Raw genomic sequence first — 144,179 nt, forward strand, 5'->3', positions numbered from 1 at the left:
CTACCCGAGGCTGAACGTCTCAAGCGACTGCGACTCACCTCCCCCCCCCCCCTGTGGACCGGTGGGAGTTATCCCGGTCTCCGCCGGACGGAGTGCCCCAAACACCGTGCTACATGACGGGCACAACGCCTGTACTGAACGAAGGGGAATTGAGGGCCTCCAAGATGGCGGACCCACACGCGGAGATACGAAACAAGCGGCTGCAGCAAAGGGACACGACATGTATCGATGGACATACAAGGGACCCCCTGGAAGCTGCCTTCGACCGCTTCTGGGCCAAGCTGCTGGCTTGCTTACAGCCAAGGTCACCCTGCCACGTACTACCCGAACGGGATGTGACCGATGGCAAACGGGGGTTTGGAGCTCCCCTTCAGGGCACCACTAAGTCCCAAGCAAATGTACCTTACACCACGCGCCCTCCCGGGCCGAGAGCAACAGGGCACAAGGCCCAAAGGTGCCGGCCACACAGGCGGCGAGCAGCACAACGACGCCCCAGCCTCACTACCAAGGCTCACCGCAACATCCCGAAAGGGACGAACCTGGACCGAGATGGGCCCCAGGCTCGTGGCAGGAGGGCACCAGCTCTCACAAGGCTCCGGGGCAGGAGAGGAGACCCGATACCCAGACGCCACGTCTCATCACGATTGGACTATAATTCCGGTATACATCCCCAACTAGGCGGTCACTGCATACATAACTGGACAGACCCAACTCAAGTGCTGACTAAGGGCCGAAGTAGCTATACACACCGCACGGACGGGCCTGCTCATCATTGCGACCCGAACCCACGGCACTACTACGACCATCCACCCAGAGTAGCTACACAATACCCTCACGCACCACCATCTCTGGACTGCCCACGCTCACTCCCAAGCCTCGGTGTGGGATGAAAATGGAACCTCAGATCTAGGACTGACGACACGCTACCAGACCGTGACACCCCCGAACGCTTGCAACAGCTCTACACTCCGATCGATATTGGGGTATGGCCTTATGGACTGAGATGTTTAACTCTCCAACACTGTATGTACCCCCCTCAATCCAGGCCTTCCTCTCCCTAGATCCTTTGACCCATATGGGGTAATGTTACTGACCCAGCACTCCTTTTTACCGATTGTGGTTATGTGCGTTCTGTCCAAATGTTACTGGTCCATTGCAATCCTGTTTAAAACGCCTTCCCAAATTCGAGCGGAGAGAATGGCCGAGAGGGCAGAGTGCATCGCCTTGAGAGACCCTAGGGGCCTCAGTTAAGCTTGTTATGTTGTGTTCCCTTGTTCTGCTTTTGATTATTTTATTTTATAAGCTATCTCACCGAGAGCACTATAAGGATATAGCATTAGGCTACCGTATCACATAACGAGCAGGCATACTGCAGGTGACCTATATTCTTACAAGCTGATATCTTATTTAGCCTGACCATAATCACTTAAGAATGTCCAGCAACTATACTTTTATGCTGTCAGTTATATCATTACGCATGTTTAAATTTATTTTGTCTTTTATTTTATTTTATTTTTTTTTTTATTTTTTTTTTCCTTATGAAAGCCCTCACTGTTTAGCCAGGCTGAGGATTATTCATTGTTTTTTCTGCTGTGACCTTACACACTACTTATCTACTATGTGCCTAAGTTTTACATAGCCTTCTGTTACTCTCCTATAGCCTATCTAGATAGACACTGATACTAGCTACAACACGCTTTTGTTACTACACGACACGATAACATAATTAAAAAAAAAGAAGCATTATCACTCAGGAAATGTAATTTTTTTTACGATATCGATGTACGTACCCTTTAATGTAATTAGTTTTTGCATTTCCCCCTCTTTATTTCTGTATCCCACCTAATATGCTTCAATAAAAGAAAGATTGACAAAAAAAAAAAAAAAATTGCATAGACCAAATTTGTCCACTACTTGACACCGTAGAAATAAGTTCCAACCAATCGGACGCTCGCGTCCTTGGTTGCTTAGCACCTATGCACGATGTCCAATTAGCGTGTGGGTTGCGGTCAGGTGACCAACCTGGAAATGAGTCTGGTCGTGACATCCGTGGCGGCAAACGGCAACGAGCAGTCCCTGATTGCCAGCTGTATGTAAATACCTCATTTATTTATTCATTTATCCCCTATATAAGTGTGTTTTTCATTTTATGATTTTATATGTCCTGATGAAAGCTCCCTAGGGAGCTGAAACGTCGATTTTTGAGCAGTAAAAAACTTTGGTTAAATTCCTTGAGTGCCGGTCTTCTTCTATTATATATATATATATATATATATATATAAAATACAGAATCCAGCGCACTCGCTTATTAACTAAACAATGCTTTTTAAATCTTAGAGATTGTAATAGTTTTATTTAAAAACATCTCACCTAGGCAAAAAATGATGGGGGTTTAGTTACAGTATATGATCATACATTGCATAAGCCTGCCAACTACGTCAAAGTACCCCATATTCGGCAGGTCCTATCCTAATAGCAGCCTAATGCTTGCTCTTATGAGATTAATCCACTTACTTGGGAAATACTTCCTTACTGGGACTCTCTGCAAGTCAAGGCTAAATAGGGTCCTGGAATGAGGCACCTGTAACAGGGAGGGGTGCAAAACCAAGGAGTTGGCCTGGGACTCCCAAATATATAAAAGAAACCAAGAGGGCTGCACTCACCTGAACATGCATACATTATAGGGTGCTGCTGGGGCCAAAATATACAAAATACAGAATCCAGCGCAATGTATGATCATATACTGTAACTAAACCCCCATCATTTTTTGCCTAGGTGAGGTGTTTTTAAATAAAACTATTACAATCTCTAAGATTTAAAAAGCATTGTTTAGTTAATAAGCGAGTGCGCTGGATTCTGTATTTTGTATATTTTGGCCCCAGCAGCACCCTATAATGTATGCATGTTTAGGTGAGTGCATCCCTCTTGGTTTATTTTATATATATATATATATATATATATATATATATATATATATATATATATAGATAGATAGATAGATAGATAGATAGATAGATAGATAGATAGATAGATAGATAGATAGATAGATAGATAGATAGATAGATAGATAGATAGATAGCTAGCTAGCCAATACATTTTAAAACAAATATAAAGCAGAACTGAATGTAAGGGACGGGTTCCTCCTATTTTTTTTTTTATGATTTTGATAGTGAAACCTTTGAATCAACCACAAAGGGCAGCAATAGTCTGGATCAACCCCTTTCAGGCCGATTTTCTGTGTTTTCTTATATTTTAGGAGAATGTATAGATGCTTGGCTATTCCTACCGACTGATTATACATTGACTGCAATTAGTCATACCGGTTTGTATTCTCCTGTTATTGGCATATCTAATTTCAAACATTCAGAGACTATGGATAGTCTTTTAGAACTGGAAAGTCACTTTTACAAAGATATATAGGCACCACATACCAAATCACATTATAGAACTGCTTGAAATTTATGGTCCCACTGGTGCATGAAACAAGGTGTAGATCCCATAGAAGGAGATTTAACGAGGGTCGTAAATTTTGTTTCTTCTTGTTTAGATGAATGAGCGGCTTCCTGAACAATCGATATGTATCATTGGGCAATATCAACAGTACATTCAAAAAGATAAGATTCAAGATGGAATATCATTTAGTAAGTAAATTGAAATTATTATTTTATTTTTATTTTAATTGCCAAAACCTATACTATACACTGATCAGCAAGTTGAATATATAGTGAAAGTCTTGCAATGTGCTCTGACCAAATCAAGAAGTAACCAAGTTTGACCAACTTTCTGATTTTAAAAGAAAAGTGAAACAGGTCAAGGTTTTGACTAACCAAACTGCTGTCTTCATAACAGATGGCATTCTTAAAAACAGTCAAAGCCATATTACAGGTCCCATGTTTAAACTTAAATGTCAATACTGAAGAAAGTAGCAAAACAGAGTAAAACCCCAGTTAAAAAGCATTAACTCCAACATAAACCCTGCCAAAGTTGCCTAGAGTAAATCTAGAGTAAAACTGAAGAGTAAAGGAAGACCACTTTACCTCTTCAAGTGTTCAAGAATATCTACTGCAGAATCATTATTTGATCACCTACATACTTACAATTTTCTCCTGAAATCCATTCATTTCAATTGCTCCATAACCCCTACAAAGATACATTTCCTGAAATTAAAATTAACCTCTTGTTATATGTCGCCATTATAGTGCCAGGAAAACAAACTCGTTTTCCTGGCACTAAAGTGCCCCGAGGGTGCCCCCACCCTCAGGGTCCCACTCCCGCCGGGCTGAAGGGGGAGGAAGGGGGTTAAACACTCACCTTTCTCCAGCACCGGGCTCCCTCGGCGCTGGGGATTCTCCTTCTACTTCGGTTGTCATCGGCTGAATGCGCATGCGCAGCAAGAGCCGCGTGCGCATTCAGCCAGTCCATAGGAAAGCATTCTCAAAGCTTTCCTATGGACACTGGCGTCTTCTCACTGTGAAAATCACAGAGAGAAGCGCGGAAGCGCCACTAGCGGTTGTCAATGACACATCCATTAGAGGCTGGATTACCCCAAATTAAACATAGCAGTTGCTCTGCACTGTTTACAGCAGGCAGGGTTAATCCTAGATGGACCTGGCACCCAGACCACTTCATTGAGCTGAAGTGGTCTGGGTGCCTATAGTGGTCCTTTAAGGGTTGGGAATTAATCAGGGTTTGTATGAAACTCAATTGGCAATTTAGTGACTTTATGCCCTTCCTTGCCAACAGGCCCGGACTGGCCATTGGGCACACCGGGCAAATGCCCAGTGGGCTGCGTTGGCCATGGGCAGTGGCCAGTAGGGGAGTTAACAGGATCTCCCCGGTCACGCCATGTAAGGCATACCCTATCCGAGCGCCGGCCCTTCAGTAGTCCATGACGGGCCATTGGGGAGGTTAAATATCTCTCTCACCGGCCCACTTGCACAGACATGCGGAAGGGAGGGATAGAGGACCCGGCGGAGCTCTATCTTGTAGCTCAACCGTTTTCCTCTCGCGAGATCCGGAGCATTGCCATGGCAATGCCCCCAATCTGGCTAGAGTTCACTCACCACTAGTACCACCAGGGATGGCAGCTGCACAGTCCCTCCTCCCAGGCAAAAGGTAAGAGGATACAATGCCTCACAGACATCACCCTCACACACACACACCACCCTCACATACACAGCACCCTTACACTCACAACATCCATCACACACACACTGCACCCCTCACACACACCCACACACACACAACACTCCTCACACACACCCACTGCACCCCTCACAGATACACATATAATGCCCCAACACACTGCACCACACACACACACACAATACTTTCAAACACACATATATATTTATATATATATATATATACACACACACACACACTACAGCACACTTACTGTATCCCCTATCCACACACTATCTACAGCCCGTAGCCACACACATACTGTATCCCCTAGCCACATATGCATTACATTACACCACAAACACAACACGACTAAAACCGACCTTATTACACAATACCACACCACAATCAGCTCACTCTACACACATGCAATCCCACAAGCAGGCTCCAAACACGTGCACAAAACTCTTTCCTGACCCTTTTGTCTCCTTGTATTCCTTTTTCAGAGACACCAGAGACAAGTTGCAAGGAAACACAGCACAAGCATGTTATTAAATGTGCTTGCACTGTGCAGAACAAATACAGGGCCTTTTTCTCATGCTAAAACGCTTTACCAGAGCTCTGCACATGGTCTGCCCTGGAAGAGCATTGAACCAACATGCTCACTTTGAGAGGGGGCGTGCTTGTCCTTGGTGATGACAAAACACACCCTCCCTGCCCCGCCCCCTTCTTAATGGGCCACTGTGATTAAAAAATGCCCAGGACGAATTTTTTTCCCAGTCCAGCACTGCTTGCCAATCACCTATTTCGGGAGAGCAGAGGAGGATACTCCTTTCACATTTGTTCCGAAGGAAGTCTACACTACAGTATATTGGTGACTGCATAGATAGACAAAATAAACAATATTCACTTACCTTGTTCTATTCAAGAATCAGGTCAAATATGCATTATTCCTTTTCAAACTAGATGTTGAAATCTATTTTGGTTCCTGGTCTAAAATTATGACTATTACCCATTATACCGTTAAGTTTAGCTTCCCGGGCCTCAGACAAACCATTCTGCATTAACATGTGACCACCTTCTAGGTGCCTAAATTATGACCAGGTGGATGTGGACCTGTTCCAGTTTCTGGTCTAGCAAGTGGATTTGACAATTTTGGGACTTCTTGAAGACATATGCTAACCAAACTCTATACATCACTTTCCTTTCAAATCTCCAGCATGGACTATCAAAATTATCATTCATCGTGGCTCAACCTTGACATAGTCCAGTCTAAAATAAAAAATGTTTTGATATGGACCCTTCGGAAAGCATGAAAGCAAAGAAAAATTGATTCTTCCAAATCTGGAACATTTCAACACACTAATTGTAAGCCTTGCTAAATTGTCATCCCATTAATGAATGACTGCAGTTGTTGCAAGAGCTGGAGACTCGTTTCCAAACACTCACATACTCCTATATTTTCATAAAACATTGGTTATGTTTGAAAAACCTGTGAACACTTAAGGTTTTGGATTTTTTTTAATGCTATATTTCAATTGCTTAAATTAGAGTTTTCCTACTACATTATTTGAACTTTAGGTTGACTGTCCTTTTACGAAAGGCGCTGTGACAATATCACAATTCAGTTGCTTTGTGGTGTCCTTACACTGATGTGTATTCACCTCCCAGAATGTTCTGTGTTTGTCAACTGCAATTCATGAAATACATTTAAAAAAAATGCAATTGTAAAATATGTAAGGAATTGTTTTAACAAATCCTGCTTAAGGGTGGGGGGGGGAGGAGGGGGGGGGGGGCCTGACCGCCATGCTAGAAGGCTGCACATGGAATGAGTTCCTGGAAAATCCATGTATTTCTGCCATTTATCGCAGCCATAAGCCTGCTCACACTCACCCAACAAGTGCAGTGGAAGCCCAGCACACAGCATAGCTGAAATCTGCAGCATTTTAATATACAGACAAGCAGTTGAAGCCCGAAAAGCCTTTGCGGCCTACCTGATAGTACAGGCGTGGGAAACGCGGCCTATCTCCCTGCTGGTATTTCGACATGAATTGCAGACAACGGAAAGGCACCTGTCACCCCCCTGCCGGTGAGGGATATCCCGGCACCAGCTTATCGACTCAACCTACCTGCTACTGGAGAGATTGTGGACCTGCTAACACAAAACCTGTGACACCTATCGAGTTAAATTGGTGGACGCCCCACAAGCCCCTACCCACTTAGCTCGCTGGAGACAAGATTGGCCCGACTCTATATAATTTTTACAGACTTTGGGCTGAAATTAGAACAAAGTCAAGCCGGGGAGCTCAGTAGGAACTCCAGCTCATCACAAGATTCACGTGCGGTCGCACAGCGCAACGTATCTACTGCCATCAGGTGGACCGCTCTCATCCTCATCCGCCCGAAAAAGCATGAGACGACATTACGCCCTTCACCAAGGTGAAAGAATGGAGACACAGGGGCGAGACGATGAGAAGGTACAACCAGGGTGTAACGGAGCTCCCTGTACCCCAACTGGGTACCTCTGCCAAAGGGACGCTTGCTAGCTGGAACAGGGGACAAACCTCAGCATTCTTGCCCTCAGTCGCCGTTACTTGACTGGGGCCCTGGAACCACTCCCTCCTGGTGTCGAATGAAGAACTCGCTCTAGCAACCCCCAGGCACTGGACGACACTCAGTCCTGGAACTGCTCCCTCCTGGAGCCAAATGGGGAACTCGCTCTAGCAACCCCCAGTTGCCTCTGGGAGCTCTAGTCCTTACAAGGACTTTCCTCGTTGAATCCTCCACACTGGAACAGTGACTAAAGAATAGACCTTTCCCCTCCCAGTAACCAAACTACACATAGTTCTGGGAGGACAAGCTGGAATACGTTTAATGGCAGCCGCAACTGGCCTTATATGCAGGTCCCCATGCAAGGGGCACTCTCCGCTGGACCTGAGAGTAGACTACAGTAAAAACATACTCATGATTACATTGGCTCTCAGGTCCAGGACACTCCCTCATAAAACAAGATAATCCCTCCCCTGTGCCTGGGAGATTGAGTCAAGCCTTGTATTAAACTCAATTATCTCTAAGCACAAAAAACAAACATTTCCCAAACATCCCAAAAGTACCTTAAAATACATAAAACCCCACAAAAGTTACATCCCCTGATAGCCCCGATCTAGGTGACCAACATATCCAAATATCACCCAGATCAGTTCAGGGGTTCGAGAATTTCCTGGAAGTCATAATTTGACGACCGCACGGTCCCCTAGCCGAAAAGAATTCCATAGAATCGCGGCTAAGTGCCACTGGGGACCGATCGGGAAGCGCAAAGTCTTTGTGCCAAAAATAGTTCCAGAGATTTCGCGGCTAAGTTCCCCTGAAGTCTATTCGCGGTTTTGGTCCATGAACAGCTGCCAGGGAGCTAGCGTTCGGTTCTTTGCGCACTGATGGAAAGTGAAAAATCAGGAGGAACAACATATGGGTGTTTACAGTCGCTGACCTGGCCTATAGTTAGCAAAATATACACTAGGTATGCAGTTGTGTAGGCGCTTCAAACTTTAAATAGACAATAAAAGCAAGGGTGAAAGAAAGGTGTAATCCCTTAACACCTACAGATAAAGTGAAACAATAAGGATAATTCACACCCTACTGTATTACTTGTATTACTTGTTTGGGCAAATGCCCTCTTTCAATATGAACATTTCCTGTAACTAATTCCACCATGCCCGAGTATGGAACGCATGGTGGAACGCAAAAACATCACGTGACCGCATCCAACCGGAAGTCACATGCGTCTTGCCGAAACCGGAAGTGAAATGGTCGGCAGCAATTCTGAAGTACAGCTGAATGCAGTTGGACTTATCAAGGGGGCTATTTAAGCCCTGAAGTTTCTCCAGGAATTTAGCACTGAGGAAGGCCCTATCAAGGGCTGAAACGCGTTTGCACTTTACTGGACTTTTTATTGGGACTCTTATCTGGCGGTATAGTTATATTGTGTATATGCTGTGGTGTTCTGCTGCTTTTACTTTGGCCACAATTGCGGTACCATACTACGCTATATTCTGTACATATATCTGCCTATTTTTGTCCCGTAATATTAATATTTTATTATTTAATAAATCCTTATTTACTCCTGAATCCGTGGAGTCTGGGTTCTTTGACTGGAATTTACCGAAAGCCTGAATAGGCACCCAAGAGCGCAGTACACAGAGCCTATGAGGCTCCACCTTTGTGAGTTCAACACTCATAAATTACAATTGTCTGGCCTATAGTTAGTGGGCAGGAGGCCAGCTTCCACACTCCTCCAGGAGTCCATGGCAAACGTCTGTGGAAAGCAGCGTTTGCCACACAGGGTAATACCTACGCTGTCCGCCCACCCAGACAATGGGCCAAAAGGGGATTGTGCCCACACCAGTGGAGGTCTGAGGGCTGAAATAGGCTCCAAACCATTAAGGACTTCCATTGCCCATCACAGAGGATAGACTTGGCCTTGCAAAGCAACAGAGTCAGATGCTCAGGGAAGGTGTCACTGAAGCAAAATGGGGAGGAGAGGAAGGCAACTACTAGGCATATCTCTGCAGAATCCTCAGCAGACACTACCTGCCTGCTACAAATTTACCGGTCTCTGCAATAGGCTTACTCTTTGTAGGTGTAACCGGGAGGCCTGGGACTTTTGCTAGAGCTCCATGACGCAGCGTGGACAGCTGCATGATCAGCAGTGTTCTTTTATTTTAATTGTAGTTCTATTTGCCTCAGTTTCTGTCCTTTTCACACGCTTTGGCTGCCTTTACCTCGCTATCCTGCGCAACACAACTGCGTGTACCTCTCCAGTAGGGCATTATCATTATATTTTACCTTCCATATTACCTAGTAGATTCCCCATATTCACCCAGTCTGCTATTTAACATTGCGGAGCATACTCTCTCTAACATGTTTAATATACCAAACATGAATCTCTAGGCTGGCGTATATTCTTTGTCTGAGTATTAGTTATGTATTTTCCGCATAGACATGTTTACCTAGCTTGTAATCCTTTGTGGTCCTTTACAAATATGTGCTAATCGCCCATTGCCATTTATGTATAAACCTCTGTTGGCTACTACTGTGCTTGCATTTGCTATTGTGGCATTGTCAGCCCTTTTGTTATCTTTTGCACAATGAAAAATAAAGAATTAAACAAAAACCAAAAAAAATCCTTCTTAAAGCAAATGGGTCAGTAGCTCTTGGCAATAGAGGGTATGATTAACCCTGTAGCGCAATAGGGGCTTCGTTACATAACAGTGGAGATATGGATTTTCTGAATTTGATGGCATCTACCTCTCTAGTTTCAGTAGAGTAATCTATTTTTCAAATTGCTCTACTTATTAACCTCATTCTATCTACATTTTAAACCTTGACGGGATGTTTTTACCCCACTGATTGTCCGAAAGGCGAAACGCGTCAGAGGTTGAACAACATTTAGAGACTTGAAAGTTTTATCAGATCAGGTTTAAAGAGAATCCTTAAACTTTCACACAATAAGCATACACTGTCCAGGATATACCGATGTTTTAGACAGTTTCTCAAATTAATCACTAAGAACCAGAAAAACAGCCAGGCAGTCTAACTAGATACTTTATAGGGAGGCCAAATAATATCCACGCAAACAATCTGTACAATTGATCACCCTTGGTAGGGAATGGGGCACTTACCTTTGTATTTTTCACTCATAGGGAAACTTTTTATTAAAGGGTGCCTTCGAAGGCATGTTAGGTACAGTATATTGTGCATATGATTTATTTCTACACAGACTATATATTCTGTCTGTCCGCAGCTTTCAATATTATATACAATTATACTGTATCTTTGAGGTTACTACTCTCAAATTTCCCATCTCTATCAAGTAAAGACATTCTCTGGAACACAGATTTACAGTAAATGAGTCACAGAGATACGTCATCGGAGGCAGAGACAAAGATTGGAACCACAAGAAACCAGGAAGTGTCTTGCTATTATCCGCATTCATCACTGTCAATCATGTGTTTGTGGGCTGACTATGTTGGCACCACTGCATGAAATAAGCGGTTTTTAATCTGTATAACAATATAACTGTGTGTAATACTGTGTCAATAGGGATTCCTGGTTTTGTCTCCTTCAGAGATTATGCTCCAGATCATCATACTGTGGATATCAAGCTGTGATCCATTCCCACTCAAAACTATTCACACCGGCTCTTCTTTCACACACAGCCAGGGTTGTTGGGGCTCTGGGAAATGTGAGTTTGATCACTATACATGTGTTTACCTTTTTTGGTTTAAGTGGATGGGCTGCATTAGATTTTTGTCATCTTTCACAGATCTTTTTGTAGATATTATTTATAAGCATTATTCTAAGCACAACACTTATTTTTTGTTTATTTGTTACAGGCAAATGAGAACTGTCCATTTCCACTCTTACATTTGTGGATAACCCTGTAAATATACCCAGTTAATAGTGCAAATTGTAAAAAAAAAGTGAGTTTGGACCAAAGTAGCAGGTTTGAAGAAAAAAAAATTTAAAAAATCTCCAAGTCAGTATTGTTTTCAGTTCAGCTATTTTGGCCTCAAACTTTTAACTTCAGACTCAATTCCACAGAATTCACACTTGAGTTAATATCCCAGACAGTTACCAAAATTAATTCCCTGATTGACTCAGAAACCGAGGGAGGTAATATATGCTAAATAAAAAAAAGAAAGTGAACTGATTATCACTGTCCCTTATTACAATAAACAGCCACCGTTTCATGAAAAAGTTTAATATCAGATGTATCCCCATTCACATGCTAGATAATGCCTCAAATCCAAAAAACAAAGCAATGGCAGTCAACAGATTTTGCCTGGAAGATGGAGAAAACACCTTGGTTAATAAATACACTTCTCCACATTATTAATAGGCATCAGCTATCTCTTATCACAGATCGATATTTAAAACAGGTGCATTGAAATAGATACACATGTGGTTATTCAACTTTTCCTTGGACAAAGAATTGTAAGGGCACTAAAAGGGTGACAGCACAACAAATGCAGAAAGGGCTATTGTAACCCCAGGGTGAATTCAGTACAATCAAAGTCTGTTGATGACTTCACTTTGATCCGTGTGTGCAGTTGTGACATCTGGTAGAAGGAGCTTGCTAGCACTCTGCTGTCGTCGGTAAGACGTTGACATAAAGGGTCTTCGTATTAAGGCTTGGCAGAGCAACACCTTGTGATAATTCTACGGGGAAAAGAACAAGAAAATTATTTCTGCGTAATTTGAAAATAAACATTGTTCAACCAACAGTGGAGTTTATTTACACACACAAAAACAAAACAAAAAATTATATTTCAGAGAAATTAAAACAGAACTGCAGATTTTAGGGTGAAATATTCACGCTGGAAAACATTATCCCCTTTGTGAGTTCCCTTTAATTCCCAATTTGGTGTTTTGGAACTTTAACAAGAGAGGATTATTATGCAGCTCCACTGTCTTATATTTATTTATGTGTTTGTTTTTTTTTAAGAAATTGAATACTAGTGTCTGCATTGGGAGTTAGTTATCCCTTACAGCTGTCTGTGCCACTATAAATAAAACCCCTAATTGTCATGCATGTATTAATTAACCATTACCCAATCAAATGAATGTATTATACAATTATACATAGTAACTAACCAAACAGAAAAGCTGTGGGCAATTAAAAATAAACAGAAAATTGAATAAGGGCAGCTACATACCACTAAGAGCAACTTAAATAGACTGCTCCATCATTGGGTACCGTGGATTCCAGCATCCTTGTAATTTTATATTCTACCCATTTTGTATCCGTAGTGAGGACCCCACTATGGATAGGTATTGTCGGTGGTGCTAAGCTAATTTCCATCTTTCTCTGGACACTGACTGAGTTACGATTTGTGTGAACAGTTCATTTATTCATTTTTTGCATTATAGTGTTTGATATCATAGTGTATACTGAGCGTGTTCCTTTTAGATGCAACACCCCCCTTTATTGGTTGTTTTAAATCTGTTATATATGCAGAGAGCATTTGAACATTTAAGAGATAGACCCCTTTGCTTATCGGCACTTGTTATTGTTTCTGCTAATTTGAGCCTTGCTAGTGTCTTATTACGGACTATATTTACGGACTCTGTTTTTTTTTGTTTGTTGCTTTCAGCAACTTTGGAACTAATTGTAACACTTTTTAAGGTTACTATGTATACATAATATCATTGCTTGTTTTATGGTGCTCAGTGCTACAGTGTGTGTATTGATTATAAAGTGTGATTTGAGTTATTTAATATCTTGGTGCGCGCTTACATTTTATGCTTTTCAATAGTAACTAACCAATAACATTTCATGCCGTTGTCACAAATTAGTCCCTAAACACTTTATGGAATGTCCAGCTTATTTAGATATCTATAGATACATTAAATTAATGGTATGCTCTATTTTGACAGGAATCATTTTGTTTTCAGACCTTAATGAGTTAAAGATTATAGGTGCGCTATTTGTGAATTGTACAAATCGTTACTAGAAGTAAAATGTGTAAAGGTAAACATTACTATAGATGGTTGAAAAAACTAAAAGAATGGAATTGGAAATCTGTATTTCATTCTAGCAATTGCACTTTGGATGGGAACTCCAATGGCAGTAATTGAATTCCGCCCCTGAAAATGAAATACACATATTGCAAAGATTTTTTATTTTTTTTAATAGCATCAGCAGATTCGGCATCCCCTCAATGTGTCTCACTCCGCACAAAGACTTAGAAAGAAGCAGAATTTGCCTCCGTGTCAAGCATGAAACCATATGTTGATAAGTGACAGCTATGCATTATACAATAACACATCTAAAGTCAGCCTGAATAAAAGGAGGGAATATTGCTGATACATGCTGAATGACACATGCAAAATGTAGAGTATCTGTCAAAGCTCTTCCTCTTTATAAGCACACCAGAGGGAACTGTCCTATATACAAAGCACAGAGAAGGGTAGGACACCCTAGTATGATGCTAAAGTTAAAGCTTAGGTCCGTCTCCTACAAAATGTATATAACTAGGAATGTTCATACTTAAAACACACACACACATATCTCAAGGTCAGTTTCCTTTACATACACAATGTTTTTGCATGGTTAAATTGGCAGCTGATGTATGGATGTGATCAGCATGACAAGGGATTAGGAAAAATCCTATTTCATGCCAATCCCAATGAAGGTGTTGATGATCTACTTGCCTGAGGACCGGGCACTGTGCGTAATGAATCTACCACCACAAAATTCTATATACAGCACCCCACAAAGTCTGAGATACACACAAAGCATTGTGAGATGCTCCACAGAGCATTTAACAGCACGTGGATACACATTCAATGCAGCAGTCATATTTGTAGCTTTTACCTAGGGAGCAACTCAACCACCTCGGCACAGCTTTAAGTCTAATGGTGGAGTCTCCGTTTTAATTAATTTTTTATGAAACTCTTTAATTAGCATAAAATGAAAAAAATATAAAAACAACAACAACCAACCATGGCCTTCCCTTGCACACACAACCCGCCCCAGCTGCACAGATAATGCGTAAACTACCCTGCTTTATCAAATGCAATTCCATCCAAACTGAACAGCAATGACCGGGTGAGAACCTAGGCTGCTAGGCTGAACGGTTGCTCGTTCTGGGTGCCAGGAAGACACCCATTAAAAAAAAAAAAAAAAAAAAAAAAGGGGGTGGGATTATGGTGCCGAGTGCCCCTTGAAGACCAAGTATCTTTAAATACAAGCACATATATAGACCATCACTTAAATTATATATTTTATAGTAATCTGGCTTTGCTAATAAATGTATAGCTAGAACATGAAACATAGGATAAAAATAACTTTTGTATACAGACTACGGAGTTATGAAAACACATTTTACAAAAATGCAGATTGTAATATCACAGACTATATTACATAACTCAGTTGTATTCATTTTCTTGACCTGGAAAGATGGAAGACTTAGCTGACCTTTCTGTGATTCGGATATACGGCAGCTGGTGTTCTATGTACTGAGCGCTCGTAATTTTACACAACTATTTGTTTTTAACTATTCGTTCATCCTTTAACCTCTTAAGGACACATGACATGTGTGACAGGTCATGATTCCTTTTTATTCCAGAAGTGTGGTCCTTAACCCCTTAAGGACCAAACTTCTGGAATAAAAGGGAATCATGACATGTCAGACATGTCATGTGTCCTTAAGGGGTTAAGGGGTTAAAGACCCATTCAGATGAAATAAAAGATGTTAGAGAATATATAGTATAACTTATCTTGCGGTATTTCAGTCAGAGTATGCATAAAGTAGGAGTGGAAAACAAATAAAGACTAAATAATAAAAATGCAATGGCGGGGGGGCGGGGCCAAGCCAGCAAGCGGAGCAGACGCATGGAAGCTGAGCTCCTGCTTCGCTAACCGATTATCCATGAATACTCGCCAAAATCGAGAGATACACTACACCGGGATCCGCTACCTGAATACAGGAGGACCTGGTGATAAGCCTGACACTTTACCCGAGCGTTCTGGTGATCGGGAGCCCACGATGGCTAGCCATGGCCTGCAGTCGAAGGAGACGGGGAGAGACGGCCGCTCTCCCAGTCCACAGACCGGAGCCGTGGACCCGTGGGTACCCTGCTCCCCCCCCCCGGACCGGTGGGGGTTATCCCGGTCCAACCCCGAGAGGACACACACGGGCAGAGATCCTGACGAGAGAGGCAGCGAGACGAGGCGCGGTCCCGCAATATGGCCGCCGCCATGTGCGATCAGGCTGTGGAAATACCTGACCTCATGGACAAGCTAGAGTCCATACTGGCAAAGTTCTGGCAGAAAATGGCAACCAAGGCACGAAACGCTGAGGCACAGAGGCTGACTAAAAGCCCACTGAAGGTACCTCCATTAATCTCACCACGCAGAAGTAAAGGTCCTCCCACAAAGAGAGCCAGAAAATGGCGCCTGACCAGACGGGGCTCCCAGCGGGCCCGCATATCCAAGCGACAGACCCTGCCAAAGACGGGGCACCATCGGGAACAACGCCCTGAACGACCCAGCCCACGAACCTGGCAAACGGAGGGGACCCTCCAGACTCCGCATCTTGCCCAACGACGGGAACAGGCATTGCCGAAGGGAACCAGGTGGCACCTTCCGAGCCTCCTCCACTCACGCCACACGGACTTAACGCTACCCTCGAACATGCCACTGGACAAGCTCCAAGCGTCATGGCGGGCCACTGCAACACCCCAGCAAGGCGTCGGCTGATCCCGGCGAAAAATGGACTAACCCAATATTGCAAGTCGTGTGGCCGGCAATGGTCTCTACTATCGTTTATATAGTCTCATTTTAGTTAAGCACAGTTAAAAAATTGTAATGTAATGGGGGCAAGTAACACACAGGGTGAGAATAGCTTCACGGGAAAATGGTAAAATGGAAATATGACGCCCTAAGTGCACTCAATCATACGAACCCTAACACACTATTAACCCTAGCTATCCAGTATACCAGATTTATGGGCTCATACAAATCTCGTAATGTGACTCACGAGGGCTCAGTTCAGGCTTAGCTTAACCCTGCCTGCCCTAACTACCCTACCTCTCCAAAGAGTGATGCAATCCACACAGTCAAACACCCAAGCTATACAGCATGGTACTCACAGCCTTAAACACAGCCCATGTGTGAGTTTTCTCAATCTCTCTCTTATGATTAGCCTATGTTTTTTAAGCATGTTACTAGTGTATAGGCAAAGTCCATATTCATGTACTCAATAACGTATCTCACGACTGCTGATATACACTATCTTTAATTTACAAGCTCAAGTTTTCCTTAAAGTTGAATCTACATAACTTAAAAATGTGCAGTAATAGCAAATGTCATACTAATGTTATACATGTAACGGACGCGCTTGACCTAGCTGTTGTGGCTATTCAAGCAAAATGTACAACTTGCACAACAAAAATAAAGAATTCAAAAAAAAAAAAAAAAAATGCAATGGCACTTTTATGTATGCAGTTTATGGGAACTGCGAAAGGAATATAAAATGAATGACTATAAGTGGGCATAATGCCATGTACATTAGGAACAATTAGACCAACGATTTATACTATACACGACTTAGCAAGCTGTTACAGCAGACTGCCAATAATCTATATACCCTGTTCTAGGTAAATACAGCCCTCCCTCTGCTATTTTCAGGCATTCTGCTGAGATACAGAAGAACAGTGCGGCACTTGGAAGAGAAATGTATTTACGGAAAAGAAACTCAGCCTTTGCACGTGGAAAACAAATTGTAAACAATGAAAAAACCATGGTATCTTTAACCCCTTAAGGACAGACGACGGATATATTCCGTCATGATTCCCTTTTATTCCAGAAGTTGTGTCATTAAGGGGTTAAACATAAAGATTCATCTAAGCACCATCACAACTTTGCCTGAAACCACAATGTGTGCTCTCAGCTCTGAAAAATGGCTTAGAACTACAGCTATGTTTAAAAACAGCAGGCTTCTTGGAATTTGTCCAACTTGAGTTGAGCTCTCTTTAGAGACAGATGTAAGCTGCAGATGTGCATAGCATGGCTATGCTGATCAAGTATAGATGATCACATTTTCCTACTCACCTTCATTCAGTGCTCTATCAAAGAACAGTCTGAACCGTCGGCTCCTGAGCCCAAAAACTTTAGCTACTTCATGGAGAAGCCCTGTGTAAGTCAGACCATTCTGGCCAACGGGATTTTCTAAAAGCAGTGTCCCTGAAAAAGAGACCATGTATAGATAATCATTATATGCTTATTATACCTCCAATCTATCCAAATGGAAATTGTGTGTAGCATTCTCTGCTTTACCTTGCTTATCCGTGTCCAGAAGGCTTAGGTTCACATACTGGCAGACAACTGGGCTTCCTAGTTTAGACAGATCTAAGGGAGATCCAGATGTAACATATAGAGTCTTCCCATTCAAGCTCTGCAGGTTGACATCGAGCAGCTCTGTAACACCACAAAGACATGTTTATTCACCTCTCTCTTCATTCTCATTTCTTATTTGCGGTTTTATCCCCATATTTAAATTATAGAGCACAGCGGGATCTCTCGATGTTACATATATGCCAAGAATAACAACAATTTATAGAAGGATAGGTGAAAACACAAAATTTGTGCATAAATAGAACCTCTCGCCAATCATAGGTTTATGAAAACTAAATCATAGACAAAGAGTTGCTGTAAAGAACATTTTATTCTAATTATCCTTGGATGTATGGGCCAAAAGGTAAATGAAGGTATCAGAAAAACTGGATCTGGTCAAGCAAATAAAAAGAATGACAGGTGGGAACATTAGTCATGATAACGTTTATATCATTACCTACCTTTATTCCCATTATAAATGGTCAGCTGGGTAGTCTGCAGTTTGAATATCCCACAGACAGCATTTTTTAACTCACGAAGGCTAGCTATGGCATCCCCTTTTGGGTTCTCCAACAGAAGAAAGCCCCCTGAAATAACACACCAGTATATTGTTACAGAAAAAAGAGAGAAACTATTCTGTAATGTAAATGAAACAAATTTAATATTTACTGAAGCAACACATTGAGAAATTAAGTAACAACAATACTAGCAGAAGGCACACGATGAGTCAACAATCCTTCTGCTAAAATCATTGTAAACAGCATTCACTTCTTATCAATTTTCTTAATATTTAAATATGTATTTAAAGAAAGAAAAAAATATGTAACAAGCCATTGCCTTTTTCAATAATGATTTGGCCCGTTGAGTGTTACTGCAAGGATGGAAGCTGAGACATGCAATCCCAAAGGAAGTTAAACCTAGGTCACGGATATAATGTTTCAGTTCTTACTTTGTTCTGTACCATTAACAGCTATCTGTAGATTGACAAAGGTGCATGCTGGTCCAGATGCCTCTTCTGCAGCCTCCGATGATCCTTTCACTAGTGTTATTTCCAGATCTGAGCCTTTCAACTGAAGAGAATGGATAATAGATAGAAAGCATGAGCCTTACTTAATGTTTGCAGAATTCAGAAGCTAGAAAAACAAAGCAGGAGGCATTTTTTTTTCTTTTTTAAATTATTGCAAGGATAGAAAAAGCAGCAGATTTGCCAATATTTAGCCTAGAGCAGCAACATATTAACCAATTATAGACTTTAGAAAAAAGTACCTCCAGAAAAGAGGTTCACAACTTCTACTTAAACTTTACAGATTACAAGCCAAATGGCTATGAGAGAAAATGTAATTATTGGGGAGTAAAGTGAGATATGTAACAAATAAATTTTAGGTATAACTTTATTTTACATTTACTATTTTACGAGCGTATCTTATGGTTTCAATCCCAGAATTTTAATTGGCTGCTTGGTTGATGGCAGAGGTCATAAAAAAATAAACATTAAAAAAAGCATTTAAAAAAATAATAAAAAAAATAAAAACGAGAGTCCAACCACTGAAAACCAATATATATTTTCTGAAAAGACTAACTGAGCAACAAATGTCTGAACCCCTTTTGAATGGGAACTGGATTTTAAGAAATGGACAAGACACGCATGAGTAAGTTAAATAGGCTACAAACTACATACCTGGGTCGTTTCCTTAATAATAACTACAGATGAGGCTGGCACTGGGTAAGGTTTAAGAGGAGACTTGACAGTGGCTAAAATGAAGTCTGTGTGCCTCTCAATTACAGACTGCAAGTAATCTCCTTTGGGCTGCGACTGGTAGTAGATGGTGATGTCATCAGTGGGAACTAAATTTCCCTAGGAAAAAAGTATCAAGGTTAAGATGTCAAGTATATCAACTTACCATAAGAATTGTCAATAAATACTCTGATTAGAATTAAAGAGAGACAATTGCAGGTACTGTATTTGAAAACACAGAAGTCAATGTACCATTAACACATTAACTAACAGGCACTTAATGTAACACATCTATTAATCTGCTGTGCCCCAGATTAGGCATTAGATGGATAAATGAACTCATGTGAGTCATACACACACACTTCCAGACATTTGAGAACCACGATTCCATGCACAGCCATCCCACAGTTCGCCATCACGTGGATGGATATTTTAGTTGCTGCCTTAAAGGGACACTCTACTGCCCAAATCCCAATAAAGAAATACATCTATCTATATATCCCTGTTTTGTAGTGATACCGCAATGAAAACAAGCAAGGTTATATATAAAAACAGTTTGCAAAATCTGCAGATCTCGTCTGCAGTCTGTGCAAGTCCTTCCCTTCTAACCCTGCCCTAACTTTCTGTGTCTGTCTAATCACAGATTTCCCAATGCAGCTCAATTAGAAGACTTTGCAATGCAGGTGCACTGAGCAACTGCCTGACTCTTGAGTCTAGCTCCACTGAGCTAATCAAACCAGATTGGTTGCCTGACACCCATGGAGTGTAACAAAGCCAATTTATAAAATTGCACAATTCTATTAAAATTTGAACCTTCTGTTAAATGAAAAAAGGAATTGAGAGACAGATGACAGAATTATTATTATTTTTTTAAAAAAAATTTCAACTATCGTTAAAAAGGGTTTTCTCTCAATATATCCATTTGCTGGCAAAAATATATTTTATGCTCAAGCTAATGAGCATAAGGTATTTGGGGCGTGACAGATTTACTTTAACCTACTATAAAAGATACACTCCATTATTGATATTACTAAAGCTCAATGCTGTAAACTATAAAAGAGATTTGACAATTCTAGTGAGATCTGTCTACAATAGGTCTTTTTGCAAAATAAATATATTTCCCTTGACTGGGTTATGGCTGTTAATGGGTTAGAAAAGTTCAAATTTTAAGCAGCTTGAAGTGCCCCTACTTTGAACTTTTTCAAGTCTTGAAAATGCCATTGTGAGAAACAGCAATTATCTGATAGTGTAACTACAAGAGAAGCAATTATTCCAAACCAAATTACATTTTCATGAGTAGTTCAAGGTCTAATTTTCTTTAGAACACAATGAAGAGTATATGAACTCTGTCTGGGTCTCTAGTATGTAACCAAGGGTAATTTAGCTAGGAAGGAGCCATATGTAAACGTCAATAAGCCTGCTTCAGTTTGTCCAGGGCACAAAGAGTCCTCATTTATAAAAACATAACGCATGCTAAAAATGAACCATAATAGCCATGATCAACGCTGAATCAAAAGGATAGATCTGCAAACTTGTGGGAAATATCACGTTTTGGGTCAATGGCAGCAGAACAAATGTCCAACCTTTTTCCTTAGTTTCTGGATGCGGTTAATCACTTCTCTTGCAACACCTTCATCCACCATAGATTGGTCTGGTGTAACATCCAGTAGAACCAATACCTGTTGTGAGATAAGAAAGTTAAGGAGCATGAATGAAAAGGAAAAAAATGATTTCAATATATTGAAAAATACAATGGCACAATAGGAGAGCTTTTGTTCAACCTCTATACCAGATTTATGTGATAAGGATATCCGTTGTAAAAAAAAAAATCAAATCAGAATGTCAACAGCTAGAAATGTGTCATAGAGATTTCTATGAATAGATGGGGATGGGGGGAAACACAGCGTTCATCTTACAACATTCTCTGAATAAATGTCTACATCATATTACCTGGGCATCAGAATGAGCTTCAAACTGTGCATCACCTCCTGCCACCTGATCAAAGGTGTATAGTAAGCGGAGGTCCTCTTCATGAAGCTCCTGCCCTTCCACTAGTATTGTGCCTGTGGGTAACACAAGTACATTTTACTACACATATAAAAACAACATCTGTTTTCCAGTAAAATCATTCACACCTAGATATACCAGTACACAGACTTGGTGTACACGTACACGTACCTGTTTTCTGGAACTCTTCCAGCTGATCACTTTTAAGTTCCTTGATAGCAGACATGACAGATTTAAAAGCCCCTTTCAGACGTTTTCCAAGTACCATGTGGTCTGGTTCCGCCCTTAAACGGATCCCATATTTGTCCTTGTTGGTGGACACGGTTACTTGCCTTACATTCAGCTCCTGCAGAGTGAAGAAAGTACGCCGGACATTAGACCTTGGGGTGTTACAAGATCACCTTTAAACTAAATATTATTAATTTGGTGTCTCTGATCTGTACAGATCAGAAAGGCTGAAGTTATTCATCGTCCACCTATTAGTTTTAAATGAATGCAAAAAAAAATAAATAAATAAATAAAAACATGACAGCAAAGCTCTAAGATATACCTATAACAAATGAAAAATATACTTGTTGTGCTATAATTATCTTCCCTCTAACAATAAAAACATTAAATGTCATATCACTATTTATTTAAAGGAACAATCAGGCCCATGCACAAGTAAGTTGACATTTTTATGACATGGAATGGTTGTGGATGCTGGAACCCTTTTTCTACTCACCTCCACAATGTACTTCTCCAAGGACTTTATATCTGATAGGGCTTCTGGGTCCTGGTGGATGACAATCACTTCTTTCAATGGATACTGTGAAATAAAGAAGATTGGTTGCAAAATAGCTTTGAAATACATGGTGTGACACAAGCCTTTTATCTGCACGTGGCATAGTCACAGAGAAATGACCAAGAAGAAATAAGGCAAGATTACCTTGACTGGTAGGATCTTCCGGTCACGAATCACTCGCCCAAGCTCAATGACTGACTGCATGCGGGACACAGCACTCTCAATCTTCTTGTCAATCAAGTTCTCTCTTGATATAAAGAAAGAAAACATATAAGTGGAAGTTCTACACACATACAATTCAATATTGAGATTTAGCCTATGGAGCTAAATTGTTAAAGCAAGAGAATTGGGTTCATGGTCCAACAAATCCCAAGGTTGTCTCACATCATATAGCACAATTCAGTTACTGTGCATTGAGAAAATTTACCTGCCTGCAGGTAGCATGAGGTAATGAATGCTCTGCGTGTCCTTATCTTGCATTGAGGTTGGATCAATCAGTAGCCTTAGCTTTTGATACATCATTTCGGTGATGAATGGGGTGAAGGGGGCCTGAGTAAGTTATAGAAACCGAATAAGATTGTGTTAGCAAGACAACATGAAGACTAAGAACGAAGGTATTTCTAACGTCACTCAAAGTAAATTCAAAGTAAATTTCATATTTTAGGACAATATATTCAAATTGGAAAAATTCCTTAAGGTTAACTATGCTATTTCAGCCTAAAATTGTATTATCTGTTAAATCACAATTTTCAATAACTGACAACGTTCTTAACACAACAGAATTTAATTCCTCACCATTAACCTGCACATGGAGAATAGAATGCTGAACAATGTCTCCAATGCCATCATACAGTCTTCTGTGCCGTTCTCACCCTAAGGGAAGAAACCAAAGATAAGAATCTACGGCCAAAGATTGATGCCCACATCCACAAAGAGCTACATCAAGGCAACTAGTTATTCACCAAGTACAGGGAATAGACATTGTGTTCTGCAAGGTTTGTGTGTACCTATGTGCCAAACAAAAGACATCTTACCTTTAACCTTCTGCGATTCATCCTCACATACCAGTTTGTGAGCATGTCTACAAACTTTACAAGTCGAGGAACCACAGTGTACAATTTGTATCCTGAAAGAAAGAATCTCAATGAGATCTTGCAGGTCTTTTCACTTGGTTATCATTTTTTACTATCATAGGAAGACCTTGGTGAACTATACTCCACTTACCTGACATTTCAGACTTGAAAAACTGGATGAGTGATTGAGTGAAGGAAATAATCCATTTGTCCATGATGTTGCTGCTTGGCTTTGCAGTGTTCTCATTAAACAGGAACTGGATATTCTCTTCCTGAGGAGCAAAAACACAAGTTTTTACTTATACTTCCAAGGTGACTCCAAGCACCATGAAGTGCCTGGAGGCTGTCTGTATGTGCAGCGTTCACACAGCGAAATGCTGCACACACAGAGTTGAACTCCTTTGCTGCCACAGGTGTAACTCCACCTCTGGTAGTGTCTTTGTGAAATTAACAACCAGCCAGAACCAGTGCTCATGGCTGGATAATATCTGTTCTGTGCATATTGGACGTTTGACGTCTGCACACACAGAATGCAGGTGACATGCGTCCAATGGCGTCAAGCTCCCCCAGCCCCCACCCTCCACGTCTTCCCCTTAACCTGTCCTCCCTCCACAGTGAGGGGGAGAAACGTCAAAGGAGGAGGATCAGCCTGTGGCTAGAACTTAGCCTTGGCGATTGAAAACAGGTAAGTTTTTTGCTTTTTTGGAGTAACCCTTTAAAAATTATTGAACAAATATCACTCTTGCCATTTAGATTCCTCCTGCTGTTAGTAGGATACAGTCATTATGGGCTACATGAGTGGCTCTTAATCCCTAAACTAGTTCCACGCTATTTTAGTTGTACACTGAATGAAAAAGAAACATCATAGATTTCTGGTCCAGATCAGCTGCGACAACTGTTTCCAATAGCAGCACTACTAGGAGCAAATGTGTCTTTTATTTAGAACGATCTAAATAAAGATGTTTTAGAGAATTTATTATAGAAGATATAATATTAAAGTTGATTAATGGGCCACTGAACAGATTTGGAGAAGAAAGAACAGAGCTTAAGAATCTCTACTCTACATATTAAAAGCTGAACCAACATGCTTTGGTTATAATCATTTGTGCATAACAACTAAATATGAAGGCTATACAATATTCCTGTATCTAAAAGCACAAGTACATGGGGAAGGGGCAAACCTTGCAGAGCATGTAAGGAGAGCTTCTTATTCAGATTTTATGTATTGTTGCTATTAGTTGTACCTTGTGCAGCCTGTAAATATTTTGCATTAGAAAGCGGTAGGCATTGTACCACGGCAGGAAAACATCTTTCAACACATCTCGGACACCCTCTTCTTTAAAACGTAGGTTTTCTGCTCTTACCACAGGGGAATTAATAAGGTACAGTCTGGAGGGATAGAAGGAAAGTGATTATATTACTAACATGGCAGCTTGTATAGGTCATGAAAAGGAAACACCAAACAGCAGATAACCTGGTGCTCTTAGACAACGTGCCAGGGTTTTTCTGTCCACTGCAGATATATAAATTAACTCTTTGTCGGCTAGATTTCTTCACGTCCAGAATTTGATTAAGAATAGACATATTCTAAAGCGTAAACATGGCCATCGATGGGATTCACAATTTGATTAATTGCTTTACTTCAGTTCTGACAGTGCTTCTATAGCACTTAAACAGGTAAAAGTAATTTCTCTAACAAGTAAGAGATCTCAGTCAATATAGTCTCATTCTGGTCTACATGGTCTGCTTAGCAGATTAGGCCCTATCCAGCAGAAGTTTATAGAAAAAGTAGAATTCTGTTCATCTATAGGATGAAGGGAAATACAGTGTAAATGGATAACATTCATACCACATTGTGGACATACCCGGGTTCACTGTTTATTGCAATCAGCCATGGGTGGCCCGCACTCTGATCTTTCTCCTGAAAGTAGAGTGCTCAGGCCAAGTTGTGTGTCCAGAGTGCACACACCACTGGCACAAGGTGGACACACAAGGTGGACACAACTGACACAGTCAGCCTAGAATGGAGCCATTTCAGATGCCTAGTTGACTTCTCTGATGGGATATCTTAGAATGGCAGACATTTTTTACAAATCACTACAATTCTAAGTCACTCCTACAGCAATTCCCGGGGTGATATATACACCATCAGCTTTGTAAGTATGCAAAGTTGTGATGGTGCTTAGAGTGATTCTTTCCATTTTAACTTTTGCTTCTTTGATAGTGCTAAAATCCCTGCTACCACCTGAAAGTGAATCTTTAAATGCTGTTTTACACTCACCACTGCCTCGCAGCTAATCAGTATTAGTGACTATCAGCATAGTTGCCATCAGTCAGTGAAGTCCTCTCATTCTTTTTAATGCTTTGTTTTACCATTAAATAGATACAGGAGACCTAGTAAGGTGCCTCTCCTTTAATTCCACATAAAACCAAGTAACTCATTGCACGACGAAGTGAATCAATGTTGGAGACTTGGCTGTATACAAGCTCCACACTGCAGCCTGAAACACACCCCTGCTTGGGATAAAAGGCATGTATATATAATAGTACATGGCACTTTATCCACAAACTTAACTTTTTTTTATTCCAACTAGATTTAAGAGTGTCAGATGATCACAACAGATTATCTGAATCACCTGCTAAACAGTTAAATTTGACGCTCCAGTTTGCATAGTGACATCAACTTGTTCTGGGTTTTCCCCTAGAGTACAAGGCCAGTGGTGAGATCATAGCGAATACAGATTGCCCTTTAATGGCAGTGAGGAAAGCCCTGGTGTTGCCTGGAAGTATAAACTGCCACTCTCTGTATAAACAACTTTTGACTCTACAAGGTTAAGAAGTCTGATTTCTGACAAGACAAGCAAGGGGAAAGCTTAACAGAATACAGAACTTGGCCCGCAAAAATCAAACAAACAGCATGGAAAAGCCATCAAGAGTGAGCCTGCAGAGGGCAAGTGGGGTAATCGCTTGAAATATCAAGCACTTTGTTTAAAGTGTTATTATTTCATAACAAACAGTTTCTCATAGCTCACAGGAAAAAAGCAGAAGCAGGTATATGAACTCTTAGTTTTAACAGATCCTGCATGAACATCAATGTTAGAGATCTGCAATTTGCAGGCTATTAAAATACAATGATGTGCAGAGTAAAACAAAAATTCCAGCATTCTGACAGCTTAGAGAAGGGTAGGCAACCTTTGGCAATCCAAAGGTTGTGGACTACATTTCCCATAATGCTCTTATAGCCAAAATGTTGTTAAAGAATTAAGGGATTTGTAGTCCACAAAATCTAGCATGCCAAAGGTTGCCTATCCCCAGCTTAGATCATAATTCCAGAGGCTTCTGGGGCAAACTTCAGTCACGCGTACAAGCAAAGAGAACTCCCAAGCAGTTATCCCAATACAGAGACAACAAATGAGAAAGGAGTAGGCACAACCAAACCTCTAAAACTCCTCATACTACTTTTTCTTCTTGAGTGGCACTAACATTTGATATTGATATGCTACTGGGGGCTGATGCAATAAGTAGACATTATTAATAGGTCAGTGTTGTTCAGCTTCTTTTAATGTAATGATGCTATACTATAAAACATGTGGGATGTACAAGCAGGCGGTGAACCAAACACACTCAATGGCCACACAGAATACATACATAAAGACATCAAAATCACTTGCAGAGGACTGTGGATACTAACCGGAGTGCATCTGCTCCATAATTATGGATTACGTTCATTGGGTCTGGGTAATTTTTTTTGCTTTTGCTCATTTTCTGACCATCGCTGTTTGACAGGAGAGAGAGAAAGACAACCATAAATAAATAAAATAGTATCTATTACAGCATGTCAGACAAGATGCCCCTCTACTGAACTCTGCTATACCAGATAACCTGTAACAAAGAGTTTTTCTGAGAAGTTCAGGATGTATTTTCATGAAGAGGACTAGGTGTTGTGTTCATGATATTGAAACATGTAGCACAATATTAAAGTGATACTATAGTCACCAAAACAACCTTACTTTATAAGCAGTTTTGGTGTATAGCGAATGGAGTCTCACTGCTCAATTCTCTGCCTTTTAGGAGTTAAATAACTTGTGCTTCTGTTTATGCAGCACTAACCACACCTTCCCTGGCTTCATTTTCAATCAGATGTTAACTTGCTTTAGAGGTTTTTATGTCCTGCGCGGTAAATTTAATTTAATCACAGACAGGAGACTCTTGCAGGATCTAGCAAGAGCCAGAGAGAAGACATTCTAAATGAAACAGAATTTGCAATAAAGGAAGTCTAAACATTAAGATGACTCTTTACATAAAGTGTTTAGGAAGGCTGTGCAAGTCACATGCAGGGAGGTGTGACTAGGGCTGCATAAACAAAGTGATTTAACTCTAAATGGCAGAGAATAAAGCATTAATGCGTTTTGCTGAAGTTGTTTTGACTCCGTTTGTTTCCCATGAAGATGATCTTTCCACTCTAAAAAGTTTTTAACCCTTTCTCTCCCTACAACAGGTTTTGTAGGTCAAAGTCATGGGGATTCTTTGCAAGCTGCAAAACCATCATGCAATGTCTTGTACAGTAGATGTGCTTGGTGCAGATGGACTTACTGTATATTGGCACCATGCTCACTAAGGATATTTATGTGGTGGCATATTTAAGAAGTGTAATATACATATAGAAAAAGTAGAATTACAAATACAAAAGGACACCCGCTATATAAGCAACAGTGATTGTCAGAGTAAATACATTACAGAACGTAATTACATTCAGAGGGCTCTTTGTCATCATTAACCAGAAAGCACCATGTAAAATTAAATCAAACCCTTCTACTGGAAGGAATAATCTGTGGCAATTGTTCTCATGCATGGTTAAGAACTGGAAAAAAAAACAGAAAAACTTGATAGAATTTGGTAGTGCAGAACTTAGTGACACTTGGTGTTATGTATACTATCTAATGCCACATTTATTAAACAAATAAAGACAAAAACACGTCTAAGAAATCTTATGATACTAAATCTGTGGTAGTTTTTATTTAAATATGCAGACAACCCCTCGTGCCAATCCACAGAAGGGTGTAAGCATTAGCTGTTTAAATGTAACTCTGTTTAGTATCATGATTAGCATAGCTGCAGCCAATCGCACATTAGATTACAGCTTAAAGGACCACTCCACCCACAAAGCACGTCAGCTTGCTGAAGGGCTTTATGGGTGAGGACTATCACATTTGAAAGGCACCTTATAAAAGTGCTTGTATCTATGAGAAATCAACACTTTATTATTTTCGAAACACTGCTCTGGTTGTCAAAAAGCCAGAGAGGTTAACTTCCTGTTTCTCCCCTGAGCTAACACAAGTGACAGGTATGCTCTACATAAACACGCCCGTTTCTGCCCGCATGCCTTTCCGCCGACTTCAGATCAGACGAGCTTTCTTTTTGAAAGCTGTGCAGTGTGCGGGATACATTCAGTGGCTTCTCAATGGTTATTTCCTCACGAACAGACTTAAAGTCTCTTCCAGGGGAAAAGGGTGAGGACCTGCAAAGCCTGCAGTTCAAAATAAATGCAATTATTGAAAGTTATTTAAATATATATTCCCAATGAATACACACATGAATGGAAAAATGCATGCATTAATTGGGGTTATATCTACTAAATAGACTTTTTAAAAGATTTTAAGTGTGGAGTGGTCTTTTAACATTAAACTCTAAAGACATCCCATTTAACAACTGAAAAATCACAGCTGCTGGCAAATAAGGATGCATTCCGATTTCAGAGCTCCAATTACCAGACATTAGAAGCAAAACGGCATTAATCCTTCCCAGACACCTTGAAGCTTTCGCTATGCATACAATTGTTAAGTTTACAAAGCCCCATCAGAAAAGAATAAAGTATTTACCTGGCCAGGACCAGACCATTCACTATGACATTCTTGAATGGTGGCTGGCCAAACAGAGCTGTGGAAAGCACCAGAAGTGTGTAGAACCTAACATGGAGTCACGGAGAGAAAGAGAGAGAAGGAGAAAAAAAAAAAGGTTAATCTTAACAGAATTACATTTACATTTTATTATAGTGCATTGGCCTTGCATTACTGATTTTTGAGCTGAAACCTAGGAAAGGAATCTGCCCGTTTCCAAAATATTTGGATTTTTGTACTTACCATCCTCTAGTTTGGTCAATTCCCTCAGCAATAAAGTCAGCAGGAAAACTGTCTTCAAACTCCCTTCTGTTCTCAAAAGGGTAGTGTACCTGGGCATAGGGCATGCTGCCACTCTCAAACCAGCAGTCAAAGACTTCATTAACACGTCGCAGTGGGCTCTTCCCACGCCGTGAGGGGATAGTGATACAGTCCACACTGAAGTAGATGAGGAGGAGGAGGAAACCAATTACCAATAGAGAAACCTCTGTTATAATACAAATTAAAGCGGCTGGCCTGATTTACGCTTAAAAAGGAACTCTCATAACCCAAAATTAAGGATGTGAAAATCAGTAAAAAATAAATGGTCTTTTTAGCCAAGTGCACTGAATAAAATAAACTGTATGCTATGCACCTTACAAACGGAACATTTAAATACTTGGAACAATCTTTAAAAGAAAAATCTATTTAGCTACAAGTCTCAGAGTCTCACCTTTCCCGATGTAAATCTGTCACTTTCACGCCACTCAGCTCTTCTAACTCGGCTATAGAGCCCACACAGACAACCTGCAGGAAACACAGATGCATTTAAACATAAGTGGAAGACTATGGCAATATAGTCAAGCAATATTAAATGGAAAAAAAGAAATTACTTTTTAAACAGCTGTTATAGCAATAGGATTTGTTACTTAAAGCTCACAAAAACATTAATGGAGGTGTCTGTACTAAAGAATTTTTTCCCCCTCTTTTCCTTTCACAGACCAACCTCTTCATAGTCCTCGCTAACCCACAATGGAATGGGTGTCCCCCAGTACCGGTTCCTGGATATAGCCCAGTCTCTTGCATCCTTCAACCAATTACCAAACCTCTTCTCCCTCACAAATTCAGGTACCCTGATGAAAAAAAAAAAAAAAGTACAATTTGTAATTGTGAGACAAGGCTGTTTTACAATATCAAACTTTTTCACAAATGATAAATAAATTGGGGAAAAAGGAGAATATAATATGTAGAATATTTAAGGCAAATTCTGCTTGATCATATTATGCCCCGTTTTCAAAATCATCAGACTACACATAAAGGGGGAAAAAAATCTTAACGGGACACTCTAGTCACCAGAACAACTACAGCTTATTGGATTTGTTCTGGTGAGTAGAATCATTACCTTCAGGCTTTTTGCTGTAAACACTGTCTTTTCAGAGAAAATGTAGTGTTTACATTACAACCTAGTGATAACTCCACTAGCCACTCCCTAGAGCTGCTTCCTATCTCATTCTTGCCTAGTTTGCATCACCACATTCAGACACTGAACTTTCCTCATAGAGATTCATTGATTCGATTCATCTCTATGAGGAAATGCTGATTGGCCAGGGCTGTGTTTGAATTGTGCTGGCTCTGCCCCTATCTGCCTCCTTCACAGTCTTCACAGTCTTCACAGTCTTAGCACTGTGATTGGCTCAGAACAACACTTCTGATGATGTCAGCAGACAGCTTGCAGGTCTGAGGCAGACAGGGGCAGAGCGGGCAGCTGCAGGCTTGAATACAAGTAAGATTTTACAATATTTAGGGAGGCAAGAGAGGGCCAGGAAGGCTAGATGGTGGCTTTAACACTATAGGGTCAGAAATATATGTTTGTATATTATAAATATATATTGTAAACATATGTATAGTGCTACTTTAATTTTTCATTGCAATATATAACTGTGATCAAAAAGTACAAATTTGAGTTAATGTATGGGCTAAATAATATTGAAAATGGTCATTATAGATTTCTTATATTTCATGCATTCCATGTATTTACATCTGATTTTAAAATCTTTGAGACATATAAAGCAACTGTTTCCAACTGTCTCCATTTCTTCCTCGACCCCCATACAGTCAGTAATCCAGTCATGTCCTTTTCTCACACATGGAGCATTAAATAGGATCTTTCTTTAGGAGACATATTTATGACATTTACATTCCACGCTTTGAGGGTCTCTGTAAATGGGTAAAAAACACTTAGGGGTTGGATCAGCAAAGAGACAACCAAGTTGAAAGTGTTAAGGGAGAAGAAGTTATGAAAGTGGGAAAGGGGGGTAAGGGCTGCGCTAGAAACTAAAACACAATAATAATAACAGTAAAAACCAGACCAAATGGTCACAATGAATAGGTAGCAACAAAATAGGTCTATAAAAAATTGAATAAAAGAGTCCTTCCAAGTGGTAAAAATATTGGATAAAAATAAATAAATGAAACGTTTCACTGATATAGCTGGATGGGATATGTGTACAGTCCTCAGGAGTTGATCCGTCCGGGTTGTAAAATAATCCGTATATGTGAAGAAAATTGGAAACACGACAAACTGCCAATGGTGAAGTATTGCGGATCCAAGGATAAAATAAATAAAAGGAAAAGAGGATAATACACTCACATTTGGAGGAGCTTGGACCAGCTCTAGGATGAAGGGCGTTTAGCGGTATAATCCCCGCTACAGGATATACTGGAAAGGTGCGTCCGTCAATCCGACCTTGGTTTTGCCGTACTCCAAAATATATAAAAACAGCAATAGTGCTCTCAATTGGAAAAGTATATTTAAAATAAATAAAACAAAATATACTTACAAGTATAGAGCAGAAAGTACTGCTCTATTGGTACAGCGCTGGTGGAATGATCCCCACCTAGGATTTCTTGACTCAGGATACAAGGTACTACCATTTTGATAAAGCCTTATAGGTGAAACGTGTTAATGGTTTTAAATTGTGTATTTTAAACAATAAACGTTTTTCTTGGTTACCTTTTTTATAGGACCAATCCTTATTTTATATGCACTCTTTTATTTACTGTTCCTGGCATTTTTTATTTGTATCCTGAGTCAAGAAATCCTAGGTGGGATTATTTTACAACCTGGACAGATCAAGTGAGATGTTTCATTTATTTATTTTTATCCAATATTTTTACCACTTGGAAGGACTCTTTTATTCAATTTTATAGAGACTTTTTATAGAACTATTTTGTTGTTACCTATTTATTGTGACCATTTGGTCTGGTTTTTACTGTTATTATTATTGTGTTTTAGTTTCTAGCGCAGCCTTTACCCCCCTTTCCCACTTTCAGTCTGTTTCATTAGAGTCTTGAGGGATTCCCTAATTAGGGTTGCTGCTTATATTTCTGTTATCCAGCGCAGACTCTTCCCCCCTGTTTTTAGAAGAAGTTATGAAGCTGAATAATTGTGTTCCTAATTCAAATATTTCTAACTAAATATGTTAATTTGATTGAATACAAATTTTGAAAGAAAAAAACCAAAAAACTTCCTTTTCACTAGGTTAAATTGACAAAAGAGGCTTTAATACCACATCAAGAAGAGGAATACGCTCTCGAATTAAGGGGAATTATGGAGCCATATATCACTGATTTAACGGTCACTTGTCCCATATAACTCAAAGATTTCTATTTAGGTCAGAATCCCAAACAGCAAAGAGCGCTAGCAGAGCCATGTTTATACAAAGTTCTCCCTTCTCACTTTTAATGTCAGATTGTTGAACTAGTTACAAAACTAATTAGGAAACCAATTACGCTGAGGTGTCGTTTGCCTGGCAAAGAAGCCCAATTTCCACAGGGCAGAAATAGAATGTCCCCCCAGCAAGGGAAAGAAAATGGGTTATTAATACATCTGAAAGAAAGCAGAACAGGCCATACTCCTCCTCAGTTCTATTATTACAATGCTGTTCTTATTCCCTCAGGTTAATCTGGGATGAAAGGCAGTGGCCTCTTTTGCGGGTGCCAGTGCAAGGAACCCCAGGGAAAACAAAACATGAAACCCTAATTAGATTCATTAATTCAACTCCCTCACTCGCTCCAAGGCACAGAGGACAAAATGTCCGAAGGCAGGCAGGTAATCCATGGTAAGAAGGATATTCAAAGCCAGAGAGCTTTGCTTTGCTGTCCTTCAGTTATAAACAGCTAACACCTTACACAGCACTACAGAGTGCTAGTAAATAATACTGTGACATACTAAAGAGGAGTAGAAATCACAATGAAATCTAATAGGGATCAGAGTTTAATATTGCAAAGGAATAGAAAGATTGGGTCGCAGGGTGTGCAATTCTGTAATTTAGGATACAGAATGATTAAGCATGTTTTACGAGGAAACAATGCCATCGAGGTGTTCTGGAAACTTTATAAAATTGCAAATGAATGTCTCCGGATTATTTCCCATGAGTTATGTATCCTTCATGTTACATGATTTTATTTTGAAATTAGGAATAAAACAAACAAACAAACAAACAAAAAAAACGGGCAGCACTGGGACATACATGCCCAAGGTTAGTGGGAGTTACACTCCAAAGCAGCACTCATCCATTAATGATGTGAGTGAGAGAGAGTCACAATGTCGCACCAGCTACACTACCACCAACAGGCCCACGAAAGGAGAGGGGGTGACTTAATAACAGCACAGAGTTTCATTTTTAGTGTTTGTATTTGCTCCTGAATTACACAGTCATGTTACTGTGCGGACGCACATGTTTACCGTATTAAGGGTAAATATGTGCATAGGAGTTAATAAACAATACCCCTACTTGTTTCATTATATATGTTGCCCTTTAGCTGAAAAGAGTAATGTGAATTGTTAGTGTAGGACTCTTCTAAGAGGTTTTGCCTTGACATGGCAGATGAGCTTATACTTTAATGGCCGTTGGAGTGATACTAAAAAATAAACAAGTTATTTAAATGTACATAAGGATTCGGGATAGTGCGCATATAATTTATGGGAGGTTTTAAATTAAAAGAACTATAGTGTCAGGAATACTAATGTCTTTTCCTGACACTATAGCAGGGGAAAAAAAAAAAGTGGTCTCATCGCCGCTGGCCCCGTCCCTGCTCCGCCTCCTTGGCCGAGATCATCAAAATTGTTGATTTCAGCCATTCCAATGCTTTACCATTGGAAAGCATTGGGAGGCTATTGCACGTGCAGGGCAAAACTAGCACTGCACCAATCAGCATCACCTTATAGAGATGCATTTAATCAATGCATCGATATAGGGAGCATCTAGCGTCTCCATGAACAGCCTGGAGACCCTTAACGTCAGTGCTGCACACTCTGCAGCACTGACCCGGGAACCACCTCTAGTGGCAGTCTGAGGAGTGGTCACTAGACGTGTTCCAACGCTATAAGGTAAACACTTCCCTTTTCTCTGATAAGACAGTGTTTACTGCAAAAAGCCTGCAGGGACAGGCAGTAGACACCAGAACAACTACATTAAGCTTTAGTTGTTCTGGTGACTGCAGTGCCCCTTTAAGAAAAGCAGCTACAGCTTAACCCTCACAATCTTTTCAAGAGGCATTTTATTTTACACATTATATATTATATATTTTGTAGACTTGTCCTTAATACAGCCGCTCTTCTGTTACAGGGAAAGAGTTAGGGAGACAGACAGTATGATTTTCTTCAGCTTTTCTCCCAAGACAGCATTGGCTGAATTAATGGCGGCAGTTGCAAATAGCAACTTCTGGAGAGTAGTGTAACTCCCACAAATCTTGGACATGTCAGGTTGTGCATGTCCCAGGACTGTAATGAGAGTCAGGTTTCAAACTGGGAGGGATAGATGGATGGATGAATGAATGTTAAAAAAAAAAAAAAAAAAAATTTTTTACCGGTTTTCTCAGTTATATCAGCAATTTATTCCAAAATAAAGGACATAAAGTACAAAATAAAAGTCCTGATATACAAGTCAAAAAAAAAAAAAATATATATATATATATATATATATATATACACACACAGTCTATAATTTATCTTAGGACTGTATGTAAATCAGATTGTTTTAGGGAACTTTAAAGTGATAGTAAGTGGTTGTACCATGAAGATGAGCATATGACCATATAAGCTTTTAGTTTGATTGCCAGCTACTCTAATACCAGTAAATATTATGGGTGTTCTGTACTGCCTCCAGAAATAGTACTAGGGTCACAAGCAGGAGCAGCTACACAGAACGACTCTCCCATGTCCAGTTCTTAATGGTAACTGGGACTGGAAAACCTCAAGGGACAGAGACGTGCAAAGGGAACGAAGTACAAAGCACATAACCAAGCACTAAATAAATGTTAATATTAACAAGAGAATATTTTTGACATTTTTACAGTAAAAGTAATTATTGCATTATTGAAAATTAAAAAGGTAAAAGTAGTTAACAGTTATAAAGTGTCCTTCTTACCAGTAGCACTGACTGTTGTTTTGAAGCAATTTTTCAACCATGTGCTCAACTCTTACAAACCAGCTCGGGACAGCTTTGTAAATGAGAGGAGTTTCTGATCTGAAAAGGGAACACCGTTTTTATTAGTTTAATGACTGCCAATAGGCATATAGAGTGTTGCAGCACAGACTTTATAAAACCGAGATATAAACAGATACACAAGTATACACAGCAGATAAGGCATGACTCCAATAACCCTCTGTCGTGTACTGACAAATTGACCAGATTTAAAAAATATATTTTTTTAAACAAGACATCTCGTTGGGAGGCTGGGAGCTCAATAGGTCCTGTTGCCAGTGGGCTGGAATAGAGTTCTGAGCTGCCTGAATCACATGTGCCGAGGGTACAACTAGCCCCCGGTATATAAACGCTGACGAACCATTATGGGTGGTGTTTCAAGCTGATACACTGCACATACATACTGTGACCACCATGACCACTTCAAATCACTGAAGTGGTCATGGTCCTTAGAGTAACCCTTTAACATGTTTGGGGAACATAATTGGGCTTAACAATCTTGATTAAAAATGTGCCAATTTTACCTGCCGCCATGACAGATTTCTGTGAGTGCTTGTTACTATGCGCAAGGCAGCAATGTAAAGCACTCATCAGAGCACGCCTATATGTTATTCCGCAATGACTTTATAAAAGTTTATAAAACACAGTGTGGCTTGTTCACAAAACATTGAACTGTAGTAAGCTGCAAATTTTATTTAAAGGCCGATATGGAAAAATTCTCCAACATTAACCATAGTCCCAGCGGTCTATTTAAACAAGACACTCCTTGCACCATAACAACTTAATTAGGAAAAGGTATGTTTCACTCACCTGAAGGGGTCCCTCGTGGCTGTCGCCTTGTCCATACAGAGGGTCCTCTTCATCTCCTGGTGCTTCATCTGCCAGGAGCCAACATCAGGGCTGTACTCTTGCGCACCACAGGAGCCTCCATAGACAATATATTTTTCCTCACAGCCGTCACTAATGATGGCTTGAGAAAATGACAACATTTAAATGCAGTAGTTCCGCCTTTTGTCAGGAATTGGAAAAATGCTTCAGAAAAGGAGTCTTACTTTGTCTTATGACTACTTTACTTTGACTGCATTGGGATTTTAGTGAAATTCCAACACAGTGAATGTGCAATGTTTTTTTTGTAAAGCTTTGCTTTGTCCTGGACTGGTTTATGATATAATTTTCAAAACATAACGTGATTTTTAAAGTTGTATTCGATGGCATACATTCCAGAGCAGTTTCCATTTAAAGCAACCATAAACTGTAATTGGTGGTGGGGGTTAAGCAACTACACATCTACACATGACATGCCTGCTAACATTTTAAAAACAGTGACACAGAACCAGGTGGTACGAGCATTTTTGTTTGAGTCATCATTCTCTGTCTATTCAAGCAGCTAGATTTGCTGAATTCTGTCAGTCGCATCTATATTCTCATACATGATAAACTACAAAATAGGGTACGATGGAAGACGGATAATTAGATTAGTTGCTTTGCCTTTGTTCATCAAGATACTCTCATCCATCTGTTTTATAGGGATATTCTATCATCATAATTACTAAACGGTACTGTAGAGCTTATGGTGCCTGGAGTTCCCTGGAGCCTTCCCAATGTAAGCTGTCAAATCAGTTACAAATGGTTTCACACCTACCTGGCTCTGTCAAGCGTTTATGGTCCCTTAGTTGCATAGATATGCAAAAGTGGAAGTTTATACTTCCATGTTGGCTATATCAACTTTTAAACACATTTGTTGGATGCTTCAGAATGCTTTAAAGGGACACTCCAGGCACCCAGACCACTTCTGCTCATTGGAGTGGTCTGGGTGCCAACTCCCACTATTCTTCACCCTGCAAGTGTAATTATTGCAGTTTTTTTATAAACTGCAATAATTACCTTGCAGGGTTAACTCGTCCACTAGTGGCTGTCTAGTAGACAGCCACTAGAGGTCACTTCCTGACACATAGCACAGATTATCTGTGCTAGAGCGTCGCTGGACGTCCTCACGCTGTGTGAGGACCTCCAGCGTCGCTCATTTCCTCATAGGAAAGCATTGAAAATCTTTTTCAATGCTTTCCTATGGGGAGGTCTCCTCGGCCGGTGGGTGGGATCAGTCTCGCCCACCGGCCGGCGGAGACAGTAGGAGGAGCGGCGCGGAGGAGGAGACAGCGACGAGGGACATCGTCGCTGCCTCAGGTAAGTGACTGAAGGGGTTTTCATCCCTTCAGCAACTGGGGAGTGGGAGGTGGGAGGGAGAGGGTACCTCCAGTGCCAGGAAAACGGATTGTTTTCCTTTCACTGGAGTTTTCCTTTAATAAAAATGTCTACGGGTCAGGATCTCATTAACAAAACTCACATTTGTGTTCAATGAGGCAGCTCAATACTCCACAGACACAAAGTGGTTAATACACTAGATAAGGAGATATGAAGAAATAAACAGCAAATTGCAAATTGTAGGTGAAGATAACCGAATTGGAACAAATTTCTCCAACAAGCTATATTGGGACTAAAACCTACAAATTGCTTGTCTTTTCTCCACTACTTACAGTTTATTAAATAAGCCAATGCACGGGTCATTTATATAGAATACGTGATTAGTTACATCATACCACAGTACAGCTCTCTCTCACCTCCAGCAGAATGGGTAGTTGTGCTTGTATGTACTGCTATGCACAAGGCGCCCACGCTCCTTTAGTAACTTTATAATGTTCTTATCTGCATCCTGTAAATTAACACAGGTTATTAAGTAAATGCAATTTCTTGAAATTTGCAAACAGAAAAAAAATATGATGAGGGAACAAATAAAAAAAAAATAGTAATATCAAATAGTCACGGAGATGTAGTAATGCTTCTTAGAAAGGTAGGGGGTTTGATTATTGGACGGAATTGAAAGCTTAGAGGGGGAATATAAAATGAGCACAAATCAACAGAAGAAAAGCCACAGGACGCTGCCATATGGCATCGGTTTTAAGCTTTCAATGCCAGCGTGTAACCACTTAAAAAAAAAAAAAAAAACAGAAAAAATCCAACCTTGACATATTGTCCTGCAAAGTCAGTCACTTCCTGTGTGAAACAGCCAGACGCATCAACAGGACACACTGGCACAGAATCCTTCTGTATGATATTAAAGTCCATACAGACCCTGTAATCATCCTGAAAGAGAGAGAATGGGCAAGTTAGAACTCTTTAGCATAGTTAGATCTTAGCATAGACATATACTCATTATAGGGAGATGTTCAGTTAAAGGGGGGGAACAAAATTGAAAATAAAAACCCTAACATAAATTACTGCCACCTCCTAAGGACTAGTAGAGACTTGTGATTCTACAGCATCAATTAACGAGGAACACATTTTTGACCCAATGGAATGGGCAGTAAATATCACCTCTACGGGAGTTCCCTTTCACAGTCATAAACTGTATATGCTTAGACAGTCATATCCTAATCTCATGCCTCTCTCACACATGGTTCAAGCCTTTCACTGGTTCCCAAGGTGAATATGTTCCTCAGCTAGCCAATACATCTTGGCTGGATTCCTACTGATGATGTGCGGTTAATTTATATATAATAGATACCAATTTGGCCTTAACCCCTTAAGGACACATGACATGTGTGACATGTCCTGATTCCATTTTATTCCGGAAGTTTGGTCCTTAAGGGGTTAAAGACTATCTTCCAAGTACTGAATGTTCTGAAAGAAAGCAGACAGAATATCAGCGACTAATATGATACTAATGCTACACTGGTGCCACCTTGTGGAGATAAAATGAATCACAAATTGTAATAATGTATTAATGTTGCAAATCTTTAATACTTACAGCTCCAAAGTATGGAGACTGGTGTACAACCCCTGTGCCTTCTTCAGACTTTACATAATTATCTGTCAGAACTGTAAAGGCCCCTCTATCTGCAGCCTGAGAATGAGACAAGAAGACAATGTAATGTGAATTGCTTAACGTGGCAATAAAAGATTTATTTTAGAAAGAGTTGAGAAATAAATGTTCAAAGCAACAGGAGGAAAAAAAAAAAAGTATTAAACACACTTATGTTTGTTTGTGTATGTATACCTTTTTAAAGTATTCAAACAATGGCTTGTACTGCTTTCCTTTCAGAGCCTTTCCAGGAAATCTGTTCAATACAAAATAATAATAATACATTTCAATACAATATAAATCAATGGCTTCATTCATTTGGGGTTTGAAACACTATTTTCAGCATATGCGGTTTTCTCCCACTTATAAATTATTTCCAGGTATTTGTTTGTTAACAGTCATTATTTTAAGCAATTAAAATTATGTCACTAGTCTTTACATCACACCCATTTAGCTGAGGGTGGGGGTTAAAGGACCACTCTAGGCACCCAGACCACTTCAGCTTAATGAAGTGGTCTGGGTGCCAGGTCCAGCTAGGGTTAACCCATTTTTTTTATAAACATAGCAGTTTCAGATAAACTGCTATGTTTATAAATGGGTTAATCCAGCCCTCAAAGCCTTTAGTGGCTGTCTCATTGACAGCCGCTAGAGGCGCTTGCGTGATTCTCACTGTGAAAATCACAGTGAGAACACGCAAGCGTCCATAGGAAAGCATTGACAATGCTTTCCTATGAGACCGGCTGAATGCGCGCGCAGCTCTTGCCGCGCGTGCGCATCCAGCATAATGGGAGGAGAGGAGGAGGATCGGAGGAGAAGAGCTCCCCGCCCGGCGCTGGAGAAAGGTAAGTTTTAACCCCTTTCCTCTCCCCAGAGCCCGGCGGGAGGGGGAACCTGAGGGTGGGGGCACCCTCAGGGCACTATAGTGCCAGGAAAACTAGTATGTTTTCCTGGCACTATAGTGGTCCTTTAAGTGTGCGATTAAAAATCTTATATATATATGTCTGTCTTAATTGTATGGGTTTGCAGTCTTTGTTACTGGATCCCTACCTCACCCAGCTTGAATTAAAAATGGTTTCATTTTCAATCAGATGTTAAATTGCTTTCGATGGTTTAATCCGCTGCTCTATAAATGTAACTTTAATCACACACATGGTCTAGAAGGATATTACTGAGAACGAGCAGGAAATGAAAAAATATAAATGAAATAGAATGTGCAATAAAGGAAGTTTAAACATTAGATCTCTCTTCACAGGAAGTGTTTAGGAAGGCTGTTCAAGTCACATGCTGGAAGGCGTGACTAGGGCAGTATAAACAAAGTGATTTAACTCTTAAATGGACGTGAATTGAGCAGTGAGACTGCAGGGGCATGATCTATACACCATAACTGCTTCATTAAGCTGATGTTGTGTTGGTAACTATAGTGTATCTTTTATACTGTTTATGACGAAAAAATAAATATATATAATGATTGATAGCATTCATTTAAAAACAAATATAACCGTCTTTCAAAATATAAAACATTGTAATATTATTGTTACATTCTTTGCAGGTGAAAGGGTACTCTAAGAACAATAACTACTATAACCCAGGCTGTAGTGGTTATGGTACCAGCATGTCCCTTTCGCTTTCCCGTCATTCAAGTGATTTGACACAAACCAAGAGTCTCTGAAGTGTCTATGGCCCATTACATGTTACAGCTGCACATTGGTAATATACATTTCACTTCAATTTAGATAGTATTCAAAGGCTCAGTGTGATGAATAGGGGGAGACTATAATTGACAGGACATCGGAGCTTCAAGATGAGAAAATGTAATTTCTGCATTGTAAGTGCAACTGCAATGGTGGCAGGATATGGGTGCAAATGAGTCGGAATTTTTGTCAAACCAATCCAAAAAAGTATAAGAAACCCACTGACCACATATGAATACCATCTTTCACTCATTTGTTTCGTTATAAAGATAACTTAAACCATTAGTATATCAGATTGATCCAACTGGGTAGTCTAGAACACCAAGATATCAACTAAAAAGGCCTTTTAAATAGGACTTAAACTTCCCCCAATCTTGAAGGTAGGATGCATGTAGCAATATACACTAAATAGTATCAAGAACCCCGAGGGATGATTTATATACGGCCTTCCTGTTACGTCTTCTTAGGTTTGTTTTGTCACACAATTATTTTTTGTTTAACAACTATTTCTACCACCAGGTGAGGGGTACTGCTATGGGGACGGCTTGTGCCCCCTCATATGCAAACCTTCACCTGGGTTGGTGGGAACAACAGATACGCAACACTGATGCGCTAAGTGAATACCTACCTAAGGTTCTGTGGGGGGGGGCGATACATCGACGACATCTTGATTGTCTGGCAAGGTACCCCCCGAGAATTCTCAGACATGGTAACTCTTCTTAACCAAAACAACGAGAATCTTCATTTTACGTCTGAATTCGGGGGCCGGTCTATAAATTTCCTTGATGTCACTGTTAGCATTAGTGAAGATGGTACACTTCACTCTACGCTTTTTAGGAAGGCTACAGCAACTAACTCCCTTCTACACTGGACTAGCCACCACCCTCGACCTCTCAAGGAGGGTATACTGACTGGTCAATATCTCCGGCTTCGGAGGAATTGCAGTGACACCCAGGATTTTATAATACAAGCAAAACAACTTAGGCAATACTTCAAAGAGAAGGGCTACCCGAACCGCTGCTTAAAAAGAGCGTATAAAAGAGCACTCCAGACTGAGAGGAGTGATCTATTGTGTGACAGTCCTAAGAAGAACACTAAGCAGGACACAGGCATGATCCACATGATTGCAACATTCGATGTGGGGTGGCCAGAAGTACGGAAGTCACTTGAAAGATTCTGGCCCATCCTTTTGAATGACGCACATCTTAGGGACACTCTAAGTCCACACGTCAATATTACAGCTAGACGTGGACGTAATATTCGAGACCTCTTGGTCCCCAGTCACTTTTCCACCAAACCACAACCACGTGCCACTTGGCTGGGTACTCCTCCAACAGGCACCTATAGCTGTGGTAGATGTGTAGCCTGTAAGTTCATCTTGAAAGGCTCCAAAACTGTGAATGATAGCAAAGGACAGGGTTCCTTTACGATTAAAAGCTTCTTCAACTGCAACACTAAAAGGCCTTGTATACCTACTATCATGTACATGTGGACAGAAATATGTAGGGAAGACCTTTAGGGCTTTCAAAGACAGAATCATGAAGCATGTGAGATCTCCTAAGAACCGCCACGAGACCCCTATCTCGAGACATTTGAGAGAACACCATCAGGGGAATTCTAATAACCTCAGGTTCTGTGGACTGGAGTTGGTCAAAAGAACCCAGAGACGTGGAGATTGTGACAAAATTTTAAAACAGAAGGAATCCAGATGGATATATGAACTTAAGACACTTCAACCCTTAGGTTTGAATGAGGGGTTCTCTTTTGCCCCGTTCATTTAGCCGTTTTCTGGATTCCGTCCCTCTTTCTGTATAAGTCTCGATCATTAGTCTTTTATATATGTATGTTTACGTACGCATATGGGTCTCTATGCTTATGCTTTTACATATATATATAAACTAATATGTATCTCATACATAGAGATGATACATGATGTGTGTTAGCATTATATATACAGGGATCCATCTCTCTACTGCTCCCATGTTCGCTCTCTGTAATTTAACGTGTCAATATTGACTATATATTTACATATAGATTTACAAAGGGGTATACTGATCCCTATTTCTACTATTTTTTCTACATTGCCATTTTCACCTTCATTCATGTTTCCGAACGGTTTTATTTACCCAGCCTTCCTATGGAATATCTCTTTATTATACCATTCTTTCTTAGTCTCTGTATCAATAAATACATGTGTGTCTTGTTAGAGAATAACTTTAGTCTAACCTTCAATGTGGATTTATTCCTTTACTTTTTCATTCTCCTTTTTTTTATTATAATATTTTTTCCCTTCACTCCCCCCCCCCCCCCCCCCCCAATATGATCTTTTGCGAATGGAATGCTGCTTAAGTGCTTATTAGTTGTAAAGAGGCACTTTCTTGTCCTCGAGAATTAATGGTGGGTTATTCTATTTTGTATATCCACCATAGTTACAAGTTCCCGCGCATGCGCGGCTATCAAGCGGCGGACATGGCCACTACAAAAGTGCCTGGTGACATGCGCAGTGATGCGCAGTACTTTCTGTTAGACGTGCAGTAAGTCCTCGCGCATGCGTGGCCGCCGAGGCACAGACATGCGCACTAACCAACTATCCTTCTGACATGCACATCTATACGAGCTCGTGGCTCATCGCACGCGCATGTGCGAAGTTCTCAGACATGCGCATTCCTCCCCACCCCTCCCTATTGATACGGACTTGTGTATGGACAAGCCACAACCAAAATACTGGATGGGAGGTACGGGGAGCTATTTAAATGATTGTGCAGCATTAACACCCAGCACTCCCAAGCAACCAAGTCCTGCTGAATCTTCAGAGCAGAGACTGGGCCCCTTAAAACAGCATTAACACCCAGCACTCCCAAGCAACCAAGTCCTGCTGAATCTTCAGAGCAGAGACTGGGCCCCTTAAAACAGCATTAACACCCAGCACTCCCAAGCAACCAAGTCCTGCTGAATCTTCAGAGCAGAGACTGGGCCCCTTAAAACAGCATTAACACCCAGCACTCCCAAGCAACCAAGTCCTGCTGAATCTTCAGAGCAGAGACTGGGCCCCTTAAAACAGCATTAACACCCAGCACTCCCAAGCAACCAAGTCCTGCTGAATCTTCAGAGCAGAGACTGGGCCCCTTAAAACAGCATTAACACCCAGCACTCCCAAGCAACCAAGTCCTGCTGAATCTTCAGAGCAGAGACTGGGCCCCTTAAAACAGCATTAACACCCAGCACTCCCAAGCAACCAAGTCCTGCTGAATCTTCAGAGCAGAGACTGGGCCCCTTAAAACAGCATTAACACCCAGCACTCCCAAGCAACCAAGTCCTGCTGAATCTTCAGAGCAGAGACTGGGCCCCTTAAAACAGCATTAACACCCAGCACTCCCAAGCAACCAAGTCCTGCTGAATCTTCAGAGCAGAGACTGGGCCCCTTAAAACAGCATTAACACCCAGCACTCCCAAGCAACCAAGTCCTGCTGAATCTTCAGAGCAGAGGTATCATCTCTGGAAGATCTACTCAAGAATACCTGTATTCCTGTTTCCTTTAAACTCTTATTTTAAAATTGTGTTCTATTCCATCTCCCTCCCTATACTATCACTACTTAATTGATACCTATATCTCCCATCCCGATCTTCTGTTCTTGTTTTGCTTAAAGCTGCTGTGATCATGTCATTTTATGTTCATTCTTTAAGACTTTTTGTTAATTGTTTGTTTACCTAGTGTTACTACTCACTGATAATCTTGTAAATTTATGTTCATGGTTTATGACTTTCACCTATCTGATCCTTCCTATCTTTTTATCCCAAATGTTATCTCCTTTTAGTTTTTCATCTCAAATTAATTACCTCAATAGCCCCATGTCTCCCCACCCATAATAGTGTGTTTTATTTCTTTTTTTTCTAACCTCAGACCTTATATTTCAGACTGGGCCCCTTAAAACAGCATTAACACCCAGCACTCCCAAGCAACCAAGTCCTGCTGAATCTTCAGAGCAGAGGTATCATCTCTGGAAGATTGCCCACCCATCCCTCCCCACACCATCCATCCCACCCCATGGTCGACAACTTACTTATAGATAGTGCACATCAGCTGGTTTCCTTAACACACCAATCAAATCACTAAACCTCTCCTCACCTGAATTTATTTAACACACTGCATCCTTACATTGGTTTAATCACTCATCGATATTTGTGTGTTTGTATATATGATCTACATATCTATATAATACACTTTTTCTAATGTTCTCCCTTCTATTTTTCACTTTAACACTAACTTCTCTCATCACTAAAATATCCCTATCCTTTCACTCACCTGTCCCTAGCAACACCATAATTATTACTTCCACCTTACTCCCCTCCCCTCTCTATTCATCCCATGCACTCTACACATACCTTTCCAGCCTATCTCCACCAACTCCTCCCAAATCCTCTACATACATACCCTCCTACAAAACTTTCAAATCCTACTCCCACCTTCACTTCCTTTCTATCCTTCTGCTCCTAGCTGCTGGTGATGTCTCTCCTAACCCCGGCCCCCTCGCAACAAACTCAGCACATACTAACCCAAGAATCCACACTAATCTCATACCCATCTCATGTTCCTCTAAATCCTCCTTCAATACTGCCCTCTGGAACGCACGCTCTGTTTGCAATATAACTAAATCCACTGCTGTCCATGACTTCTTCATCTCTCGTTCTATTGATTTACTAGCCATAACAGAAACCTGGCTCTCCCCCTCTGACACTGCCACCCCTGCATCTTTGTCCTTCGGTGGTCTCCAACTTACCCACAACCCAAGAAACTCTGAATGTAAAGGTGGTGGTGTTGGTTTTCTCCTCTCCCCTCACTGCTCTTTTAAACCTCTTCCCACCCCCCCTTCTCTCTCTTTCCCATCATTTGAAATACACTCAATTCGCCTTTTCAAACCCTTCTCTGCTAACATTGCTGTTATTTACCGCCCCCCTGGTTCCCCTCTTCTCTTCCTTGACCACTTTGCTGCCTGGCTACCCTATTTCCTCTCTTCTAACATTCCATCCCTAATTCTCGGGGACTTCAATATTCCTATAAACCCACCTTTGACCTCTGCAGCCACCAAACTACTTTCCATGACTTCCTCCCTCGGGCTATCGCAGTGGGCAGATTCTCCCACCCATGTAGCTGGCAATACCCTTGACCTAATCTTCACTTATGCATGTACAGTATCTAATATCTGCAACACTCCATATCCACTCTCTGATCACCACCTCTTATCATTTGCTCTCACATACCCCCTCACCCAACAACCTCAGCCTAACCCCCCTCAACTCAGGAGGGACCTTAATTCTCTTGATCTCCAACAGTTGTCAGCTGACATTGATTCACAACTGCTGTCCATCCCTTCCCTCTCCTGTCCTTCACAGGCCATCTCCATATATAACTCTACTCTTACATCTGCCTTGAACACTGCAGCGCCACTCCAAACAAGCACCTCGAGGAGGACCCACCCCCAACCATGGCATACTAAATCAACGCGCTACCTGCAAAGATGCTCCCGTTGTGCTGAACGCTCATGGAGGAAGTCTCGTACACAATCAGACTTTCTCCATTATAGATTCATATTGTGTTCATACAGTGCAGCCCTTGCCCTTGCCAAACAGTCCTATTTTTCCACTCTCATTAGTTCATGTTCCCGCAACCCCAGGCGTCTCTTTCACACCTTTAATTCTCTTCTTCGCCCTGCTGTGGCCACCCCCAAAACTAACCTTACTGCTGATAACTTCGCATGTTACTTCACTGACAAGATTGAACAGCTAAGGAAAGAATTCTCCCCTCCTTGCCTTTCTGTTTCTCAATCACACATAGATCATGCCTTTCCTACCCTTCAGACATTCTCCCCAGCTACTGACCAAGAGGTGGCTGCTCTTCTTTGCTCCTCTCGCCCCACCACTTGCCCGCTCGATCCTGTCCCATCTCACCTTATTAGATCTCTCTCCACTTGTCTCGTGCCTTCTCTAACACACATCTTCAACTGCTCGCTCTCCTCTGGCATCGTCCCTGCTGACCTTAAACATGCCACTGTAGTACCTATACTAAAAAAACCATCCCTCGACCCATCCACCCCCTCTAACTACCGTCCCATATCCCTGCTCCCTTTTTCCTCAAAGCTTCTGGAAAGACTTGTCTTTACCCGTGTGTCTCATTTCCTCAATTCCAATTCTCTCCTTGACCCTCTTCAATCTGGCTTCCGCCCTCTCCACTCTACAGAGACTGCCCTTATCAAAGTTACTAACGACCTAATCGCAGCTAAATCCAAAGGCCACTACTCCATACTAATTCTTCTTGACCTCTCAGCGGCCTTTGACACCGTTGATCATGCTCTCCTTCTTCAAACTCTTCAATCGCTTGGTCTCTGTGACTCTGTCCTCTCATGGTTTTCCTCTTATCTCTCCCAACGCTCATTCAGTGTCTCCTTTTCTAATGATACCTCCTCCCCTTGCCCTGTCTCAGTTGGAGTTCCCCAAGGCTCCGTCCTTGGTCCCCTTCTATTTTCTTTTTATACTGCCTCTCTTGGCAAACTTATTACCTCTTTTGGATTTCACTACCACCTGTATGCTGATGACACCCAACTATATCTCTCCTCCCCGGACCTCTCCCCTGCCGTCCTGCAACGTGTCACTGCTTGCCTTTCTTCCATCTCTGACTGGATGTCCTCCCGCTTTCTGAAACTCAATCTCTCAAAAACTGAGCTCCTTGTCTTTCCTCCTCCTAATACTGATCCTCCTCTTTCGCTCTCCCTCCAAGTTTGTGGTACCAACATCAGTCCATCCTTGCAAGCGCGCTGTCTTGGCGTCATACTTGACTCTGGTCTCACCTTTGAGCCTCACATCCAGCATGTTGCCAAATCCTGTAGATTCCATCTTAAAAACATAGCCCGCATCCGCCCCTTTCTCGCACCAGATACTACCAAGGAGCTTGTCCATGCTCTAGTAATTTCCCGCATGGATTATTGTAACCCTCTCCTGATTGGTCTCCCCAATAGCCGTACTGCACCCTTACAGTCCGTAATGAATGCTGCTGCTAGATTGATTTTCCTCTCTAGTCGTTTCTCTCACACCTCACCCCTCTGCCAGTCCTTACATTGGCTTCCTGTATGCTATAGGAGTCAATTCAAGGTACTAACTCACACCTATAAAGCACTGAACAACTCTAGCCCCTCTTATATCTCCTCACAGATCCATAGGTATGTCCCTTCTCGGTCTCTCCGTTCTGCCCGTGACCACCTCCTGTCCGTTGTCCGCACTCGTACGGCCAACTCGCGCTTGCAGGACTTCTCGCGGGCGGCTCCCTTCCTATGGAATAGCCTGCCTACCGCCATCAGACTCTCCCCTAGTCTTGCATCTTTTAAGAAGTGCCTTAAAACCCATCTCTTTAGGAAAGCTTATGGCCTCCAAGACTAACCCTTACCTCACATACCTGTCTCTTGCCCTCTCCTAAAGGGCAGCCCACCTTATTTGATTGTAAATTCCTGTCCTAATGTGTTTTACACCCCACCTCCTATAGAATGTAAGCTCGTTTGAGCAGGGTCCTCTTCAACCTATTGTTCCTGTAAGTTTATTTGTAATTGTCCTATTTATAGTTAAATCCCCCTCTCATAATATTGTAAAGCGCTACGGAATCTGTTGGCGCTATATAAATGGCAATAATAAATAAATAATAAATAAATAAGTGTATGTGGGTCACTTTACTTTTTTGCCCTTGACAAAGGCGGTTAGACCGCTGAAACGCGCGTTGGGCTGTGTATGCTGATGTAGATCCATCCTTTTAGATACAGGGTGTTACACTAATCGTTGGGCATTTTTCCTGCCTTGGATACTTATGAGGGTGGTTGGGTTTAGTGAGTTACTAGTGGCTAGAGTTAGCCTTCCTATTTACTGTTGATAAGCTATCTCCACTTTATTTTCACTTCTCCCATTATAACCTCCTCTATCCTTTCGATTTCTGTATTAGAGTATTAACCCTGTGGGTCTTGGTTTTTGATACTATTTAGTGTATATTGCTACATGCATCCTACCTTTCACTTTGTTATGAGTGAGTTTGGTACATTGTTTAGAAATTGATACATGTATGCATCTTCACATTTTTTGGAAATACCAGACCCTATCTATATATTTACTTTAAAGAACCTTTTTGTTCTTTGGTTTTACAAAAAAAATTTCTAATAAAAATGTTTATTATTTTAGTTTGAGACGCTGCTTGGGGTGGCTTGAAGGTGATCAGCCCGTTTTTTCCATCGGGTGATCATATCCTTCATTTTTTTATTCTTTTCTGTGCTTTATGCAGGGTTATGCCCTTTTACCACCCCATTAACCCTTTCTCCCGGGTACTCCCTATTTGGTTATTTACCTAGGAAGTACCCCTTTTCTATATTCCCCCAATCTTGCCCCCTTACACCACTAATATTTGCTCTGACATTAGAGCCTTTTCTGAACAGCATCTGCATGAATGGAAACACCAGAAGCGTGCAACTTGGGTTATATCATCATAAAGTGTTGGCTTATGCAAATAATATGATCTTCAGATTTCCTGAAGATGCCAATACGCTTTCAGAAATATGGCATTCGGGGTAACAAAAAGCTCATTCTGGCCTACAGATCGATTATTATAAATACAAAATATTGAAGATTACAGACATCAGGAAATTTATCTTGGATGGAAAATCTCCACGCAAAACAACTGTCTTTTGTTCCTTTACAAAGATCACAGTGGGATAGCCCTCCCAGACATGAACAAATACAGTATTGCATTTCACCTATCTCGAGTGGTAGCTTGGAGTGAGGGGTATTAACGCAATCGGTCAGTTCCTGATGCAGTAATCTATGATTGGACATGGCCTGGCTATTATTCCTTGGAATGGAGGCAGATGGACCCAAGGTTTTTTCTATCTATCCCTACTGCCCCAAAATTTTTTATTGGGCTTAAAGGATTACTCCAACCATCATAACCACTACAGCTTGGAATATTTAGGGGCGGCTAAATGATGCACCAATGACACTGCCAGGGTTAGACTTCTAGCAAAGAGGGGTTATTCTCTGTATGTGCAGCGTTTCATAGACACCATGACCAATTCAAATCAATAAAGTGGTAATCGTGATTGATGTAACGCTTTAAGACACACTGGGGTCCATTGAGCTATTAGATAGTGGATGTGCTACATCTAACACAAAATTGCTACTTCCATTCAATACAGGCTGGTACCGGGACTCTTTTAACCCGTTTAGTTGGTGGTTTTGCAGTTTAAGGTTTGTATCTGTCACAGTGTCTTCTAACTACCCAAAAGCACTCAGTCATGCAGGTCTTACAAAAAAATTACAAAATTCAGATGCAAAAAGCTTCCTACTTTCATGACAATGCTAAGCCAATTACATCTTATGAATGAAAATGTTTTTAAACAAAAACAGACTTCAAATAGTTACATATGCACACAAACCATATCAGATTATCAATAAAGAATATCATACCTTTCCAAAATGTCATATTCATTTTCACCTTTGTACAAGGAAGACAGCCGGGCTTCCATCAGTATGTACATATTCCCATTGGACTTATCTAGGACAACAAATGGCACCATTATGGAGATCTCAAACTCCATGGAGAATTAAAAAAAAAATGAAAAAAGTTTTAAAAAAGTTTGTGGGGTGATAAATGTAGGATTTAAAACATTCATGCCACCAATACAGCCATCATCTCATGCTCCTCACCTTTCAGTTTAATGTAGATCAGCTCAGGATTAACACACAATGCTAAGTTGCTAGGCAGTGTCCATGGGGTAGTAGTCCAAGCTACAAGTGATACATTTGGCTCCTCGACTAGTGGGAAGGTGACAATGACTGAAGGATCCTGGACATCCTAACAGATTGAACAAAGACAATGTAAAAAGATAAGAGAGGCTTTATGCTTTGGTTCAGAATGAATGTATTTATCCTGAATGTATTTTGCCTTCCAAGACTCTTTAGATATAAAGCTTTACTTACTTTGTAGTTCTGATTGGCCTCAAAGTTGGACAGTGGAGTGTTGCACGCAGTGGAGAATGGCATCACCTTAACACCTCGGTACACAAGTCCTTTGTCATACAGCTGTTTAAAGACCCACCTGCATTTTAGAACAGAGTAATAGTTCATTCTTTGTGTAAAAAAATTATAAGAACCTGACCGTTCTCCTTCATTTTTGTTAAGTAATGTATACATAATTAATAATGCTCCTGAGAATTGCAAGGGCTCTAAAGATTCAAATACATATTCAGAACGTAAATAATGTTCTAATTTTACAGAAGCAAATATCTTAAAGAGGGACTGTGACTTTTCTGGAAGTGTCAGTTCCTCTTGCCTTATTAACTCCTCAATGCAGAAGAGGCAGAATTATTAGCACTAGGCAAAAGTTATTTTGGCATTTACTAGTGTCCATGTATCATCACTTACACGGTCATAGAAAACTTTCCGAGCAAGTTGAAAAACTCCCACAGAGAAACAGAAATGGTGACAGAGAATTGTATTAATCCACAGACTAAGCAATGTACTAGCAGAAATTGGATACATTTACTCCAGAATTACCAGTCGCTACGTTTAGCAAGTATTAGATGTTTTAACGTCTGTCAATTTTACAAGTAGCAAAAGGGAGTTAATAGTAGCCGCTGCTAAAAAGCCAGTGGCCAATAGCTCCCATGATGCTCTAAGGGTACCATTACCTTTACTGGCTGCTACTAAGCCTTCAAATTGACTAATTAGCACATGTGTAATCTTGCATGGTACACACTACTCAGGTTCTTAATTGGTTGGTTTGCCACTCTAGATCTTGAAAGAAGGTCAGAACATTTTGTTTTTTAAAATGACACCACAACTAATTGCTAACTTTAGTAATCTATTGAGTTGAGAGAAAAAAAAAAATAGATGCGACAGGTGCCCTTTAACTGGAGAAAATTGTCCAAATACCATGATGTTTCTTACAGTTACACCAGAGCAGTGCCATGGAGTCAGAAGCAATTATTGGGTTACTGGTGGGAGTTGGTAAAACTGTACCAACTCCAACTAAATGTATTCTATATGCCGGCATATAAATGAAGTCGACCCCCAAAAATGACACCTGTAATATAGGCTTAGGCTTATATTCGTAGGTTAAGTTGACCCCGAAAATAATGTGCTGGTTATACCATAAATTGTAATACAGTATATAGGGAGCCAGAGGTACCATGAACTGGGAAGTCTGAGTCAGAGTCGAAGGTTTTGTGAACAAACTTTACAGCCCTGTATCAGAGCTGAGGAACACATTTTCTAAACCAGGGTAGACAACATTCGACACTCCAGATGGCGGGGACTTCATCTCTCCTGATGCACTCTAGCATTATGGCTGTAAGAGCATTACAGGTGATGTAGTCCACCACATCTCGAGTGCCGAACATGGTCTACCCCGTTGTAATTATAGATCACAAGGGTTTTTATGCCAGTTGACTGTCACTCTTCTAAAGCATATATGCAACGGACATGATATAAAGCATTACCAAGATATTACAAGGAGCAACGGTGAGTGGAGTAAACAACCCCCCTAACTAAGGCATTTGCCCCTTTTATAATTGGACCTTCCCATCAGTGCAGAGTAGAATAACTAGAAATTGTCCACATAGCCCTGTGCTATCACACTTATAATGTACCCAAATTGTTAAAATATTTATAGCTATGGCAAAACATTTCAAAATACAATCACCTTTTAATAATTTCACCTTAAAACTTTTCATTAAGGTTTCCCTTGTCTCACTTTACACCATTTTCAAAACTACAATTTTTGTCCTAATCTCAAAATGGAGGCCCAGAGCTCATCTGAGGCATCTTTAGATTGTAAGCTCACGGGCAGGGTCCTCTACCTGTTGTATCGGTCTGTTCTTATTGTGTTTGCCTTTTTCCCAGTTGTACAGCGCTGCGGAATATGTTGGCGCTTTATAAATGGCAGTAATAAAAATAAGAAAAAGTGTTGCCACAAAGTTCCAGATCCATAAGTAGATGTACTGCACTAAGATGAGCAGGAGGTGGCACTGTACATCAGTTCAATTTAAGTACACGTCAAGAAAAGTAGTTTCACATAGAACTACAGAACAGTGCAAGTCTTCCTGGTGAGGCCTTTAATAGACACGTCACCAGCGCCATTAGGAAGAGTTCTACTAGGTGATGACTGATTAGAGATGTGAAAAGGTAAGCCAGTGTAGATTAAGCATTGCACTACGTTACACTTGTGCTCTACACAACTTTGTGTATTACATATTAAATGATATAATGCCGATTTATTCTACAATGTACAAATTAAACATAATGATCAATAAATTACAAATCCGTTAACATAAACACAAGGTGAGAATGACACTGTGCAGCATACAGTCTGCATTTTCACATAATGCGACACCAGTAGAGCCAGTTATGCAATTGATTGGGATTAATATTACAAGCACCCAGATGTTATACCTCTACGTAATAAGTGCATTCACAGTTTTCAAGGTCTGCAGGGTATAGTAGAAAAATACAATGTTTACACTCATAGGACATTCGATAACCAAGGAATTAGTCAAAATTGTGAATAATCAGTCCCATGTATTTGTATTTCTTCGGATGTGTTCACATATACTTTATTTGTATTTTAAACCGTATGTGGTAGGAATCTTCTATCAATATATACTGGACCCCTATTATACCTATATACGTTAACCACATAGGCCATCACTTATACATATATGAATAAAACATACATATGTTTTGCTTTTATTGTGTATGAAAAGGTGTGAATAGGTGACTAGGGAAATTAAAAACAATATTTATCAATATGATCTAAGATGTTCTCAAAACAAAGCTCTCTGTAAAGATCCAAATCTAACTTGAACAGAGGGGGTTCATTGGAAAAGTAGGCTTGGGAAACCATGACATGGAGGTCCTGATAAGTGCATTGTAGGGTCTAATCTGAATACTGGACAACCAGAACTGGACTCCCATGCTTCTATTTAGTGGATCTCCGTCATCATATGTGTCTGTCCGCCGCTTCATGTATAATTTACAGTAGTGGTGCTGCCTCTCCCAGTGCTGGTGAGGACATGGGGGGGGGGGGGTTGCAAGAATCCCTTGCAGTAGTGAGAGCACTGTCAAAGTGAGATTTCTGTGGGAAAAGCAAGTATTATGGCTTGACTGGTGTGTGTATTTTAGTTTAGCAATGTATTAACTATCCACTTACTTCAGGTGGAAGGGGTTTTCATCCACACTTTTTCCCCTCCACAACTCTTTTGGTATGTATGTGTGCGAACCCACGTTAAATATGTAATAAACAAAATAAAGGGTGAACTTCTAGGGGAGGGCGGCATGTTGCCTAGCAACCACGTTCATTCCTGGTAACACATGGAGTCAGACACTTCCGGAAGATACAGTCTGCAGGTTGTCTTCTCACTTCATTGGTAAGTTTATTTTGATATTGGCTATATATTTGTGTGGTAGCATTTACACCGTGGATCTTGATAAAAACTTGAATGGGTCGAAATAGCGACCCAGATGTTATTGTTTTTGTTTTGATTTAAACCTTATTAAAAACACAGAATTTTAGATTTGAAGACCTATGAGTGCACCCATTATTTTGTTAAAGGACCACTATAGTGCCAGGAAAACAAACTTGTTTTCCTGGCTCTACAGGGTCTTTGGGTCCCCCCCCACCCACCGGGTCCCCCTCCCACTGGGCTGAATGGGGAGAAAGGGGTTAAATTCTTACCGTTCTCTAGCGCTGGGCTCCCTCTGCGCTGGGGACTATCCTCGACAAGAGCCGTGCACGCATTCAGTCAGTCCATAGGAAAGCATTACTCAATGCATTCCTATAGACGCCGGGGTCTTCTCACTGTGAAAATCACAGTGAGAAGCGCATCTAGCGGCTGTCAGTGAGTTTTCTCTGAAACTGCTATGTTTACCACAGGCAGGGTTAAACCTAGATGGACCTGGCACCCAGACCACTTTATTGAGCATGAAGTGTTCTGGGTGCCTATAGTGGTCCTTTAAGAGTGTATATATATATATATATATATATATATATATATATATATATATATATATATATATATATACGTACATCATTTATATCCCTGTGTAATAGGTCTAGGAAAAACAGGTATTATTTCTATATGCCACACTTGACTAAAAAGGAAATTTGGGATATATTAAGTTGCTATGGTAATTAGACTTGGACTAGAATTAGTTGCTATGGAATTAGTACAAAACCCACACACAAACAATCCTATAGAATTTTGACATAAAACCCACCAGACCGTTTCCATGAACCACGGATATAGGGTCTTGTAGTCGTTCTTGAAATCAATCCAACGACCTAGCCTTGTCACACTAGTCTGTTCGCCAGGGAAAAAAAAAAATGTGTAGTGAGTATGTGCAGCATATATGTTTTCCATCAAATTATCAACAATCACAAAGTGCATGTTACAGTCTGGACTGGCATTTACCCTTTTCAGTCAAAATGACTATCAGCATGAGCAGATCAAACATTCCAGACAAAAACACTACCATCTAGAGACAGAATTAATCTCCAGACAAGAACACGAGATCCTCAAGCGACCACAATATAATCTCCAAATTGTCTCCTCATACCTCCCATTCCTGTGAGTATCTCATAACAATCCCACGGCACTGTTTGTTATACTCAGCGATTCCCATTCGAGCTACATCTTCAGGTCCCTTAATTCCAAGTGTCTTATCAATCTCATATTCCTGCAGGAGAAACAAAAGGATCACACAAAATCACAGATGCTGATGTAAAACTATGGGACAGTACCTACATCGTCACCATTAAAGTGAGCAATCAAGTTTATGGCAATTAAAGTGCCTTTAAGTGTACAAAGAAAACATACCACAGGTAAACCGTGGCAGTCCCAGCCAAACCGCCTCTCTACATAGAATCCACTCTGGTGAGCGAATCTTGTAACAATATCCTTAATTGTACCGGCAAGTATATGTCCATAGTGAGGGAGGCCTGTTGCAAAGGGTGGTCCATCATAGAAAGTGTATCTATGGGGAAAAAGAGAAGATGGGGGATTAATTTGCACAAAAAAGCAAATTTCGAACATTAAAAAGGGCATTTCAATATAGATAATGTATTATTAAAGGGACACTAAAAGCACCAAAACAACTTTAGATTCATGAAGTGGTTTACATTAATTAAGTGGTGTACATTAATGCTCAAGAGATTATTTGTAATATAAATTCAGAACACTGTATGTTGTAGGTATACTTCAATCACAGCACATCCAGGCACTCCTGGTCCTGGGAGGTGCCTTGTGCAGTAGTGATTGGATAGGACATAATGTGTGTGGGTGCAGTGGTGAGGTTACATTGTTATTGGAGACCTGGCTAAAGCTCTTGAAGGAGAATAGCTCACAGCACCAAAACTGGTTAAAGATGTCTGAGGTAGTGCAAAGGGAGGAAACGTTCTACAAGACAGAAAAGCAATGCAAACACAGTCCTTCCGAGAGATAGAATGCTTCCATTACAACTATTAGTATACAGAACTGCCTAGTTAACAGCCATGTGTATTGTCAGCTTCCTCATTCCTGTTCACAGCAGAATCTATACTGCTATGTCCCGGTTTGCTGGATTTGTTTAAAATGACATTTCCACAATTTGATAGGGCAAATTTTTTTTTAATAGAATTCAGGATTGTTCACTATACTTAGCATTGTAGAGAACGGAGAAAGTAATTGTGTTTAGGTCAAAAATGTCCAAAGTTGTACATTAGAGGATTACGAGAGTTCTGCAGTACCACCATTTTGAACGAATGTTTTACATTTCCTTCTCAATTCCCTACACCTTGTAATGTTCAATTCTCTTTACTGCTTTAGCTATTAATACTGCGTATTTCACTGGTACTGAAACAAGAGGACTTGTATAGAACTTTAAGTGTTTTCATTGTAGTGTTTGCAGCAAACTGACAGCTAAACTTTATGTGGTTTATTCACCAAATAGCTAATTGTGGCAAACTAAACATTCCAGATAGGTCACTTGTGGAAGGTAAGAGAGGCCTAATGAATTGCCATTTTAGTTGGTGTGCTTCCCAAGGTAAGTGAATTTGCAAGCTTTCTTAAAAAAAAGGAGACATGGGAAAATGTACAAGAATTTTGTACCCCTAGAAAAGCATTGAGAATTGGGAGTAAGTATGCAAACAGAGGACAGATGAATGTCGGTGGCTAAGCAGAGGGTCACTGGTGAATTGCACTTGGCAATTAGCTAATTTGAGACACAATTTTAGAGAGCGTTATAGGTATCTACAGCATGTTTAAACCTATCCTACAGTATATAGGAAGCCAGTGTGACCACTGAGCAAAGAGTGTGGGAAGACCGGGAGATGAGAGTAAGACGTTAATTTGGGCATCTATAAGACCAATAGAGACTGGGTTGCATTAATCAAGCAGGCATAGACATACGCCTGGCAAGGTGATTACATGAAAAGAGGAAGCGAGACGGCTAGACAGTGAAAATAAAAATAAAAGTAACAAAAAGGTATGATGGACCAATATGTGTCTGTTGCAGCTACTTATTCCAGTATATCATGGTAGCTTGTTTAGTTGAAGACCTGATCCCAGTGAACCACCAGAAATATTGGGTCATAAAAAAGAAAATATACATTCATGCAAGTGAATATTAATTCATTTTCACGTGTCTATGTACATTTTTTACCTGTATACATTCCTTCTAATTTTGATTAAACATTAAAAAGATATACGAAAAGGGATACATCTATCATGTTAAAATAAAATAAAAAGTATTAAAAAAAATGATTACAAAAAATAATAAATACATACATTTCAGCTAAATCAATTTCTATGAAAAAAAAATAAAACCTTAATATGAAGGTTTGATCTCAGCATAAAATAAATTAATTATTACTCAATTAAAAAAAAAAAACAGAGCTCAGGATATGACCAATGCAAATCAAATTACTTCTACTAGAGAAGGTCACGGTATAAAATCATTTCAATCCTGTTTTGGTCTGAAAATAATCTATCCCCGTTAAAGAAAGACTCCAAAAGCCACGAGTTCTACATCCTGCTGTATGGTTATCGTGTCAGTAAATTCCAGGCACCCTCCAAGAGTAAAGCGTAAATAGTCAAATTGTTTTAGGCCCAGAACAGTCACCTGCTCGTATATTACTGTAAAAGGCTTACATCTAAGACAAACATGTTAAGAATCTCTGTACATCAGTGCAGCCTTGGGCTGAGTGCTAGGGTAAAAAAAAAGCCAAAAACTAAAATGTGCATATTAAGAAAGACATTTTAGGGCTATTCATTCAGCACATATCGATTGCTACAATTAAACAACACATGGTGTAAAGGTTAGCCATCACTGACTTGGAGTAAACCAGCTTCCTGGACTGTATGATGAATATTCTATATCCTTTTATAAGCATCCACTTTACATTTATTCTAGTCAAAGTGCCTAATAGATACTGTATGCTGGACTTACCTTCCTCCTTTTGTAAATTATGGATAAAATACATCAAATAGGCAAAATAAATAAATAAATAAATGGTAGCCTAAATATCCATAGGAACAAAGAGAATGCAGACAAGAACTGGAAGCGATTCACACCTTAGCCTAGGCCCGGGACTCCAGATGTTGTGGACTACATCTCCCCTGATGCTTTGCCAGTGTTATGACTGTTCTAGCATTAAAGGAGTTGTACTCCTCAACATCTGGAGTTCCTGAGGATGCCTACCCCTGCCCTAGCCTATACAAGGTATATCAATGATTATTGCATTAGGAGGGTCCCTTTAAATGTAATTGCTTACTACAAAATTACAGACAAATAGGAACTGGAATTTTCATAATAGGACGTAAACACCACTAAAGCTTCACGGATTTAAATACGTAAATCATGTTTCTAACATACATCCTTTTTGAAAGGATTTGAAGCCAAATTCAGACTTCAAATACACAGGATTCACAATGGGTCAGTGTATTACAATGACATTATTTGGAGACTTCACAAACCAGGAGTTCAAATGTTTTGATCTTAATATGAAGATGGTTGTTACTGTGGCCGGGCTATGGGAACCACTAAACAAATGCAGATCCCATGCAGTTCATCACAGTATCTCTGTCTGCCCTTTTATCAAAAACCGGTACACTGCATTGAAATAACAGGACCAGTTAACCACAGGGCAATCAAACTGGCACATCACAAGAAAATCACCTTTTCTGCAAGACACATTTCAATGGCATTTGTCGCAATAAATGACACTATTTTTACACTTTGTATAATGGAATATGTCATACTCACTTTGTGGAAGTGAATATGCTAGGCGCTTTGGAGAATATACAGCCAATGTAATAAATAGCAGTGACAGCAATATGCGGTCACTAACACACCAAGAAGCACATCACAGAAAATCTTTGGTTGAACATAAAGAAGCAAAAACACAGTGCAACTTCAGCACAGAAAGATCCTGGTTAACTGACTTAAAAGTGAGCCTGTGATGCGTTTCAGTGAAGTTATGATTTATCTTCAAAGATAAATTATATTTATTGCATTTCATATGGAGCTATGGATTCAATAATTACCTCATGTCTAGCACCATTGGTGACAATACTATCCTGGGTTTGTAGGTGTAACATTAGTGTAATACACTCACCAAATCCCATCTACAATCCATCTGATGGCCATATGCCCTATTTAGGAAGCATATCACCATTTATTCCTCTAAAATGACACGACTGCCAGCTCATCTCTGTGTGAACTGCGTCTATATTCCTTGGCAAAACATAAGAAGCTTGAATCTGTCATGCTGGCAATTATCACACCAACTACAGAGCATGTGAGGTAGAAAGCCACATGGCCTTCTCTACTGATACAGTCAACCTTTCTAGAGGTCCTAAACGGCCTAACGAATCAGTGAATTATTTGTTCTATCTGGGTAAATTGATTTATCAGGAAGGGGCCTAGGAGTAGCCAGTCAAGAGATGCAAGAACAGGGCCCATGTTAGATCATGAGAGACATATTGGCAGGTACTTTTAAATGACAGGGAGATATAAAATAAAATATAGGGAAGTGGTATGAAAAATGCTTGTTAGAGGGCAGAAGAAGAAACAAATGTTCTTTAAAATGTACATAACTGAATGAAAATTTGTAAAAGAAATCAGAGAGAGAGAGAGAATTCAAAGGTCAAACATAGGCGAATAGCTTCCAAACAATGAGAGAACAATACAGTGAATATCAGAGGGGGGTCTCTCCCATTTAAAAGTCCTACCAGTCATCGATTAAAAGGGATTGATCAGGAATTACCTGGGTCGATTCTTTGACTGCTTGATGCATTCTTGGAAACAGTCCAGCGATTTCCACAGTTCCAGAATCTTTTCCTCCTCTGAAGGGAAGTTAATGGTCTCAGGCACCTGCTGAGACATTGTGTAACCTGCACAAAAAGACACACTGACACTTTAGAAAGATTAACACTCCAAGGACGTTTCCAGGCCTGATGCAAAGAACTACCTTGCAAAGATGGTACAGTGTTTAGGGCATATCATTACAAGGCATTCAAATAAGCTGTGCAAGGCATGACAATTTAGAAGGAGCGCTCCAAGCACCATAACTAACTCAGCTCATTGTACTTGTTATGGTGGTATACATCAATGGTCACAGTTCCTCGTTTATACCTGTCATGCCATTTCTTGGAGTGGTGTGACAAAATGTTCAGCACCCATAATCTTCCCCACTTCATCCACAATGATAATATGCAAAAAGTGCACTTCTGCATTAGTAAGTGCGATGCCGTCAGCCATCCACAGATAGAATAGGATGAGACTGCTGGGGTGGGTTAGCCAGCTTTTTTAGAATACAGCGGTCATCTACATTGGAAATAGTTGTAATTGATAATGCAGAAGTGTAGTCACTGCATTAACCGTGACGGCGGACTATGAGTGCCACAAAAAAAAAAAATTGCCACAATCTGTTAAAAGAAACCATAACCACTACAATGGCAGTTAGGGTGGCCCTTTAAAGCGGCACTGTCATGCCGAACTTACCTTTCCTCAATCTCTTCCTCTTCTCCCCCTCTCTCAGGATCTGTTCTCCGTTTCTTCCTGTCTGCTATAGTTTTCTTTAAAATCATAAGACAAAGTAGGGACTCTTTGCCTTATGGAGGATTCCTCCGCTTGACCAGCTCTGACCAGCGAAGGAGCAAAGTGTACTTCATTTCCGCTGGTCAGAGCAATATTCCCATAATTCTTACCTTTCCTCTGTGTTCCCACGATGCTTCCTGTCATTTTAGACGAAACTGACGAATTGCATTCTAACTGAATGAGAACAGTATGTTCGTTTCTTTTAGAACGCAATTCGGCACTTTGTTCGGATCGCAATTTCATTCGAATGAATGAAATTCCGATCCTATTCATTGCCGCGGCTGCATCTTGCAGCCGCTTAGTAGATAACTCCCTAATTCCCACGGTATCAGGGAGCTATCTACTAAAAGGCTGAAAGACCTAAATTGGTCTTTCAGCCAAATTTACTAATACTAAGTAAAGATTACTTAGTATTAGTAAATAATATGCCCCTACTCGCTATACCGCGAGTAGGGGCATGTCTAGTAAGCAGTGAGCAGCCTGTGGGGCCCCCTAAATAACAATAAGGGGGGGGACCTACTGTCCTCCCCCCCTGAGCGGTGGGTGGGGGCCCTAAATAAAGATATGGGGGGGTGACACCTACTGTCCTCCCCCCCGTCCCCCACCCCTTATCGGTGGGTGGGGGCCCTAAAAACACAATAAAGGGGGGGGACCTACTGTCCCCCCCCCGGCCCACCAAAAAATAAACTTACCATTTGACGTCTTCTTTTTTCTAAAATCTTAATTTTTCTGCCCCCAAAAAAGCCAAATAAAAAGCCATCATACCCGAACTTAAAATAAAATAAAAAACCAGCCGAAAAAGAAAAAACCCGAGCGCAAAAAAAATAATCCATCTTCACCCATGGAGGGCTCCGCGCAGACTGAGCTACGCAGGGCGGGGGAAGGCTTATAAAGCCCGGCCCCGCCCTGCAATTAGGCAAAGAACACTCTGATTGGTGGGTTTATGCCAATCAGAGTGCTCTCTCATTTTACACAGCGTGGGAAAGTTCTTTGGAATTTTCCCACGATGTGTAAAATGACACAGAGCACTGTGATTGGATGGATTTCAAGCCATCCAATCACATTGCTTTGTGTCATTTTACACACCGTGGGAAAGTTCTTTGGAATTTTCCCATGATGTGTAAAATGACACAGAGCACTGTGATTGGATGGATTTCAAGCCATCCAATCACAGTGCTCTGTGTCATTTTACACAGCGTGGGAATGTTCGGGGGCCGGGGGGGGGAGGGGGACGACGGTAGGTACCCCCCCACCATTCTTATCTAGGGCCCCCACCCACCGCTCAGGGGTGGGGGCCGGGGGGAGGACAGTAGGTCCCCCCCCCTCTCTTTATTTAGGGTCCCCACCCACCGCTCAGGGGTGCGGGCCAGGGGGGGGGGGGGGGAGGACAGTAGGTATCCCCCTTATTGTTTTTTTAGGGCCCCCACCCACCGCTCAAGGGTGGGGGTCGGGGGGGGAAGGACGGTAGGTCCCCCCCACCATTCTTATCTAGGGCCGCCACCCACCGCTCAGGGGTGGGGGCCGGGGGGAGGACAGTAGGTCCCCCCCCTCATTATCATTATGGCCCCCACCTGCCGCACAGGGGTGGGGGCCGGGAAGGACAGTATGTCCCCCCCCTCATTATCATTATGGCCCAAACCCGCCGCCCACGGGTGGGGTCCTGGGGGGGGAGGACAGTAGGTCCCCCCCCCTCATTATCTTCATGGCCCCCACCCGCCGCTCAGGGGTGGGGGCCTGGGGGGGAGGACAGTAGGTCCCCCACCCATCATTATCTTCATGGCCCCCACCCGGCGCTCAGTAATTTATGTAATTTTATTTTACATGTTTAGTAGACATGCCCCTACTCGCGGTGCTATTGACCCCCATAGAGTAAGAGGGCGACCTGGGGGGCTTATGAAGTGGTGGGGAGCACTGCTCCCTGCCGCTTCTATCTCTACATATTACAAGGAGGGAGCTGCAAGCCGGTAGCTCCCTCCTTGTAACAAACTGAACGAACAAACGAACACTGATACACAGTGTTAGTTTGTTCATCTGATTTTTCTATTCATTCATTCGGCTTTCTGATGAATGAATGAAACTGCTATGTTTATATAAGGGTTAAGCCAGCCTCTAAAACCTCTAGTGGTTGTCTCACTGACAGCCGCTAGAGGCGCTTGCGTGATTCTCACTGTGAAAATCACAGAGAGAGCACGCAAGCGTCCATAGGAGAGCATTGTAAATGCTTTCCTATGCGACCGGCTGAATGCGCGCGCTGCTCTTGCCGCGCATGTGCATTCAGCCGAAAGGGAGGATCGGAGGCGGAGAGGAGGAGGAGAGCTCCCCGCCTGGCGCTGGAATAAAGGTAAGTTTTAACCATTTCCTCTCCCCAGAGCCGGGCGGGGGTCCCTGAGGGTGGGGGCACCCCCAGGGCACTATAGTGCCAGGAAAACGAGTATGTTTTCCTGGCACTATAGTGGTCCTTTAATGATTCAGCAAAACAATTTACTTTTGTTAGCATGCAATTCTTCCTACTTAAAAATAAAGTGTGGCAAGTACACTAAATGTATGTCCAGATACAGTACTTGCACTAAAAGATCATTCTTGGAGTAAAAGAAAAAACACATATATATATATATATATATATATATATATAATTTTTTTTTTTTTTTAAATTAAAAAAATAAGAAAATAGATTACCGGTAATCAAAAACAATAAATGCAATAAAACAGATAGTAATCAATATTAAGATAATTACATTATCCAATTAGATAAGAAGTCCAAATATGGTATGCAATCTGGCATATAAAGTCAAAGAAGCATAGAGTTGACTGTATACAAAAATTATTAAATGCCGACACATACTGTATATAAAATCTCACATTTCATAATATATGTACAGGCACATCTAAATGTCTTTAAATCCAGAGCCAAGCATAAGCAATAGCATCCCAATGTTTCACCCAAATGTTCCTATGGGAAAGCATCGGATTAGGTTGATTGTCAAATTTGATGACCTCTGGCAATGAGGCGAAGCAAAGCGGGGTCAGCCACAATGAGACCGGCGCAGTGCTAGAAGAAAGGTGCGTAAAATCCCCTTTTCAAAGTAAGCAGAGAGGGGACATGGTACCTAAACTGTAGTTTTATAACTATAGTGTCAGGAATACATGTTTGTATCCATGACACTATAGTGTTCGTTTAAGTGTACTGATCACATTTTTAAGTTTTTCTTAGAGTGTGGTGTGGTCAATCTGATTGTCCGTTGAATTTAGATATCTGTACAGTGTAGTTTCATTCTGGTTTCAATTTCCACATCCCTAAGATGTCTTGCTTTACCCTTTCCTTAATTTTTAGGAATCTTTCGTAGTAGGATGAGTCACAAGTGGAGTAACTAAGTAAAAACACATAAAGTAAGTTAACTTGGAACACAAATTTCCATAGGATGTTATAATTAATTCAAATACTACAATTTAGAGATGCGCTTTCTCTCAGTTTGCAGTAGTCAATTTTCCAGCTAAGTCTATTAAAGGTTTTTTTCCTAATAAATTATTCGTGTTTGCCTTCCATTACTTGTAGCTAAGTTTGTGGGTCCCTTTTCTAAACCCATTATCATTATCAGGATTTATTGCCCACCTTTTTCTCCAACTCCATTGCCCCTCTAAATAAGAGGGAACTGTTTGTTTTTGGAAATTTTAAATTATATTAGTTGGATCGAAAAATTGCATATTCTGTTTGTTAAAGGCATTAATTGATAAAAAAATATGTATGAGATCCCATTGACTGTGTTGAAATCTCACTGAAATTCCAACCCAGTCAAAAGATATTATTAGATAAAGTAGTTACTACTTTGTCATATATATATATTCCATATACCTGGAAAAACGTGGCAATCAATGAAATGGACAGATAAAGAGCTAGGAGCTGAAAAAGGACTCACTGGATGTAGATAGCAGCAGCCAAGAGGGGCAGTTTCAGGTAAGTATAACTCACCTTTCCCTGCACCCATATGCCACCGCACTGCAAGAGGAGCCGTCGCCATCGGGGTGACTGTCTTTGCTGAGCCTCTTAAATTTTCTATACAATTGCCCATGTTAAAGATTAAACTCGATACCTGATCTGGAGTCATCAAGTGACAATTTCCAATATGAGTTCCTGCAGATGTACAATACCCAAATGCCCTACTTTGGAAGGTTAGAATTTCACCTTTGTGCATAAAGGTCATAATTATGGCACATACAAACCCAATATGACACGACCATTTACAAAAAAAAATAACAGGTTCTGGGATGTTATTTCAAATACAATAGTCTGGATATATGAGAGGGCATTTTTTTTCAAATGTCAACAGTCTCAGCCCATCATTACTAACAAATTAGAGATCCAAACCATGACCAGATCTACTACCAGCTATACATCTAAAGCTTTGCATTCGTATAACAGTCCACCACACTGCATCTTTAGTCTTCAGTGAAACTTAGTCTGATCATATATTCACAATATAGAAAAGGAATGTACCAATCTCCAAAAAGGTGGAGAGAAAACTTTAGGATCAATTGACATACCCACAGCCACATGCCCTGTAATATCTGAAATCATGGAAAATGTGCCCAAGTTCAACTAAGTACTGACGGAAAAAAGTCCACGCTTCTGACCACAGTACAAACTGACTTTGGCTCAAGCCTCTCTGCCATAACTAGGTTTTCAATGATATGACATGGAACAAAGTGAACTAACTGAAGCTATTTTCCTTGACTTTACACATATATTTGGTGTCATTGACTATAACATTTCTATTATTTACATTGAAAATGTCAGCTATAGGTGAACAACCCCTATAACTGGCTCCATTCTGAATTATAAGACAGAACCCAATACTTATGCATCTCCCTACCCACTCAAACGTTGCATGTGAAATTTCCCAAAAGTTACATACCGGAACTTTATCACACGAATAGATCATGCACTCAAGGCTTAGCTGTGTGCAGATGAAACCATAATCAACACGAAGAAAACATAGCACACGTGACTGTTTTACAGCAAACTCTCTACGAGGACAATACATGGATTTCCAAAAATAAATAGGTTCTAAAATATTTCAATCTTTTTCAGCATCTAACTCTACACTTCTATAACAAAGAAGCAGATCATGCAGCATTATGATACTAAAATCACCTACCAGAAATCAGCAAATATTTCTCAAGCCTGTGTTCTGTGAAAATGACAGTCTTCTGTCCAACCAAATCTGTCACCCTTTAACATGTATATACACATTAATATTTTGCTGATATTAAATGTGTAACCTAGTAACACGATTGCATTGTTTCCACTTATCAGAACGTAACTGAAAATGAAAGAAATCTAAATGAAATATTCATTTTAAAAATGTTCTTAATAAATATTTGTTGTTGATTTACTAGGCAGGTCTTATAGTAGGAAACGATGCTGTTAGATTTGGCACGCACTATACACTTGGGTTTTATGATCCATAGTATCTGAAAGCTAGCTAATGCAGAAAACAATGTGTAATACCGAAGACAATTCCTGAGGATTAAAGGAACACTATAGTCACCTAAATTACTTTAGCTAAATAAAGCAGTTTTAGTGTATAGATCATTCCCCTGCAATTTCACTGCTCAATTCACTGTCATTTAGGAGTTAAATCACTCTGTTTCTGCAGCCCTAGCCACACCTCCCCTGGCTATGATTGACAGAGCCTGCATGAAAAAAAAACTGGTTTCACTTTCAAACAGATGTAATTTACCTTAAATAACTGTATCTAAATCTCTAAATTGAACGTTAATCACATACAGGAGGCTTACAGGGTCTAGTAAGCTATTAACATAGCAGGGGATAAGAAAATCTTAATTAAACAGAACTTGCAATAAATAAAGCCTAAATAGGGCTCTCTTTACAGGAAGTGTTTATGGAAGGCTGTGCAAGTCACATGCAGGGAGGTGTGACTAGGGTTCATAAACAAAGAGATTGAACTCCTAAATGGCAGAGGATTGAGCAGTGAGGCTGCAGGGGCATGTTCTATACAGAAAAACTGCTTCATTAAGCTAAAGTTGTTCAGGTGACTATAGTGTCCCTTTAACTAAGAAGTTGCATAATACACTTGTCAAATGAAATGCCTTGTAAAAGGAGAGATCCAACAATTATGTAGATAGCTTATATGACACACAGGTTACAGTGCCTTGCATAGAGTATAGATCTATCTGTCGTGACCCAATATAACGAACCCAGGCTAAAGAAAATGCATTTTTCACTGTATTTAAAGAAACTCTTGCATCTATTGTATTATTGGAATGAACATACTGCTTATCCTTAAACACCTACAGAGAGCAGTAAGCTTAACTACCATAATATTTAACCAAAATATACAAAATAATGTGCAATGTAGAGTGGCACTATATGTGTTATAAGTGAAGCCAATTCCAACTGGGGAATCAATCAATATCACTACACTACACCCGAGGAAGACCCTAGTGTGTTGGAACGCGTTGTGTTTAGAATCATCAGACTGAACTTACTACGATGTAAGAATTAATATGTTTTTATGTGAATGAATTGGATGAATTGTTTGAATTTGGTACTCTTATCTCTATTTCTCATTAGAGAGGAACTAATTACAAGATCTACACATAAGTTGTTACCACTCCTGGGCTGACTTACCTGGGCTAGTATTTTAAGAAATATCTTAAGGGGTATATTTAATGTAATACACTAAGCCACTGAACATTTGTATGTAACTGCAATATTACAGAGTGCGCCAACCTTTTTCTGTTTTAGGTTAATTTAATATTTAAAAAGGTAAGCTACGCATATTAACACTAACATGATACCTATACAAACATACCACCATATTGATGCAGATATATTTGGGTCAGTTTTAAAAAAGAAAACTCCAGGAGATAGGAAAGGTATTTCAGGTTCATGAACATAGGTTTAGCACTGTTTTTTGTTATAGAAAGATGTGAAATGGGTAGAATTACAGTAAAGTGAGGGGGAAGGGATTAAGAAGTCTAATGTATTATTCTATTCCAACCCAAGCCATTAATGTGCTCAACAAATAAGACTTAATATAATCTTAGGAATAAAAAAATTAATAAAAGTCTATAGGCTCTACATCTAAAATGTATCAGAACCTGCAATATCTCTGCTGATAAGTATTCTTATATTTAAGACACATGTTAAGGGTGTATCTTACACTGTTCTTTATCACTCTAGGTTTGTATTATGATTCACTGTTTAGATGTTGGGGCAGCACCTGTTCACACCCTAAGTGCAATTTTCATCCATTAGAAGTGCCATACATTTGCCAAGATTTTACATAAATATCTTTGCATTATGCTATACAAATACCGAACACATGTAAAAAGGAAACAAAAAGTAAATATACTTCCTGGTCAGTGTGTTGTGATCTGGCAAATCACTTGAATAAGCGATGCATTCCAAATATCTAATGAATGGGATTTATATGTATAAATGGTGCCCCTGCTGAATATTTTTGATCCGATTGGACTAAACATAGGCCAGCTGGTCATCTCTTGTTATGGGAATAGAAATGTTTTGATCAAATTTCAATTTGGAGATGGGCTCTCACTTTAATTGAGCATCGGCTAGCAATTTAGCTAAAGCAACATATAAATCACATGTAATTGTTCACAAAATGTAATTATATATTGTGTGCAGATAAACTTTAAAGGGTTACTCCAAACCTTTTGGATGGGGAGACATTTCCAGTTTAAAATGCCCTGTTGGGCACTATGGGCAAGGTTCCCCTCCGTTTGTTGTAAAAACTGCAAATAAAAGCACTTTCCTTTGAATGAAAGCTTCTGGCGCTAATCTTCCACTCCCCTGTGAATGTCACTGGGGCTTCAGGAAGTCCAATCATAGACTTCTCATAGAGAAACCTGTGATTGGTCCGTTTTTGTGTCTCAAACCACATGCGTCCTCCAGGCCAAGAAGGGGAGGTAAAATTTAAATAAATATTGAGAAAAAAAATACTGAAGGGCATGAAGGGAGGGGGTGCCAATCTTCCCATTGCAAGCGTTTTACCAGCAAGGGAGAAGATTTCTATGTCTGTCAGCGTGCAGTGCACATTAATGACACTTTTTTTTTATTATTATTATTTCTTTTTTTTATGCACAAAATTGCCCAGACTTCTGGGCTACCAATGTCCCTTGTGCTGGGGGTGCAACTATAGAAAAGTTGAAAAAATATATATTTTCACTTTTTCCTACTATGGCAATACAGCATTAAACCTATGAATGCACTCGTGTGACACCCAAAATAAATACAAACTGAATAAAAATGCAAAAACCAATTAATTTTTCCAGTGGAACCCTTTGACATAGTGTGTTAACATCGTGTTTCATACAAAAACAACGCAATGGCGGTGATGTATGTGCCAGTGCGTGTATCTGACACACACACACACACACTGGCACATAGTGGTACACAGATACACACACCTTGAGACACAGTGTGTATGTATGTATGTATGTATGTATCTGTGTGTCAAAGTGTGTGTATCTGTGTATGTGCCAGTGTGTATGAAACCAACACACAGATACACACCCACTGGCAGATAGTGGCACACAGATACACACACCTTGAGACACAGTGTGTATGTATGTATGTATGTATGTATCTGTGTGTCAAAGTGTGTGTATCTGTGTATGTGCCAGTGTGTATGAAACCAACACACAGATACACACCCACTGGCAGATAGTGGCACACAGATACACACACCTTGAGACACAGTGTGTATGTATGTATGTATGTATGTATCTGTGTGTCAAAGTGTGTGTATCTGTGTATGTGCCAGTGTGTATGAAACCAACACACAGATACACACCCACTGGCAGATAGTGGCACACAGATACACACACCTTGACACACAGTGTGCATCTGTGTATCAAGGTGTGTGTATCTGTGTTTGTATGTGTCGGTGTGTGCACCTCTGTGTCAGTGTGTGTGTGTGTGTGTGTGTGTGTGTGTGTGTATCTGACACACAGATATACACACTGACACACAAATACACACAGTGACATATACACACACTTGCACCCTGAGATACACACTGGCACACACATTGACATACACACACAAACACACTGGCACATACTCAAACCTTGACACACACACTCTCACTGACAAACAGATATACTCTTTTACAGACACATACAAACACATTCACTCTCACTGACAAGAACAGATACATTCTCACTGACAAACACATTCACTCTTTGACAGAGACACACACACATACAAACTCCCTAACAGACACACATACAATTTATTTTAATTTTTTTACATTTTACTCCACCCAGCCCCCCTACCTTTGTGAGTGCTGGCATGGAGTCGCTGGGGTCCAGTGGGGCTGCTGAGCGGTTGGCGTGCAGGCAGCAAGGGAGCAGTGATCTCCCTGCTCAGTTCCCTCGCGCGCCTCTTAGTGAGGTCATATTCCGGCTCCAGCATCACTGCTGTGCACGCGAGGGAGCTGAGCAGGTAGATCACTACCCACTGCTCCCTCACTGCCCGCAGCCATTTTGTTTTTTAAACTTTTGGAGGAACACCAATTGGGAAATGCTGGTTTACAATAACAACGTCCCTAATACTTTATTTGAATATAAACGTATTATAATCAACAGAGAAGATGATGACCACCTTTAAATGGCACAGGCAACACTCTAAAAACTCTTGTGTATCTATAACATGTCTTATACCCCACCTCCTATAGACTGTAAGCTTGTTTAACCCCTTAAGGACACATGACATGTGTGACATGTCATGATTCCCTTTTATTCCAGAAGTTTGGTCCTTAAGGGGTTAAGCAGGGTCCTCTTCAACCTATCATTCCTTTAAGTTTTCTTGTAATTGTCCTATTTATAGTTACTTCCCCCATCTCATAATATTGTAAAACGCTACAGAATCTGTTGGCGGTATATAAATGGCAATAATAATAATAATAATAATAATATAAAAACATCAGGAAAGTACTGACAAGTGAACTTGTTTATATAACCCTAAAATGAATATAGATTAAACACAGTTACAGAGTAAACAGATAAATGACAGGAATTCAAGTTTAAGTCCAAACTAGCTAAACTGGAAGCACAGCTGACTTGGAGATTTTGTTTCCAGTTCGGCCATTCTGGCTTTAAAATTTGGGCTTTGAATTCTCAACAAATTCTCACTTTAGTGAATAAGACTAAGACGTTTAATAGAGGTAAGGGGGTTGCAAGACCCAGCAGCACATGAAAAGTGCTGTCCTGCAGTATGTAGCTTTCACATGCTGCTGTATGTAGAATTCACATGCTCCTCAATTATTATATTTATATTTTTTTATTCCAGCAACATAACTTGTAGATAATGCAGAGGAGCACATTTCATGTGCTGCCCATCAATAGGTAATGGAAGGCCAAGCAGGGAAGATGGCAGGAGTCAGGGCTGCATGGAGTTAAAGGGACTGTGAGCCCCTCAGCCATGTGCTGCCTTGCTATACATTCCTCCCGTGCTCTGCCTCCCTTACAGGCCGCCAGCTCCCTCCTCCCCTCCCGGTTATCACTGTCCTCTCACCAGCCCGAGCTTCTCTGTTTCGCTTCCGTTCCTCCGAGCCCTTGTGTGGGCTGCACTATAAGCCGGTTACCGGTAGGTGACAATATGATGCAATGGGGAGGAAAGCATGAGCGGAAAAGGAAGCGACAGAAGCCGGAGAGGGACGTGTTCATTCTGGCCAATCAGTGCTCGCCTTTCTTTTATCCGATGAGAGCGAAGCTGTGATTGGTCACACCGTTTCCTAGCAACATATAAATAATGTGAAGGGCCTAGATTTCTAGTGTCCGTTCTGGCCTTAGACATGTCATTGATAGACAGGAGCATGGCAGTGACTGGCAGTATAGGCAGCTCTCTGTTGTCCTTGTACTTAGTATAGTCTAGCAAGAATGACTTATGTGAGCTATAGCAGTCCTTATTGTAGGAAATGCAATTCCCTGGGATAAAATAAACCTTATAGGATCCAGATTAAAATAGTAGAATAAGTGACTATTTCAGAGGTGATTTTTCAATGTTGGAAAAAAGTAACAAACAAAACCAGGTCACATAGAATTCCCATTAATTTTAACTGTGCACCAGGAGCAACAGCATCGTTTATGTCATTTGCATTAGTTGAAATAACACACCAAGCACCATAACCACTACAGCTCGCTGTAGTGGTTTTGGTGCCAGGAGTGCCCAGACGCACTCCCAAAGTAATCTGACAAACCTTCTTAGATAAGTTCGACAATTTACCTGGGTCTCCCAGGTGGAAAAGCACTGGCAGATAAGGAAAAATGTCACTAGTGTCTGATGAATGGAGTGGTAGTTTTATTCATAAAAAAAAATGGCGATTGCAGACAAAACTGGTGCAAACATGAAACTGAATACAAAGTTTATACATAACCCCCCACAGAATAAGTACACTGGGTCACCAGTTTCAGAGTCCATCCTCATAATGTAAAGGAGAAGAGAGAAATAATAGATGTGGGGAAAGTAGGAGAAAGAGGAATATTTCTGTCCCAGCATTGGTTATCCCTTGATCGGTGTATCTGTATGACTTGACTGTTCCACGGAGGCCTCCTCTCTGCTGTGCCCAGAGCTGTCTTATCGCATGGGCACACTGGGTAGTTGCCCGGGCGCCCCCATGTGATGTAATTCCAGTAAAATACAAGTTTAGCAGGCTAAGATTGCCACAAGGCATATGTATGTATATGTGTTTGTAGTATCAGTTAGTTAATAACACGTAGCTAAGATACTGTCATCACTGTACTGACCAGGTGCAGGAATGTAAGAACTGGAATTACGCGTCCCTCTCCTTTGTATCAGATGAGCCACGTGGTTAGACCGGATGGATGAGTTTAGACTCTATTCATTAAATAGGTTAAGGGTATGTGTGGGTGTAGTTAATTGTGGGAGGAGCTACAGTGCTATATAAGGAATGTACTCTATGTATTCAGTACTCAGACTTTGCTGTATTTTGGTGACGCTAGTCCCTCTGAGTCCCGATCGGTGATCCAATAAAGAATCTCTTCCTTCCTGAAGAAACCTGTGTCCATCTCTCTGTGCTTGGCTTCCGTCAGTTTCTCCGGTATCATTTGGTGCATTGGCCGGGAAGCTCATCGTTCAACGGTAGCTGAGAGGCAGAGGCGTGAGACGGTCTATCTTTGCCCACGTTCTCTACGGCTGCACCCCTGAACTTCTGCGTGGACCTCCCTTCGTCTCGGCGCCACTGGTCTGTTGTCCAGGAGATCATCGGCCTCTACGTGAGAAGTGCTGGGGTGTCCCCGTCGATGAGTGTGAACTCAGGTTCAGGAACGAGGAGGTAAGATAACTGCTGTTTTAGACGGCAGGACCCGCTAGGGGTATACCGATTGTGCGGTAGGCCCAAAGGGGTTTTTGAATCTGTATCTGCCCCCTCTGTCGGAGGGAAGGAGCGAAGGCGCACCGCTCGATCGAACGCTCTTTAGTCAGACCGTTTGATTTGGTTAGTCAGGCGGGGTCCTGGTGTAAGATAGCCCTAGCCGGACACCGGTGTCTTGTCTAGACTAGCGTTCTAGGGTGTATATTACGTTCGCTAGGTCGGAGGGACCGGGAGACTAAGCGGCGCCTGTGTAAATTCGGTTCGCTAGTTCTCATCCTATCTGGGCTAAGTGGGAAGGCGTGTAAATTTGGAACCCACTAGACTTTTGATAGTACGACTAAGAGGCGCCTGTGTAAATTCGGATCTCTAGCTCGTTGTATAGTGCGACTAAGAGGCGCCTGTGTAAATTCGGTTCTCTAGCTCGCTATGTATATGTGGTGATTGGGCAGTGTGGCTAACCAAAACGGGTGTATATAGTTTTAGGTAGTCCATTCAAGGTACTGGCCAATAGTTTAGTTGGGAATTGTAAATGTGTTAACGATTGTTTTAGTAAAGTGTATATCTTGTTAGATAGCGCGAGCTCAGCCGTCTAGCGAGAGTGTTAATAGTGTGTTGCTGTATTATAGTGCACGGTACCATAACCCTGTATATTTACTGACATTGTATAATAAGTACTAATCATTGTCGTCCATTGCATGTTTTAACACCATAACCACTAATAATTGTATTGTGACCTTAACTTGTGCTTTGACCTATGCTAACCGTACTGTAACCGCTATTTGTAAAAGACGATGTTACTGGGTGTGTTATAGACGGGTAATTCGTATATAGAGAATTATAGCGTGGGTGACTGTGTAGTTACGCCAAAGGGCATAATATTGATTATATAGTGACTGGTGTAGCAGCTGTGTGTGTACGGGAATTCCCTGAGTGTTTATTGTTATGGTGTACGTTTCACTTGGTAACCATACCACGTGGTGCTGTTGCCAGAGGAAACGGGTGTGACTGTTGAATAGTACGCGTGTATAGTAATCGTTGTCGACGACGTTCCACTGTTAAATATGGGCGCGTCGCAGTCAACGATTCCGGATCCCTTAGGATGTATGGTTAAGAATTTTAAAAAGGGATTCAAAGTTTGTGATTTTGGGGTTAAGATGTCCCCTGTACGTTTGGTCACTTTGTGCACTAGGGAGTGGCCTACTTTGGTTGCGGCATGGCCGCCACGTGGCAGTTTGGATCCAACTCTGGTACAGCGCTTACACGTGGCTGTATCGGGTAGGCCTGAACTTTACGGCCAGTTTCCTTATATTGACTGTTGGAGACAGGCCGTAAATGACTCGCCAAAATGGCTCCGGACATGCCACGAGGAACAGTGTCGCCTCATGGTAGCTAGGACTTGTTCGTCCACTAGGGCTGGTGTTAGGCCCATTTTGGACACGCCCCCTGAGTCCGAGATCCCTTTGCCGCCCCCTTACTTTCCGGTAAGAGGAAGTGACGCAAATACAGGAAGTCCTGTAACCCTTCCCTCATTACCCTCATCCACTTCCGCTTCCTCCTCCAGTACAGGATCCACCCCCCCTCGTACTAAATCTCCCCTACCGGAACCAGAACCCACCCCCATTAGAAACGAATATCCTGATTTGGCGCCACTTCAGACTTCCGGTCAAGCTTCATCTAGCTCGGCCCGAAGTGTTCTATTTACCACCTTTTCCCAAAACCAACCTCCCACATCCCCATACCCTATCTCTCCCCGACCGGAACCCATGACTGACGCCCCTCCACGTAGCCCCATACAGACCCGACAGTTGACCGGTGCCCAACAATTGAGACACTATCAGATGCCTCTTCGTCTGAATCCCGGGTCAGCCTATATTAATGCCGCAGGTCAAATGGCACAAGCTGACCCTGTCTTCGTATATGTTCCCTTCACTACAACCGATCTTTTAAACTGGAAGACCCACAATTCCTCGTATACTGAGAAACCACAAGCCATGACTGATCTGTTCACCTCAATAGTACAGACACATAATCCGACATGGGCTGATTGCCAGCAGTTATTAATGACTTTATTTAACAATGAGGAAAGGACAAGAATAAATCAAGCAGCCATTAAAGCATTAGAGGATAGAGCCCGTGCTTTGAACCAAGCTAATCCAGCAGCATGGGCCGCAACACATTATCCCAACACTGATCCCGATTGGAACGTAAATGGTGCTGATATGGTTCAACTCAGAGCCTATAGAGACGCTATAATTGCTGGCATGAAAGCCGGAGGAAAGAAAGCCATTAACATGTCGAAGACAGTTGAGGTGATCCAGAAAAGCGATGAAGCGCCCAGTGTCTTTTATGACCGATTATTGGAGGCGTACCGCTTGTACACCCCCTTTAATCCGGAAGACGCAGACAATTCCCGAATGGTTAACTCCGCCTTTGTCAGCCAAGCTTACGGAGATATTAAGCGCAAGCTACAAAAGTTAGAAGGGTTTGCAGGTATGTCAATCACCCAACTAATGGAGGTAGCTAATAAGGTGTATATGAATAGGGAAACAGAAAGCAAGAAAGAGGAGGAGCGCAAGATGCGTAAAAAGGCTGATATGCTAGCGGTAGCGATCGCAGGCGTAGATAAACGGGGCCCAGATAGAGGCAATAATAGATGGAGTAGGGAGCCTTTGAGTAGGGATCAGTGTGCGTATTGCAAGGAAGAAGGGCATTGGAGGAACGAATGTCCGCAAAGAGAGCAGTACGAGAGAGACCAACCCAGGGCAGGCTACGGAAACTTTAGAGGCAGAGCGAGAGGTAGAGGAGGTCCCGGAGGGAGTAATGGTTATAGAGGGAGTAATGGGAACAGAGGAAGTGTTAGGGAAGACAGGTATATTCCAGCAGCGCAAAGGTCTCGCGATAGAGAAGGTAGGGACTTTGTAGGATTGGCTGACACGGTCATGGAGGACTATTGATACCGACCGGGCTCCATCCCCCTTGGTCGAGCGGAGCCTATGGTCGATGTATCAATAGGGGGGAAAAGGAGTGCGTTCATGATCGACACTGGTGCTGAACATTCAGTGGTGACTAATCTAGTTGCTCCTCCATCTGGAAGGACTATTACTGTGATAGGAGCAACTGGAAGAAGTGCTGAAAGACCGGTTCTTAAAAGTCGACTCTGTACATTGGGAGGCCACGTAGTAAAACACCAATTCCTTTATATGCCTGAATGTCCAGTCCAATTGCTGGGACGTGATATGCTATCCAAATTACAAGCGCAGATTACGTTCCTACCAGATGGAACAACATCTTTAAAGTTTAATGGACCTTCAGGTATTATGACTTTATCCGTACCAAAGGAAGAAGAGTGGCGACTTTATACAGCGTTGACTAGCCAAAACCCTAGGAGTGATGAGACATTGTTTAACATACCAGGAGTTTGGGCAGAGAACAACCCACCAGGACTGGCCCGCAATATTCCACCAATAAAAATTGAACTGAAACATGGGGTTTATCCAGTGAGCCTAAGACAATATCACATTCCGCAGAAGGCTAAGAAGAACATCCAATCCTATCTGGATAAGTTCATACGGTATGGTATCCTAAAATTCTGTACTTCCCCCTGGAACACCCCATTGCTGCCTGTTCAAAAGCCCGGCACAGATGAGTATCGACCTGTGCAGGACTTAAGAGCAGTCAATGATGCGGTTGTTAGCATACATCCAGTTGTACCCAATCCATATAACCTGCTTGCTTTAATTCCGGGCGGGGCTACTTACTTCACAGTCTTAGATCTCAAAGATGCCTTCTTTTGCCTCCGAATTGCCGCAGAAAGTCAATGTATTTTCGCTTTCCAATGGGAGAACGCTGTAACGGGCTCAAAACGCCAAATGACTTGGACAAGACTGCCCCAAGGGTTTAAAAATTCACCTACCCTATTTGGTTCAGCCCTAAGTCAAGATCTATTGGATTTCGAGTCCATCCCAGGAGAGTGTGTATTGTTACAATATGTAGATGACTTGTTGATAGCAGCAGTTACAAAAGAAATCTGTCAGCAAGCAACGCACGATCTACTACACATTCTCTGGAAGGCAGGATACAAGGTGTCTAGAAAGAAGGCTCAGTTGTGTTTGCCAACTGTCAAGTATCTAGGATTCCATATCTCTGAAGGTCAAAGAATTACGGGGCCAGAGAGAAAAGAAGCTGTCTGCCAAATACCAATACCCAAGAATAGAAGACAAGTGCGAGAATTCTTGGGGGCAGCAGGCTTCTGTAGGATATGGATTCCCAGTTATGCGATACTAGCAAAACCTCTGTACGCAGCTATCAAAGGTACAGAGCACGACCCCTTCCTATGGACCCAAGAACAGCAAACGGCATTTGAAGATGTGAAGAAGGCTTTGATGAGTGCCCCAGCATTAGGTCTACCTGATCACACACGACCATTCTACTTATATGTACACGAGCAAAGAAGAATGGCTGTGGGAGTATTGACACAGTACTTGGGATCATGGCAAAGACCTGTTGCCTACATGTCTAAGCAACTGGATGCAGTGGCCAGCGGACTTCCACCTTGTCTAAGAGCCGTAGCTGCAGCCGCCCTGCTAGTAGCTGAAGCCGATAAACTCACTCTGGGTCAAGAACTTTATGTACGAGTCCCACATGCAGTACAGACGTTGTTGGATTACAAAGGAAATCATTGGTTTAGTAATAGCCGTATGACCAAGTATCAAGCAATGTTGTGTGAAAACCCAAGAGTGCATTTAGAGACTGTAAACACCTTAAATCCAGCTACCCTTTTGCCACAACCTACTGAAAGTCAACATGATTGTTTGGAAGTAATGGATGAAGTATTCTCAAGTAGACCAGATCTTCGTGATTTTCCCATCCAGAACCCCGATGTTCAATATTACACCGACGGCAGTAGTTATGTGAAAGAAGGGATCCGCTATGCAGGATATGCAGTGACAACAATAGACAAGGTGATAGAAGCTCGGCCACTGGCGAAAGGAACATCAGCACAAAAGGCAGAATTAATAGCACTAACACGAGCGTTACAATTGGCTGAAGGTTTAAGAGTAAATATCTATACGGACTCTAAGTATGCGTTTTTAACCACTCATGCCCACGGAGCTTTGTATAAAGAAAGAGGACTACTGAATTCAGAAGGCAAAGAAATCAAGTACGCAGCTGAAATCCTACAACTATTGGAAGCAGTGTGGGAGCCGAAAGAAGTCGGTATCATACATTGTCGAGCGCATCTGAGAGGAGATGGTGATGTAACCAAGGGAAATCGGATGGCAGATAGTGCAGCTAAGCGTGCTGCTGAATCAGGAAGACAGGAGTATGTAGGGCATATAGCTGCTCTTATACCAACTCCACTGTCCCAATGGACTCCAGTTTATACAGCTCAAGAAGAGGAGTGGTTAAAGACTGAACCGGGAAAGTATCTGGAGAACAAGTGGTATCAGCTAGAAGATGGAAGAATAGTTATACCAGCATCGCTAGCGGTAGAAATTGTCCAAAATTATCACAACGGGACACATTCTGGGAGAGACAGTACTGAAGAATCTCTTAGAAAACATTTCTACATACCAAGATTGTCCAACTTGACTCAGGCCATTGTACGCAGATGTGTAACGTGTGCTAAGAATAATGCAAGACAAGGACCAGTAAAGCCACCAGGAGTTCAGTTTATGGGGGGACTCCCCATGTCCGATCTACAAATAGACTTTACAGTGATGCCTAAATCGGGTGGACATCGTTACCTGCTGGTAATTGTGTGCACCTATTCAGGCTGGGTAGAAGCATGTCCTACTCGTACAGAGAAAGCAGGAGAAGTTGTGAGATTCCTGCTACGAGAAATAATACCCCGATATGGACTACCCTGTTCTATAGGATCGGACAATGGTCCAGCTTTTGTTCATCAGTGCCTACAACAACTGACTCATATGCTTGGTATAAAGTGGAGGCTTCATACTGCATATAGACCCCAGAGTTCTGGTAAGGTAGAGAGAATGAATAGAACTATAAAGAACCAGTTGGCTAAAATGTGTCAGGAAACCCAACTTAAGTGGAACGTTCTCTTACCTATAGCCTTATTGCGAATCCGCAGTACCCCTACCAGAAGGATGGGCCTCTCTCCTTTTGAAATCATGTATGGGCGACCACCTCCCGTACTTGGTAACTTAAGGGGGGACTTGAGTCAGTTGGGAGAAGGAATTACCCGGCAGCAGGTTGTAGAGTTGGGTAAGACTATGGAGGAGGTACAGAAATGGGTACAAGATAGATTACCTGTGAATATTTATCCCCCTGTTCATAGTTATCATCCAGGAGACCAAGTGTGGATTAAAGAGTGGAATACTGTACCGTTAGGGCCCAAGTGGAGAGGTCCTTATGTTGTTCTCTTGTCTACCCCTACAGCAATAAAAGTAGCAGAAGTGACTCCGTGGATACATCACTCCAGGGTTAAACCAGCAGCAGTCGATTCTTGGCAAGTTACAGCAGATCCAGAGAATCCCTGCAAGATCCGGTTAAAACGCACTACTCAGTCGGAGTAACGAGGAATTATTGTGGATTACAAATTTTATTGTTACAGGTGTGAGTGAGAAGGCCATAATAAAGCCTGTCCGCTTACCATCACATAGTGTATAAGCCAGGAAAGTCTCGAAGGGACACCTGTGAAGATGAGCAGAACTCCATTCCCTGCAGCCCCTCACATCCTGGAAGCTGAGGCGCCATCGCACGGACGAAGACTGAGGATGACGGCGAAAGATGTGCTTTTGATAGTGTTTATTTATATGTGTTTTTATATTCAGGAAGGTAGAGGTACCGACACTCCTAGCTGTGAGGTATGCATTAAGACTACGAGAACAGGTAACCATATTTCCCAAACCCTAATTTGGCATTCACAATACGAATGTAAAGGAGATGTATCGAGATGTAGATACTTAAATATAGATTATAGTGTGTGCCATTTAGGAGTAGGAGAACCTAAGTGCTTCAGTCCGGAGTATCAGCCTCGTACAATTTGGTTGACTCTCAGGAATGGAGATCCTCAGGGGACCCTAATTAATAAAACGGTGTTAGAATCCGTACATTCTTCGGGTGTTCTGCTATTTGATGCGTGTAAAGCGATATCGAGTGGTAGAAAGCCGTGGAATGTATGTGGGGATCTTAGATGGGAGAGGACGTATGGGTCTAACGATAAATATATTTGTCTCAGTAGCAAAAATAAATATGTAAGTCCTAGATGCCCAAATAAAGACTATAACTTTTGTCCATATTGGTCTTGTGTGGGGTGGGCAACTTGGGGACAGACAGTAGACAAAGACATGATAGTGACTAAGTTGCCGACTAGCCCTTATTGTAAGTCTATGGAATGCAATCCAGTCCATATTCTTATAAATAACCCCGACAAGTTCTTAGATAAATATGGTAATTTATTTGGGTTTCAAATATACGGGACGGGTTTAGATCCTGGGACATTATTGTTTATAGGAATAGAGACTGATACGGTATCCTCCCAGACTCATCAAGTATACCATTCCTTTTACGAAGAGATGAGTATAGATAATAAGATCCCCCATAATGCTAAAAACCTGTTCATTGATCTAGCTGAAAGTATTGCCGGTAGTCTTAATGTTACCAACTGCTATGTGTGTGGAGGTACTAACATGGGAGACCAATGGCCTTGGGAAGCAAAGGAGGTAATGTCCGGTTCTGAGGCAGTTGACCAACTAATATCTACACAAGCCGATTATCATTTGAGTGTTAGAGGTAAATCTGAGTGGAGATTAAAGACCTCCATCATAGGTTATGTTTGCATAGCAAGGAAAGGAATAATGTATAATACTTCTGTAGGAGAATTAACTTGTCTAGGGCAAAAAGCTTATGATGATGATACAAAGAATACAACTTGGTGGTCGGCTTCAAATGTCTCAGAACCATCTAACCCGTTTGCTAGATATGCCAATTTAAAGGATGTGTGGTTTGATCTATCCATCACATCTATTTGGAGAGCCCCAGCAAATTTGTACTGGATCTGTGGTAAGAAAGCCTATTCGGAGCTGCCACAGGACTGGGAAGGGGCATGTGTGTTGGGTATGCTCAAACCATCCTTCTTCTTGTTACCGATTGAAACAGGTGAGACTTTAGGTGTTAAAGTGTATGATGTGAATCATAGGAAGAAAAGGGGACCCATAGAGATAGGCGCCTGGGAAGATGATGAATGGCCTCCCCAGCGTATTATAGATTACTATGGGCCAGCCACGTGGGCTGAGGATGGTACCTTTGGTTATAGAACCCCTATTTATATGCTCAACCGTATTATAAGATTACAGGCGGTGGTTGAGATTATCACAAATGAGACATCACAAGCGCTCAATCTTCTAGCGAAGCATAACACCAGGATGAGGACAGCAGTCTACCAAAATAGATTAGCCTTGGATTACCTTTTGGCAGTAGAGGGAGGTGTATGTGGGAAGTTTAACCTAAGTAATTGCTGTCTTCAAATAGATGACGAAGGGCAAGCAATAGCTGAGCTTACTAGCCATATGGTTAAACTAGCGCATGTGCCTACTCAGGTATGGAAAGGGTACAATCCAAGTAGTTGGTTTGGTAGCTGGTATGAGTGGTTTGGAGGGCTTAAGGCAGTGGTAGGTGGAGTCCTACTAATTTTAATGTTGTGTCTACTCCTGCCGTGTCTTATACCCTTAGTAGTTAGGTCTGTGCAAAGCCTGATAGGAAGTATAGCAGAGAGGAAGGCTGCTGCACAGATAATGGCGATATATAAGTATAAGGCTCTAGATCAGGGAGAACCAATGCAAGAAGATGAATGTTGAAGATTCACATCATAAGATAAGTCTGGTCTGGTTCATGGTAACCTGAGGTATATGCAAACCAAGGTTAAGTGATGCCTCAAGTAATTGTGAAATATCAGAGGCATCAAAGGGGGGAATGTGATGTAATTCCAGTAAAATACAAGTTTAGCAGGCTAAGATTGCCACAAGGCATATGTATGTATATGTGTTTGTAGTATCAGTTAGTTAATAACACGTAGCTAAGATACTGTCATCACTGTACTGACCAGGTGCAGGAATGTAAGAACTGGAATTACGCGTCCCTCTCCTTTGTATCAGATGAGCCACGTGGTTAGACCGGATGGATGAGTTTAGACTCTATTCATTAAATAGGTTAAGGGTATGTGTGGGTGTAGTTAATTGTGGGAGGAGCTACAGTGCTATATAAGGAATGTACTCTATGTATTCAGTACTCAGACTTTGCTGTATTTTGGTGACGCTAGTCCCTCTGAGTCCCGATCGGTGATCCAATAAAGAATCTCTTCCTTCCTGAAGAAACCTGTGTCCATCTCTCTGTGCTTGGCTTCCGTCAGTTTCTCCGGTATCACCCACAAGCATATGCTTGACAACTTTTCAGTATATTATTCCGGGAGATTTATTGAGAGCCTTCAAACCCTCTTTATTAAAACTTTTAGATGGACTAATCTCTTCGGTATCAGCTGTTATCTGTACATGCAATCTTGCTGTTATGAAAACATATCTTGACCTTGACGAAAACAACGTACACGTACTAATTGTACATAAGTAAGACAAAATCAACACACACCATATCACAATATGGTCATGGGTTTAGAAGTACTCACATAAAACTGAATGCCCGCCCAGATGAAACTGAACTTGTCTTGAATTTTATTCGAACATCGAACCAGACTTAACCCAGTAGTTCCCACTTGGCCTACTGTAAGATTCGCAGGGATATTTGCAGTAGTATAGGTTCTGTGTTTTGTTTCCAAGTCCCATTTTTTTTTCCAAAACGTATTTTTCCTCTGTTTATTTTGTTTGTGTATGTCTTGTTGCTTTGTGTAGTTTTTGGCATTGTTAGAATTTCTTTTGTCTGTTTTGGTATTAAAATATGAATAGTTAAGAAGCGACGCCAGGCTACAATGTGGCATGCCACTCCGACCGCCGACATATTACCCCTATACATGACACGGATAGCATCAATGACTCTCGACCAGACAAATTCTACAATGTGACACCATGGCCCGTACGTGATACACATGGCTATTGTAGTCGATAATGAGTTTGTTTTATTTTATTTTATTTTATCTTATTTAACTTCACTGTTAACTGTATCATTAACTGCGTGGCAGCGGTACGGCACCGGCACACAGCCGGCGGTTTTACCCAAATCCACTAACATGGCGCGAGCCAAGCTGTCTCCACAACCACCGGTTGTACCCACGATGTCCTCCATGGCACGTACAAGTAGGATCACCTTGCATACTATACCCATCTCCCATATAGCCACAATCCTGTGACGCGCACGCTATGCTGCCACCCTATTGAGTGAATACGGCATATCTGGCGATACTCCCATACGGAGATGAGCCCGCCTATGCATTATGTACACTATGAGAATGACGCCAGGTGGATCAGATAATTGAGCAGCAAAGCAGCAAAGCAAGATAACAAACCCATAACATGACACACAAGGGTCCCCTCGGATCACACCTTACATCGATACACACCCTAGGATGATTCACATCAATATCGCATGTGTAACAAAGTTCTTTTTATTGTGTATTTAGAAGTATATGTTTTCCTTTTACTTTTACTTTCACTTTTAATTAACTTTATTGCTTATTGACTAGAGTACTAAGATTTCAGATTTATTATACCTATTGTTGATGACCATAAGCTTACATTTTATATCACCAAAATGTGCAACTGTACTCTGGAATGCTGAAACTGTGTTATACTGTTCCTGTGTATGCCGTTGTGGCAACACAGATGTGCTGTGTACGTCTGGTTGCACGAAAAATAAAGAATAAAAAAAAAAAAAAAATATATGAATAGTTTAATTCTTGTCTTTGGGCTCCAGTATCTGGATTCACAAACAGATACAATAGTATTTTGCAATTTGCATAGATATTGTTCTAAATTGTGTTTGTGGGTTTAATCTACTTTACCTGGGGAAACCAAAGCTTACCATTTTATGGTGACAGCTTTTTGACATTAGAGTTAAAGGAACACCTCGGGCACCATAGCAATGTAATTTAAATTTTATTGAAATTTAGTTGTTATGGTGCCTGGAGGTCCCTGCTGATGACTCACTTTTAGGGGTTAAACTGTTCTCGAAATCCAGACCCCAAAGCACTGGCGTACATACCGCGGTCGTAAAGGGCGCAGCTGCAACCGGGCCCGTCACTCCAGGGGGCCCGGCCGCCCTGCAACCGGGTACCCGCCGCCATCTTTTGGGGCCCCATCACTCCTCCCAGCATACACCGAGCCCATGTGGGAGGAAAAACAGGGAGTCAGAGTGGGAACTCTGACTCCCATGCACCTGAGCCACCACTGGACTCCAGGGAAAGTCACCATACTGCACCTAAAAGGCAGGAAACAGCAGGGTGACTTTTTGTGTGTGTGTGTGTGTTTGTTTGTATGTATGTGTCTGTCTGTGTGCCTGTCTGTATGTATGTGTGTCTGTGTGTGTATGTGTGTCTGTGTGTATGTGTCTGTTTGTGTGTGTGTGTGTCTGTTTGTATGTATGTCTTTGTATGTTTGTGTGTGTGTGTGCCTGTCTGTATGTATGTGTCTGTGTGTCTGTATTTGTCTGTCTGTATGTGTGTGTCTGTATGTGTATGTATGTGTGTCTGTCTGTATGTCTGTGTGTGTGTCTGCCTGTATGTATGTGTGTGTGTGCTTGTCTGTTTGTATGTATGTATGTGCCTTTGTATGTGTGTGTGTCAGCTGACACTCTCACCCAATCAGTGACTCCCCATTCATAAAACCCACTTGAAAAAGGTATGTTTCATAATGTCTCAGACAAGAAGATAAATTCAAGTATATATTGTTGAAGAAGTTTATTCCTCTGCTGCAAAAGTTTTTTTCTTGTTTTATTTTTAAATTGTAAATATAAGTAAACAAAAGAGTTACTTCAACCATCATAGCTACTTCTGCTTTAAGGTGATAGGAATCTGTATGAGCAGCATTTACTGCTTGAAACGATGCACAAACAAAGATATCTGAATTTATGTGTGTTCACAGTAATTTAGTATACCCCCAGTCTTTTTAGTGTTTTTTTTTCATATTATTCTGTCTAGCTGTACCACAATTCTCAGGGCCACTGATTCACAATGATATTGAGATCAAGGCTTTGTGACTTTCATTGGGACAATGTCGGGCTTGCGGACTGCATAAGGAGCAAGCCTCATGAGGTTTAATGGAGCAGAGGCTGTTGAGTAAGTATTGGTGAGTTTAGGTTAGCAGCAGAGCGCACTGACGGTTAGGTGCAGGGCAGCACGCGCTATTAGCAGAGCGGGAAGGTAGCGATCAGGGCAAGAGCCCTGATTGGTAGATCGCAGCACGGGATAAGCAGTGGCGGGAAAATGAGGAGTATAAATTTAAAGGCGCCAAATTATTTACCTCAGCTTGTGCTAGACAACTATCAAGGTTGGCCGTTTTAAATATAACTGAGCTGCTGCTCTTACCTGGAAGATGTCTGGCACAGTTGAAGGAGCTAGTAATGGAGGTGGGCACAGGCTCATATCCTCTAGCAATTAAGGGGCCAGTGCAAACAGAGAAGTCTGGTGAGAGTGACCCCTGCAGGATTCATGAGGAGAGAACAAAGAGATCCAGAAAGTTTCTCACCATTCTCACCATTTAGAAAGTTTTGCAGCTTTGGTTGTCTTTTTAAAAGACACAGTTATTGAGGGCAGTTGCGCAGGTTTATATAGGAATACGCGTTTCATTTGTCCGATGTTGGTGTGGATATTTATTTAAGGTAAGTGTTCAATCTATGTTGGAGATGGCCGTGGGCAGTGGGGGGCCACCGGGTTTGGTATCCCAGAACCTTGGTGGCGTTGGGATATAAGTCACCCTCCTGGACATCACAGGAGGGTGGATTTGGTTTATAAAATTGGTTTTATGATATATATTTATGGCTCCTGGCTTTGGTGGGGGCGGAGCCTTGGAATTTATGGCTCCTGGCTTTGGTGGGGGCGGAGCCTTGGAATTTATGGCCCCTGGCTTTGGTGGGGGCGGAGCCTTGGAATTTATGGCTCCTGGCTTTGGTGGGGGCGGAGCCTTGGAATTTATGGCTCCTGGCTTTGGTGGGGGGCGGAGCCTTGGAAAGTTGGAACGTTTTAATGGTGGAACGTTTTAATGGTTAATATTTCGGTTTGATTTTAAAATTAAGGTTTTATGTTGAAAGTGGAATTATGAAATCCGTAATAAAGGTTCACGGCCATTCTCCAAGGTGCAATATTGAAGTATTGAATAAACAAGTTGGATAAAAGAAGTTGTCTTGTGTTTATTTATATTATGTATCATTAAGAATGCAACATTCAAACCTCATGAGACTGGAGTGAGACCTTTGCCACTGTTTGACTTTTGTCTCCTTTTTCTTGGTAGTCTCAATGCTGTCTCTTATAATCATTGTCCAGCTGTGAAGTGGATTTCCTCCCAACGTCAGTTTGCAGTGGGCTAAAGCATGTTCTATTTTATTTCATTGAATGTTGCTTTTTTTTTAGCAAGCTGAAGGAAAGGATCCTACAGTTAGTGGTGTATTTTGGATGTGTATTGCCCTAGGCACGACTAAATTTGGGCACCCCCCTAATCTGAATTTGCCCCACCAATACGTGTCAAGGCCACTTTTTTCACCAGCAGACACACACGCCCTCATTAATACATGCACCGACATACATTCACTGACGGATACACAGTCATTGGCACAAACGATGTTTAACTAACATATACTTTTACTGACAGACACACACTGACACACCCACTCACTGACAGACACACTCACTGACAGTGAGGGAGCAAGAAGAGCTGAGGACTGTACTCCCTCGCCGCCAGGGCCGGATTTTCCTATAGGCTAACTAGGCTTCAAATTGTTAGCAAAATTAAAATTACACTATTCTAAAAACAGTGAACACTAAAACACTGAAACGAAAATAAAGAGAAATTCTACGCATATGATATGACCAGTGGCGTACTAAGGGGGGCGCTTGCGGCGCATTTTTCGCCGCCCCCTTAAAGTGGCGCTGTAGGCAAATGCATTGTTTGCCTTGTAGTAAATATAGCCCTGCCTACAGTGTGATGTTATTATCACCATCATACTCCACTTTAGGTATGATGTATCTTGAGGAATAGACAGTGTTAGTTTTGTGCCACAGTTTTGACCAGAATCCTCTTAATCTTTTTTCCTGACAAAGCTTTTTCACACATCACAAAATTGCTTTCCGATTTGCTCTCAAGAGTAACAGCTTAAGCATACTTGTCAACTTTGGCAAGTATGAAGCAGGAATTGGAGCATGGTGGCGGGGTAGGCTGGGGGATCTGTTAGTGATAAAAATTGCATTGCACTCCTTATACCCACACCTCAGTCCCACTTCCATCCCTACCACAGAAGCTATACACTGAGCATATTTTACAGAAACAGCCCAACAGCACAGTTTTCAGTCGGTTCTATTTAATAATGTTCATCACAAACTGAACTGCAAGTCTGATATCAGAAAACAGGACACGTGTCAGAATCAGCTTTTTCCTGAGATATTGGACCATAAAGTGTGACTGTCGTAGCAAAAACAGGAGAGCTGGCAACTATGCTAATATCCTTATACCTTTCCAATACAGGTCAGTGATATGATAAGCTGTCTGTGTGGTTGACTGGAGGAGAATTACTCCACTGGAGCCAAACTGAACTCTGCAGATCAAAGTGATTTTAGATCTTTCTGTGCATATCACGGCTGTAAATGCTATTCCTTTTATATATATTATTTTGACATCTTGCGTAACGGATGGGAACCTTTATTAATTGTTGCCTAAATATTTATTTTTATATAACATATACCTTGTAACCTACAAAACTTATGATAGACAATGCCTAGGGGAAAAGAGAGACAGTTAAAACAGAGGATCAGAGTGCACCTTAAGAAAAACACTCAACACTAAAATTTGTAGTCGCAGTTTATAAGGGATATGGGCCGGTAACTCCCGCAATGTTCTCCGTCTTTGCCCTCCTTAGGGAGGCTCCCAGGTGGCCCCCTCGGCCGGAGCGCGCGGTGAGCCCTCACCATGTCAATCGTGGCCTGTGATGGGCGGCTCAAGAGGTTATTGAATATGGCCGTGAGGGTTTGTTGGAGTGGGGTCGCGTCGTCGGCCTCCTCCGCCACTCCGCGGACCCTAATGTTCTGCCGCCTGCCCCGGTTATCGAGGTCTTCTAGGTGGTAAGCCATCTGCCGGATTTGTCGTGTGCTAAGTTGCAGGGTTTCTGTGGTCGCGGACTGCACCGACGACATGTGGTCGCAGTCCGCTTCGAGTTGAGATACCCTCTGGCGTAGGCCGCAAAATTCTTCCCGCATGGCTTGCAGCTCCGTCGTGATGGAAGTGCGGAGCTCATTGTTTGCTGCCCTTAGGTCATCTTTGGTGGGCAGACTACGCAGCATTTCTAACCAGTCAGGGTGAGTCGCTGGGGTGTTAGCTACGGGGGTCTCCGTGAAGGTCTCCCCGCCACGTGGGGAGGGCGGGAAAAGCCCGTCGGAGGCCGCAGAGTCGCTGGATGCCTGCGTGTCCGGGTCTGCCGGGGCGATCAAGTATTGCCGCAGGGAGTGATGGCTGCTCCCCCTGGGAGTGTCAGCGGGCTTAGAGGCTTGCGTTGCCCTGTGTGATTTGCCCATTGTCGGGGCAATAAAGTGCTGTCGGCGAGGAATGAGTGGAGCCTGGAAGGGAGCTCAGGAATCACGCTGCCATCTTCCTCGGCTTCCAGGCCACGCCCCGACAAACATGTATTCTTGACCCTATAGTGTTAAAACCACCATCTACCCCTCTGGGCCCCTCATGCCTCCATAAATATATTCAAGCCTGAAGCTGTAGCTCTGCATGCTGTTTGCCTCAGAAAAACAAGCTGTCTGCTGACATCAGAAGTGGTGAAAAAAAAAGGAAATAGGGTCGCACTCAGTCACATCAATTAAACACAGGGTGCTACTGAGCATGGGTCAGCAAAAAAAAGTGGTGGCCTGATCCTTTAGAAGTGGTGGCCTGATCCATTCACAATGCTTCCCCATAGGATTTGCTGAGACTGACAAGTAGGCAGATCAGGGGCAGAGCCAGTACAATTCAAACACAGCCCTGGCCAATCAGCATCGCCTCATAGAGATGAATTGAATCAATGAATCTCTATGAGGAAAGTTCAGTGTCTGCATGCAGAGGGAGGAGATACTGAATGTTTGGATGCATTTTAGGCAGCCATGACCCAGGAAGGATCTCTAACAGTCACTAGGCTGTAATGTAAACACTGAATTTTCTCTGAAAAGACAGTGTTTACAGCAAAAAGCCTGAAGTTAAAGGGACACTATAGTCACCCAGACCACTTCAGCTCAATGAAGTGGTCTGGGTGCAATGTCCCTCAGGTTTTAACTCTTCAGATGTAAACATATCAATTTCAGAGAAACTGCTATGTTTACATTTGGGGTTAATCCAGCCTCTAGTGGCTGTCTTCCGGACAGCCACTAGAGGCGCATATGTCGGACGGGGGAGCTGAAGTCGGAGTGGAAGGAGAGGTCACCAGCGCTGAGGGAGCCCGGCGCTGGATTAAAGTAAGTAACTGAAGGGGTTTTATCCCCTTCAGCGCCACTGAAGGGGGACCCTGAGGGTGGGGGCACCCTCAGGGCACTATAGTGTCAGGAAAACCGCTTTGTTTTCCTGACACTATAGTGATCCTTTAATGATTCTACTCACCAGAACAAATTCAATAAGCTGTAGTTGTTCTGGTGACTATAGTGTCCCTTTAATTATAAAAGTGCAGATTTCTCATAGAAATCAACACTTTTATAAACTGGGATTAAAAGTTTCAATAAATGGACCAAACACAAAAAACTAAATTAGGATACGCTTCACTCCTGGGTGTGGAGTGGTCCTTCAATGGGATTGAGAATAGGAGCTCTATTATTACTGTATGTAAACATTTTGTAGAGCATGGGTGCCCAAATAGTAGATCCCCAGATATTGTAGAAGTACTACTCCCATGATGCTTTGCATGCCTTTAGAATGACAAAGCATCATGGAAGTTGTAGTTTTAAAACATCTGAGGATTTACCTTTTGGGAACCCCTGTTATAGAGTATCATTATGAAGATACGTTCCTATTAGAGGTGTAGGCCTCTTTCTGTCAAGGAAGAGATGTTTTGGATTTTCCATCTGAATACAAGGATCCCCCTTGGACTGAATGTGGAATGGGACATTTCAGTTTTGTATTGATCAATATTGTATGGTATTGATGAACTTTGATTCCTGTGACTTTTTATATGTACGGTATTTGATTTAATATGATTTATCATCTTTTTCACTTTTCCTTTAATTATGTTCACATACAGGCTTACATATTTCTCTTTAAATGTTTACTTTTGTTGTGTATTGTGGTACCTATTGACGAGAATGATGAGTTTTATGGTATTGTGTTTCACCCAGCCTCCGTTTTTTCTGTAGTTGATAAGTTTATGAATTTTTGCATGCCTTTTTGTGTGAATCTGCATCCAGCAGCCCATTGTAGCTACTTTGAATTTTTTTAAACCTACCTTGAGCTGGTTATTCCTTTTAACGATTTTAGTACATTAGACATGTGTTATTTTGTATAATTTTGCCGTCATTGGTTAGTACTGCCATCTGTAGAATCCTTTTCAGTATTTAGTATGGGAGCAGATCCATATATTTTTGATATTTAGGTTATCACCGAACATGGTTATTTAAATATCATTGGGCCTGTTATTTTCTGGGATCTACTACTATTCCTGGGTGGATATGTGACGTAGTGAAGTGCTGGGACCCCACAATCCTATTTATCTCACATTATTTGCTAGTGTAATTAGACATGTGAGAGTTTTTATAGAACAAAATGCATAGACTGCAACCTGTCCTATCAAGACTGCACTGCTGCTGTGGCACCGTAATTACTGTTGCAGATTTTACTGTGGCTCTGCTGGATACATTACTTTGTTTTAACTGCTGTAAGGGGTGAATAAATATCATACATTTTATTCATTGATGTTACTGTCTATATAATGTTTGAGTGAGTTGAGTAGGATTTTAGGATTGACCTCCTCTGGACATCCAATCGTGAGTACTTTTCAGCCACTTGAGTTTGTGTTTAGATTATCTTCTAAACTGTCATTTTCACTGAAGCCTGAAACCAGTTGAACCACCTGTGTAAGGGGAAAATACATGTGCTTATATTTCTAACATTAAAACACATCCATTTAACAACTGATATTTCAGGGCTATAAGTTTCCTTATAGCGATGTGATCACTGTCCACCCCCATCCCCATTGCTCTGCAAAATTTAAAGGAACACTATAGTCACCTACATTACTTTAGCTAAATCAAGCAGTTTTAGTGTATAGATCATTCCCCTGCAATTTCACTGCTCAATTCACTGTCATTTAGGAGTTAAATCACTTTGTTTCTGTTTATGCAGCCCTAGCCACACCTCCCCTGGCTATGATTGACAGAGCCTGCATGAAAAAAAAAAACTGGTTTCACTTTCAAACAGATGTAATTGTATCTCAATCTCTAAATTGAACTTTAATCACATACAGGAGGCTCTTGCAGGGTCTAGCAAGCTATTAACATAGCAGGGGATAAGAACATCTTAATTAAACAGAACTTGCAATAGAAGCCTAAATAGGGCTCTCTTTACAGGAAGTGTTTATGGAAGGCTGTGCAAGTCACATGCAGGGAGGTGTGACTAGGCTTCATAAACAAAGGGATTTAACTCCTAAATGGCAGAGGATTGAGCAGTGAGAAACTGCTATGTTTACATATCAGGGTTAACTCACTTCTGCAACGCTGGATGTGAAAGTCGCATTCAGTGTGCAGAAAGTCCATAGGAAAGCATTGAAAAATGCTTTCCTATGGACTGTTTGAATGCGCACGCGGCTCTTGCCGCGCATGCGCATTTCGCTCCACTTGGGAGCTGACGTCGGCGTGGGAGGAGAGGTCCCCAGCGCTGAGGGAGCCCAGCGCTGGATACAGGTAAGTGGCTGAAGGGGTTTTAACCCCTTCAGCCCAGCGGGAGGGAGACCCTGAGGGTGGGGGGGGGGGGGAACTAAGGATGACATAGTATCAGGAAAACTAGTTTGTTTTCCTGACACTATAGTGATCCTTTAAAGATAAGTCAACTCCATCTATGTCAGCATCCAAGCTGACATCACTTGCAATATCGTCCACTTTAATGTTTCTCATAGAGAAGCATTTGATTGGAGAACACATGTGCAGCAAAATGCTGTGCTTCTCCAATCAAATGTTGTTGGCAGCAGCATTTGATTCCAGAACTGAGTTTCAACCACTAGAGCTGGATTAAACCCTGCACGTAAACATTGCATTTTCTACAAACCATTTCATTGAGGTGGAGTGGTCTGGGTCACTTTAGAGGACCTTTAAAATTGATGCCTTTATAAAATGTAGAGATTATGTTTTATGAATTCTTGTAAATCTCTATATTTTTTATTCTCTATTTTGACAACGTGGTTTTTAACGAGCAACGACATCACTAAAAGAAGTCAAAGATATTATAGGAAATTTGTGCAAAACTGCTAAAACCGGGACTTTTAGTGCATGTTTTTCATGAAGTTTCTTTTATTTCTGACTCATACATCTCTCTATTGGTTTCCTCTGTTCTGTGCCAGCAAAAACCACAGGCCGATAATGTAGAGTATAACATTCTAGACCACAGTCTGTGTGAATATTTTATTTGCTCAACACCAGATGTAATCCTACGGGCACAAGTATTTCTAATTAGGATTATAAAAAAGTAAAACATCTATTTTAATTATCTTTGCTCTATAATTATGATATTTATTTATTAATTGCTAAAAGCAGAAACCCTAAATGAGTAAGTCCTAGTGGTACAAAGCAAAACTGATTTTTCAGTGATCCAGATGATAGACTTATTGATGCGGCCATGTGAGTGCTTTAGTATCTGCTCCAGTGTCAGTTCTGCTGCACATTTTTCTCTCTACAGTTTTTGTCTCGCTTTTGCCACTTGTCCTGGGACTGGTTAATCTGTGACATATAAAACTGTTTATCTCATTTATGTGTTTTCGAATTTTTATTCTGACTGTTCTCTACCTGTCCTGGCATTTGTGTTTGTTACTGATTTACTGCTACCTGTCTTTACCTCGAATTGTGACTTCAATCTCATTCTCTGCTGTCAGACTTGACCTTGGAAAAATAGAAAACTGAAAGGCTTTATTACTAATTTAAAGCTCAAGGTAAAGGCTAGTGCGTGCACAAAACAACGTTTATGTTTGGGGTGAAAGAGAAAGAAGTTGGTAATTGTTTCTAAATTGGCAACAACAGTTAAAACATGTTGAAAAAATATTAGATACTATTAATCTACAGAAAAATACAGCATAATTGGGCACTGGTGCATAAAAGCAGTATCATATTGTTAAAGTAAAAAAAAAAATAAACAGAAAATGTTACATATACAAAATATAAATAAAATAATTAAATAAACTGTAATGGCCTGGATGCCACTGAATCCGTAGAGATGGATAAGATTTGCTTATGGACTTGCTGCTCCTAAGGGCTAAGGCTAAGAGGTATTGTCCTAATAATGTTTTATCTAATATAGTGTACATGTCTTCTAAGCTGTGGTTTGGACCTGGTGTTTTGACAGAATACACTACTGAATATTACTTAAATATAGGCTGCTGAGTGGACCTTCTACAGTCTGAGTAGTACTGATATGTTCTTTGCTTGTGAGTTTATTGTGCTTCCATTTGTTTTTGTTTTTTCATTTTTTTTACCCATTTGTGGATTTACAATATATATTTTCACCCTCTTTTTACGTACATGAACTACTGTGGATATTATAACAACCATCCTATATACTGTGAGTGATCCCATATCTTGGCATGAGAAGTGTGATTTTTTTTAAAGGCAGTTAATGAAGACCAGGAAAGGGCAGACATTTTAAATAACTGTTTCTCCTCTGTATATATTAAGGAAGAACCCATGGCAACAGATGTGCAAATGATTGCTGCTAAAAACTTGCAGAAAAATTCTAATTGGCTAACTCAAGACAAGGTGCTGCAGCAACTAAAGAAAGTTAATATAAACAAAGGTCCAGGGCCTGACAGTATTCATCCACAAGTACTTAGGGAACTAAGTGTAGAAATAAGTGAACCCCTGTTTTTAATCTTTCAAGATTCTTTTATTTCAGGAAGTGTTCCAGGGGATTGGAGGACAGCAGATGTGGTTTCTATATCAAAAAGGGTCCAAAATCCTTGCCTGGAAATTATAGACCTGTGAGCTTAACTTCTGTGGCTGGAAAAGTATGTGAAAGGTTATTAAGGGATAATATTCAAGAATTCCTTGAGAAGAACGTGGTTATCAGCATAGTTTTATGAAGTACAGGTCATGTCAAACTAACTTGATCTACGAAGAAGTAAGTAGAAGTGAAGATTAGGGTGTTGCAGTGGATGTGATCTATTTGGCTTTTGCCAATGCATTTGATACAGTTCCACACAATAGATTAATGTTCAAACTCAAAGAAATCGGTGTAGATGAAAATTCTTGTTCTTGGGTAGAACATTGGCTTAAAAATAGACTACAAAGAGTTGTTATTAATAGTAAATTTTCAAGCTGGACAGAGGTGGCAAGCGGTGTCCCTCAGGTTTCTGTTCTGGACCCCTTCTGTTTAACTTGTTTATAAATGATCTTGAAAAAAGCATTGAAAGTCATGTTTCAGTGTTTGCAGATGACACAAAACTCTGTAAAGTAGTACAATGTGAGCAAGATATTATCTTGCTGCAGAGGGATTTAGATAGACTGGGCACTCAAATGGCAGATTAAATTTAATGTAGAAAATTAAATGTTATACTCTTCGGTGTAAAGAATGCACAAGCAATTTATACCCTTAAAGGAAGCGAATTAGGGATAACAAAACACGAAAAGGACTTGGGAATTTTTATACACAACAAACTATGCAACAATGTGCAATGTTAATCAGCAGTGGCTAAATACAGTAAGGAATTGTCATGCATGAAAAAAATATAATTTGCCTCTTTATAAATCACTGGTAAGACCACACCTGTTCTAAAGAAGGATATTATGGCACTAGAAAAAGTGCAGAGGCGGGCTACAAAATTAATAAAAGGTATGGAACATTTCAGCTATGAAGAAAGGTTAACAAATTTAAACCTCTTTAGTTTAGAAAAAACGTTGCCTCAGAGGGAATATGATAACATTATACAAATATATCCGAGGTCAATACAAACATCATGTGTAAATCTATTCACAAACCGGACTTTACATAGGACACGAGGTCATGCATTTAGACTTGAAGAAAGAAGATTTCGTCTAAGGCAAAGAAAAGTATTTTTTACCATAAGAACAATAAGGACGTGGAATATCCTGGTTTTGTGCTGCCCTAGGTATGACAAAACTCAGACACCACCACCCCCACTCCCCATCACTCCTACCGTGCCTTCTAAATACACACACACACAGACACGCATACACTAGCTAACAGACATACACACTCACTGACAGACACGTATACACTAGCTAACAGACATACACACTCACTAACAGACACGCATACACCTTCACCAACAGACACACACATAGTAACACACTCCCTAACAGACACACTCCCTGACATACACACACTCAATAACAGACACACACACACTCACTAACAGACACACACACACACACTCACTCACTCACAGAAATAAAAACACTCACTAACAGACGCACACACACTCACTAACAGACACACACACTCACTAACAGACACACACTCACATTAACAGACACACACTCACATTAACAGACACACACTCACATTAACACACTCACTTTTTTTTCAATCCCCCCAGCCTCCTAAAGGGAATGCTGGGGGGGGGTCTACCTTTCCCTGGGGTCCAGTGGGGCTGCTGGGCGGGCGGCGCTGGTGAGGGAGTACTGATTAGTGAGCTCTCTGCTCAGCTCCCTCGCACGCCGCAGATTGATGCCTGGAGCTGGAATATGATGTCATATTCCGGCTCCCTGCATCACTCTGCGGCGCGCAAGGGAGCTGAGCAGAGAGCTCAGGGGAAAGTGCTCCCTCGCCAGCGCCACCCGCCCGACCAAATTTTTAGTTAGCCGCCAGGCTAACAAGACATTTGCCCTGGGCATTTGGGGGCCCTGAATGTAGGGTAATATCTTCTTGATCCAAGGATTAATCTGACTGCCATTCTGGGGTCAAGAAGGGATTTTTTACTAGTTTGTTGCAAAATTGGAAGTGCTTTAAACTGTTTTGGTTTTTTTCGCTGTCTTTTGGATCAACAGCAAAAAACAAATGTGAGGAAGGCTGAAGTTGATGGACGCAAGTCTCTTTTTAGCTATGTAACTATGTAACACACATTACATTATATTAGTATTACGCATTTATACTGTTAGTGTTAGAACTTTTGTACTTTATTGGTTGCTGCTATTATTCAGTTAGGTATAATTCAATTTTAGTACCTTTTATTCACTTATTTGCACTATTATTGATTTTTATTTTTTTTATTCTTTATTTTTATTGTGCACAATTTAACAGATCGTCCTGCCTTGTCACAATAACAGAAGCAGGAACTTGCATAATCCACAATTAAACATGTTACATGAACGTTTGAACATTTAAAGCAATTGCCGTGTTTCATTTCGCTGAGTCAGCACATTTTTATAGTAAGATTAATATACATTTGAGGCAGCCACACACATTATGACTAAAGTAGCTTGGGCTCAGGTTAATCATGCATATCTCATATGTTTAATTACACTTGTAAGTGGTCGATATGTGCGGTTATATGTGAGCTTAGATATAATGCATGTCTATGTGTCTTGAGTATACAACAGGTGAAATAAGCATACATAGTGCCAGGCAGGCGGGCTTGTCGTTTTTAAATTAGCAGGTGACAGGCAATCTAGGAGCTTAACTGATCCGTTTGTTAAGGCCTTGTACAGTTATTATAAGGTTATTATAAGAGTACTAAACAGAACCTCAGTATAGAGCATGGATAAAGAACATAAACAAAGAAAAACGGTAAAGCAGTGAATTGTACGTTGGAGTGCTATGTTATTAGTAAGTCCCGGTTTAGGAGGCTACAGTATGGTCATAGATAGCGTCCATTGTATCAGAGGCTCCAGGCCTGGACCTCTGTGTTTCTTAGCACATGGGTTCCCTTTCATCCTATACCCAGCGTAGGGAAGGGTGTCAGGGGTGTGTTAAGGTCCTGCTGAGGCATAGCAAGACGCTGCTTTGCTGGTCCCAGTGGCTGTCTCTTCCGCCAGTTACTGTGGGGGCCTGCGTTGACGTTGCAGGTAGACGGTGGCCCTGATTGTGACTTTGGGGCTCTCCATGTCATTGTCTGGGCTTGGTGCTGTGAGGGGAGATTGCCTGCTTTTGGTTGTGTTGCGGTTCTCTGTGTCATGCAGGGTCTGGGGGGGCAGTCTTGTATGTTTATGCACACGCGGGAGAGGTCTCTGCCGTCTGCGCCATCTTTTAGCCCCTGTCGGGTGGGAGTCATCGCGGCTGTAGCAGGTACGTGTGGACTTTTTGCTGGGTGAGTGTACCTGTGCTTTGGGCTGCCGTTCTCTGCTGGCCAATTTCGCCCAGAAGGCATTGAATATGGCGTCTAGTTTCGTCAGAGTCTGTGGCCACGCGTGGCGTCCGCCATTGTGTAGGCCTGTGTTGCAAGGGGTTGCCTGTGATGCTCCGCTGCCAGTGCTTGTCGTGGCCCTCTTGCCGTAATAAGTTGGACCGGGATCACCCCCGCCGGTCCTGACGGGGGGGAGTGGGTAAGCAGTGGCCCAGTACCTCCGGCGTAGGGGCGAGGAGAGCGGCCGTCTCCCCCCAGCTCCGTCCACCACAGGCCTCGGCCTGCTACCTTGGGTTCACGAGTGCGGGATACTCTCGGGTCTGGTATCTGGCGATTCACCAGGGTACCCCCATCATGGGAAGCATACCCCGGTACCGTTTGAGGCATTAGATCTGCGAGTGTCTCCCTATAAACAGCCTTCATGGCGGGAGCTCCTCCACCATGCGGCCGTTCAGTTTGCAGGTCAGGCCCCGCCCCCCTTATTGTTTTTTTTTATATTATCTATTTATTTATTTATTTGAACACTAAGTTACCGTATATACTCGAGTATAAGCCGAGTTTTTCAGCCCATTTTTTGGGCTGAAAAACCCCAACTCGGCTTATACTCGAGTCAAGGTCTGTATTATGGCAATTTGCATTGCCATAATACAGACTGGGGGGAGAGGGGGGCTGGCAGAGCTGTAACTTACCTGTTCTGCAGCTCCTGTCAGCTCTCTCCTCCTCTGCGCCGTCCGGTCAGCACCTCGGTCAGCTCCCAGTGTAAATCTCGCGAGAGCCGCGGCTCTCGCGAGACTTACAGTGTAAGCTGACAGAAGAGCAGAACGGACGGCGCGGAGGAGGAGAGAGCTGACAGGAGCTGCAGAACAGGTAAGTTACAGCTCTGCCAGCCCCCCTCTCCCCCCCACTGAACTGCCACTGGACCACCAGGGAAGGAGAGCCCCCCTCCCTGCCATATATCAAGCAGGGAGGGGGGACGAAAAAAAAAATATATAAATAAAATAAGAAATAATAAAAAAATAATAATAATAATAATAACAAATAATAATAACAAAAAAAAGGGGTATAAGGACCACTATGGGAGGGGGGGGGGTATAAGGACCACTATGGGAGGGAGGGGGTGGGTATAAGGACCACTATGGGAGGGAGGGGGGTATAAGGACCGCTATGGGAGGGAGGGGGGGGATAAGGACCACTATGGGAGGGAGGGGGGGATAAGGACCACTATGGGAGGGAGGGGGTGGGTATAAGGACCACTATGGGAGGGAGGGGTGGGTATAAGGACCACTATGGGAGGGAGGGGGTGGGTTAAGGACCACTATGGGAGGGAGGGGGGTATAAGGACCGCTATGGGAGGGAGGGGGGGATAAGGACCACTATGGGAGGGAGGGGGGATAAGGACCACTATGGGAGGGAGGGGGGTATAAGGACCACTATGGGAGGGAGGAGGGGGATAAGGACCACTATGGGAGGGAGGGGGGGATAAGGACCACTATGGGAGGGAGGGGGGGATAAGGACCACTATGGGAGGGAGGAGGGGGATAAGGACCACTATGGGAGGGAGGAGGGGGATAAGGACCACTATGGGAGGGAGGGGGGGATAAGGACCACTATGGGAGGGAGGGGGGGGGTATAAGGACCACTATGGGAGGGGGTGGGATAAGGACCACTATGGGAGGGAGGGGGGGTATAAGGACCACTATGGGAGGGAGGGGGGGTATATGGACCACTATGGGAGGGATGGGGGGGTATAAGGACCACTATGAGAGGGAGGGGGTGGGATAAGGACCACTATGGGAGGGGAGGGGGAAGTAAGGACCACTAGGGGAGGGGAGGGTAAGGACCACTAGGGGAGGGGTGAGTCAGGACCACTAGGGGAGGGGTGAGTCAGCACCACTGGGGGGGGTGAAGGAACACTGGGGGGGGGAGGTAAGGACCACTGAGGGAGGAGGAGGGGAAATCAGGACATATGGGGGGGGGGAGGGGGCGGCAAAAAATGTTTTGCCTACGGCGGCAAATATCCTTGCACCGGCCCTGCACACACTGCATTCACACACTGCATTCATACACACACACACTGCATTCATACACACACACACTGCATTCATGCACACACACACTGCATTCATGCACACACACACTGCATTCATGCACTCATACACACACGCTGCACTCATACACACACGCTGCACTCATACACACACACATACGCACACACTGCATTCATTATACACACACTGTAAATAAATATTCAATTAATATATTTTTTTTAGGATCTAATTTTATTTAGAAATTTACCAGTAGCTGCTGCATTTCCCACCCTAGTCTTATACTCGAGTCAATACGTTTTCCCAGTTTTTTTGGATAAAATTAGGGGCCTCGGCTTATATTCGGGTCGGCTTATACTCGAGTATATACGGTATATTGAGCCTTTATTATCGATTTAATTTAACACTGAGTTATACCCAGCCTTCATGTTGATAACTTAACTGAAAGGGCTGGAGTCCAGGAAGTTCAGTGGTTTGCTGCTGAGATAAGTCTCCATGAACTGTTTTCCCAGCTCCCTGCTGCATTGTAGTGTTGCTAGAGCTAGGATAATGTCATATCTCGACTCCAGCAGTAGTGTAGGATGCGCAAGGGGGCAATCCTCCTGTATGTGACTTGACCGCATTGTTATGCAGTCTTCCTAATGACAGGTGAAGAAACCCACATAAATGCAAAAGTCTGCAACCACCAAACTATGGGTTCCCATGGAACTCGCACAGGTGGGCGGCACGCTCCCCTCTCGCCTCTGGCTAAGCTCTCTGACGCTAGGATCCCTACGAACCAGCAACCCAATGATAAACGCCACACTGCAAATCTGGTGCACGCTACGATACTCGCACCAACTCACTACCACGGACAGCCCCCTCACGCCCATAACACATAACCCTAGGTTTGGCGGGGGAATAACACCCGCAGACCTGCGCGCATACACCGACTCCGACTGGCTCAGCTTCCGCCAACTCATACAAGAGAACCGACTTAAGCCCCCAGCCGATATCCTCAGAGACAAAACACCCACGGGCCTAGACAACTTACGTTACCTACAAATTCAGGCATACTACATGACCTTCCCGACCAAACAGTGCCTACACAGAGCCACCACACAGTTTGAAACACTTTGCACAACTCGGGCCCACCCCGATAAGGGTGTCTCCAGACTCTATGCACATCTCCTCACAAGCGAAAACCTGACACACCCGAGATACGTATGCCGGTGGGAAAGGGAGACGGGGACCACACTCACAGAACAGGAGTGGGAAAAGATCGTTATACTAACCCATAAATGCTCCATCAGCTCCAAATACCAAGAGACGAACTTTAAAATCCTTGCTCATTGGTACAGAACCCCAGACACTCTGCACCGCATGGACGCAGAGACACCCGGAGACTGCTGGAGATGCGGTGCGATGCGGGCTCCTACCTCCACATCTGGTGGAGCTGCCCGGTATTACCCCCTTCTGGACAACGATCAGAGAATCGTTGAATTGAGAATCGTATTACCCTACCGTTCCAACCCCTCCCCATGCTACTACACCACACAGACATGTCTCTCTCTGCTTATAAAAAGTCCCTACTAAAACACTTACTGACAGCAGCCACTTCGCTGATCCCCACAAAGTGGAAACAACGGGATGCGCCCACGCTCCGGCAGTGGATGGACAGGGTGGGAGAAATTGACACAATGGAATCCCTTACGGCAACGTTACAAGATAGACAAGAGAAATGTTCCTGTACCTGGACGCCCTGGCTGTGGTACCTCTCGGTCACCGGGACGGGGGATCGGAGGCCTCTGACTCTTCCCACCCCTCCACTCTCCCCCTCCTCCACCCAACTGTCCCGACGGACAGGCACGCTAATACCTGTGTATAGACCATCCTATTGACTTCCACATAGCGATAAATATTTGTGACATCCGTCACAAACCGATCTCCGACGTACCAACTGACAAACCTACACACTTCCTGGTGGGCTGTACCACCCATATACACCCCACCAATACACTGTGCTCCAACCAACTCCATTAGCACCAGTAATGGTAACCTCACATATGACTTATGCAGGCTTGACCTGATAACCCCAGGACGAGCGCCAATAGTTCATGCCCATTTACCTGACTGTGCCTTGGTATCAGGTTACACAAGCCCCACCGCAGATGCTCCGCAATGAAGCCAAGCATCCTGGTATGTCATTCTGTGAACCTTTCATTTGCGCCTAGTTATCCCTTGGCTCCACCCGACATCGCAATGTATACTTACCCACCTACGGAAGTTGATAACTTTGTTGGAAATAGCATTATTGTTGACTCTAACTTTACTGTATAACGGTTTCTATGTGCTATATACCGTCACTTGAAATGTAATATCGCAAAAACATCTTCCGAAATTGTTGTTATGACCTTCGAAACAGATTTCACATAATGAAAAAAAAAGATTGTCTAAAAAAAAAATTTTTTAAATGCAAAAGCCTGCTTCCAGAACCGTTTTCAAAGGAAGGCTGTAGACAGCACACTATAATGACACAAAATAAGTGTTGCTTGTCGTCACAAACCCCTGTTAAGAACAAGAGTGCCAAGAGACATTATCCAGTACCCCATCTGATGTTTCCTTGGTGAGGAATGCACAAAAATGCACATTGAATCCCCAAGACAAGGGAGGTCCTTGCAAGGCGATCTTTACCCTACCGGTAAGGTCTTTGAACTATTATCCACAGGCCGTTTCCTCCTATTCCCTGGTAGAGAAGGAGGATAATCAAGGTAATAAACATATTGTTGGATTAAGTTAAGTGATCACCAAAACACTGAGAATTCCGAGGACCCTGGTCACAAATGCCCAATGACAGTTCTTTTCCCAAACACATTTTAAAGTAGGCAATCTTCATCATATCATATATGCAACCAGGGCCGGATTAAGAGCCCAGTGGGCCTGGTGCTGACAATTATGATGGGCCTATTTACAGAATCTTATCGACCAAAAACACTAAAACGGTCATACCTCACAAGCGTCATGTATCTGATGGAGATGGTGCTGGAGGGAAACTCATAGGATGCAGCTATAAGAAAACACATACTCTATGCTAATCTCTCTCTAATTTATGCTTTCATCTTTCAAGTAAATCCATACCCCCTAACAGCAGTGTCCAGTGAAGCAGGAAGTCAATGGGCGGGGTAAAAGGGTGGGCCACTGGTGCGAATCACGTCACCAGATCTGTCAAAAGGGGAGAACATGCCCAAAAAGGGGGCATGTCTGTCCAAAGAATTTGAAGGACAGCCTGGCATGAATGCATGTCAGGCTGCCCGCCAATCCTGCAGGCTGGCCAACTAAGGGCATACTATGCAGGCAGCATTCTGAGCTTGACATAAATGCGTCTAATGATGCGCTCACTCCATGCTTTCTAAGGACTGTCCCCTAGCACTCGCTGGTCCACTTGTCTCCTATCTTCTTACTAGCAGGCAGATGTTCCTGGTATACAGTCTGAGACAGAGAAAAGGTGTATGTAGTGAGTGTAGAAGAAAGGAGGGGACATACCACAGTGTTAGAGAGACAAACAGCATTACCTAAACTAATTTTATTGTCAGCCAGTCCACACAGGTTTTGTTCACATACATCCCTCTTAAGCTTCCAAACTTAAAGGGACACTATAGTCACCAGAACAACTACAGCTTATTGTATTTGTTCTGGTAAGTAGAATCATTCCATTCAGGCCTTTTGCAGTAAACACTGTCTTTTCAGAGAAAATAACTCCACTGGCCACTCCTTGGATGGCTGCTAGAGGTGCTTCCTGGGGCAGTACTGCATAGTGTGCAGCACTGCCATTCAGTGTCTCCACCCTCTGCATGCAGACACTGAACTTTCCTCATAGAGATGCATTGATTCAATTTATCTTTATGAGGAGATGCTGATTGGCCAGGGCTATGTTGGACTTGTGCTGGCTCTGCCCCTGATCTGCCTAGTTGACAGTCTCAGCCAATCCTATGGGCAAGTATTGTAATTTGCTCAGACCACGACTTCTGATGATGTCAGCAGACAGTCAGTTCAGAGGCAGAGCCAGCAGCTGCAGACTTGAATACAAGTTATATGTTACTATACTATAGGGAGGCAAGAAGGGGCCAGGGTGGTGGTTTTAACATAATAGGGTCAGAAATACATGATTGTGTTCCTGACCCTGTAGTGCTCCTTTAAGCAAGAGTATGTGAAGAGTAGTTAGGGTTGCCACCTTTCTTGGGAAAAAATCGCAGCCTTAATCATTTGTATAATAACAAGGAGTGACATCAGAGAAAATTCTGTAAAATCACCAACAAACTACTCACAGTTTGATTCTGCTGTATAGATGGATTGCTCCCAATGTCTCCCTGTCTCCCAGTGTCTCAGTCTCGCAAGTCACCCAGTGTCTCAGTGTCCCTATGTATCGCAGTGTCAGTGTCCCCATGTCGCCCAGTCCCCTAGTCTCTCAGTGTCCCCATTTCTCCCAGTGTCCCAATGTCTCAGTGTGTCCCCATGTCACTAGGACACTGGGGACACAGTGAGATCCGGGGACACTGAGAGACATGGGGACACTCAGAGACCCGGGAAAACACATACATGGGGACACTGAGACATTTAGGGAAACTGGGAGAAATGGGGACACTGAGACACTAGGGACACAGACACTGAGACATGGGGACACTAAGACACTAGGGACACAGAGACTGGGAGACTAGGGGACACTGGCTGGGAGACAGACACTTGGGAACACTGGGAGACATGGGGACAGTTGTGGACATAGACATGGGGACACTGGGACACATAAGGACACTAGGCACACTGAGACACTAGGAACACAGACACTGGGAGACATGGGGACACTGCAACATTTGGAGACACTAAGACACTAGGGACACAGAGACATGGGAACACAGACACTGGGAGACTGGGGGACACTGGCTGGGAGACAGACACTTGGGGACACTGAGAGACATGGGGACACTGAAACATTTGGGGACACTAAGACGCTAGGGACACAGAGACATGGGAACACAGACACTGGGAGACTAGGGGACACTGGCTGGAAGACAGACACTTGGGGACACTGAGAGACATGGGGACACTGAAACATTTGGGGACACTAAGACACTAGGGACACAGAGACATGGGAACACAGACACTGGGAGACTAGGGGACACTGGGAGACACTGGGAGACATGGGGACAGTTGTGGACATAGACATGGGGACACTGGGACATATAGGGACACATGGGGACACTAGGCACACTGAGAGACATTGGACACAGACACTGGGAGACCTGGGGACACTGAAACACTAGGGACACTGGCTGGGGGACATGGGGACACTGGGAGAAATGGGGACATAGTGTCTCCATGTCCCAATGTCTCATAGCATCCCCATGTGTCTCAGCATCCCCATGTGTCCCAGTGTCCCCTAGTGTCTCAGTGTCCCCATGTTTTCCAGTGTCCCCATGTGTCTGTTCCCAGGTCTCCCAGTGTCTGTGTCCCCATATGTCCTAGTGTCTCAGTGTCCCCTAGTGTCTGTGTCCCCATATGTCCCCTAGTGTCTCAGTGTCCCCATGTGTCCCTACTATCTTTCCCCCCATCCCTCACTTACTGTAGAGCTGTTGTCTGGACTCTGTGCTGTGTTGCTGCTCCCTCATGGATCAGTGAGTAGTAGAGAGAGGCAGGGATATGCTGTAACTTCCTATACCTGCCTCTCTCCACACACAGTGACCCCTACTGGCCGGTGCTGGTATTGCAGAGTAATCTCTTTTTTTATTTATTCTGAGAAAAATACCTGCATTTGTATTGCTGGTATTACTGCAATACCGGCACGGCCAGACAGCCTCAAATACCGGCTGTGCCAGTAAAATACCAGTCAGGTGGCAAACCTAAGAGTAGTGTGTAAAAAAAAAAAAAAAAAAAAAAATTTTTTTTTTTTTTTTTTTTTTTTTTAAATGGGCCTATTCCATGGGCCTGGGCCTGGAGCTGCAGCTCCATCAGCCCCTATGTTAATCCGGCCCTGTATGCAACTCTATCAGTATTACCTGCACAGCACGAGGGAGTATTCACAGACATATGTGTATGTCTAAGCCTAAGGCAATGCTTCTCATTCATGTGACTCTACTGTGTAATCTAGTGTAACTAGAAACCACCGGACCGTGGTGCAAAATTTATCCTTCCCCCTCCCAATTTGTCTCATCCTCACTCAGCCCTTTAATGTGTCTCATTCTCGCACCTTGCTTCTTCATGTATCTCACCCCCTATCCCGTCCATGTGTTTCATCCCCACCCAGCCTTCCATGTGTCTCACCCCCTTCCCAGCCCCTCCTGTGTCTTATCCCCCCAGCCCCCTTCCATGTGTCTCATTCTTCCCCCAGCCCCTCCATGTGTCTCATTCTCCCCCAGCTCCCCCATGTGTCTCACCTTTGATAACCTCCATGTGTCTCACATCCCTATACCCTCCATGTGTCTCATTCTCCCCAGCCCCTCCATGTGTCTCATGCCCCCCTGCTCCTCCAGTTGTCCATTCTCCTCCCAGCTTATCCATGTGTCTCATCCCCTCCAGACCCTCCATGTGTCTCAATCCTCCACAGCTCCTCCATGTGTTTCAACTCTCTGATCCCCTCCATGTGTCTCACCCTCATTCCCTCCATGTGTCTAATTCTCCACCAGTCCCTCTGTGTCTCTCATCCCCCCAGCCCCTCCATGTGTCTCACCCCCCAGCCCCTCCATGTGTCTCATCCCCTCCCCAGCCTCTCCATGTGTGTCATGCCCATGCATCTGCTCCTCTAGGTGTCCATTCTCCTCCCAGCTTATCCATGTGTCTCACATCCCTATACCCTCCATGTGTCTCATTCTCCCCCTCAGCTCCTCCATGTGTCTAAACCTCCTTCAGCCCCTCCATGTGTCTCATACCCACCTCCAGCCTTTCCATGTGTCTCATGCCTATCTGCTCCTCTAGGTGTCCATTCTCCTCCCACCTTATCCATGTGTCTCATCCCCTCCTGGTGTTTCAATCCCCCACTGCTCCTCCATGTGTTTCAACTCTCTGATCCCCTCCATGTGTCTCACCCTCATTCCCTCCATGTGTTTAATTCTCCACCAGTGCCTCCATGTCTCTCATCCCCCCCCCAGGTCCTCCATGTTGCTCACCCCCCAGCCCCTCCATGTGGCTCATCCTCCCTAGCCCCTCCATGTGGCTCATCCTCCCTAGCCCCTCCATGTATCTCATTCTCCCAAGTCCCACTCCTTGCCTTTACGTTCTCAGCCAGAGAGCTGGAAGCCCTCTCAGAGCTAAGACGTGCAGTGCAGGACTTAGCCCATTGGCTGACAACGATCAGCTGATGCTCTCAGTATTTGCGAACCAGATTATCTAATGGATGTTTGTGACTATTCGTCTTGACTTACTCTTCCATAACATTGGTGTCTCTCTTCACTTGGCACAAAGATTGTTTCATGAATATATCCTTTCTCTATACTCAGAAGAGTACCAATTTGAGATCATTGGCCCACTGTCCTGGGTTATTTCAATAGTGTCCTTATCTTGGGGGGCACTATAGAGAATCAACAAAACAATCACCAACATATACATATATACATATATAAATACATTGACATATCTCATGACATGCCCTTTCACTTGGCCTTGTGTCCTGACATCTGGTCTTACTGCTTCCCATATTTACGGGTATGCAAGATAGAACTGCCTCCTTCCAGGGACTATAGTACAAATAACAACAGGTAATTAAAGGACCACTATAGTGCCAGCAAAACAAACTTGTTTCCCCCCCCCCCCCCCCCAACCACCACCCTCATGGCTCCAGGGGGAGGAAGGGGTTTAAAGGCTTACCTTTTTCCAGCGCTGGGCTCCCTCGGCACTGGGGACTCTCCTCCCTCTTCAACCGAATGCGCATGCGCGGCAAGAGCCGCACGCACATTCAGTTAGTCCATAGGAAAGCATTACTCAATGCTTTACTATGGACGCTGGCGTCTTCTCACTCTGAAAAGCACAGTGAGGAGCGTGGAAGCGCCTCTAGCGGCTGTCAATGAGACAGCCACTAGAGGCTGGATTAACCAATATGTAAACATAGCAGTTTCTCTGAAACTGCTATGTTAACAGCAGGCAGGGTTAACCCTAGATGGATCTGGCACCCAGACCACTTCATTGAGCTGAAGTAGTCTGGGTGCATATAGTGGTCCTTTAAGAGAAACTAAACACAATATCATATGGTTACCAGACTTCACTGACTCCCAGCAGAACTTCACTGATTTTGATGTCACAGACATCTTTTGGCTAGGTAGACTTGGTATTCACTTAGTTGTCTTCACTTAGTTGCTAAATATAGGGACTTAGTTTGGTAGATCCAAAGGTCTTCTTAAGAGGTTTATTCACCTAACAACAAATTATAATGAATTGAAAACAGTTTGCACAAATTTGCAAAAAAAAAAAACTGCTGAAAATCTTCTCCAAATCAGCTAGAGTCAAAGCATGGTCATTCTAGACTTAATTTTGCAATTTTTTTTTTTTCATTGTTTAGTGAATAACCCTTTAATTTTGTATATTTGCTTTGCAATGTAAATAAGCCAGTGCCCATTACAGGCATCTCTCTATGTGTAACTTAGATCTGTGCATCCGTTCACACAGCTTGAAAGTAGGTTGCCTACACAGGGCATAAAGTAGACTGTAAATTCAATTTGTATAAGAAAATAATTATATGTAAATACAAATCAAACATGCAGAGTAAATTATCATTCATGCAACTGGGTGGTATCCCGATCTTCTACAAAAGGAAAGCTCATAATTATAGCGTTACAGCCTCAAGATAAAATCTATCATATTTTGCTCTTACATTTTAATTGACGGGGCAAGATTTGACAGGACTGCAGAACAAGAACTGGTTTTAGACAGAAATGATAACACAAACTAGGAATTGGCACAGAGTCTGGCAAGATTTGCAGCAAGCTGTTTATTGTCAGAAAGCAAAAATGTTTTTTCCTTTTCTATATCAAATGAAATGTTTAGTTGAGCCATATACCATAATTGCCTTGATCATGCATGTAAGTATGAATCTGGGGGCAGTTTGGGGAGCACTGCTGTGAAAATTGCACACTGCACATCATGTTCAATACTAAACATGTACTCAGAAAATGTGTGCACAGCCAGCACATGTAATTTAAGTCTCAGAACTGCTTTGATGCATAATAATGGCTTTGTGACCATGTAGTGCTTGCAAATCTGCCTGACTATAATCAAACCCATGCCTGAACTACCTGTTGTGCAGCTGCACCGGGGCCTGAAAGCTGAGGGGGCATCTAGTGGCCCACGCTCTTAGGGCCACATGATGGGCATGTCTGATTAGGGGCTCGGTCAAACACTGTGGCTCTTTAGCAGCGCAGACGAGCCCCCATGTCAGATCATCAGTTTGCTGCGGTTCTGGAAGGAAGTTAGTACAGGTTACTTCCAGCCACAGACTCCCATTAGCCTCAGTCATAACCTGCTAAAGCACTGGACTACATAGAAGACACCTTCCTGCATCTAACTGGTATGGAAAAACATGCTTATATTCAAACACACAAACACTGCTCACAGATACAACCCTGCTAGGATGGGCAAATGGTAAATCTCCAGCTGGCAAGCCACAGAGGGAGTTGTACAACAGTTCAGGATCTATCTTTAGGCCTTCCTTGCCCTAGAGGGGACCCTGCTCGACCAAAGCATTCATATGTCTTCTGCAAGAAAAATAGAAAGGACTATACTAATGTGGTTTGGGTGTATATTGACTTTAAGGGTTACTCCAAGCACCATGACCACTTCAGTAATTTTAATTGCACTCAGCCAATTATTATCGACTGCTAAGAGCTCCAGCTTCTGCAGCTTTGCAGACCCGCTCTGGACCATCAGATGCTTCAGAGCCCAGCAGGGATGCGGGTTAAGGGGGGAAACCGTTGCTAATCAAGGTCAGCAACCTTTATTATCCCTATATATAATAAATATGTGTTTGTGTAGGATGAAAAAATAAAATTAAAATGATAAAACAAGCACCAAAGCGACTTTCAGGAAGCAGTTTTAGTAGGATTATAGACCTGCAGCCTCCCTGCTCAATTCTGTGCGATTTAGGAGTTAAATCATTTTTATTCTGTTTATGCAGTATAAGAAGTGTACTTTAATCACCTACAGGAGGCTCCTGCAGGCTATTAACCCCTTCAGGACCGCTGACGGTTCAGGACCCCCTCGGCAGATCAGGACCCCACGGCCATGTGATCACTCGATCACATGACCGCAATAGGGGTCTGTGTATCTGCCTGCAGGGGGACTGTCTGTGCTGACAGGCAGTCTCCCTGCAAGTAAAAAATCCAAAAAATAAAGTAAAAAAAAAAGAGTGTAAAATCAGTGTAAAAATAAATAAATAATATGTGTATATATATATATGATATATATACACATGTATTATATCTATATATAATATATGTATATGTATCATATATATAATGTCATATTAAGTGTATTTTTATATTTATATATACGTATATTAATATAAAAATACACTTATATTTAAATTACACACGAATATATACAATATATATATAATTGCTATATATATGGTATATATATATTATTATAAAATACAAATAATATGTTAATAAAAATAAATAACAAAAAATAAAAATAATTTTTAATAATTATAAAAAAATATTTATATATGCAATTTTATTCTAACAGTATTTTGATATATATATATATATATATTTATATCAAAATATACTTAGAATGTAATGATATATATATCTATGTATAAATAAATAAATAAAAACAATACGAAATATACATATGTCCATATACATAATTACATAAATAATTTCATAAATATACACGTAGACGTCAAATATATAAATATGTATATATATTAAAATTCTACATGTGTATTTATGTAATATTTTTACCTAATTAAGTAATTTTAATGATTGCAATTTGAGGGACCTGCCTGCCAACCCAGGCCGAAAGTCCAGATAATTTAATTTGCTAGCACTGTGTTTAACCCTGTAACTTTCTATGACACCCTAAAACCTGTACATGGGGGTACTGTTCTACTCGGGAGACTTCGCTGAACACAAATATTAGTGTTTCAAAACAGTAAAATATATCACAGCGATGATATTGTCAGTGAAAGTGAATTTTTTTGCATTTTTCACACACAAACAGCACTTTCACTGAGGATATTATTGCTGTGATACATTTTACTGTTCTGATACACTAATATTTGTGTTCAGCGAAGTCTCCTGAGTATAACAGTACCCCACATGTAGAGGTTTTATAGTGTTTGTGAAAGTTACAGGGTCAAATATAAGGCTTGATTTTACTTTTTTTTTTTATTGAAATTTGTCGGATTGGTTAGGTTGCCTTTGAGAGCGTATGGTAGCCAAGGAATGAGAATTAGCCCCATGATGGCATACCATTTGCAAAAGAAGACAACCCAAGGTATTGCAAATGGGGTATGTTCAGCCTTTTTTAGTAGCCACTTAGTCACAAACACCGGCCAAAGTTAGCGTTTCTTGCATTTTTAACACACAAACAAATATAAATGCTAACTTTGGCCAGTGTTTGTGACTAAGTGGCTACTAAAAAAAACTGGACATACCCAATTTTGAATACCCTGGGTTGTCTACTTTAAAAAAAATATGTACATGTTAGGTGTGTTTCGGGGATTTATGACAGATAACTGTGTTACAAGGTCACTATTGATACATTTAAAATATATATATATTGAAACAGCAATTTCCTACTTGTATTTATAGGCCTATAACTTGCAAAAAAAAGCAATAAAGCATGTAAACACTGGGTGTTTTTAAACTCGGGACAAAATTTTGAATCTATTTAGCAGTTTTTTTCATTAGCTTTTGTAGATAAGTAAAAGATTTTTCAAGTAAAAGTCCAAAAACATGTTTTTTTTTTAAATTTTTCACCATATTTTATTATTTTTTTTAAATACAATATTGGACATAATACAAATAATGGTATGTAAAGAAAGCCCCTTTTGTCCTGAAAAAAACAATATATAACTTGTATGGGAACCGTAAATGAGAGAGCGGAAAATTACAGCTAAACACAAACACCACAAAAGTGTTAAAACTGCTCTGGTCCTTAACGTACAAACATCGCAAAAACAGGCCGGTCCTGAAGGGGTTAAATGAACACTATAGTCACCTACATTACTTTAGCTAAATCAAGCAGTTTTAGTGTATAGATCATTCCCCTGCAATTTCACTGCTCAATTCACTGTCATTTAGGGGTTCAATCACGTTGTTTCTGTTTATGCAGCCCTAGCCACACCTCCCCTGGCTATGATTGACAGAGCCTGCATGAAAAGAAAAAAAAATGGTTTCACTTTCAGACAGATGTAATTTACCTTAAATAATTGTATCTCAATCTCTAAATTGAACTTTAATCACATACAGGAGGCTCTTGCAGGGTCTAGCAAGCTGTTAACATAGCAGGGGATAAGAAAATCCTAATTAAACAGAACTTGCAATAAAGAAAGCCTAAATAGGGCTCTCTGTACAGGAAGTGTTTATGGAAGGCTGTGCAAGTCACATGCAGGGAGGTGTGACTAGGGTTCATAAACAAAGGGATTTAACTCCTAAATGGCAGAGGATTGAGCAGTGAGGCTGCAGGGGCATGTTCTATACACCAAAACTGCTTCATTAAGCTAAAGTTGTTCAGGTGACTATAGTGTCCCTTTAAAGAATGAGATAAGGGATTCTAAGTTAAACAGATGAAGTCTAAACATTAGATCTCTCTATACAAAAAAACTTTAGGGAGACTGTGTAGGTTACATGCAGAGAGGTGTGACTAGGGCTGCATAAACAAAGTAATTTGTAAGGACACTATAGGTAGCCAGACCACTTTAGTTCCTTGAAGTGGTCTGGATGTAGTGTCCCTGTCACATTTAGTCCTGCAATGTAAAATATGCAGTTCCAGAGAAACTGCAATGTTTACATTGCAGCACTAAGACTGTCTACCAGACAGCCAATAGAGGGGCTTTCTGCTTGCTAAGTGGCTTTTGGTTGCCTAACTGGTCCTGGACGTCCTCACGCTCTGCGTCAGTAAAATCCACATAGAAATATGGGAAGGGCCTAATGCGCTTGAGACATTTGCCACAAATGCACATTAGGTAACCCTGTCAAATGATGGACATCGGTGATGGAATCCATTGAGTAATTAATGGGTTTTTTTAACCCTTTATGTGCTACAAGTGGGGCCGCATGGAGAGGGATCCAGAGGGAACTATAGTGCTAGGAATACAAGTTTGTATTCCTAACATTATAGAATCCCTTTAACTCGTAAATGGCAGATAATTGACCAGTTAGACTGCAATGGCATGAGCTATACGCCAAAAGAACTACATTAGGCTAAAGTTGTTTTGGTGCTGATATTGTCCCTGTGAATGTAGAAATCTAAACATCTTTACCCTGCAATTAGGCACCTCCATCTTAGCTCAATGTCAATTATGGTTCTAAACTATGTATTTTGCACCGGGCAGTCATTACTTTGCCTCTAAATTCTAGAAAAAATGCTAGCATATATTTAAAATTTAGTAAGCTGCATAACTAACACCCATTGACATTGCAAGGTTTAAAAAGTAACTGGAGCTTAAAGGGACACTATAGTCACCAATACAACATTAGCTTAGTGGGGCAGTTATAGTGTATCAATCATGCACCTGCAATCTCACTGCTCAATTATCTGCCATTTAGAAGTTAATCACTTTTGGTTCTGTTTATGCAGCCTTAGCCACACCTCCAGTACATGTGACTGACACAGCCTGCATGAAAACAAAATGGTTTTATTTTCAATCAGATGCAATTTACTTGAAAAGTTTTTATCTCCTGCTCTGTAAATTGAACTTTAATTACATACAAAAGGCTCCTGCAGGGGCTAGCAAGCTATTAACAGAGCAGGAGATAAGAAAATGTAAATTAAACAGAATTGACAATAAAGGAAGTATAAACATTAAATGACTCTTTACCGGAAGTGTTTAGGAAGGCTGTGTAAGTCACATGCATGGAGGTGTGCCTAGGGCTGCATAAACAACATTTAGGATTTTAACTCCTAAATGGCAGTGAAGTGAGCAATGAAACTGCATTTCATTGCTCTGCATTTGTTTTATACAACAAAACTACTCTAATTAAGCTAAAGTTGTTTAGGTGACTATAGTGTCCCTTTAAAAGAACACTGTAGTCACCTACGCCACCTAATCTTAATGAAGTGGTCTGGGTGCAGTGGACCTCTCATTTTAAACTTGCAGTGTAAAACAAATCAGTTTTTTTTAGAAACTGTAATGCTTACATTGCAGGGTTAAATTCACCTCCTGTGGCGGTCTTCCTAACATACACTATAGGTGCTTCCTCCTATAAAACTCGATCTGGGAATAAAATACTAATTTCAGTACTGCAGCATTTTGTTGGGGGGAGTGTGGAGCCCTTGCATGCGTACCTCCAATCAAACCAATTGGAGGAGATCACTGGTGATGTCAGCTTGGATACTGACATCAACGGAAACAGAGCTAGATTCTGCTGGAAAAGAGGTGAGTAAACTTTATTTTTTAAATTAAAGGGGGTAGAAACAGGGGGGTGGACAGAAGGGGACCTATACGATTGTTATCTTTGGGACCATATGTTCCCTTTAAGCCTTGGAGCATGAGCTTCAGAACACTTTCTGCCTTTTGATGACCCATTACTCCTCCTTCTTGACAAAATTCTAGACTTAAAGGACCACTAAAGTGCCAGGAAATCAAACTTGTTTTCCTGACACTATTTAGTCCTTAGGTCCCCCCCTCTCTCATGGCCCACCTCCTGCTGGACTGAAGGTGTTAAAACCCCTTCAGCCACTTACCTTTATCCAGTGCAGGGCTCCCTCGGCGCTGGTGACCTCTCCTCCCCCTCCGACGTTGGCTCCCGAGTGGAGCCGAATGCACATGCACGGCTAGAGCAGCGCGCGCATTAAAAACGTCCATAGGAAAGCATTACTCAATGCTTTCCTATGAACGTCAGCGTGATTTTCAAAGTGAGAAACGCGGAAGTGGCCTCTAGTGGCTGTCAGTGAGACATCCACTAGAGGCTGGATTAACCCTACAGTGTAAACATACAGTTTCTCTGAAACTGCTATGTTTTCAGCTGCGGGGTTAAACTAGAGGGACCTGGCACCCAGACCACTTCATTGAGCTCAAGTGGTCTGGGTGACTATAGTGTCCCTTTAAGTATTTTTTTCAATACCCATTATTTCCCTACCATGTAGCGTTATCATGTCATCTGACCTTATTCCCTTCCTTTCTCCTTGCCATCACATCTCATCCCCTGCCCTTATCCTACTCTGCCCTCATCCTACTCTGCTCTTCCATGCAGCATGCTGTGGTGATGGTTTAGGCAGACATGCTACTTGTGCTTTTTTCCACAGGCCTCTACGGTACTAGCAAAACTAGCACTGGGAAATGCTAACATCCTGTCCCCACACTGTTTGACATTGCTGAGCAACAGAGGCGGCTCTAGACTTTTTGAGGCCTTAGGCGAAAATCAAATATGAGGCCCCCCTCCCCTCCCCCCCGCCACACGCGCTAAAAATAAAAAATAAGCAGCTGATATTAAAATTAACTGTATAAATTGCATATTTTAAGGCAAACATTAATAAACCTCATAATCTCACTATTAACAAACTTATTTTTGTTAATAAATTATTCTACAAAATACCTACCGTATATACTCGAGTATAAGCCGAGTTTTTCAGCACATTTTTTGTGCTGAAAAACCCCAACTCGGCTTATACTCGAGTCAATTGTCTGTATTATGGCAATTTGCATTGCCATAATACAGACTGGGGGCTGTGGGGGCTGCAGAGAGATGTTACTTACCTTTCCTGCAGCTCCTGTCAGCTCTCTCCTCCTCCGCCGGTCCGTTCAGCTCTTCTGTCAGCTCACAGTGTAAATCTCGCGAGAGCCGCGGCTCTCGCGAGATTTACACTGGGAGCTGACCGAGGTGCTGAACGGACCGGCGGAGGAGGAGAGAGCTGACAGGAGCTGCAGGAAAGGTAAGTAACATCTCTCTGCAGCCCCCACAGCCCCCTCCTACACAGTGCCAATCCACTGGACCACCAGGGAAGGAGAGCCCCCCTCCCTGGCCAGCTAGCAAGCAGGGAGGGGGGACGAAAAAATGTATATATCTTAATAATAATAAAAAAATACAAATAAAAAAATAATAAAATAAAAATAATAATAAAATAAAAAATTATAATAAAATAAAAAAATAATAATAATAAAAAAATGTAATGAAACAAAAAAATATTAAAATAATAATTAAAAAATAAAAATGCCCACCCCCCACCAAGGCTCTGCATCACACTCTGCATTACACACACACATACACACACTGCATTCATGCACACACACAGCATTCTCATACACACACTGCACTCATACACACAACATTCATACACACACTGCACTCATACACACACACACACTGCATTCATACACACACACACACTGCATTCATACACACACACTGCACTCATACACACAGCATTCTCATACACACACACTGCACTCATACACACAGCATTCATACACACACACTGCATTCATACACACACACACTGCACTCATACACACACTGCACTCATACACACACTGCACTCATACACAGCATTCTCATACACACACTGCACTCATACACACAGCATTCATACACACACACTGCACTCATACACACACTGCACTCATACACGGCATTTTCATACACACACACTGCACTCATACACACAGCATTTTCATACACACACACTGCACTCATACACACAGCATTCTCATACACACACTGCATTCATATACACACTGCACTCATATACACACTGCACTCATACACACACTGCATTCTCATACACACACACTGCATTCTCATACACACACACTGCATTCTCATACACACACACTGCATTCTCATACACACACTGTATTCTCATACACACACACTGCATTCTCATACACACACACTGCATTCTCATACACACACTGCATTCATTATATACACACACTGTAAATAAATATTCAATTAATATAATTTTTTAAGGATCTAATTTTATTTAGAAATTTACCAGCAGCTGTTGCATTTCCCACCCTAGTCTTATACTCGAGTCAATAAGTTTTCCCAGTTTTTTTGGGTAAAATTAGGGGCCTCGGCTTATATTCGGGTCGGCTTATACTCGAGTATATACGGTATATACAAACATTGGGTATAGATAAAAGGTTTGTGGCTGACTACTTAGTTATTCTTGTTGATGTCTCCTAAAACTGAAATAAAGTTGTCAACAGTGTATTAAAAGAACACTACAGTATCAGGAGCACAAATGTGTATTCCTGACCCTATTGTGTTTAACTATTTAGCCCCCACCCCCCCAATGAAGTAAAAACGTACCTAATTTCTATAGCTGCACAAGTCCGTCAGCACCGGATCCGCCCACAGGGCCGGTGCAAGGATTTTAGCCGCCCTAGGCGAAAAAAAATTTGCCGCCCCCCCATATGTCCTGCCCACCATGTGACATCACAATGCCTCGCCCATATGCTTTGCCATATGGGCCAACGCCAGTCTTCACAAAGTGTCTTTTATCTGAAGACGGTGTGTTTACATTAAAAAGTCTACAGGCACAGGCTATAGACACCAGAACCACTACATTATGCTGTAGTGCTTCTGGTGACTATAGTATCCATTTAGTGTGAGATTAGTGCCACTAATAATATATTGGATTGCCTACTTACCACCAGATGAGGACAAGAGGCTGATGATGGGCTCAGTCTGGCTCCACAGGTCTGGTGTAGAAGAGGCTCTCTGGAGACTGTATTTAACAGTGCTCACAACAATTAACGAACAGGAAGCAGCTCCATTTTTTAGGGCCCCTTACACAGCTCAAGGTCTGGGCCCCCGGGGCTTGACCGTGAGTATGCCTACAATGCCCACCCATAAATACCTACATGGCCCACCCATGAGTTCTCTCACAGGAAGTGGAGTGTGTAGGGGATGTTTTATGTGTTATTGTAGAGGATGCAATGTGTGTGTGTTCTTATAGAATGTAGTGTATAGGGATACCAATTTGTGTAAGGGATGTAGTGTGTTTATAGGGGATGCAGTGTGTGTTTGCGTGTAAGGAATGCATTGTATGTTTATGTGTGTGAGTGTGTGTGTGTAAGGGGTGCAAGGTGTGTTTCTGTGTATGTAATTGAATGCAGTGTGTGTCCCTCCTGTCCCTCCGTGTTCTCCCCTTCTGTGCCTTAGTGCTCTCCCTTGGCCCCCTGTAGCCCCCCCTTGGTGGTCTTCTCACTCCCCCCTCTCCCCCTTAGTGGTCCTCCATCCCTCCCCTTAGTGGTCCTCCCTCTCCCAAACCCCTTAGTAGACCTTAAAACCACCCTCCCCTCCCCTCATGGACTTTACACCCCCCTTCCCCTCCCCTCCCCTCATGGACTTTACACCCCCTTCCCCTCCCCTCCCCTCATGGACTTTACACCCCCCCTCCCTTCCCCTCCCCTCGTGGACTTTACACCCCCCCTCCCTTCCCCTCCCATCATGGACTTTACACCCCCCCTTCCCCTCCCCTCATGGACTTTACACCCCCCTTCCCCTCCCCTCCCCTCATGGACTTTACACCCCCTTCCCCTCCCCTCCCCTCAGGGACTTTACACCCCCCCTCCCTTCCCCTCCCCTTGTGGACTTTACACCCCCCCCTCCCTTCCCCTCCCATCATGGACTTTACACCCCCCCTTCCCCTCCCCTCATGGACTTTACACCCCCCCCCTTCCCCTCCCCTCATGGACTTTACACCCCCCCTTCCCTTGTGGACTTTACACCCCCCCTTCCCCTCCCCTCATGGACTTTACACCCCCCTTCCCCTCCCCTCCCCTCCCCTCATGGACTTTACACCCCCCTTCCCCTAATAAACTGTGCACCCCCTCCCCTCATGGACTTTACACCCCCACCTCCCCCTCCCCTAATGGTTCACCCCCCTCCCCTAATGGTTCACCCCCCCTCCCCTAATGGTTCACCCCCCCTCCCCTAATGGTTCACCCCCCCTCCCCTAATGGTTCACCCCCCTCCCCTAATGGTTCACCCCCCACCTCCCCCTCCCCTAATGGTTCACCCCCTCCTCTTCCTCCTCCTTCCTACCTATGTAGCGTGGCCGGGCGGCGCGGAACGCGGGACAGGAACCTCTGTTTCCTGTACCCGGCCGCCGGCGGACTGAAGGGAAGTGCTTCCTGTCAGTCCGCCGGCGGCCGGGTACAGGAAACAAAGGTTCCTGTCCCGCGTTCCGCGCCGCCCGGCCACGCTACATTGAGCGACCGGCAGGAGGGCGCGCTCTGTGTCTCCCTCCTGCCGGTCACAAACCCGACCGCCCTCCACACAGCAGTGCTGCGCCGCCTGAGGCTTGCTAAAGCGCTCAGGCGGCGCATCATGAGGAGCCGCAGCGGGAACTCCGGGTGCAGGGATGGGATCCGGCGCCCCCTGCTAAGGGGCGCCCTAGGCGGCTGCCTAGGTCGCCTTACAGGTGGCGCCGGCCCTGTCCGCCCAATTGGCTAACATAATCTAAACTGATGATCTCAGTCAATCACAATGCTTTCCCATAGGAAAGCATCGGATTGGCTGAGATCTTCAATTTTGATGTCAGCCAAGGAGTTAATATATTATTAAAGGGACACTCCAGGCACCCAGACCACTGCTCATTGGAGTGGTCTGGGTGCCAACTCCCACTACTCTTAACCCTGCAAGTGTAATTATTGCAGTTTTTTATAAACTGCAATAATTACCTTGCAGGGTTAACTCCACCTCTAGTGGCTGTCTCCAAGACAGCCACTAGAGGTCACTTCCTCCTTCATAGCACAGATTATCTGTGCTAGAGCGTCGCTGGACGTCCTCATGCTGTGTGAGGACCTCCAGCGTCACTCATTTCCTCATAGGAAAGCATTGAAAATATTTTTCAATGCTTTCCTATGGGGAGCGCTAATGGGCATGCGTGGCATTGCCGCGCATGCGCATTAGGTCTCCTCGGCCGGTGGGCGGGATCAGTCTCGCCCACCGGCCGACGGAGACAGTAGCAGGAGCGGCGTGGAGGAGGAGACAGCGACGAGGGACATCGTCGCTGCCTCAGGTAAGTGACTGAAGGGGTTTTCACCCCTTCAGTAACCGGGTATTGGGGGGTGGGAGGGAGAGGGTACCTCCAGTGCCAGGAAAACTGATTGTTTTCCTGGCACTGGAGTTTTCCTTTAATGATAATAATTTATATAATTATGATAATATATTATAATGAATTATTATATTAATAATATTTAAAATTGTTAAGTAATATTGTCATGATATACCACCATTATTCTGTGGAAAGATGGGGGGGGGGGGGGAGGGGTACAGCTCTCCTGCTTTTTTTCTCTCTTCTGCTCTGCTCTCCTTCCCTTTTCTTTATTTTCCTTTGCTCTCCTTCCCTTCCCCTTTAATTTATTTTCTTTTGCTTTCCTTTCCTTTCCCTTTAATTTAATTTTCTTTTGTTCTCCTTTCCTTTCCCTTTAATTTAATTTTCTTTTGTTCTCCTTTCCTTTCCCTTTAATTTAATTTTCTTTTGCTCTCCTTTCCTTTCCCTTTAATTTAATCTTCTTTTGTTCTCCTTTCCTTTCCCTTTAATTTAATTTTCTTTTGTTCTCCTTTCCTTTCCCTTTAATTTAATTTTCTTTTGCTCTCCTTTCCTTTCCCTTTAATTTAATTTTCTTTTGCTCTCCTTTCCTTTCCCTTTAATTTAATTTTCCTTTGTTCTCCTTCCCCTTTAATTTATTTTCTTTTGCTCTCCTACCCTTTCCCTTTAATTTATTTTAATTTGCTTTCCTTCCCTTCCCCTTTAATTTATTTTCTTTGGTCTCCTTTCCTTTCCCTTTAATTTAATTTTCCTTTGCACTCCTTCCCTTCCCCTTTAATTTATTTTACTTTGCTCTCCTTACCTTTTTCTCTCTTCTCCTCTGCTCTCCTGAATCCGTCCGTTTAATCCGTTTTCTCTCTTCTCCTCTGCTCTGTTTTCTTCAGCAGCAGCTACTCTTCTCTCTTCTTCTTGGTACCTCAAGCGGGGGAATGCAGGGAGGGGTTACGTCATGACGTCGTCGCGTCGTGACGTCATCGGCATCGCGGATTGGCCGATTACCAGGAAGTGTGCAGGAGGAGGGGAGGGGACTCACTCCTGCACGGATGAAACCCATGTGAGAGGGTTTCATCTTTTAATAGCGCCGGCGCCGCGGCAATCTTAATGCGGCCGCCGGACGGCTTTAAAGTGTTTATTAATTTTTTTTTTTTTACTGGGAAAGAGAGCCCTGCAGCGGCTCTCTAATTATACGGCTTAGGCGGCCGCGAGGCCCCTTCTAGCGCGAGGCCTTAGGCGGCCGCCTAATTAGAGAGCCACCTCTGCTGAGCAATAATATATGAACATTTAACTTTGTAAGCACGCATCCATGGATTTAGCTGACAAAGCCCCCTAGCAATGAGTAGTCCTGACTAGCACATAAATATTTGAGAAAATAGCAATCACATGTACAGATCTATATATTAGTTCATCTAGCATAGGAACTTGGGGGTTGAGGGGTGGGTGATATATTAATTTTACATGGCCCTCTAACATTTCTTAAATAGCAGCACACTTCTATGGCACAAATAAGCACTGAAATATACATGCTAACACAAGCATCCGATAAAGGTGCAGTGACAGTCATGATAATCTTATTTTTGATAAAGCCTATGACCAACTCATATCGAGGAGCATTATATATATAGTTATATATTTTTAATATTCAAGTGTTCCTTAACATTTAGAGCATGCTCTTTGCCTTTTTAAAAACAAAACACGGCTTTTACTTAGCTTTTTTCCAGCATAGTGGAGTCTCCTTCAGGTAAACGCTCCTCTTCTGAGATCATCCTGACAGAGGATCTCTGTTCATTCCATTGTTATTATAAAGAAGCATTGTGGACCTATATGGCATGTTCATTAATTGTCACTTTTAGGCAATCACATGCTTATGATAGAGATGCACTGAGTTTGGTGCTTCTCTATGAGATTCATGTAAAGCATTTGGCGATGCCGAATGCGAAGAATTTCGACTATTGAAAGCCTTTGTGGGGAGTGCCCCTAGAGACTTTCTCATTGAGAGGTAAATGTAAACATTATAGTTTCTCACAAACCACAATGTTTATATTTGTCAGAAAGCAGGAACAGGACCTTTGCATCAAAACCGTGACATTAAAATTTAGTGGTTTTTGTGCTTATAGTGCAAAGATTGTAATGCTAAATGCAGAATATTAAATGCGGACATTAGGTCTTTATGGATCCAAATGTGATTACCGCAGAGCGAAACATTGGCCTTAAAGGGGTTAAAGAGGCTGGTCCTAAAAATGCCATCTTTAAAAAAAAAACAAAATTTAATTCTTTATTTTTGGGCAGACAAAAGTCACGGTACAAGCAATGCAGGTAAAATAGTAAAATCACAGGGCATCTTGGTTTACATAGGTCTGCAAATACAACAATACATACAGATTGTTCATGTGATCAGATTACCAAATCAGAAACAGACTATAACAGCAATATCCAACCAACCCGGACAATGTAGTTAACTTAGATTGCCCATAACATGTTACACACCTGACTGCCTCTTTGTAATAAAAAGTACAGGTGAAAAAAAATGAAAACAATTAATCAAAAAACAAAAACCATGAACTGGATCAGCCGTTTCAGCCACTCATGCTTACGTGACCCAATCTTGGGCGCGTATGCCCTTGCGCCCAAAAGATCCACCTTCCATGCACCAGTGCAATCTGCAACGAGGCCGCCCCCCCCAACCCAACCCCTCTCACTCACTCAAATCTGCCCAGTGAACCCATACCTTTTCAAAGGACTTTGTGGTGTTGTGTAGTATAGCTGTGAGTTTGTTTATTAAATAGTTTTCTTTAATCCAATGTGTTACCTCAGCCATGCAGGAAATAGAGGGGCCAAACCATTTTGTAGCAATGGCCCGCCTAGCGGTTAATGTGATCCTGTTCATCAGTTTCTGATTTATCGCTGTCATGCCTTCTACTGGTCTGGCTAACAGGAAGGCCCAAGGGTCAAGGTCTATCGGTCTGTTGAATATGGTGGTCAGGAGGTCTCTGACCTTAATCTATCACATCCCCACCACATGTGAACATAGGTGCCATCTCCACACAGCACCTCCAGCACAGATCTGTTGCCCCCTTGCCCATGCGGAATCATTTGACAGGCGTGGTGTACCATCGTATCATTGTTTTCACCGCCTGTTCCTGGAGCCCCACACTAATAGACACCTTGCTAGAAGCCTCCCATATATCCTGCCACATCCTGCCTTCCTGTACCTTTCGTAGCTCAGTTTCCCATTGGTTCATATAAGCTAGGTCACCCCATTCTATGGACTCTGAACTGATAGAATTGTGTAATATGGTGATCAGACCTCTACTTCAAACTCTCTCTCTAATAATCGTATCTTAACTAACATACTATGATACAACTTTAGCGTGACACTAGCTATAAGATTGAAACAATACCAGTGATATCTTTTTTTTTCTTTTTTTTTTAGAAACAAGGGTCATTAGGGTCAGTACCAGTGATATCTTTTTTTTTTTTTATAACTCTAGCCAACTTACCGTAATGGGTGTTGCAGTACAAGAGCAGATCATGAAATGCCAAATGTGCCCTGGGCTAGTATAACTTGTTGCTCTGCCTACACCTTAATGTTTTAGGCGATTTAGCAGATGACATAATCTGTAGAAAAACAAATGAAGTAATTCATTCATTCACAGAGTGAAAAAAAGGACTATATTGAACTTTGTAACTCAAATACCTTGTCATTTTCATACACTACCACTGTCTCCTCCCAACAAAATTGTTTGTTCTGTGTGCAGAAATCGACATGCCTGTTTAAAGTAGTTGTTCGGTGCACTTTGTGTACGTGACTGGAGAGAGCTGAACCGACAAATATCAACTAGCCAATTTCCAGCCTAGATCCAGCTAGCAGAGAGACAGAGAAAATTAATACTGGGAATGGTTAGTAGCCACAATGGGGGATTAGCCTTTTTATTGCTGAAAGGGGATTAACATGAGATTAACCTCTCTTTCACTATCCAGATAAATTCTCAAATATATGGATAGACGGAGGAAAGAGTAGACAAACGGACTGACATACAGACACTTTGTATATAGAAAACATAAAAATAATAGGAAAATGCAAGACGCAAAAGGCCTAGCACACAACATCTTGAGAGCATAAACTGAAACAAATATGTTTGGGGTTTATTCACTAGACAGTGAGATTTGACAAAGTAAAAACAGACTTGCAACATTTAGACTCAAATTTCAAACCTTACTCACTGTGATACTGACATACACAATTTATTTTCATGAGATTATGATCTGGTGACTCTTCTTGACTTATTCAAGTACAGTGAGATTCCTGGCATTTTCTTTTTGATATTTTACAAGAGAGAAGTAAGCGGTATCAGCAGGTTCTTTTTAAAGGTTACTCGAATCATCATAACCACTAGAGACCCCTGAAGGGGTTATGGTGACAGGAGTAGCCTGACCCAGTTTCCCAGTAGTGGGGCAAACCGTTTAGCAATGGTGCCCCTTACCTGGTTACCTACTTGTCTCCGAGGTGGCTCCCTGGTGGTCTGGTGATGCATTTCCGCTTGCATTTATTGGCTGAGAGTCTCAGCTAGCTGCTCTCAGCCAATGACTGACTTGTGGATGACATGAACTCTAGTTCCGGGCTGGCAGGTGACACCCCAATGACACTAGTAATGATGCTGGTGTTAGGAGAGCCCAGAGGCTCTCCAAGAGTAATTTCTAAATCAGTTTGACAACTTACCTGGACCTCCTGGGTGACAGCGCTACAGCCAGTGCTCTGCATTAAAAGTCGAGTATCAGGGCAATCAGAGCCTTCATATGGCAAAACAAAAGACATAGAATATCCAGATATATTTTATATAGACCACGTACGAGAGGGGGACTGGGACTCCCAAACATATATTACTATTACATAGCGACACAACTGACACAGGCGGCAATGTGGCACTCTCCGCCAGGGGACCGCAAATGGGCAGACATAGAATCCCTCATGACAGGTGCCGATCTCCCGCAGCTTCTCATGTGGGTACCCAAAGAACACAGACCCGAGATCAAGGTCACATGCCCGTCTATAATTAATTCCCTACAGATATGGGACGCCTTCAAACTGAAATTCCAGTTGGCATCGGACCCATCCCCTATTATGCCATACTTACGCAATAAAGCCTTCATCCCAGGCATGACAGCTAGAGACTTCAAAAACTTAGAGAGGATAGGATTACAACGCATCTGCCAACTATACGAGGGAACAGGGGTCATCACCTTTGACACACTTAGACAGCGGGGCCACCTCACCCCCGCAGATTTTTTTAGATACATACAAATTAGAGATTTCGCGAATTTGGCACACATAAAAACGGCGGCCCGGAAACAGATGACGTTCTTCTAACGCATCTGCCTCCAAGAAATAATACCCAAAGGCATGATAACGCTCATGTACGCCCACCTCTGTTCAGAAGCTGGGGACTGGGGCAAATTAGCCTATACGGATCATTGGGAGAGAGACCTAGGGGACACGCTGGAAGGCATAGAGTGGCAAGAGATCTGGGAGGCAAACCATACCTCGTCGGTGAGCGTTACCCTCCAGGAGCAATCTATCAAAACATGCTTCGCTGGTACACTACACCAGTTAAACTATACCAAATGCACAAGACTCCTACAGATAAGTGCTGGAGGGGGTGCGGCCTGAGGGGGACGTACATCCACATGTGGTGGGAATGCCCACAGATGATCACATTTTGGAAACAGATACAGGTACTACTGACACAGGTCTTTGGCAGATCACCAGACCTCGACCCATGGCTATTTCTATTAAGCAGGACTCTAGACGGCTGGACTAGGCAGGAACAAAAGCTTCTCCATAAGATTACCTTAGCAGCCAGGAGGGCCGTAGCCTCAGACTGGCTTAAGCCAGGCACACCGCCCATCGCAGGGGTTATCAATAGAATAAAAGAAGTCCATTTGATGGACGACCTGACAGCTAGAATAAGGGGCACCTTAAAAACGTTTCAAAAGATCTGGGAACCCTGGGAAAACTCCAACTTGAGTAACTAATATATAACCAGGCCCCGATGGCAACTCATCGGCCCCGGCAGCGGATCCCCCTCCACACCCCCCCCTCCTCCTTCCCCCACCGCCACTCTATTTCAACCTGTCTACTATCTCTTTATTTTTCTCCAATTTTATCTCGAACTATCAATATATCTGACCAACGTAATGCATTCACGGGAGCAGACACACGGGGCACACAGACAACCAAAACATCGGAAGAGGGAAACAGCTGTACAGTCTTTAACAACACATGGGACTTGCCATGGGCAGGGCGAAAACATTACCTAACACTAACAAGTCAATGATTGGGTCGCAAAGACCAGAGATACAGCTATGTATGTTAATGTGTAACAGCCTCATAATAATTAACTCTAAGAGAATATTGGTACAATGTGATTCCATTGATCCCAAGGCATGTCCGGTGAATGACTATGTTAAACCATGTTAACCCATGTTGAACCATGTTAACCCATGTTAAACCGTGCTAGTCCATGTATGCAACATGTCGTGTCAAGACAAAATAAATAATAATAAAAAAAAAAAGTCGAGTATCTTCACTGATCTAAACACAGCAGATACAAAGTGCGCTCAACTGTTGTCAAACTTCTCTTGTACCAGCGGTTTTAGTGGTAGGATGCTTGGAGTGTTCTTTTTACGTTACCTCTGTATAGAACACTGTCTTTTTGTGTTTCTTTATAAAAATATTACAACTGTATAGTTGTATTTTTTTTTTTATAACGCAACGCCATAAGACATAGTGTCACCATCATTAAACTGTGTGAATACAGAACACAGTGTGCACAACTTGTAACTACAACACTAGTCATACTACAATGTAATCTACAGTTATTTCAACTCAAAATCAGCTCCAACACACTCACAGCGTGTAATTAGCAGCACAATGCATAAGTGACGCAAGAAACAACTGACAAACACAGGAACAAAATTTAAGTGCCAGCTGTTTTGTGACATATATTAACTCCTTGTCGGCCACCAGGTATTTCAAAGGTCAAATTACTTCCTGTCAGTCAAACCTGTCTTGTCGAACGTACTTATGTGTGTGTGTGTGGGGGGGTTTCTACTCATGGTACAGAGATTTGGGATATTTTAGTGCTTTATTAATAATATTAACTTTAAAAAAATCTGTAAAGTAGAATAATTTTTATATGGGGTACCCAAAAGTTAAACACTCAACTGTTTTAGAATAGTTATTATTAAACTATAACTGCAATTCCCATGATGCTTAAGACTAGCAAAGCATAACTAGGGGCTGAGGTGTACATTTAGGTCACTCCTGTTAAGATCAACAAATTAATAATTGCAACCCCTATTATTTCCTATCTGCCTCTCTCATCCTTTCAATTCACAGTGTCACCTCCCCTCCAAATATTATTTTAGTGTTTGTATTAAAGGCCATGAGATTACAGCTGTACACTGGATTTACTGTAATGTGCACAGCCAAGGCCCTGTCTCCTGAAAGCTGTTAATATGCATTTTCTGTTAGAAAATAAACTGTGTGTGTAAACACAGGATCACATTGCTCAGCAACATGGAGTCCTGGCTCTGGCCATCCCTTCCCCCTTTTTGTGTTAACGTCACACCCACTCCTGTCACCCATTATCACACAGTCCCCATGCTTGCTAAGCCTGAATGGGGAGGAGGGAAGGGGGGGAACACCCATTCAGTGTGTGGTTATCCACACACACCACTGAAAAAACACTGTATTAAAGCTAATATCAAGATATCATGTTAGATAAATGTGGGATAAATTACATTATTAGCTCCCAAACCCACGATATCTGGGGGTTTGTTTTCTATATGTTGTGCAATAGGGGTAAAAAAACATGACATTAATGTTAAGATATTCAGATATCTTCCTATGGAAATAATGGTACAAGAGGAATGGTTCGTACAGTCTGGGAGGTTTTTATTTGGTCCCTGCCTAGTTAGCGTAAGCTTCGGAATTTTCTGCACATCATGCTACGACTTTCTCGTAGATGAAGACTGAGAATACAGAACTTGCAGAAAAGGGCAGCATAACAAGTCCACCTCACTGCTAAGGGGAGGGGGTGGCAGTCGGGTGCTTAGCGTTTGTGTTACTAGGAATATGATCGGCACGCACAGTTAAGCATCGTACTGTGTAGTTTAATTACTCCCTAATCACATTCACGTAGAAATCGACCTATTTATGCTATGGAATTGTTGGTGTTTGTAATGCTAAGTAGAAGTACCCCCCCTCAGACGATCAGGCAGTTGGAACGTTCCACGTGCTATATACAGGAGGGCAGAGGAGGGGACGAGTCATTCGTTGCGAGCGCCGTGAGTCGATCAGTACTGTAAGCAGCTCACTGGCCACTAACCCCGCCTTCTGTGCAGTGACACTAATCAGGGTGGCACGCCTCCCGCTACCCACTCCAGCGCTGTCAAAGCTCATCTTCACTCAACCTACGGCCATTCCCACCCCACAGGCGGCCACCTACCTGCTCACGCTGCCCCCCAGGCTGGCCCCCCGGGGAATGCACCGTCCAGGGGCCCTGGTAAAGAAAAAGACGGAGAGGATCGTAAAAAGGTAGAGAAGGAAGAAACCTATCGGGAAAGAAAGAGTTAAGTCCAGACCAGCAGGGTCTGTATTTATATATTGATAACGCCCACCGTAAGCTCTATATAAAACAGCTGCGCAGAGCTCCGCGTTCATTAAGAGTATCAGATCCCCGCGGGGGCGGTGATGGCAGTGTAAGCCAGCCCCATGTTCCGCAGAGGAGGGCTTATGATGTGTGGCAGGGGGATGCTGGACCCCTGGGGTACCAGAGGAGAGGACTTTGAGTCTAAAGAACGTGTGGGATGTAGGTCCAGGTGGCAGAGGAGGGGGTCTGGGAGGAACCACAGGGGCAAACATGGCTACTCCCCCTACAGCCGGCCCCGCGCCCTCAGTCTGAGACCTGTTAATCTGATGGGCAACCGGGCCCCTGGCATGAGGGCCCCAAGAAACACCAACCAGTTTCTGATGAGTGAGAAGTACCAGCTGCTAAAACTACGCTCGGATTCCGTGGGGACTGAAGGCAGTGGGGGCTCCGACTGTGAGATGGACCCCCTGGACATGGACTCCTACTTGGGGGTGCTGGAGAACGCCCACGGGGCGCTGCTGGAGCCTCAAGAAGCTGGAGAAGTTGATACCTACTGCTCCTCGTCCGCCTCTTCCCCGCTTTGTCCTTCCCCCCAGTCCTCTTGGAGCCCGTTCAGAGGAAGTGACAGAGTTAACAGAGGGCAGGTGAGATGCGAATCGTTAGCCACGCCCAGCCATTCGCCGCGACTGCTCTGCGGGGGCGGGGCTATACTGGAGCTCCTCGGGGAGAGCAGCGAGCAGTATTATCCGTCTGAGAACGATGTAATAGAGAGTGAAAACTTCATGGAAAGGGATTTTAACGAATTCTGCAGTAAAATTATTTGAATGTTCAGATACTAATATAAGATACTTTATTTTATTTTTTTTTCTCTACCAAAGGCTCCAACAACAGATTTTGTTGTTTGTTCCTGTGGTAGTTAATGCTATTTCTAAAGGGTCTTCTACCCTTTGGTGTGCAGCTAAAATACTTTAACATATCGTGGGGGAGGTTGGGGGTTCACAAACAGCCATAAATTATTATTATTATTATTTTTATATAATGTTGGGTTTAAGGCATGTACTGTTCTAAAAGCCTTACAGTAAAATATAAATGCAAGTGTTTACTCTTTCAGTGCCATTCAGAATAGAAATGCAATGCAAGATGTACACCTCAACAAAATCTTAAAGATAAAAGGAAGTAGCTAACCATTCTACTCCCAGATAAGAGTCTTCACTAAATTTAGTTATTTGGAAAATGTAGACAAAATGATCTACGATCAAAACAAAATATCAATTCTACTGTTGAATCTGAAGTTCAGATTTTTTTTTTTTTTAATATATATTTTGTTTAATTCCCTAGAATCCATAATTGTGATGTACAAACCAAACTGCAAAAAAGCTAATTTATGACTATTTGTGATTTGGTGTTTTATTTTGTTTTTGCCTTTTCCTTTCTGAATCTGCTATTTTGTGTTAAATTATACAATTTGTATTACAATTCACCTTAATTTGTTTATTGACTAAATCTTGCTAGCACACTGTTAAATGAATAGGTCTTTAACTGGTCTTCTACCTACTAGTAGTGTAAAGAGTGTTTGAGGAATGTTGGATGTTTAAACCTGTTATGTTTTGTAAGGGATAGGGGTATTAATCATATGTCTGTTTTTGTTTGTTATATGTATATAAATGTCATGTACCTGTCTATCTGACACAAGCAGCCCATTATACATGTATCTGCAGTTGTAAATGTCTTGGACTGAAATCTATACCTAACACTACCAGGAGGGGTGTTACAAGCAAAGAGACTCAACAAGTTTTGGCCAAAAGTAGACTTTTTAATGTATATTTTATGGGTTTGTTGTCTTTTTTCATAATATTCTGTAAATAAATTTTGTAAACTAGTGCTTTAAGAGACTACTTTTTTATTTTTGTTAAATATGGAAAAAAATAATAAAATGCTTTCACTGATTTTGATAAATCTGATGGTAAATGTATTAAGAGGTAGTATTACTAATTAACAGTTTCGTATAACTTCCAATGTTTAATGTGTGCTTTTTATATATTGATGTCAGGAGTTGTTAATTTTTATTTTTTTAAGTTAATAATTAGATTTATTCACTAAACATAGAATTATAGTTGGCTGAATGGTAATAGCCATGCCTTAGAGTTGGAGATTTTCCCCCAATTTTTTGTAATTCAATATTCAATTACCTTCAATTCGGTGATTAGTTAATAAACTAAAAGATTTATTCTTTGGTTTTATTACTCAAAACCTCCATATTGCTATGTGTTTTTCCTTATTTCCCCCACAATTTTTCTTTTATTAATTTATACCATAAATAATGGATGGTCGAAGATAAGCTTTTTAAAGGTAATGGTTTTTCTGTGACACATTGATTGGTTTTGCTAGCTAATGTGGGCAGTGCGTGCAACACACACATTCTAGCATAAGCATAACTCTGGAAATTGAATAACAAATTCTCCACACGTGTTGATGGTGCACTATAACTACTGTAGTTGTTGGGGTTATCAGCAGTGCCCACTCCCCCATCTCCTCTCAGACAGTCAGTAAACCCTGCTCAGGAGCTTCCATTAGCTACTGCGCAAAGTCCTGCTGCGTCAGCTGATCTCTCTGCCAGTGACTAAGACCTGCACCTGCCATGCTTGGTTAACCTGAGAGCTTCTGGCTAGAAAATAGGTAGATAGCAGTGCTTGGCAGACCCAAGGTAATAGGTCAAACCATTCTAAAATGGTTTTACTACTTAAAATAGTGGGACACCAGGGCATTCCTGTCACTATAATGACATCCTGCAGTCAGCAGTTGTTATGGTGCTTGAAGTGTTTCATTAAGGGTCACTCTGTGACGCAATGTCACAAACTTACTTTATTGGAGAGGCTATCATACAGAAGCTACAGTGCACCCACTCTTTGTTTTAAGAGTGACTTATATCATCTATAATTGAAAAGTGTTTATCAGAAAGCCAGGACTTTCAGTTCTGAGTTGCATGTGACAATTTGCATCCACACTTGATCTGATCTCTCTCTCCTTAACAGCTGCTTACTTACACAAACATCATACCTTCTGGGATGGGTTGGGGGCCTGAAGGGGCTTGTCAGTGACATCACTGGCAATAACCAAAATGGGAGGTCCTATCTAGAAAGGAATATTGACTAACCACAGAAGGGGCATGTCAGAGTGGCCCTTCTAGTGCAGACCAGCAGAGAGTCACTAATTTATATAATACATTACAAAATAGGGGTGCTTAAAAATTTTTTTTTTTAACTACTTTACCTTTAATTTGATCACTTGAAATATAAAGGCTCATAAATGGGGATTTATGCATTTAGTAACAAAGTCGATGTGGAACATTCATCTGGTGCATTCCATTAATATCTATGGTGAATGCTCTAATTTGAGAAGTGGTATTGACATTTATTCAGAATTTTACACTCCTCTCCTTCCCCCAAATACAGATTGGTTAATTTTTGCCAAGTAGAACTTGGTATTAAAAGTTCTGGGGTTTTAGTTGCAAGTTTGTCTAAATAATAGACTGGTATGTCTCATTTCAGCCCTACAGTTAATGTTGCATATAGAAGCAGACCTGCAGGTTTGTCAACTACTTAACCTCTGTCATCGCCACCATGTTTTACCAGTGTGATTTGTAGATTTTCCAGTCCAGTGCCGAATAGCTGGTCTCAAAGAACTGATATCTAGTGGTTTAAAGTGACTGAGCAATATTTGTAATAAAAAGGAAATTAAAGTGCTAGGGAAACAAAGTTGTTTTCCTAACATTATAGCTCTATACAGTGCCCCCACCCTTTAGCCCATGTTGTAGGTGGGGATGAAACCCCTTCTGTCTTTTACCTGAATCTAGCGCCGATGTTGCACAGCGCTGGTTCAGGCTCCACCTCCACTCCGTGATTTCATTAGTATAATGCTTTCCTATGGGTTTTAGGGGGATTTAGGTAACGCTGGATGTCTAAATGCATTGTCCCTTTAGTGGCTGTCTGGGAGACGGCCACTAGAGGTGGAGTTAATCCTCGCAGGTAATTATCGCAGTTTATCAAAAACTTCAATAATTACAGTTGCAAGGTTAAGGGGCCTGGGACACTGCATCCAGACCATTTCAATGAGCTGAGTGGTCTGGGTGCCTATAGTGTCCCTTTAAGTAAGATAATGTTTGTAATGTACCTGTCATTGAATGCACAACTTAAAAGTAAAGTGCACAATATATCATGTACACATTGTATTAGTAGAATTGCTAGAAAATGTATAGGGTATTATGCAAATAAGCACTTCCCCAACATTTCTTCTCCATGAACTATCACTAAGGTAGTACAGCGGCTGGTCAGATGCTATCATCTAAGGCAGGGGTTCCCAACCCAGTCCTCAAGTAACCCCACCAGTCCAGGATTTAGATATTACCCTGTTGTCTAAAGTGTTTTCCTTTTTCCTTAACCACTGCTCTAAGGCAGCCATATCATGCATCTTATCTCATGAATGCAAACCCTCAAAGGTAGATGTGCGTTTTGTTTTTTTGGGGGGTTGAGTTACACTTTTTTATATATTTACAGGAAGTATATCATGCATTACAAAAAGTGTCAATCCCCCTTTGTTATTTTGTTGGATAGTCTGGAATTCGTATATTAAATTTATAATAAAAATTTATAATAAAAATTATGCTCTGAATAGTAGCAATATTTATCAACAGCTACTGCTAAATAAAGATGAAGAGCAGTCTGTGAGATTTCTAATTGATCCCCATTTAAATATTGAATTGACTTTCTAATAAACATTCGCATGGTTGTTTACTTATGTGAGAATTTAAAGTGAATTTGAAATTTAATGTCAAAATAGCAGAAATGGAAAAATTCAAACGCATACACCCAACATTTCAAATAGAAAAAAAGGACACTTATTTTAAGGGTGTGAATGGGGGTGTGGTTACAGGTGGATTGTTCTGAGAAATTGTAGATTACTTATTAATTTATGCAAGTAAAATGTTGTTTTAGAAATAAGAACAATGGTTGTTCTTTACACAGAGTGATTTCTAAGAAACCCTTTATTTTAGTTTAACGGGTTATTCCAACCATTTTTAAGTGTAAACTTACCTGGAAATCAGCGCTCGGCAGAGCTCCCAGTGCAGTTTTCCACGCCTCCTGCTGATGTCACAAGCTGTGTGAGGTATAATCAAAGGCACCTCAAAATCAAAATAAAACCTGCGCTGATTGAATCGGCTGCACACAGGGAGGGGACATCCAGGCTCAATACATCCGGCGCCAGCATGAACTGTGCACTGACAACAAACATATTTTATGCACAGAATTCACATTTGGCAGTATGGAACAGAGTTCCAGGCTGCCAAAGTTACGTGTGCCGTAACTCGCTCGGCACACTAGTAGGTGCAAAATTTCAAGCATTATTGCAGCACATGCAGACTCCTACCACCATGACCACTTCTAAAAGCAGAAGTGGTCATGGTGGTTGGAGATACCCTTTAAATACACAAGTGTGAGTATTATTGTTTTGGAGCTCTGTTAGACACTCAACATCAACAATATTGATCTCCTGAAAAATAGATACATTAGAATGTAAAAGTGGGACAGAGGGATTTTCCCTCCTAAATGCTTGGGATGCTTTGAGTTGGCTACTCTAGCCTTTAATTTGAAATTCATTATCAATTCTCACTTTAGTAAAGTGAGCCACAGTGTTAAAATAACAAGTATGCTGGGAGGAGGTCTCCAGGAATACCAGATAAACACAAAGAACCAGGATCACCTCCCTCTTCTTCTCCCTCATTGTTGTGTAAGTGCTAGGGATTGGTTTACACACCGGGTAGCAGAATCCAAATCTATTCATTCTCTCCCTTATTTATTTATTTATTATTGCCATTTATATAGCGCCAACAGATTCCGTAGCGCTTTACAATATTATGAGAGGGGGATTTAACTATAAATAGGACAATTACAAATAAACTTACAGGAACAATAGGTTGAAGAGGACCCTGCTCAAACGAGCTTACATTCTATAGGAGGTGGGGTGTAAAACACATTAGGACAGGAATTTACAATCAAATAAGGTGGGCTGCCCTTTAGGAGAGGGCAAGAGACAGGTATGTGAGGTAAGGGTTAGTCTTGGAGGCCATAAGCTTTCCTAAAGAGATGGGTTTTAAGGCACTTCTTAAAAGATGCAAGACTAGGGGAGAGTCTGATGGCGGTAGGCAGGCTATTCCCTTAGGCAGGAGAATAAGGCATGTGCTTCTGGCCTCATGTCTTCAGGTAAACTGAACTGGTTCTTATATAAGAGAATACATTTTATTGATTTGAACTATTTAACAAAACATTTGCATTTTAAAAACCATAAATCATGATTTACAATTTGAAGCACTTTTTTTAATGAAGCAGTATGAAAATAGCATTCAAAGAAAAATGTGATGCTAACATTACTGCCCCAATCCCACCATGACAGCCATTACCACAGCACAGCCCCTCTACAGTTCCTATCTGCAACACTGCTCTTATCTTCCAGTCACAGTCCCTATTTCCCTCACAGCCTCATTCCCTAATCACAGTCTCCCCCCAAAGCCTCTTCCTTCCATTATAGCCTCTACATCCCACCACAGTCCCTTATTATCCCACATTAGTCATACCCTCCCACACAATGTAGGCTACCACTATAGATTCCCCCTCTGTCAACCCCCTATGGTGCTGAAGGACTTCTCTCCTCCTCCACCGACGTCAGCCGGCGAGGGAGACCTAATGCATCAGTACGGCAACCAAAAGTCCCCGAACAGCCCAGAACTCTCTCTATTGGCTGTCTGGTAGACAGCCACTAGAAGAGGAGTTAACCCTAGCAGGTAATTATTGCAATTTATCAAAAACTGCAATAATTACCTGCTTAAGGTTAAGAAACCTGGGGCAATGCACAGAAACCACTTCAATGAGCTGAAGTTGTCTGGGTGCCCATAGTGTCCCTTTAGTAATTTAAGGGGGTAATCCTACACCTCCAACACCAAGAGCCAGTGCATCCAGGCCGGGGGGCGGAGGGGGGAGTCTGGGTTGTGAGTTAGTGGCTATAAGGGGTGATTGAAAGAAGGTGTTGTGTGTAGATGTTCCCCCTGGTGATCCTGTGAATGTGAGCAGGATACATGGTGGTCCAGTGGCCACCTTGGTTGCCTAATGGGTAATCTGACTCTGGCAATGCAACTCGACCAAAAGATACGTGGTAGAGTCCATTTTACTATATTTTTGGTGGTAGGGAATAAATTAGCTTGATGAAGTTGAGACTAGTTAGCCATATCCCCAGAGATTTGATTGCCCTGTCTGAAATAGTGATGTTTAGAATGGTGAACAATAGTATAATTGTTATTATTATTATTATTATTATTATATAATTTCTTATGAGTAATGTCATCATGAAAGGATTTGCATAATTTCCCTTGAGGTCTGGCAGTTGTAATGAAGACGTGCATTTCTCCGGTATAAATGTAAGAGAATATACTGTAGCTTACAATGTGGTTAGACATTGCAGAGGCACTTCAGGCACCACACTGTTACGTGCTATGTGTGGGTTAGGTTAAATTTTGTTACACTGTTTTGTTTTAGTTTTTTTCTTTTTGTTATCATTTTATTTTCTTAAAGGCAGTAATCATTTCCACTTTAAACTACAAAACAAGTGAGACAAAAAACAGACAGCCAGAAGTGCTAATGAAGCCAGCAGTTTTATAAAATAAGCAAGAAGGGATATGCACAGTGACATTGCTAGGGTCAAAAATAACTCAGGAATTTTTTTTGTTTGTAATTCTTTATTTTTGGTGCAGATTTGCATGTAAAATACGTGTATACTTTGCACCATGGTCATATACAGTGGATAACATTGCATGTAACATTGTGGCTTAGTAGTTATGTCGGGTTAGTGTAATGCACATTTTTATGAGTATGGTGGTCTGTCGGGTTGTAACGAGTTGGTCGCTGCTAGGGGTAGTTGACCCCCTCTATGTGTAGTGCTGTGGGGGTTGTGTGCCAGTGATGTTTGCTAGATCAGGTTCATTTAGGTTTAGGTAAGGGGGGTGTTGGCTTTGCTATTGCGTTGCCTTCATCTGGTGGGGGGGCTATGATTCCTATTAGTGTCTACGTTATCTTCCGGGTAGGTTCCTCCTCTGGTGAGTGGGATATGTATGTAAGATAGTCGCTAGTGATGTGGGCTCTGGCTTTTGGCCCGGTTCTGGCACTTGTCTGGAATTCTGAGCCCATGTCCCCTTGATTTTTCTTCTTTCCTGACACTTCTGTGCCCTGTGTGGGGGGGTAGAGTCACTAAGCGGTGTGTGCGCGTCATGTGTGCTGTTTGGGTGTCCCGGCAAGGCAGGTGGATATGTGTCGGTGTGTGGGTGTATGATGGTAGGCCAAGTAAGCATAGAATGTATCAACAAACGTGCTAAACATTTTTAACTGTGATAGTCTCATATATGTCACTGCAGCTTGGGTCTGCTGTTTCAGGTTATTGGTCTCCTATCTCCTCTGTGGACTGATGGAAACGTATTGTTGTCAGAGTTCATCCGAGGCTGTGTGCCCGGCCGTTCGTGGGTGGCGGTGTGACGTGAAGGTAAGTTCAGTGCCGCCAGGAGCGCGGGAGCGTCTGCAGGGTCTGAGGCCTTGTAGTGCTTCCCTTCTTTGGTGACCCACATTGTGTGTGGTGTTGCCCATCTGTAGGACACCCCTTCTTTTTGTAGGGTCTGCACGAGGGGCTGCATGGTTTTTCGCCACTTTAGTGTGGCTCTGCTGAGATCCTGGAAGAAGGAGATTTTGCATTCCTCGAAGTTATATGGCGTCTTCCCTATGATCGCTGCTAGTAGGCTTAGCTTGGTAGACATCGTCTGGCACCTAAGGATGATGTCACGTGGTGCGGTATTGGGGGCCCTTGGGGATTTGGCTATTCTGTATGTCCCATCAAATGCAAGGTATTTGGCCTCTCTTGCTGACATTAAGGATGTCACTAACCTTCTCACGAAGTGTGGCAATTCTTCTAGGGGTATTGTCTCTGCTATTCCTCGTACCTTTATGTTTTTTCTCCTTCCCCTGTCATCCAGTATGTGTATTTGTCTGTTCGTGCCTGTGTATCTTGCAGGTGCTGCACCCTGTCGCTCAGTGCTTGAAGTCCCTTTTGTAGATCTGTCACGTTTCCCTCAGTTGTCTGTGTGCGCATTTTGACGGCCTGTACCTCCGTCGTGAGGACTGCCAGGTCCGCCTCCCACATCGCTCTAAGGTTGTTTTGGAGGCCGGTGAGCATGTCTTGGAGTTCCCGTTTTGTTGCCGGGGCTTCTGTCACGGATAGGTATGGGATCTCTCTGTGTGCCGGTGTTGGGCTTTGGCGTGAGATCCCACTGTCGGCTCCTGAAGTCGAGGGCTCTCGGGAGAGTGAAGCTTCTCGCGGTGACCGTCATGGGTGTTGCATGTTGCAGCATCTGGCATATGTCTTGTTGCGTTCCGGTGGTAGTCGCGGGTGTCTTTTGGTTTCTCCTGCCCATATTGCCTGCCAGCAGAGTTAGGAAGTCTGATTTGTCCCAGCTTGGGAGGCTTCCATATGCAAAGGGTTGTCTGCTGGCGTGGTAGGCCTTGGAGCTTCGGCTCTGTCTTTTTTTCCCCGGGGTGAGGAAAAAAGGCATCGGCGGGTTCAGGGTGATGTGCTGCTGCGATATCTGCCCTTTTTTCGGCTGGTTGTGCAGTGATGCCGGTGATATTTAGTGGATTTTATTTGTTGCACTCGGAGCTATGTAATATGGCGTCTATTCAGTTGTGCTGCTGGGCTTCGCCCCCCAATAACTCAGGACTTGAACCCAAAAAATCAGCTGATGCTCTCAGACAATCAGTAACTCTCCACTCACAGAACTGGCTTGGAAAGAAACTTACCTTATCAAGTCAGTTTTGTGAATAGGGGGTCACTGATTGGCTTACAGTGTCAGCTGACTGCTCTCAGCCAATCAGCGGCACTCCACTCATTGTGAAACTGAAATTTCAGAAGCCGGGTGCCACCTGCTGGGAGTTGCAATTGGCGTTGGAGACAGTTTTGGGTTAAGCCGTTCGAGAATAAACTTCATGAAATACTTATGCTAGACTTCATTCAAATTCAAACACAATCCTAAAATAGCATAAAACAAATTATGGACAACTTTGTCTTATGGGCAAGCCTAAGGTTAACTTTTGTTAAATCCCAGCAGCCATCACAAATGATGGTTGTAGGAATGAAACATCATCTTGCTTTTAGCGAGCCTTAATCTATGGAGACAGTTCCCAGGAAGAAGATGACGGCAGTCTCAATAGGTAGATGGCGGCAGCTGTGAGGAACAACCTCTGGTAAGGATACCTGCTTTCCACTGCACACGTAGCCACGGGACTTTAAGGTCTTTGCAAAAGATAGAAAGACCCATGAAAAAGATAACTGTTTTAAGGCCTTCAACTTTTGAAGATCTTCACATTTGGCATTATCACTCTTAGTATGATAACGCGAATGTGGCTAATTATTCTCATATAGAAACTTTGGGTTCTTTGCTTCTCTATGAGAAGCTATGCATTGACTGATTTTGGACAGTGCCGGATTTGCCACAAGGCAGCATTACCGGCCAGCTAGTTCTTCTGCTGTGTGGCTGAGGCTGAGAAAGCAGATTTTCCCGGACCAGCTACTGCAGAGGTGGCATTTAAATAGAGGGAAGCTCTCCCTTGCCTGCATTATATTTGAGTGTTCCCAAATCTTCCACTACAGCCCCGATTTACACACTTTAGGCTCTACCCCATCCACTACAACCCCTATTCCCCCACTAGAGCCAGCCACTATCCTACTTACTACAACCCCCCCCCCACTATAGCCCTTAAAACCCCTGTTGCCTCCACTATCCTCTACATAATGGCAGCATCCCACCACCATAGCCCTAATCCTCCCACTACTGCCCCTATTTCCTCAGTACATTCCCTATCCCCCTACTATAACAGCAAAAAACATATGTGATGAAGGCTGAACTTGATGGACGCAAGTCTCTTTTCAGCTATGTAACTATATAACCACTACACCCACTAAAGCACCTATTCCCCACTACAGACCCAAATGCAAAGCAACAAGCAGCCACCTTCAAACATGCAACCCCACAAGCAGCATTCACACGAACGTACAACACCACAAGCAGCCTCCACACACATACATACACACACCCACTCCCACCTCTGTCCTACTTTTCCAACCACCAACCTATTCACATTCACCAAACTAGTCATATAAATGCATGCAATCTAATACTCCAAACTGTGTGTATGTGTATAAAAAGTATGTGAACCCTTTGGAATGATATGGATTTCTGCACGAATTGGTCATAAAATGTGATCTGATCATCATCTAAGTCACAACAATATCACAGTCTGCTTAAACTAATAACACACAAAGAATTAAATGTTGCCATGTTTTTATTGAACACACCATGTAAACATTCACAGTGCAGGTGGAAAAAGTATGTGAACCCTTGGATTTAATAACTGGTTGAACCTCCTTTGGCTGCAATAACTTCAACCAAACGTTTCCTGTAGTTGCAGATCAGACATGCACAACGGTCAGGAGTAATTCTTGACCATTCCTCTTTACAGAACTGTTTCAGTTCAGCAATATTCTTGGGATGTCTGGTGCGAATCGCTTTCTTGAGGTCATGCCACAGCATCTCAATCGGATTGAGGTCAGGACTCTGGCCACTTCAGAAGGCGTATTTTCTTCTGTTTAAGCCATTCTGTTGTTGATTTTCTTCTATGCTTTGGGTCATTGTCCTGTTGCAACACCCATCTTCTGTTGAGCTTCAGCTGGTAGACAGATGGCCTTAAGTTCTCCTGCAAAATGTCTTGATAAACTTGGGAATTCATTTTTCCTTCGATGATAACAATCCGTCCAGGCTCTGATGCAGCAAAGCAGCCCCAAACCATGATGCCCCCACCACCATACTTCACAGTTGGGATGAGGTTTTGATGTTGGTGTGCTGTGCCTCTTTTTCGCCACACAGTGTTGTGTGTTTCTTCCAAACAACTCAACTTTGGTTTCATCTGTCCACAGAATATTTTGCCAGTACTGCTGTGGAACATGCTCTTGTGCAAACTGTAAATGTGCCTCAATGTTTTGGTTGGACAGCAGTGGCTTCCTCTGTGGTATCCTCCCATGAAATCCATTCTTGTTTAGTGTTTTACGTATTGTAGATTCGCTAACAGGGATGTTAGCATTTGCCAGTGACTTTTGTAAGTCTTTAGCTGACACTCTAGGATTCTTCTTAACCTAATTGAGCAGTCTGCGGTGTGCTCTTGCAGTCATCTTTACGGTACGGCCACTCCTAGGGAGAGTAGCAGCAGTGCTGAACTTTCTCCATTTATAGACAATTTGTCTTACCGTGGACTGATGAACAGCAAGGCTTTTGGAGATACTTTTATAACCCTTTCCAGCTTTATGCAAGTCAACAATTCTTAATCGTAGGTCTTCTGAGAGCTCTTTTGTGCGAGGCATCATTCACATCAGGCAATGCTTCTTGTGAAAAGCAAACCCAGAACTGGTGTGTGTTTTTTATAGGGCAGGGCAGCTGTAACCAACACCTCTCATCTCATTGATTGGACTCCAGTTGGCTGACATCTCACTCCAATTAGCTCTTGGAGATGGCATTAGTCTAGGGGTTCACATACTTTTTCCACCTGCACTGTGAATGTTTACATGGTGTTCAATAAAAACATGGCAACATTTAATTCTTTGTGTGTTATTAGTTTAAGCAGACTGTGATTGTCTATTGTTGTGACTTAGATGATGATCAGATCACATTTTATGACCAATTCGTGCAGAAATCCATATCATTCCAAAGGGTTCACATACTTTTTCTTGCAACTGTACATAGGGCAGCAAAGAGGGTCAATCAGGCCCTAATTATGGATCACTATTGCCTCGTTTCCACTGAGCGGATCGGTTCGGTACAGTTTGGAAGGTTTAGAATGGTCCAGCCCATTCTGGTGAGCGTTTCCACAGCAAGTCAGACCTTCAGGGGCCATGCGGGGTTTATAAAAAATGCTCTTCCTGTCCACCAATCAATAGATTGTATAGTAGTTCCGCCCTAACCGAACTGTTCCATTTTCTATGGCCCTACATCTGAAGCAGGACCCTGAATGGATCGTTACGGTTCACTTATATGGACCACTTTCATAATGGAAACACCCAAAATAGCGAACCGTACCGAACCGAACCGATCCGCTCAGTGGAAACAAGGCATATGATTGCTGTACATGTGCCATAGGTCCTCCGTGATTGGACCACAGATCATCAGTGTTGATGATCTTGGCTACATTGAAACTATTTTTTCAGAAATATGCCATGTGTTGTTCACCTGAGGTTGTATTTGATGCTAAGGAACAGATGATTGTTATTATGTCCTAATATGTAAAACCATAGAATTCAAAAAGGGTGTACTTTCTGTTTCCCATGAATGTATCTGTCTTAGGCACTAGCCAGTTTTGTAGATATTGGTGCGGTGTAAGTGACAAGGACCTACACCTATAAGTGGAGCGCTCAAACACAGATAAATCTTACCAAAACGTAGTCTCATTCAATGGTAAAATATGGGGTACATGTCAAAGTAAAATACAGAAAATACAATATAGTGTAGATAGTACTGAAAAATGGCTTCACAGTGATTAGAATGATATCGTGCTGAATATTACACTCACATTTCAAGGAGCCTGTATGTAGAAAACACTGGCTCCGTATAAAGGCTTGTGTGCTGTTATGGTAGCACCACCCTCCTACTTCGGCTTGAAGAATTTCTCGGGAACAGCAAAAAGAAGGGAAGAAAGCAGACCAATGTGTAGACTTATGGTGATAAATGACACAGATATGTGTTCAATAAATGGGGTGCTCACCTGGTCCTGAGCCTACGAATCCCGGCTCTAGGTGTGTAGGTTTTGTGCCAATTTGAATGGGGATGGCACTTCCCCTGTGAGGATTCCTTGGAGGCTCCAAAAAGGACTTGGATGAGGTTTTGAATAAAAATGGTGAATTTATTAGTTTAAAATAAACATAAAAACAAAGATGATAAAAGTCCTCAAATAAAAGTCCTTTAAAAATGGCCAATACGCGTTTCACTCTCAAATAGAGCTTCTTCAGTCAGCTGTAAGCTGTAATGTTGGTCCACTGAATCCTCCATTTTAAATGCCATCTGGGTCTTCCCCTTTAATGAGTTAAGTTAATTCTGTCCAATCAGATTCAATTTCACATAATGTGTGTGTGTGTACCTTTAATAGGTTAATGATGTTGACGCCTTTATTTGTCTATTTGTCTAGCCAGTTTTCACTAGTCCATAAAATACAGATTCATGGAACTGGTGAAAACTGCAGCCTGGCTATCACCTGTTCTTATGTTACTGCAATAGAGATCATAATTATTTAGGAAAAACATAAAATTCAAATTGTCCAGAAGTGGCTACCTACATGTTCACAGGACAGGACACATTTATGATCAGGTTTTGGAAACTCTCTGGAAATATATATATTTAGGGTGGGCAAGTTAAAACAATGGCTGTTTCTATTGTATACATATTTGTGTTTGTC

General features: G+C 42.1%; 1 protein-coding gene and 1 non-coding gene across 2 annotated transcripts; both read right to left on the reverse strand.

Moving 5' to 3' along the window:
• Positions 1-11,868: 11,868 nt before the first annotated feature.
• Positions 11,869-72,356, reverse strand: IARS1 (isoleucyl-tRNA synthetase 1). Its single transcript, XM_063426471.1, has 34 exons — positions 72,254-72,356; positions 60,860-60,986; positions 56,433-56,589; positions 56,173-56,292; positions 55,834-55,916; positions 51,538-51,655; positions 51,265-51,412; positions 51,025-51,112; positions 40,040-40,100; positions 39,791-39,886; positions 39,004-39,126; positions 38,604-38,695; positions 35,929-36,027; positions 30,504-30,630; positions 30,231-30,304; positions 29,762-29,956; positions 29,501-29,587; positions 27,313-27,396; positions 24,866-25,010; positions 23,773-23,893; positions 23,583-23,674; positions 23,344-23,421; positions 22,976-23,097; positions 22,693-22,795; positions 22,489-22,572; positions 21,936-22,110; positions 21,708-21,820; positions 21,341-21,436; positions 19,701-19,877; positions 18,972-19,092; positions 18,484-18,609; positions 17,966-18,106; positions 17,741-17,872; positions 11,869-12,342 (listed from the first exon to the last, which is right to left on the reverse strand). Exons 2-34 carry the CDS (start codon positions 60,976-60,978, stop codon positions 12,260-12,262), a joined length of 3,780 nt encoding a protein of 1,259 aa, XP_063282541.1. The 5' UTR covers positions 60,979-60,986; positions 72,254-72,356; the 3' UTR covers positions 11,869-12,259.
• LOC134570052 (small nucleolar RNA SNORA84) lies at positions 59,603-59,739 on the reverse strand. Its single transcript, XR_010084704.1, has one exon. It is a non-coding gene; the product is annotated as a small nucleolar RNA SNORA84 (small nucleolar RNA).
• Positions 72,357-144,179: the final 71,823 nt, after the last annotated feature.

This window comes from Pelobates fuscus, chromosome 7 (assembly GCF_036172605.1).
Source record: "Pelobates fuscus isolate aPelFus1 chromosome 7, aPelFus1.pri, whole genome shotgun sequence".
In the NCBI taxonomy this organism is placed as follows: domain Eukaryota; kingdom Metazoa; phylum Chordata; class Amphibia; order Anura; family Pelobatidae; genus Pelobates; species Pelobates fuscus.

What these genes read in the sequence shown, in the direction of transcription:
- IARS1 (XM_063426471.1), bottom strand. Translation starts at nt 60,978, where the DNA reads ATGTCTCAGCAGGTGCCTGAGACCATTAACTTCCCTTCAGAGGAGGAA. An exon ending in CAGTCAAAGAATCGACCCAG is followed by an intron (nt 56,590 to 60,859) that starts GTAATTCCTGAT and finishes TTTTCCCCATAG; the next exon opens with ATACACTTTCTATGATGGAC. An exon ending in TCCAGAAACTAAGGAAAAAG is followed by an intron (nt 19,878 to 21,340) that starts GTTGGACATTTG and finishes CTTTTTTCCTAG; the next exon opens with GGAAATTTAGTTCCCACTGA.